This window comes from Haliotis asinina, chromosome 1 (assembly GCF_037392515.1).
Source record: "Haliotis asinina isolate JCU_RB_2024 chromosome 1, JCU_Hal_asi_v2, whole genome shotgun sequence".
Taxonomy (NCBI): domain Eukaryota; kingdom Metazoa; phylum Mollusca; class Gastropoda; order Lepetellida; family Haliotidae; genus Haliotis; species Haliotis asinina.
In genome coordinates, this window is record NC_090280.1 from 61,373,725 (window position 1) to 61,489,901 (window position 116,177).

Below are 116,177 nucleotides of genomic sequence, written 5' to 3' on the forward strand. Positions count from 1 at the left end.
TTCTATATGCTATGCTAAACACAGAATTGAAAGGCGGAAATCATGAAAGATTGTGATTATGATCACTGATGACGGAAATGGTTTAACAGTATTTCTATTTTGAATTCAGGTAACAAGGAGATATTTGGAATGTCCTCTACCTGTCGTACAGGGTTTGCACTCGTTTAAAAGGCCTGAGTGTTGGATACATAACCTTAAACATGCCCTAAGTCGTTTTGAAAAGGCCTTAATTGCTAGTGACCTGCTTTAAAAAGCCCTATATTCAGCAAAAAACTGTCAACTTATGATTTTACAGGAAACTCATACACTCTAACAATGCGTTGCAATGACAGCAGGTGTCATTTAAGCGCCATCGCAAAGAAAACCAGTGCAGTAATGTAGCTACGAGTTTCATCGGATGATCGACGAACTCCGTGTGTCTTGCGTTATACATGTGTTTCTATACAGTATAAAGTTGTCGATTGGGTTCCGAATAGTGTGTGAAAAGGCGTTACGTTTGATGTATGAAAATCTGTACAGACCTTGTCACAGTTAGTTAGTGAAGTACCTGCATACACTTAGTCATAACAGTCCACCTGAAAAAAAGTTGATAAGAATATTCATAAGAATGTTCGAGATCTCTTCTCCACAATGCTGATCACGATTAAGAACTGATCTTTGAAGTATGGTGTCTTTTGATGGTGCTGTTTAACACTCCTCATCCAGAGATTCATCCAAGCTACAGATGGTTTGTAGTCATTCCATGTCTGTTACCCTAACTTTTGTTAGGATTGCATACTTACACATGTCCCATTCACACTGGTTTAAGATGAATTCATTTCTTTAAGACTTTCATTTGCATGTATCTGTAAAGTTACTTCTCCGATATCTATCGATGATTAATAAATGGAGGTACAAAACCCCCATCAATTATACTACTCCTTCTCTATAATGTATATCGATAGCCAGCTGTAACTGTCATGGACATCTCACTTCAGCCCCGACTCCGTATCTACAGACTCAAAGGGAATTCAAGAACGCATTAATGTCTGCGTTTATTGTATCCAGAACTACCGTGTCGTTGACTCCCGTGGACAAGATGTACTCAATAAAACGGCGGAAGATCTGTTGATACTCTGTTCTCAACACCTGAAAGCCAAATTAACTGTTATGAAAAAGAAAATCACTATTAAAGTAGCCGCATGAAACATCTCTTCCGACAGTAAGGCCAGGACTTACTGTGCTGCATTGTGTTGTGTAATTGATATTGTAGCGTATTATAGCTAAAATGGATATAATTATCATTAAAACGACCGTACGTTATCAGAAATGAGCGGGCCACTGTAACTTGATAATGCCCGCAAAATGCTTGACTCGGTCATTTCAACTGCCCTCCTTCGTCGGGCAGTTAATGAAAGACCTCGAGCTTCTGCAAATGATAATGCCATGAAAAATGGCGTTACCCTTATGTTCACAACGCTTGGAGCATGCACATGGTATATGGAGTATATGGAGTGTGTGTGTGTGTGTGTGTGTGTGTGTGTGTGTGTGTGTGTGTGTGTGTGTGTGTGTGCGCGCGCGCGTGTGTCTATCAAATGTCCTTTGAAATTCTCGTAAGACGGGTGAAAATGAAATGTGTACCCCTCTTTTCTCAAAAGTGTGCACTGCTCCTATTTCAAAAAGCTGTATCCGCCCCAGCATATACAAGGACTCATCATTATGTTTCACAGACTAAAAACAGTATGCAGCAGAGAAGGTTCGGGTAATCCTGGTACCTTCAGCATGGCTCATCAGCAGCTCAATGCACTTGCCCCATCGTAACCCAGAAAGACAGCGAGTGGGATTTCTCCTGGGGACTGCTGCGTAGTCGAACCCACGAACGAATGACAGAATGTTGAACAAAGCCACAGTCAGGCATGTTCCAGTCATACTGTAGTGCCTTGGGAATACCCATGTTGAACGAGTAAAACCCTTGACTGAAATGACGAAAAACATCCTGTGCCCGAAAAGGAAGGGGCGAGTGGCTTCCAAGAGCAGTAACCATTCGATCGTTTGCAAGCATACAGGTACAGGGGACCTCAAGGTCACCTATATATGTGTTAGGCGTCACTGGCGCGGTGGGGGTAACCAAGTGATCAAAGCGTTCGCACGTCTCGCCGAAGACCAGGCTTCGATTCTCACACAGGCACAATATGAAGCCCATTTCTGCTGTCACCCGCCGTGATATCTTTGGAATATTGCTAAAAGTGGCGGAAAAGTAAAATTCAGTCACTCGCTCACCTACATCAACACTTACATCTTGAGTGCCATACTGGGTATTTGATGGCAATGATTCTGCAAGTCTTGCTGCCTGTTGGTTTTTGTCGCATAGAACAGTCCAGTATTTCTCGCTGTTGGTAAGGAGAAGTTGCCTCAGGCACATAGATTCCACTGATTCTTTAAAGCCCAATGCTGACAATATCTGTAATGACAACATGAATTTACACATGATCTATGAACATATTTCACGCCGCACTCCAGCTATATGGCGAGGGTCAGTAAAAATTGGAGTTTGGACCAGGCAATCCAGTGATTAATAGCATGAGCTTCGATATACGCAACTGGGAGTAACTTTAAGAAAGACGAAAATAGAGAACCTTGAAAATTGTATATGGTTACCTTATTATTATAAAAATATAAATCATGAAAAGGAAACATTTGAAACTGGGATTTTGGGATCATAACCGCAAAATTGCAAAATTAAATGGGAACCAGTGTTTTCCATAACATTGATTGTTCATCAGATACACTGGCACACGCACATGCTTTAGTGTTTCCAATGACGCAGAAAACCTGCGTATTTGACCCAAAAAATATGTCCGGAACTTCCTCTCATGGAACCAGACAGTCACGAGGACTTCAAAATTTTTATACCTAGGTGAAACACTGATGCGCATTGCTCCATACTCGCACACGCACGCATATATGCATGTCTAACACATCCATGCATATTGTTATATATATAACAATCTCAAGATGGTTGTGTTAGCACACTAAAACAGGATTAGGCAGCGGATTGATAACAACACATATAATCTGATAACAGTATCTCCCCTATAAGGAAGTACAAAACACCTTGACATGTATTCATGCGCCCAATGTATCACTGACATATTGTCACCTTATCATTCGACGAAATAAATATCCAGTGTAAATCGTGTTCTACTTTAAGAGACAGAGAGTACGTGTGTGGTGTACAGTGGGGTAGACTTATCACATGCCTCAGTGGACTCGTGAGTATTCACGCTCTCACTGTGCACCAGTACATCGCGTTACACAACAGTGAAACAATATTGATCTAACGTACAATCGATACATCGTTGTACAATTATAATGTTGATGTTTACCCGATCGCAAAGTTAGTCGGTCTCGTCAAGGAAGATTGGAGTAAATATCCAACGCCTTGTTTACGACCTATTTGTGACTGTTGGGAACATGTTGGAACTTGCAGGAAATGATTATATATACTACTTATACACATCACCTTGAACACTTACCAAGATACAGCGAAACCGAGGTTAGGTATGCAGGTGTGTGTATGTAGGCGAGGTTTTGAGCAGGCTTGCTTGTGACATAGTCCTTCCAACATTGGATTTTACCGTTTTGAAAATCGTATTCACAGAGTTACTGTTTGTGGATATATAGATGCGGATGCTGTTTCTGGATATACACACACGGATACAGACGTTCTTGTGGGTTTGTTTCATCCCTTCACAAGGTAAAGGTTTCAGTCAGGTCGTTTTAGGTTTGGACAGAGAATAGAATCAATTGCCCACATATAATATCTTCCGACCTTGTAGCGTAAATACAGTAGACTAACAACACGAACATCTATTTAGCTGAAATAGGACCAACAACTGGATGTGTACAAATTATATAGTTGAAGTCTCGTAGACTCCCAGTTTATAAGTTATTTATAGTGTTCATAAACAGTATGTGAGATCATTCATACAACTGCTTCATAAGACATGTTCATTTTTCACTACACTGGCTGCGGCCTCAGGAGTGTCTCAGCTTCTTTGATGTCATGTACAGAATTATTATTTGTGTGTTTGGCAGACTACTTTATACAGATAAGTTCCAGGTATCTTCGCTGTGGACATATATGTGAAATGTGAGCACAAAGTAATATTTGTCTGTTTACTGTTTCACCGGTAGTTATAGGCGAGAGCAAGTGCTCGTTTGGAACATAAAATTATTTTACTTGACATTCGGAAACTTCGAACCAAATCTCCATTTATTACATTTCAAGCTTGTTTTAATTCCAAAAGATTCTCATATATTGTAAGAATATTCCCGCTCCAAGTAGCATCTTGTTGTGTCTCAACGTCACTTCCGCTTGCTTCTGCGCAGAAAGTCGTACAGCCATTTTTGTCATTTTACGCGGGAAAAAGGTTCCAGTGGCGCAATACCCATACCATCACATAAATCAACGAATAAAATGAATTATATAAACTATCGTTTCAAAACTGTTCATGTTATGAGCTTAAAACAGTACATACAGACTGCAACAAAAACATAAATCAGTTAGAGTGCTTATGTCCACGAGACAGTGAAACAGTGAATATGTCTGTAGTGAATGTGCATCATCCATTTTCTAATGAATTGAATTCACTTACCTGATCGCTAAGGAGCAGTTCTGGCATAGTCCATTAAATCACGATCCCAACCTAATTCCAAAGACGAAGTCCTAAACTGACACGATGTGTGTTTCAGGAACGTGGTCAGTGGATTGGAAGCAGGCCTGATATGTCGCGTCGCGTGCACGAGCGGAAGTTGGAAATTTGAGGACAATTTAAATGAACTTATTTATTGAAGTTTTTATTTATTTTGCAGTTTTACAGTTTGCATAAAATAATTATCTTTGAAATGCTTAAACATGAAACAGAAAAGAAACCGCGAATGAATACATCAACGAGAATTTTGCAAAGCTATTTTTAGATGTTGATGTTTAGATGTTTTGTTGTTCTATGTGTTCCGGATGTAGATTCGGAGGGCATTCTACCCCTGAACCTACCATATGCTGTAAAAATTCATTGATATATATGATGCATGTTTAGTCTATTGTTCATATTTTCAACATTTGGATAAACACCAAACTCGATACGGAGGGGTTATTTTTAAATTCGTCCTGGTGATGATACAACATGAAAGGGATTCCTTTATATTGTATTGGCATAAACTTTAGATTTCATCACAACAGATATTTTTTATACATGTGAAGTATATAAAATGTGTCTAATTCACCATTTCAGATGACAGATGAAAGTTGAAGGGTCAGAGTCTTGAAACTGCCACCAAAACTGATTGTTGCTTCTTGTCATGTCCTGAATTCACTACATGCAATTAGCAAAGGTCACTGCTGGTGGCCCTGTCATCTCATGTGAAGAAACAAGCCCCAGATCAAGCAAGACTGATTTCCCCATCTATTGTCATCGGAGTTGAAGAAAATATTTTGTTTGCACATCATAATCGCGAATAGTTTCGTGCCTTTCAACTCGCTGTATGCTTAGAGTTGTATTTACCTGTTTTGAAATTGTTGTGTAAAGGTTGCCTGTCTGTCTTTCATTAACCTTCTCTGATGTTTTTTTCAGTCCATAATGTTTGTAAAGTATCAGACAAAAGTAGCAGAGAGCTCTCCATTACACCACCAGAAGACTATACTCTCCACAGAGCAAGGATGACAGTATTCTGCCAGAGTAGCTTTGTTTGTATCCAATGCCTTTAGAGCTGCCTCCTCCCTTGAAATAAGCGGTTTCTTTAGTGGACAACTGACTGTAAATACACGAAACCGATACAGTGAGATAAGATCAGGTTGTGAGAATAATTAGCCACTTTCATTTATATCCATTTGCTCAATTGCAGCCAGTTGTGTAATGTGTGCATTATGCTTATACAGCTCCTTTGTTGGAACTAATACCTCTTGTTGGAATCAAGGGTGACTCTTGCTGATATGGGCGATGATGTCAAAGGACTAAGGTGAAGGAAGACATTTGTTTGTTTGAAAGGGCATCTCCTGCTTAATATAGGGTAACCTTTTGGTGATGTGAAGGGATGCATGCTGCTTGTTGGAGCTGATACCTGTGTTGGATTCATTGGTTATCTCTTGTTGATAAGACTAATGTGCGAAGGGAATTTAGCTGCTTGAATCACGTAAAACCTCCTGCAGAAGTAAGGGGTCATTTTCTGCCTCTGTGAAGGTAGATTCCTGTTGAAATCAAGAGTAACCTGCTGATGTAATGGTTAGCTTGCTGCTAATGTGAAGGAACTTGGTGCTTGTGTGAAGGGAAACACCTTATTCTGCTGGAATCCAAGGTTACCTCCTTCTGATGTGAAGGTAAGCTTGTTGCTGTTGCTGGTGTGAAGGTAAGTTAATGTGCTTGTGTGAAGGGAATCATCTGACTGTGCTGGAATCCAGGGTTATCTCCTTCTGATGTAAAAGCAAGACTGTTGCTGGTGTGAAGATAAGCTTGGTGCTTGTGTGAAGGGAAGCGTCCTGGTCTGCTGGAATCCAGGGTTATCTCCTTCTGATGTGAAGGTAAGCTTGTTGCTGTTGCTGGTGTGAAGGTAAGTTTGGTGCTTGTGTGAAGGGAATCATCCGACTGTGCTGGAATCCAGGGTTATCTCCTTCTGATGCGAAGGCAAGCTTGTTGCTGTTGCTGGTGTGAAGGTAAGTTTGGTGCTTGTGTGAAGGGAAACATCCTGCTGTGCTGCTGGAATCCAGGGTTATCTCCTTCTGATGCGAAGATAAGCTTGTTGCTGTTGCTGGTGTGAAGGTAAGTTAATGTGCTTGTGTGAAGAGAATCATCCGACTGTGCTGGAATCCAGGGTTATCTCCTTCTGATGTGAAGGTAAGCTTGTTGCTGTTGCTGGTGTGAAGGCAAGTTTGGTGCTTGTGTGAAAGGAAACATCATACTGTGCTGGAACTCAAGGTTATCTCCTTCTGATGTAAAAGCAAGACTGTTGCTGGTGTGAAGATAAGCTTGGTGCTTGTGTGAAGGGAAACATCCTGCTGTGCTGGAATCCAGGGTTATCTCCTTCTGATGTGAAGGTAAGCTTGTTGCTGTTGCTGGTGTGAAGGTAAGTTAATGTGCTTGTGTGAAGAGAATCATCCGACTGTGCTGGAATCCAGGGTTATCTCCTTCTGATGTGAAGGTAAGCTTGTTGCTGTTGCTGGTGTGAAGGTAAGTTTGGTGCTTGTGTGAAGGGAAACATCATACTGTGCTGGAATCCAGGGTTATCTCCTTCTGATGTAAAAGCAAGACTGTTGCTGGTGTGAAGGTAAGTTTGGTGCTTGTGTGAAGGGAAACATCATACTGTGCTGGAATCCAGGGTTATCTCCTTCTGATGTGAAGGTAAGCTTGTTGCTGTTGCTGGTGTGAAGGTAAGTTTGCTGCTTGTGTGAAAGGATACATCCTGCTGTGCTGGAACTCAAGGTTATCTCCTTCTGATGTGAAGGTAAGCTTGTTGCTGTTGCTGGTGGGAAGGTAAGTTTGCTGCTTGTGTGAAGGGAAACATTCTGCTATGCTGGAATCCAGAGTCATCTCCTTCTGATGTGAAGGTAGTCTCTTGCCAATGTTATGTGAAGTAGATGTATGTCACTTGTTTTAATGGACACGTACTGCTAGAATCAAGGGTGACCTGCTGGATGGTTGTGCCCTATTTGCAATAGGTTTAGGAAATTTTAAAGTATTTTGAATGTACTTTCACGTTATCTAGACTAGAAAGAATACCATGGTAAAGGAACCTGTTTTATGTCTTCATGTTACCTACTTCTCAACTTAGCAAACACTCTGCTAAGTATTCTTTTATCACGTTTGTCAGGTCCCTGCTGCAGTGAAGGAATACCTCCTGCTGCTATGAATGGAAGCTTGCTGCCAATGTGAATTGAACCATCCTATTCAAATTCAAGGTAACTCCCGCTGATGTGAATTGAAGTATGCAATTGAAATATACTGCTTGTTGGAAGCTGAACGCAAGGGTAACCTCCTGGTTGTAAATTACCTTTCCAGGTTATCTCCGACACTGAGTCAAACGGCTGTTTGTTGAAAGACTGGTTTGATGTGTTTTGTTCAAGTGATGGAGCGAACGTTGTTTCATCCCTTTTCGACGATTATTTCAAATACCAGTACATCCCTATCTGATTGATATTTGGCGTTCTGAGATTTCAGTTTATATCGCTGCTTTGCCTTATATTCCATGTTATCCGGTTCGAATCGGTGTTTTTTGTTTAACGTTGTTTTAATAGACATGGGAGCCTCATTCTAGGCTAAGAACATCTAATTTCTCATTTTTGTTTCATAAATGCTAATTCTCATCAGAAAAATATTTGGGGTTTGTACACTGACAATATATAAACTCTTATAAATACAGTGTTACCTTGACACCAAATACCAAATGGCCATATTTCCTAAATATACATAACACATAATAATATTTCCTAGATATACATAATACACATCTCTTAAATGCATATGCCTATCTCTCAGATGATGAAATGAAAATCTGCCTGTGAATCATTTAAATATATGTCTCAGCAAGTGTCAGACCTGAGTATATAAAAAATGAATGAGCTCAAGTCACTCAGTTCCCTTCACAAACACAACTGGGAAAGATCAGAATAACCTACAAGGAAAATATAATTGTGTTAATCCACCACACTCAACAATATTCAAGCTATATGATGAGGTTTGTAAATAATGCAGTCTGGACCAGACAATCCAGTGATTAACATCATGAACTTTGATCTACTCAACTGGGATAATTTTGATGTGTAAACCAAGTCAGTGATTGTGACCACCCAATTCTGTTAGTTTCAACAACAATTAGTATGTTCAGTACATGGCACTATGAAGGAGTATCCCGCAGGAAGGTATTAGAAGAATCTGGTGGTTTTTTTGTCTGTAAATTGCCCCTTCAGGTACTCAGAGAATCCAAACAGAGCTGAGAGGTGTTTTCCTTTTGTGTGCCTCGTCTTCCGTTGCAGTGAAGGGAGTCTTCGGAAGTAAAGATGTGTCGCGAAGTATGAGTTTACATTCTGTTTTTACAGTCTCCATTTGATGAGGCTTAAACAGACATTGCTGTCAGTTCTGAGTCTGTGTCACAGTCGTCTGCTGACAAATGTATGGTCAAGGGGAAACAACTCCATACTTTTTCATTGTTGCATTTTACATGATGTAGGTTCTGAGACTGTCGTCTTGGTCCTGAACAAGATTCAACATCATAATTCCTGTTGACATCAAATTTAAACCAAAACAGTGACATTATTCAATGGAACCCCTTTCCTGCATTACATTTTCTAATGGCATGTACAAACACACTGTGTTTGCTAACCAACAACTCACATAGTTAATGGTGAGTAGTTCATGAGCAGAGTTAAAAATGGTATAGTTAAAACGGTTTTTGTCCATACAAGCGTCTGATTTTTGTCGAGCTGGACAGGGTCTCCCTTATTAATGTGTTTATATTTCCTTCCTCTAGTATCCATATATTTTGGTGTTTATACATTAGATTAACATTGATGATACACTTTTAGCCATGTCACCCATGGTAATCATGTTCTTCTTAAATGTTATGTCTTCAAGTCCCCAGTCTCCCCTACTCCACTGGTATCTATGCCTTATCCACTTGATTGTCAGATGCCTAATTGTGTGGAGGAGTACTTCCGGCTGTAGTGAAATCCCATGTTGTGTGTAAAAGGAGGCTTCCTGTCTGCGTGAAAGAAGGTAATTTGTGCATTTTTCTATCTCGAATTTTCCGTGTCTTTGGCATTATTCAGTAGAACTATTTTCTTATATCATTTCATAATGCAAAAACATGTCTCGTTTGCTAAATCAGCAGTTCTTATAGCTAATGGAAAGCAATTCATAAGCACCTCATATGTATCCCTGAACCACATGCCTATCCCTGCAAGCGTGAAGGGATACCCCCTGGTGATGTGAAAGCTCTTGCTCTCTTGCTCTGTGGTAGGGTTAAACAGCTGTCTGTTGAAAGACTGGTTTCTTGAGTTTGTTCTACTGCTCATTATTCGTTTTAATAGACAAAAGTATTCGACCAGAAGCATCTCTATTCAGTTTGTCCTACTGGTGGAACCAAGTTTGTTTTATAGGTTTTTCAACACAATACGTTGAATACCAGAAACTCCCTTGCTGGTTTACATTTGTATTTCTGATTTTTCAATTTGTATATCTGTTTTACCTCAAAGAGGAGGCAAACTAAGGATTTTGCTTGTCTGATATATTTTTGTCTATATATTCCCATGCAATCTGCTGTGAATTGGTGGCTTCTGCTCATCTTTCGTTTTGATAGACATTAAAGTATCCGTCCAGAAGCATCTAAGTTTAGTTCTTTCATTTTGCTGAATTAGATTCTTGTTTTGTCCTATCAGTTTATGACAGTTGGACACTTTGAGTAACCTTCATTTTTGTTTTATGTTTTGTAGGTGTGAAGAATCTGTGTCTTTGTGTGGAATATAGACCTCCGAATTAGATTCTTTAGAACGCTGAGGGCAAAATGGTTGTGAAACTTTTATTCATGAATCACTGGAAAACAGTAATGACTCCGGGTGTCTTACCCTACCCTTATCGGGTTACAGCGTTCACTCGTCACGCCGAAAACCTGGGTTCGATTTCCACATGGGTGTTGTGTGCTAAACCCAGTTCTGGAGTCTCCAGCCTTGATATTGCTGGAATATTGCTGAAAACTAACTTTCTCACTGCGTGAAAGAAGGTAATTTGTGCATTTTTCTATCTCGAATTTTCCGTGTCTTTGGCATTATTCAGTAGAACTATTTTCTTATATCATTTCATAATGCAAAAACATGTCTCGTTTGCTAAATCAGCAGTTCTTATAGCTAATGGAAAGCAATTCATAAGCACCTCATATGTATCCCTGAACCACATGCCTATCCCTGCAAGCGTGAAGGGATACCCCCTGGTGATGTGAAAGCTCTTGCTCTCTTGCTCTGTGGTAGTAATGACTCCGGGTGTCTTACCCTACCCTTATCGGGTTACAGCGTTCACTCGTCACGCCGAAAACCTGGGTTCGATTTCCACATGGGTGTTGTGTGCTAAACCCAGTTCTGGAGTCTCCAGCCTTGATATTGCTGGAATATTGCTGAAAACTAACTTTCTCACTCATCCCCTTCTTAACACACAGTTCTCATATAAAGGATTAGTTTTCAATGCCTGGCGGAGCACCGAAGTTCTCCCGAACTCAAGTAACACGATTATGCCTTTCTCTTAAATAAAACCTATGTGTCTATTTTGAATTATGGATGTAGAATTATATTAAGTATTTTGCGTTTGACCAACTGGGATACGATGACATGTGTCAACCAAGGCAGCGAAGTTGACCATCCAATCCCGTTAGTCGTCTCTTACAAGTAACACGATTATGCCTTTCTCTTAAATAAAACCTATGTGTCTATTTTGAATTATGGATGTAGAATTATATTAAGTATTTTGCGTTTGACCAACTGGGATACGATGACATGTGTCAACCAAGGCAGCGAAGTTGACCATCCAATCCCGTTAGTCGTCTCTTACAAGTAACACGATTATGCCTTTCTCTGAAATAAAACCTATGTGTCTATTTTGAGTTATGGATGTAGAATTATATTAAGTATTTTGCGTTTGACCAACTGGGATACGATGACATGTGTCAACCAAGGCAGCGAAGTTGACCATCCAATCCCGTTAGTCGTCTCTTACTGCTAGCATAGGTTACAGAAGATCTAGCCAGGATCACTCAATTTCCAAACATGAGTACAAGTTGCATGTTCAGTGTAACGAATTCGAAGGAAATCCAAACTTGCGAGACATAATTTAGGCTATAAAAGATTCTGATTGATTTTCGTTTTGTCTTACCGATGATGAATGTTGGTTGTTGTAGAAATTCGGTGGCACGTCCAGAACATCTGCTCACATGAGGTGCAGGAATGTCCAGAACTAGATCAGTTGTGTACAGGTTTAAAAGAGTTTGCACTTCGATTACCTGAGCAATTTCTAAGATACTGTCAATCTGCAATTAAAAATAATTACAAAACACCACGCAATGAGACGGTTTGGTTTGTTGTTTTATGGTGCACTCAGCAATATTCCAGCTAAATGAAGGCAGTGTGTCAATAATCGAGTCTGGAACAGACAATCCAGTGATCAGTAACATGAGCATTGAACTAATGCAAATGATATATGATGACGTCTCAACCAAGTCATGGAGCCTGATCCCATTATTCGCCTCTTACGACGAGCAGGGGTTAATGAACGTCGAGTCTTACCCTGACCTTTATGGATACGCAATGACACGGAAGAAGATGGCAGCATTCATTTAAACCCTCCTCATCACTTTATATTTTCCGACATTTCAAAGTATGTAATATGTATCGAATTTTCGAATTTTCCGTATTCTGACTCCATTTCAGGGATCTGCAAAATGCCTCATATTAACACCTATGACATTCTTTGAACCGAACAGTATCCTTTTCAGAACATAAGCGTGTTTAGATTCACGAGAGATTGTGGATTCAAGGAAGTCACTGTATACATTACGGTGATAACATTTGACTAAAACTTTTGTTTGTTGTCAAACGACGCACTCAAGAATATTCCAACAACATGGCAGCAGTCGGTGAATAATCGAGTCTTGTCCAGACGGTCAAATGATCAACATCATTTAGTATTGCATTTGGGATACGACACTAGCCTACCCCATCAGCCCTGTGTAACTGGAAGCTTAGGTTATAACTTAGCCCTCAACATCCAAATTGTTACAACTCTGACTACTCTCTCTTGAACATTTAGATCAAGAAAAAAAACTCCGTTAACGTGCAGGAAGGTTCATTATTGGAGTACTGTATTGAAAACTACTTTTAATGTGTACTACAGCTGCAAACCCGTCTGCAAATGCACTAGTACCACGTTATAAACTCTCTAACAAAGCCTGCCTAAGGAGATCCATCGAAGTGGGGGTGTCGGAATCGAGCCCACCTATGACCGGGTGTATAAAACTTGGAGTCAACTTTGTGGGGAGACTCTTTCCGTGTCGTCACAACCCCTAGTGTACAGCATACAACCTTGTGCTCTTAAACAAACCCAAGAATCCGTTGACATCACATTTTGGCCACATGAACACGTGCAAACGCCTAGCTGTGGGTACAGCAACATGCAGTAAACTTGGACAAAGTACTGTAACTATGTGTCCCAGTCCACAGTGGCGCCAAGTGTTGTATACTCCCCAAGGGACTGAGAGTGATGTCCCGTTGAGCTTGATATTCAGTGATCGAGGGAAAAACAAATTGAGCTATATATCGACACTATAAAATGTTAGTATGTATGTGGACATGTATGTACTGGTTATTTTTCAGAATCAGCCAAATTACGAAAAACAGACTTTCAAGAGCACAAGTACCACTTTGAACGGTTACGGGCTCTGTCCTGAAAGTATCATATTTTGCAGGTACAGATCACGTATTAAAACCGAATGAGAAGTCTTCTCTCAGAAGTAAAGTCTACTTGTTCTACGTAGTTCATGGAAATGGAAATGCAGTACTGTGAGTTCTGACTGATGGATTTACAATCACGAGAGTCCTTTGTTCATTGCATGTCCTCTTTTCAAAACATGACAAAGAACAACAGACAGTTTTGATTGTATACGTAATTACTGTTAATTCTTCGACAACCTGAAGACCCACCATTCTTCTTACTGACAACCACACCATTCATCATGCTTCGAGAGCCCCACATACACACACACGCACAGACAAAAACACACACTTTATAAATCGTGGATGCAGCTGCAAAGACAATCTCTAGGTAATTCTACGTAGTTCATGGAGATGGAAATGCAATGCTGTTAGTTCTGATTGATGGATTTACAATCACGAGTGCCCTTTGTTCATTGCATGTCCTCTTTTCAAAACATGGCAAAGAACAACAGACAGTTTTGGTTGTATAAGTAGATTCTGTTAATTCACTACTAATTAACTACTGTTAATGAAATGTAGTAAAAATTGTAAAGTAAATGAAATGGTAAGGCCGATATGAAAAAAAGGACGGTGGGATAAGACCCCCTTCACCCGTTCCTACGCCCCTAAACAATATATTATTATGATTGACTACAGTGCACACAACGTTACCATCTGCCATTAACTAAACGTTCTGTGTGTTCATGTATCATTAACAAGATCCAGGGACCCGTTTCACAAAGCTCATGTAGCGCAGCCACCATCGTTAGTCAAGATCTTAGGCTTACGAGAGGTTTGTGAAACGGGGACCTGATTGCTAGACATTCCAGTTAAGAGCTCCTTTCTACAGAAATATAATCTTCATAACTAAAACTCAAAATCAAAGTGGTTTCCGAAATTTCCCAGATTTCCGATATTTCCCAGCACTCCCAGCCTTGTGCTGCACTGAGACAAAATTTGTCCTCTTGTTGTGAAGTGTTTTATTATTGCATGTTTTTCATTGGACCAATAATTATTATGTATAATTTCTGTTTCATTTATTTCATTCATTTTAACCCTTGAAGATCTGGGTTAAAACTGCTCTTCAGCAGCCCATGCTTGTCGTAAGAGGTGACATACGGGATCGGTTGGTTAGGCTACCTATCTTGGTTGCCAAATGCGTAGACCGATCTCGATGATATTGATGACCGGATTGTCTGGTCCAGACTGGGTTATTGACGGCCTTCACCATACAGTTGCAATATTGCTGTGTGTGGCGCTAAACAACATACAAACAACAAACCAGATATCTTACCTGTATTTAACTATAATTCGGTTTCAAAATATCTAAATTAGGTCTACAGTTCTCATGGACCGACAGCGTTTCTCCGCTTCCATCTCGTCCTCCGAGAAGACTCATTAATGTGACAGCCATGCTAACGATCAGTCAACATTTACTAGAAATTAACATTGAATTATTTGGGAGAAGGTCACACTAACTGATGTTCAAGTGTTATTTTGCTTCAGCAAAAGCCCTGTACCACCTAATTTCAAGGCAGAAATCCATCTGTTCCCCAGATACGATCCCTGCATTTGTATGTGTTGTTGTACGTCGGTTGAGTAACTTGATTCAATATAAATAAATTCTTTTGCAATTTGTTCTAGGTTTTAGTGATTTTTACCGTAAAATGACAGTACTAACTCTATATTACATACACGATGAGCCACAAAAAATATGTGGCATTTCAAAACCAAACGTAGATTAATTTTTTTGTAAAATGGTGTTTTAATTATGATTGGATCGAGATTGAATATTTCGTATGGCATTTGTGAAAATGGAAATGACGTGCATATCGAGACGACTCTAGCAATGAAAGCTAGTCGCAAACTCGCCCGAAATCAGGTTTGGTTTGACACAATCGCCATGGCAAGAATTACGAGAGATCAGAGGACCCAAGTCTTTGGACGATTGCAAGTTGGCCACACTGCCAATCATTCGTTCATGTTAGGACAATCTTCCGACTGCGAGAATGGCATCAGTTCACTCACAGCATCCAAGAACGTCCACGCTGTGGACAAGCTTCAATAACATCACAACGTCAAGACAGAATGTGTGCAACCATCTGCAAGATCTCTTCCCCTGAACGAAGGAAACAACTCACCAGACCATTGGGACTCACAACAGACCCATCAGTGCCTCTGCTGTCACAGACCATATCGTACTCCTGTCCTTACCGCTCATCACCGCCCAAACCGAATTCAGTTGACATTTCAGCATTGAAATGGGTGTTATCGACAACTGTGCGTTTATCTCACGAAAGCCGATATTGTGTTTCGACAGTCGATGGCAGAGTGAGAGTATGGTGAAGGCATGGAAGCTGTCTTCCAAAGAGTGTATTGTTGAAAGAGAACCACGATGTAGTCCAAGCATCATTGTTTGGGATGAAATCGGCCTGAACCAGTTAGTTGACAGCGTGGTGTTCCAGAATCTCGGTCCAGGATGAAGAAATGACCTGACATCTGCTGACTATATTGACCAAGTCACAGAAATCATATCTTCCAACAAGACAACGCTCGTGCTCACACTGCCAGAGCATCATCTGACTTCTTAAAACAACATAGAATACAAACCCTATCATAACCTGCACTCGGGATCTAAGTCCTATAGAACACCTTTGGGACGAAATTCAAGGAAAACGCAATGGCCTAAAACCAAGCCCGACAACTGCGGCTGGACTCGATCAGGCACTTAGTAGAGCATGGGCCCAAGAGCCAAAGGCCTTCACCAACCGGCTAATTCATTCCATGTACAACTGATGCAACGCTTTCATCGATGCCCATGGTGCGACGTGGTTTTCGTGGTTCTGTATAATAATAAATTCCATTAACTGAACTTAACAGTGGTCAGGAAACATACAACAGACACCGTATTTAAAAGTTAGGTACATTTTTTAGCCTGTTTGTTTTTAATGTAAACGGACTTGGTGGGTTATTTTTGCAACATCCTGGTCCAGACAATCATAGTGTGTGCAGACCACGGGTGACCTAACATGCGTGTTTAATGTGTCTGTTCAGGGGTTTCGACCCCCCACCCCATCCCCTTTGAAAATGACTTATGATCACATTGAAGATTTGTTTGCGTTGACGGAGCCAAAGGGGGCTCAGGAGTTCAACCCCCATGGATCTCCTGCTTTCAAAATTCCTGGTTTCGCCCATTATATGAGTCTGTCTTGATGGTTTTGTACTCCAACAACTATGTGACCTAGTTTTTCCTCTGTCAGAACACCCGTCACACTGTATTCTCATAAACGAGGTCAAGGTGAAAGGTATTGATGCTCTTGTTCAACCGCCCGTCATGCTAGTGATAAGGGAGAGCTTGTTGATACCTGTATAGGATTGGGTATTTATATATATAGCACATATTCAGGCAACTACTGCATGGCCAAGGTGCTGGATTTCTCCTTCGATTATTGTATATCAATATCAACGTCACGTATTATCAATCGCAACTTGGAATCATACGACTTTTGCACCAAGTTATCTCGGCTTTCTCATACTTACAACGTACATATGCACAGCTGGGGTGACTGGGACAGTACCGAGAATTCCCGTATTTGGGCCATGGGCTTAAATTTGGATTTCATTCTTGGGTGTTTAGAGTGACGTCCCATTCCAAATGCAGAGATTTTGACGCTCTCTCTATCTCTCTACACAGACAGGTCATTGTCTTAGATGTCAGTCAGTCATATGTAATATGTGTGAACAAAGGGGCACATCTAAATTTAGACTGGGGATTTCCTGTATGAAAGGCTGGGATATAACGCTGTGTAACTGTCCTAAAGTTTGGTGTGGAGTTAAACTGTTTGACCCATTTGACTAAACTTGACATAACGGGTTACATTTGCGAACATGTCGAAGGTCCAAGAGCAACGTGTGTACGAGCCAGTCAGATTTAAGGGTTCACACGCACTGGTCTTTCACAAATCTAAAATCTGGACACTTTGCACCATTTTATCGGCGTGTAGGTGTTATTCCTCACCAATATTGGACGATGTATTTGGTTGCAACGTGCAACTTACCACTTGGTCGGTCACACTGTTAAACCTGCTGAAGTTCTGCAATTCATGACTCCATATCATATCTCGCAACCCACAAATATGATCAGACAGTTGCCTTTCTATGGTATCCATGGAGAGACAGCGTTGTCGCCCTTACGCAAACAGGAAATATGTGTTCAAATTAACATTTATAAGTGCGTAATTTTGAACATTTGTTGTTGTGTCGGATTGTCGCGCTTTTGATAATATTTTATATTTAACCAAAGAGCGACAATGCGACATAGCGAGTATGTAGCCTGTTACACACACTGCATCTTTACTGCATAGTGTTCATTTTCAATAGCTTGTCTTGAATCAGTCTGTTATTATACAATCCTTCGATGGCAGCTGTTCATATATTACAATTGTACGACTTGATTAAGTCAAGAGAGGGTAAATGCTGTCCACTGAGCCGCTTCACTCACTCACTATCACTCACCCAGTTACTCTTCACTCTCCCTCTATCCTTTTGTTATTTAATCATTTACGGTATTAGGATTGCTATATGGTCATTAGGTAATTAGCAGTTAGTCATTTACATAGGAAAAGTTACCGCATTTACCCGTAAACAGGATGTAATTTCGTTGATAGTGGTATCATGCCTCTTCAACCTCTGATCATATATCTGGAGGCTTTACAAACACAGCCGTAACAGTTAGAGATTTCCATAAAGACCGGTCTGACAATGGGCGGTGGGGTAGTCTAGTTTCTATAGTGTTCGTTTGGAAGACACAAGGTCGATTCCCCACATGGATCCAATGTATGAAGCCCATTGCTGGTGTCCCCCACCGTGATATTGGAATATTGCTAAACGCGGTGTAAAACCATACGCACTCACTAACTCACAACACCAAACTGACTTTCTCATACTTTTCAAATCAACATCTGTTCAGGTATGCCACAAACACAATGTCATGTTTTGTAAGCGTGTGTTTATCAAGCCATGTGATCCATAGCGCCCCGCTGTGGTATCTCAGTGTGTAGCTGTATCTTCTTCGATGCAGGGACTAATTTTGGGCAATGTATACATATGGAAATTAATTAAGCAACACCAAATTCAAAGACACATAAAAACTTAACAAAGTTTAACGAAGTAATTTTGATGATTGATTATTCAATTTTGATGTATTGACATACAGCATGAGCTTTTCATGGGTTGATATGACGCGCGTGAAGCTTGCACAGCGCACGTGCATTGCTTTAACCTCAACTTTCGAAAAATGCACTTTTTCCCTGGGGTGTTTACAAGCGCAGGTTGTCGATTGCATTCGGTTTTTCATTCATTTCAATGTCATGGCACGTAGGAAATTATCAGAGGCCACTCGTTGGCAAATAATCGGCATGAGGAATGCTGGTATGTCTCTAAGACAAATCGGGACTCAAATCGGACGACATCATTCCATAATTTCAAAACTTTTGAAAAAATACCGGGCCACTAATGAAGTTAAAGACCTGCCTAGACCAGGAAGACCCAGGAAGACCACAGTCCGGGAGGACAGAGCTTTACTGAGACTTGTACGGCGCAGGTCCTTCGACTCGAGCTCTCGGTTGAGACAGGAGTGGCTTCCAGGGAGACCCATCTCGAACAGGACTGTTCGGAATCGTCTGAAAGCTGCAGGATACCGGGCAAGGAGGCCAATCAAGCGACCCAGACTGTCTCCAGCCCATAAGGCAGCCCGACTGGCCTGGTGTAATGACCGTTTGCACTGGAACATTGCCTCTTGGAGGAAGGTCCATTTCTCAGATGAGAGCCGGTTCTTGCTGCACATGGTGGACGGTCGTACTCGGGTCTGGAGGCAGAGGAACACAGCAATGGCTCCACGGAACATCCAGGAGACTGTGGCCTTTGGGGGAGGTTCCGTTATGGTATGGGGGTGCATTTCCATGAACTGCAAGTTGGATATCATTACCATCCGTGGCAACCTTAACGGTGTTCGTTACCAACAGGAGGTTCTTGACAGGGCTGTGGTACCTCATTTTGAGAACCATCCTCTGGCAACGAGACCCATATTTATGGACGACAATGCTAGACCTCACAGGGCGCATGCTGTAAATGATTTTTTGCGGCAAAATGCAATTGACAGAATTCCATGGCCTGCCATGAGCCCTGACCTCAACCCCATTGAACATTTGTGGGACTTTATTGGCCGTCGTGTGAGGCAGAGAGACCCACCAGTCCATAATCTCAACGAATTGACGGCTGCCCTGCATGAGGAGTGGAACAGGATCCCCCAGAATCAGATCCGGAGACTCATCCAAGGAATGAGGAGGCGTCTGGAATCGGTGGTGCGTGCGCAGGGAGGACACACTAGATATTGATGAAAGTCGGTGTGCAGACTCTCAGATGACTGTTCTTTCTTTCCATGTGACATTTGTGTTAATACACCTGACAACAACGTCTGTGGATGAATAGTAAATTGTGTCCATTTTTTCATGAATTTAAGACAGTTTTAAGAATTTGGATTTCGTTGCAATAAAGCAAAGTCTTGATACTTTTTCCCTTTAAGTTGTTTGTCAGAGATCGTCTGTTGAATAAAAAAGTGTCAAACTATATCAACCCGGCATATTTTGATTGTCAGAACACTTCAAAGTTGCTCCAATAGAAAAAATTGGGGTGTTGCTTGATTAATTTCCAGGTGTATATTTATAGACTCACATCACGTCAAATAATAAAACGGATGAATCATGACTCGGATCTAAAACTACTTTCTCTTTCTTGTGATTTTATTGTGCCAGTGTTCAGAAAAGGTATGCATATGCTTGTATCTATATTGGTGTGTAAATACAGATACAAAACCCGTTTCATGACTGTACTGTAGTATGTCTGTCAAAAGCATAATGCATGGGTGAAAGCTTTCAAAATGTTTTATTGTAGACATGTAGAGAGACAGTTAAAATCTGATGTATCTGTGGTCAAAATTATGTCCGATGCAGTTCTCTAATGCCGACTTTGGATCTATACCACACATTCCCGACATGTTCAGGTGCACAACTGACTGGCCCTTGCTTGTATTTACAAACGTGCCACTGGTGTGGCAGGATGCGCTCAACTTGGAAGACCCGGGTTCGATTCCCTATATGGATACAATGTGTAAAGCCCATTTCTGGTATCCCCGTCTTGATATTGCTGGAATATTGGTAAAAGTACACAACTGGTATTGTGCACGATATTTGCACAATGATCGTGCAATTCATCAGCGTAAAGTTAGCAGTTGGTTAATGGGGAAACCAATGTTCGATGTAACTAGTGAATGAATGAGTTTAGTTTAGCTGAGTTTTACGCCTCACTCAGCAATTTTTCAGCAGCATTGGCGGTCTGTAAAGAGTCTGGAACAGACAATTCAGTGATCAACATCATCATCTTCGATGTAATCAGTTGGAAAGCTATGACATGTGTCAACCAACTCAGCGAGCCTGACCACACGATCCCGTTACCTCTGACGACAAGCATGGGTTTCTGAAAATCAATTCTAATCTTCACGCGTCCGATTTATTATGGGTGACGGGTTGTTGAAATAGTCAGACAAATGCTGAACGCATTCGCTTCCGCTTTGTCTTAAGTCCTAAACCGGAAGCAAACATTTACTGTCCAAGAAGCGAAATCTAAGAGCGAGAGTGAGTTTATTTTCGCCGCATTTAGCAATATTGCAGCAAAACCAAGGCGAAGGACATCAGAAAGAGGCCTCACACATTGTAACCATGTGGAGAATTGAACCGGGTCTTGGGCGTGATGAGCGACCGCTGTAACCATTAGCCTTTTCCACTGCCCACGGAATCTAAGAGTGAGGACCGCATAATATGTTCCCATTACAGTAGATTATTTAGTCTACTTTCAGTGTAAGTATCTGTCTGAAATAATCAAAGCAAGTACACTATCAAGTATACTTTTATTGTAGAATGGTGTCATTTCAACACACGTGTGACACAGGCTGGAGGAGCGTGACTCAAGACAAAGAGAGAAACCCAATTCAAGATGTACAAATCCGGCTGTCTATCACTCATCAGAGTGCGTCTAAAAGTTTATTAATCCTGACTTCGATTAGCAAGAAAGCACCGTTCAAATCCATTCCTCTGTAGAAATATTCGGAGTATACATAGCGGGTGAAAAGGCACCACTGTTTGATGTAAATCTGGAAGTAAATCAAAAGAAAAAGATGATCAGAAACATTTCAACTCTGTGTTCTTGTCATGGAGTGGAGAGTTTAAGAACGTAGGCATCAGGAACATCGCAGACGGTACCCTTTTGGGGAGGATGATTCCGCTTCCCATCACAAAAAAGGGAAATATAAAAGATATAACATGATTGTCCTCAGAATTAGATAGATTCTTTACGACGTTGAGGGCAAAATGGCTGTGAAACTGCTATGCATGAACCACTATAAAACAGTATTGACTCCAGGTGTTGGCTGAACAGGCCAGACTGTCGTCCTACCCTTATCGGGTTACAGCGTTCACTCGTCACGCCGAAAATCTGGGTTCGATTCCCGCATGGGTGTTGTGAGCTAAGCCCATTTCTGGAGTCTGAAACCTTGGTGTTGCTGTAATATTGCCGAAAGTGGTGTAAGCATTACTAACTTTCTCACTTATCCCCTTCTTAACACACAGTTTGCATATAAAGAATTAGTTTCGAATGTCTTCCGGAGCACTGAAGTTCTCCTGCCAATCGGCAAAGGTCTGCAAACAAAACATCAAGGTCGACCAGGAACTTATGTAACACGATCATGCCATTACCGATTGTGTAGATACTAACTTCAAATAAAACCTTCCAATCCCGTTAGTAGCCCCTCAGTTCAAGCACAGGTTGCTGAAGATCCATTCTAGCCGGGATCTTCACCAGGTGTGTAAATATGGATGTCCATTATCCGTCCAGTTACATTATATTGATATAATATTCCACTCAATTCCCAAACGCGAGTACAAGTTGTATAGATGCATGTTCAACGCAACAAATTCGAAGGAAATCCAAACTTGCGACACATTTAGGCCATACAAGATTCTGACTGATTTTCGTTTTGTCTTACCGATGTAGTTTGAATGTTGTAGAAATCTTCCACTTCCAGAACATCTGCTCTCATGAGGTGCAGGATTGTCCAGAACTTGTCTGGATCAGTTGTGTACAGGTTTGAAAGAATTTGCACTTCAATTACCTGTGCAATTTCTAAGATACGGTCAATCTGCAATTAAAAATAATTACAAAACAATACCCAATGAGACGGTTTGGTTTGTTGTTTGTTGTTGCTACTAGCATACCACATTTACAATATAAGTTAGTTTAAACTGTGTAATAGGCTCTGCTTTTAGAAGAGATTTGCTGAAAGGGTTGCATTGCGTTTATTTGTAACATGTTCATTACCAGATCATGTCTTTAGTGTTCATTCAGACGGAAAACCCAACTGGCAACAATTACATACAGCACAACCTGTATGGATTTACCACGAGAAAAGATACGACATTATTAATAACATGTAAGCAATGACATTGCTAGTATTGAGAGGTAGTCACCCATAGCATATTGAAATACCTACACGCATACAAGATATACTACCATCGAGTATATATTTAAACCTAATGTCACATGACGTATATTTGTTGGATGATTACAGTTTTGAGCACGATATGTCAACATGCTAGCAAATGACAGATGGATTTTATGCTCTATGTGCTGAAGACGGATTTATGGAGAACTCTGATCAGCACCTGGACATCAGGTAAACAATTAATGTTCGTATGGTCTTAGCTTGTGTTTATTCCGTTTTTCTAATCAAATAGTTAGCATGCCTTTGTGTGTTTTGTGACGGGTGCCACGATTTAAGGATGGTACGTCCAACTTTTAACTAGCTATTGATTCATTACCACGTGACAAGGGCGGCAGAGTAGCGTAGTGGTTAAAGCGGTCTCTCATCAGGCCGAAGACCCGGGTTCGATTCCCCGAGTGAGCCCATTTCTAGTGATAAACTTATTTGGTGGAATGCTGGCTAAAAGCGACGGAAAAGTCACTCACTAGCTCACTCAAAACTCACACATAGGGAACTAGTAACAGACTGAGTCATAACCAAAACGAAAAAAAACAACAAAAATAAGACAGTCGAATATTTTCAAAGGGCTAAAAATGTGTAAAATAGGGTTATTTTAGGACTAAGATATATTAAATAGTTGAAATAGACAGTGTGAAGATAATAATTTGGAATATGCAATATGCTACCAAAGTAATTAAGAATCCTAGGGGTGAGCATAAATAAGAAACGAAAACATGAAAAAGTCGATTCAGTTCATGTAGTAAATAAAGGGTCAAGTGGGTATGATGAATTTCCGTACTTCTGTAATTTAAACAACGCCCTAGTGAAGCCTTTCTGTCGTCATGTGACGACAGATGTCATAGTTAAGTCTAGAGGTAAGCCAATGTCTACCATCGTCCAACGCCCGAGACAAATCAGTTTTTACTCTTAGATAATTTCTGCAATGCTTATGGTTTTAAAAATAAACGAAACATTGTCACAGAAACTGATCGAAGGGGTTTGTTTTGACAATCGGCCTCTGGGTTCATAAAATCTAAGGAAGGTCTAGGATGACGGAACCGAAACAGATGTTTGCACCAAAAAATCGAAGGATAAAAAATATGACAGTGTGAAACGTCGTAGATAAGTTTAGAAACCGTGTTCAAAAATGGCTAAAATTGAGAAGAAGAAAAAGACGGCACGACTTTTAAATACTGTGCATGATTTCCGTCTGTATCCACGAGGTACGGGATAAAGAACACTTTTGTCAATGCGCGCTCAAAATTCATATAGAATATCTGAAAATACACGGGAGTTCAGAAGTTCAAGCTGAGCAGCAGCGTACCAGCACTTCTGACGTGTCTTCACTTACATTTCGGCATTTTTTGTACATGTATGATATGGGTTGTTTTTCTTAAATAGTCTTTATTAATTAATGTTTTATGCCTAAACGAAAATGTAACGTTTTGCTTTGATAAAAAGTAGGTCAATTCGTACATAACATTTTACAATGATGGCTGAAGAGCTATTTTGTCATTGCTCAAATACGTTTTGATACATTTGTTAGAATTTTAAACTTAATTCAGTTTCAGTAACGTCCCAATATTACTAAAATGTTTTTTAACGAAAAGTTTTCAAATCCGCTTCTTCACAATGTCATGGTGGCGGGGGACATTACCACAATGGCGCTTACTGAAAATAGATACACGTGCACATACTGTAGTCTGTAGTTGTGAACAAGCAATTTGACACGGTGAAAGAGATTACCTCGGAGCTGAAACCGATGACCATAGTTATTACAAAATGCAGGAATTCTTTGGTCACCTGGTAAACAATAAAACTGTCTGAGAAGGAGACACACAGAATACACGTGTTGGGAAGCAGGCGACACAATGCATCGAATACGAGGCGAATGACCATTGGTCCTTCATATTATTCTAAAACTAAATTGATTCATTCGAGACACCCATTTAAATTTCTAAGTTACTTTTCATGAGTTTTTTTTTTTAAAGTATGTTATTTCAGAACAACGGAAGTATAACATGGCCTTCACCTTTCACCTTATATGTCTGCATTATTCAAACACATGCGGAGACATTAGTGTGACATTACTAAAGCGCAAGTGTTCGTTTAGATTTCAGCAAGAAAACGAAATTCTTACCATATTCAAATGAAACTTTTAACGATTTAAGTCATTTACCATCTCGAGTACATTATTACCACGTGTTAATGAATTACTTAGGAGATTGTCTTTGCAACTGCATCCACGATTCACAAACCTTTTCATCTTGTGAGTATGATGAATGTTGTGGCATTTTCAGAGTGAAACACATTGGAACGTCTCTACTGGAAGAAAGGTGGTTCTTCAGACTGTCGGAGAATTTATAGAAACTACTTATACAACCAAAACTGTCTGTTGTTCTTTGCCATGTTTTGAAAAGAGGACATGCAATGAACAAAGGGCACTCATGATTGTAAATCCACCAATAAGAACTAACAGCATTGCATTTCCATCTCCATGAACTACGTAGAACAAGTACACTTTACTTCTGAGAGAAGACTTCTCATTTTGTTTCAATACATGATCTGTGCCAGCAAAATGTGATGCTTTCAAGACTTGTACTTTCAAGCGGTACTTGTGCTCTTCAAAGTCGGTTTCTCGTATTTTGCCTCATTCTGAAAAGTAACCAGTACACACATAGTGTCGATATCTAGCTCACTTTGTTTTTTCTGAGGTGTTACTAGTGCGTTTACAGACGGATTAAATATCTAACATCAGGTAAAGTTAATCTGATTATTAGAGGCACAAATGGTCATAGACTAATAGCAATACCGGAATGCCAGTAGAATGCACATTCAGAAGTAAGATTGTCTGATTAAAGGTCCATGGATGTTTTTAAAAATGGAAAATGTTGGAGAGTGGCAGAACAGTTGCAAAGACAGAGTCGTTCCATGACTGTAAGCAAGTGGACCACCATATCAAATGGGCTTTATACTATAGGTGTACACACATATTTGACCTGCAAAAATTGGAGAGTGGTATCTACAGCGTGTATGGCTATCAGCTAATAGTAAATCAGAAGTAGGTGTGATTTGCCTGAAACAAAGACTCAAACAATAGTACAATGTTTTCAAAGTAAAGACAGTCAATAGCTACAGACGCATGAACAAACAGCAATCATGGTAACTATGTCAAATGAAAATTGTGCATGGGTGTTCGAGCAACACGCAGAGTTTGCAGAATGTTGGTTATTACTGAAATCCACGTGTAATTCGTGGCTTAAAGTTTAAAACGTTTTGTGAGTGGCGACCATTTTTTTCAAAGGCATTATATTTGTTATTCTTACAAGCAATAAACGTTTCAGTATCATAAACCTGTTTGATGTTATTTATAAGGTTATCAATTAATAGGGTGTTGCCATTTAGACTGCTTACAAATATATGGCTTTTGCTAAGTAAGGTTAAGTGATTCAACAGGGTATATTGGTCAGGATAGTCAAAGAGAATTGCTTTGAAATCCGAGGTTATATCCATATTTATGTGGGTATACAAAAATAACTCCCAAAATTGCTTTACATGTTCACATTGAAGGAAAAGATGAGCGAGGTCTTCTCGGTCTGTTTTACAAAATGTGCATATATCATCGTCTACTAGGCTCATAGCCTTTAATTCCTTTTTGGTGTAAACTATGCGATGCAGAAATTTAAATTGAAATTCCAAAAGGTTTACATCTTTTGTACAGCGCCTGTACTGGAGAAACATATTTTTCTAAGTTGGAGAGTTGAGACTGAAGTTTTCCGCCCATTTTTCACACACTGTGGGACACGTATGAGTGGCAATGATATTGTCATGAAAATACCTGAATCCCTTTGCATAAACTGTTTCGATTTAATTATACATGTTTGCTGGTTGATGCACTGTTTCCATTTAGGGGGGAAGCTACATAACAGTCTTTGATGATCTAAGAAAGTTCCTCGGATATTATATGTTTTTCAGTTCATTAAAAGTCGTTAGGCCTCTTGTGTTACATATGTCCCTAACACAATGAAACCATTTGTCATACCAATTTTATATAAAGAAAGTTTTATCGGGATATTCTTTCTTGTTTCTTAAATAGTTTGACGAGGCATCCAATACAGATCTCCAATAGGGGTTTCTACCTTTTTTTCGGATATTGATAATCGCTCCCAATGAAGATATTTCGGGTAAGGAAAACTGGCTTGGGTTCTTAAATTTGGAATTTTGGTAACATTTTCTTAAATGAGAAAGCTACAAAGTTTGAATAAAAGAACTGACATCGATCATTCTTAGGCCACCTTCATCTTATTTCCTAATCATATTTTGTCCATTTTCCCATTCCATAAAAACTAAGAATATATTTGAAATCGTTCCTTAACAAAAGCTTGAAGGGGAGTAGGTAAGGCTATGAATATTTGAACTAAGGTAGATAGAGCTAAACATTTAATAACTGTCATTTAACTGTAGTGGTCTACGTTTCGATTCTCTTAATTGTGTTTATGACCCAGAAGTCTTGCAAGTTAGCATTGAGGGTAATGCCAAAAACTTCAAAATTGCCTATATGCCAGTCGAGTTCTAAGTTTTCACAGAGCTTAATGTTTTACCAGCCACAGAGCCTATCCAAATAAGTTTTGTTTTCTCAATATTCATTTTGAGTCCAGACATTTCATACAAGGAATGCAACGTTTCGATAGCAAGTTTTAGTCAGTCAAGAAAAAGTTGGGATATCGTCTGCATACTGTCCTAAACATATTCTTGCCAATTCAAAACGATGATGTTGATGTCTTTGTTTTGTCTAATCATACAGCCCAGGATTTCAGCCACAAATAAAAAGAGACATGGGTATGTAGGGTCACCTTGTCTACAGCCACGTTGATTATAGAATGGTAAGGATAAATGGCCATTTTATATAACATAAAAACTGGCATTACTAGACAGCCCTGAGACCCATTTTCTAAATTTTATTCCAAAGCCATTTTTTTCTAGCACTAACGTAATGAAGTCTTTAGAGACAGTATCAAACGCTTTTTGATGTTCTCTCCTTCGTTTCAAACATAATACCTAAAAGCAAAATAGTGTTGTCACCAATACATCTGCCTGGGATGAATCCTTTTTTGATTTTCATGAATAAGTAAGGCCAGAATTTTCTTAATCCTTATAGTTACACATGTACTGTTAATCCTATATAAAGAATTAAAGAGTGAAATGGGCCTCCAGTTTTTCAAAAGTTTCCTATTTTTGATAGCTTTAGGAATACAAGTAATAACCCCTCTATTCAAAGTAATAGGTAATGTTTCATTTTCAAAAACTGCTTTTATATACCAGTTCCTTCAAAAACATTAAAGCAGTCTATTGGAAATCCATCAAGTCCAGGAGATTTGATGTTTTTCACTGATTTTATCGATAGATATTTCTTTTAAATCAAAATGTTCTTCCAAAGTTTCACTCGTTTGGCTATCCGGGGATGGGACTGAAATATTATTAAATCCGAATATCTATATAAATTTTCATAGAAAGATTTTTGTTCATTGATCTTTACCATCAAAAATTTCCTCTCCAGTGTCTTCAATAGGAGAATTAATTAGTTTACTGGTATATTGGCTGTTTCCAAGGTTACAAACATATCGTGTAGGCTTTTTTCCTTCTTCGTACCACAGTGATCTAGTTAAAAAATCAAGGGCCTTCATACATTCCTGTTTAAGATTTTCAAGTTTCAGTTTGGCTGATGATAATTCAGCAAAGGAGATCTTCATTGATTGCTTGAAAATTGTTCCTTATTTCGTCTTCCATTTCTTTAATTTGGTTGTCTAATTCTACAGCGTCAATATTTTGTTTTTCTTTTTATGATAGGTAGCATAAGAGATGGTTTTACCTCTGACCTTCATAAGGAATGTCTCCAGAAATAGTGGTCACTGATAGTAAGTTCTAAGTTTGGGTCTTCGATTTCCTTAAGATCTTCTTGGCAATAACAGTTCTTGGCATATTCTAGCTTAGTTTCTAGAAGAATTTATTGTACGATATTTGTGTATTCTTTAATTCTCAAAATAGATATGTTGAATTTCCAGTACCTCTTTCCTCTGTTCTTACTCAGAGAGATCGATAAGGTCAATGTGATGGCCGAGTGATCAAATTTATATCCCGGGTGAATGTCTGCCGACACTGTGAGATTAGCTATGTCTGTAGAGACTAGGGAAAAATCAAGTCTTGACTGTTGTCTAGGTTTTGTTTTCTACCAGGTTTATTTCCTTTCTAAAGGGTTGAGTTGTCTCCACATGTCTACCAAGTCATTTTTTTTCAGATTCAGTGACTGCTTCACTACGAGCTTTAGGTTTATTAATATTTTCTATAATTTTCAAGATCGATTGATGGATTTGATACTAACTTCCAATCCCCTTTGTTTTAGCCAGCGAGCCGAGCAGCAGTACATTTTGACCACGAAACAGCTTTTAAATAACTAACTCAGGACTGAGTAAGTACACTGAGTTTAGTGAGTTTAGGCTATATATTGATCTTGATACTGGCACTGACCACATCTCAATGTTAAGAAGTTGTGATTTGTGTGAATGACTTGTGATTGTCTCATAGCCATTCATTGTATATGTTACCTATTACTGAAAAATGCCTCATTGTTGTAATGTGTTGTCGTGAAACGTACATGGAGTAGAACTGTAAAGTGAAAACATGTAAGTTACTTAATTATTTCATAGGAGAACAAATAGTGCCCAAAAATCCTGTTTTGTTTGATCCACAAATTAGTGACACTTCTGTTGTAGTGTTTATTATTTCAACTGTCCCTCAGCGTAAGCAGTTATCTCCCGTGCTAAATGTTATTCTGCAGGTTCCGTGAACCTTATTCACTCCAATTTCGGATCAGTTGTTTAATTTGTTCCAAATTGTTAGTTCCAAAACCACGTGTTGGTAGGAGTGATTAGGTTGGGGTTGAATACAATAATGTTGGTAGAACAGCATGCAAGCCATCCTTATTAATACCACGACGTGTTTGTATGAAACTATCAGTACTCATTGTATTGTAGCCGCATCGTACTACGCGAGGAAACCCTGTCCGTGTGTATAGCGATGTAATCAAGGATCTAGTTGGGGGTGAGTTTATATACCTCCACTGAAAAACTGTATGAGAATTCTCTTTGGTTTTCGATTTAGTTATTGTTTGTTATTAGTAGATTTATTTCGGTCTGTTATGCTTACTGGGAGTTAATGCAAGTGCCATTGGTACATTTGACTTTGTATGTAAAAGATACCTTCTTCCATGCAAATGTTTATGTTGAATTTGTATGCACTGTACTAACCTGAGATAAGCTAGTATGTACATTAGGTATGATAACTGATACCTTCAGACATACATGATTCTTATTTTAATGTGTCTAAGGGGATCAGGGTGTACATTGATGTAGGTTTTTGTTTTATTGTTTAGGTTTTTCTGTCGCCCATATTAATAAAATACATGGACCCAAAGAACGGCTTGTTCTGCTTTTTACATAAACATGAACTTTATCATATCTTTGTGAGTGAATTCAGTCAAAATGGTAAAAGATAATCCTAAAACAGCCTCCGAATGAGAAGGGTCGGGTCATTATGAGATGTCACTAACGGGTGAGGTAAGAGACATATATTTGTTCTAGAATACAAAACATGAATACGAGTGTAGTCTGTTTGACTTACAAAATGCATCGCAGTTGCACAAAAAAACCGCATAAATATGGGGCCAAACTGATACCTGCAAAATATGAAATCTATCCAAACAACATGACTACCTGGCCGAGTCAAATATTAAGTCAGTCAAAATGGCTGATATAACCAACAGCCAGTTTCTGTGTAGGATCAATATAGATTGGTTACACGCCAAGCGGGTAATAATTAAGCGTGAACATTATTATCCAATCAGAGGTAACCACTAGCCAACCATGCCAAAATGGTACACGATCTATCTCCTATTGTGTAAAGCTGCTAGCAACTCAGCAAGTGGCGAAATAAGTTTATGCTAGAACTCAAAATATGGCTGTGGGTTATTTCCCCCGTTAGACCTTTTCCACAGAGGGTAAACAAATGTGCATGGCCTGTCAGTAAAAACAAAAACCCAAACGAAATGGTTATCAATCAGACTCCAGTTAGGAAGACAAAGCATTGGTAACTATGCAGCAGCCCAGACTATATGTAGGCAGCATGCTAGAAGAGTATCAAACAAACAAACAAACAAACAAACAAATATAGCTTCAGGACAACAACAAAAATGGTGACTGAGCAGATTAGCTTGATATGCCATCTACACAAAAATTGACAAATCTGTAAGTTGATGCGAAACATCACAGGCAAAACAAAACAAACAAAAGAAGAGTCCAGAAAACAATCTCCGTTCTAAATATATATGTGTGTTATTAGACTTGCTCCTCTGGGCGTAAAATAGGTACACACGTATAGCCTAAACTTCTAGTTACACAGGGAGTAGGCTTGTGGTTAAAGCGACGACCCAGCGCCGAAGACCCGGGTTCGATTGGCACGTAGGCACAATGAGTGAAGCTCATGTCTGGTGTCCCTCACCGTGATATTGCTGGAATGCTGCTGAATACGGCGTAAAAATATACTGACTCACCCCATTTACACACTCTCCTTCGAAAAAGCTGATACGGTTCCAGTGTTCTTTTTTTAGAAGAGGTTGAAAGCTACATGTTCACTGCTCACATAGTCATCACTGAACCTTGCAGTTTTCATCTGCTTTTGCTGAAGATTTCCATCTTAATCGCCCAGTGTGTAAAGGTCCAGTGCTTGTGATTGGTCTATTCATCTCGTTTCCTGTAACAAACAGTGGTGATAGGTATTAATAAATGAGCATATTTTACCTGCATCGCCTTTGCTCGTCAGTGTTTGAGGATTCACAAATGAGTACTTTCTCATAACTTTAGTACTTTTGCAACGATCATTTGGGCAAAGGAAACTGTCAAAACTTCAGTTTACCAGCCTGTGAAAAAAGGCATTTTTAATATCCATATTGACGTTCACAGGTAATAACAAAAACATGTCTATCCCTAAATACATTAAATATTTAGATGTTGAGGGCATTTAAAACCTTTGCAGTTCCTACACAAATGGTCCTCTGCCCAATATTATTTGGCAGTCAGGCTGAAAGTTACCATACCTATGTTGTGTCGATTGAAGCTCGTGTCAGTGGAATGACTGGTTCAGATTACATTATTTACAGATTGCCAGTAAGTAGTTGGGATACTCTCTACTGAGATGCATCATTCCTTATCAGTTTAACTTTTCAGTGTATCTTTACTGTACTTCCTTTTAAAAACTTCATGACAGATCTGTCACAGTGTATCTTCCATATAGTGAGCGAGTGAGTTTAGTATTGCGCCGCACTCAGCAATATTCCAGCTATAGGAAGACAGTCCGTAAATAATCGAGTCAGGACCAGACAATTCAGTGATTAACAGCATCAGCATCGATCGACTGGGGACCAATCAAGTTGACAAGTGTCAACCAAATCAGCGAGTCTGACCACCCAATGCCGTTAGTCGCCTCTTACGACAAACAAAGTCGTAAGTGTGTAAGTAATGCATCTATAAAAGATGAGTCCAGATATTTCTTCTTGCAAAAACTCCTTTATATACTCTCCAAAAAAAAGAAACGCATAGGGGAATTGCAACTGTATTTTCGTGTTTATTTTGAAACATCTTGTCGACTTTGAGTCAATGAAATATAGCGAAATGGAACACTGGAAATGCAGACTTATCCATCTTCGGCACCAACTCGAGAAAGGTCAGTATGAGTGTCACATGGAGACGTGTGGTGGCGCTGAAGTCAATACCTAGTGTGACCACCATGGGCATCGAGAACTATACGGCATCGAACGAATAAGTCTCAGAATCTCGTGTTGCCCAATCGCAGCCCACTCTGCCTGCAGTACCTGTGCGAGTTGATGAAGTGTCTGGGGCTGAGGGTTACGGCGTCGCAGCCGTCTGTCCAGGGCATCCCACAGATGTTCGATCTGGTTTAAGTCCGGTGATCTCGAGGGCCACGGGAGCACATATAGATGTTGTGGTTCTGGGGGAAGTCTTCAGTGTGATTGGAAGGAGGTGTGGGCGTGAGATTTCGTCACCACACCCTTGAGCTCTCAGGTTGCCCTGGATCATCGCCCGATCACTGTTCCTACGGCAGGTGATCCTCCCCTCCTCCTCCTCATTGCAATCAAACAGGATTAACACTTAAATGACCGTCCCCGTACAGGCAGACCTCAAGTTACCATTGCAGCCCAAGATCGCTATATCCGGGTACTACAGTTGCGTGATCTTACTGCCACGGGTGAGAGTACAGCAACCAGGGTGCCTGGACTTCGGAGGATATCCTGTCAAACTGCACGGACCAGGTAGAAAGAGATTGGCCTGAGAGCCAGGAGACCCGACGTCGGGCCCATGAGCACTACGTCGTCACCATCGCGTTCAGCGTCTCCGATATCTAAAAGCATCCAGTTGGTTGTACAGACGTTACCTTCTTCTAAACTGGTGTAAAATGTCACACACTAAGGTCTTTTTGTGGACAAGTTATTTATGTTTGAAAATGCAACATATTCGAAACAGATTTCTCCTCTATGCGCTTCTTTTTTTTGGATAGTATATATTATTACTTAAACTGAACAAAATCGTTCTTTGGCATATTTTCAGATATGTCTTTACATATTTGTAAAGTGTAGTACAAAACATTATGTGCAGATGCTGCGGTTTTGATCAAAGAATAAAACTCTTTGAATAAAACGTGGAAATGTGTTACGAAAGCGGTATACAGTACTTCTGTATGCAACGTGTCACAGGTACTGTTATGAGATCCAACTTTCGGTCATAAGAAACGCACCCTCACACCATCACCTCGAACGGGAATAGTGCCCGTTACTATGAAACGCTAAGTGCGGCCCTGGAAAATAATCCAAGTAATGACAAACATGATGAAAATATTTGGAAAAAATACTTTAAGTAACAGATTAAAACAGAACTCGAAATTTAGATTATTTTTCCAAAAATATTTAAAATAACGTGGGAAAAATTGAAATACCGTGAAAGTTATCGGAGCAATAGAAATTAAATTTCCAAACAGGTCAACGAACATTTGAATTAGCAAAGGACTGTCTGTGTGTGAAACGAATATCCTTAGCACCCGATCACTGGGACCGCCCTGTCTTATGAACTCTGTTACAGTGCTCATACAACCGAGGCCTAGCAAATTGCTGTCTGGAGCTTAGAATGGAACGCGATACAAACAAGATGGCGGCGAGAAATTGTTTTCTTTGGTTACGATGATGTCTCTTATCTTTGTTGTTATTTTGGACCGTCAAAAAGCTATCGTTTTCAGGTACTGTATAGTCACGCATTGGACGCATTCTCAGTTTAAAGTATCATCAGTGTGGGTCAGTGTTGTGAATATTAACTGGTGCTTATCCCAGGTCAAACGTGATATTGTACGGTAATCCACAATGCTCAAAGAACAATTTCTGTGAAAGCAATTAAAGAAATGGAATTTGGCACAATCGTTTTGCCCCCGTCCATGGATAGTAAGTGGATAATGTTGTTTGGTATTTCCAGTCGCAGACGACATTAGATCAAGCACTTCAAAATCGTTTACACAGTGCATTGGCAGAGGGGCGTCTGTGTGTGTGATTATTATGGTGTCAATGTCTTTTAGAAAGTGGACAGGACGTGGTGGTTCAGTGTGTTACATTGCCACCTTTCCTGTCAGTCAGGCGCCTTACTTTCAGGGACTCAACCCCAAAACATACTAGAATCTGTACTTGATCAGCTGATGGAAAAATTGTAAAGGGTTAGGGGTTTTCGGCGATATAAGACCAAACGTAATTTTTATCTTTAGTATCATTTAAAGTTTTGATTTTACTAACCTTGCATCATAAAGACATATTCATCTATTTCACACAAAAATGAAATGTATTTCCTGCAAAAATAGCATTGATGACATTGTTTCAGCGAAAGTGTAGCCACTTGCCACATCTGGGTATTTTCGACGATGAGCTATACGTTTCTCTCCGCACTGTGAGAGAGTGTTTTGATCATGTGCCTTCCTGCTTTATGCATATCCTGTCACTAGCAGACGACTAATTTTACTAAATATTTTTTGTTATACAGGCAATTGATTTTGCATCTGAAGTGGTATTAACGATCTAGGGTAACTAATATTGATGTATATTTGCACTTTACATAACTTAAAGGTCACATGCAACGTAAAACACAACTTTGCAGATTCTGGTACCTTTCGGTATGCACTTACCAAAACAAATCATCAAAAATGCCAATTCAACCTATAAAGTTGAAAAAAACGCGATGAAAAAAAAGCCCGCGAAATCGGAGTTCAAACGTTTCACTAAATTCCCCCCAGTGCTTGGGGGAAAACTGGTTTCAACAGCTGTGCTGCGCTGCGTCCATAACGCATGCGCAGTGAATAGGTTCGCGGAGCTTGAAACAGTATGCATGCCCAGCGTCTGAGGTCGTGAGCAGTAGTCTAATCTTGGTTGTGTACACAAACAAGTAAATAATCTACTCGTTACGTGAATAAAACATGTTGATTGTGGTAAGCAGTCTCTGTCACAGAGAAAGCTCAGTGTCTGGTTTATTCACACCTATATGTCTGCCTGCCTGTCTGCTAAAGACAACATGCAGTACACAGCTTCAATCATTGACCACATGCAATTTGAACTTAACACCTATCAGAGTATACGACATAAAGAAAATAAGTTGATTTATGACTCGTGCACCCGAGTCCCGTCTCTGCCACATTATGTAATTAGGCACGTGTGATACACATGACGTGTTTTTATGTCTGTGGATTGCAAACAAACTACATTCACTTTTTTCGGATGACTGGATCTGACGGAAACTGGTGCAAACTCTTGTCAGTTCCAAGTCCTGCCTTGTACTTGGACGAATGACAGATTCCAGCCACGCAGTAGTTTACCATCTATACTGACATGATTTTTAATTGGATCGAGCGCAAATTCAGAGAACATGTATTTTCAAAACCCAACATCTCTATATACATTCTTCATGGATAACGACTTGTTTTAGTGTGTATGATTTTGTTTGACAACAGTATATGAATCCATACTGAAACGACGCATCAAGTACTCAAAAAGAAGTTGTTATCCATAAAGAATCTTACTTTCTTGTGACTCGCTATACTTCTAAATTGCCCATCAAACAGATCATCTGTCTGTACACACAATGAACCCTCAGCAGATCAGCAAATGAAATAGCCAATCAGAATCCGTCGTTACACTTGAGTGCACATCCAGGTGCTAAGACTGGGTTTGGTCTCCCGAGGCCTTCGTTTCGGGGGAAGTAAGCCCAAGTACAAAATATTGCACTTTTGAATCGCAATTGTACGCTTATAATTTTGTTTATTTGTTTTTTTAAAAGCAGCAATGTATATTATATGTAATGAATAAGTGATAAATGTGTTTTAATTATGTTTGATTTTTTGGTTGCATGTGACCTTTAACTTCTGGATTTCAATTGTCAATGAAATGTCCCATGACAGGAACTGGGCATCCGCCCTACTGATGAAACTGTTTGTATGCACTCCAATCGCATTGTACCTCCCCGATATAGCGCTATCAATGCAATCGTCGAAATCACCAAAACATTGAATTCAGCTGGCTTTGGGATACAGTACCCAAGTGACACAGGTTTTCGATGATGTTTTTAATCTTTAAAATCATTAAAAGTTTTGTTTATGCTAACTTTGAGTGATAAAAGATATATTTCCCTATTTCACACGAAAATATCAAGTGTTTCCTACAAAATTGATGTTGGTGACATTGTATCAGCGACACTGTTGCCACTTACCACATCTGGGGATTTTGTATGAGTTTTCAACAATGAGTCATACCTTTTACATGACAGCAATGGGGCATGTGCCCTACCAATACAACTGTGTATGCACTTCAGTCACACACATACTCCCCCGATACAGTGTGAGCAATGCAATCGTGGTAATCACTGAAATGTTGAATTCAGCTTGCTTATGGCTACATTTCTGTGACGTGTTTAATTTTCAGGTGATGCCATTTCATTGAATCTGGATGATCCAAGTATCAGACTGTGCATAAGATGGACAACTATCATGTATTGGATATCATTGGGGAGGGATCATTTGGCAAGGTCTACAAGGGCAGAAAAAAGTACACAGGCCAGGTAGGTTGTGTAGAAAACTATTATGAAACTGTCAGTCACTTTACACATTCCCAGGAACAGCACCCATCTCTCCTCCAAAGACAGTGTTTGATTAGGTGTATTCATTACTTCTACCTCTGAGACACTACCAATAATTTGCAAGATTTAATTTGTGGTGGTGTGGTAGCCTAATAGTAATAGGGTCTGCTTGTCAAAGACCTGGGTTCAATTCCCCACATAAGTACAATGTATTATGCCCATTTCTGGTGTTCGCTGCCATGATGTTGCTGGAATATTGCTAAAAGCGGCGCGAACTAAACTCACTCATATACTAATTTAAGATTTTATGTGGCTTTTTAGTTACATTTGTAATGATATAATAAGTTTAAAACCTGATGGTGTATTCATTTAGTTTTGTACATCATTAAAGTTTCTGAATAATCAAATCATTGAAGTTTAAGTTGGTTATATGTACCATGCTCTCTAAATAACATAATAGATTTTGAATAAGACATGACAAGCAATGTTTGGCCTATACTGCAGATCATGTAGAACTCTCATCACGATTATCAAGGAGATGATGTAACAATGTTCTAAGGTGTCAATTCTCAATAAATACTGTATGTTCCTGTTAAGATTGTTGCCCTCAAGTTTATCCCCAAGTTCGGCAAGTCTGAAAAGGAACTCCGGAGTTTGCGTCGGGAAATTGAGATCATGCGTGGCCTGCATCATGACAACATCATCGAAATGTTAGACAGTTTTGAAACAGACAAGGAGGTAAGTCATGTCTAGAAATAACATTGCATTTAAATGTTTCTACCATATGGGGCCATTGGGAAGTCTAGACATAACATTGCATTTAGGTGTTTCTACCATGTTGGGCAATGGGGAAGTCTAGACATAACATTGCATTTAGATGTTTCTACCATGCTGGGCCATTGGGAAGTCTAGACATAACTTTGCATTTAGATGTTTCTACCAATGTGGGGCAATGGAGAAGTCTAGACATAACATTGCATTTAGATGTTTCTGCAATGTTGAGCCATGGGGAAGTCTAGACATAACATTGCATTTAGATGTTTCTACCAATGTGGGGCAATGGGAAAGTCTAGACATAACATTGCATTTAGATGTTTCTACCAATGTGGGGCAATGGGGTAGCCAAGTGGTTAAGGCATTTGCTCGTCACGACGAATGGGTTTGGTTTCCTACATGGGTTCAATGTGTGAAGACCATTTGTTGTGATCCCTGCTATGATATTGTTTGCTAAAAGTGACGTAAATCTAAACTCACTCTAACTCGCCTTATAGTACCATGTTTTGTTTTACAATGACCACAGCATTTATAAGATATGGCATCTTCTACCATGTTGTATTCTACAAAATTAAACAGTTAACAAAAAAGATGAATAGGAGCATGTAAGCACACTATTCCACAGCTGTGTTTGCTTTATTTTTTAAATTCTTGTTTTAAGGCATAATGTCACATGTTTTCAACAATATTTCGGCCTATATTATATATATCTTACATGTGCACTTACTTAAGATTCCTAATGATGCAATAAAACACAAATTATCCCTTATGACTTACCTGAAATAGATAATTGAAACTAGAGGCGAACAACCTCCTAACAGACAATACTTGTCATATATGGCATGTAAACAATTTCTCCCTACATGGAAAACTGTCGCATGCAGTGTTATCAGTGTTTGCCGAACTGATTTCAATCACAAGTTGTGCTTGGGATATTCGTTAAAAGCTCTCCAGGGAACATAACTCTGTGGGGTTCACTTTAGATAATGTTCAGCTGATTTAATGCAACATTGCATTAATTCATTGGAACTTTTTAATTTCGTCTTGTAATCTAAATACGGAATTTTATTAAATTATACGGTAGCTGATAGTTAGTATTATTGAGAGAAATGCATTATATATATTTTAAAGAAGTGTGGTGTGACATTGTGCCTTTAAACATTTGGTTCTTTTTCCAGGTTGTGGTGGTGACAGACTATGCTCAGGGTGAATTGTTTCAGATCCTTGAAGATGATGGGAATTTACCTGAAGAACAGGTGCAGTATAAGCTAGAGCTGTGGAGATTCGTAGTCAGAATGGTGCCATGGGTATCTATACTTGACGTTAGTGCTCTAACAATCCATTGAACTATCGATGGACTGCAGTTGTTGCAATTGCAATTAATCAGTGGTAAGAACTAAAACATAATGCTGCATCAATAGTAATAACTGTATGTGTGACTATTGATAGTTTAGTAGTTGCCTTCTGTTGATAAATGCACAGTGGGATATACAGGATGTATTTCACTTAGCTAATAACAAGGAAGACAATTTTATCACAAATGTTTACATGTGATATTATCGATAACAATATCTTTTCTCCATAGACAGTATTTCCAAATATCAATCTTTTTAGTCAGCTCTAAGACTTTGTACCCATGGAGATCTCAGTTAGAACTGGTCTTCAGTAACCCATGCTTGTCGTAAGAGGTGACTAACGGGATCAGGTGGTCAGACTCACTAACTTGGTTGACACGATTGTCATCGTGTCCCAGTTGTATTCTTTGATGCTGATGCTGTTGATCACTGGATTGTCTGGTCCAGACTTGATTATTTTCAGAGTGCCACCGCATAATTGTAATGTTACTGAGTGTGGCATAAAACTAAACTTTCTCACCTGATGACTTTGTTTTCGTTCCAGGTTCAGTTGATCGCCTGTCATCTTGTGTCCGCTCTCTTCTACCTCCACTCCCATCGGATCCTCCATCGAGACATGAAGCCCCAGAACATCCTGCTGGGCAAGGGAGGGTGTGTCAAACTCTGTGACTTCGGCTTCGCTAGGGCCATGAGCTTCAACACGTTTGTCCTCACGTCTATAAAGGTGAAGAAATTTCCTGTCTCAAAATATGTTTGTTGCTTAGGCCAACACAGATTGTGAACACGGTGAACACATCATCTTTGTTTCTGTATTTCATCTGTGATATCATAACACAATTGAACATGAGACAAAGAAGAGAGCAATTGTCACTCTCACTGCATTTTACTGCACAAATGTACGTGAATAAAATAAATAAGAAAGGAATCATAACGTGCAATGATTGAGCTTTTGATGAGGTAGTGGTTCAAGGAAACACATTACACTGTGCAGAGTTGCTTCCCTTGTATGTATCATAGTTAATACACTATATAAGAGGCGCGGTCAGAATCACGAGTCCCTGCGAACACCCACAAGTGCTCGATCCTCAATGCCAGTGCCTGGACAAGCACCCACGAACCACCCTCACAGCTGCCTCGCCAAGTGAACAAATATGGTGACCATGTTTCATGAAAAAAACTTCAAATCATCATCATTAGTTAACATCCCCTTGACGAAGGGCAAGGAATAGCTAAGACAAGTTGTGTAGACAGTAAGGAAGAGGCTGACATCCATAACATTTTGTCTAATACATGTTTAATGTCATTCATCACCACTCGCCCCTTTTGTAACCTCCAACAAGGAGATGAAAAGCTATTCCGTTTGTCCCAGAATAACACGAGTTGGTCATGAATGGTTTAATGTCACTAAACGCTCACAGCCATTCAGGACCCGTGTGAGGGTGAGCACTTCTGAACATGCCTCTGTACATTAATGTTGAAACAAATTAACGAAAAAAGACTTCATATGCAAAACAGAACCGCCACAAGAAGCTCTGGCAAATTCTTTAGCATTTTCAATCTGACTCCATAGATATCATTACATTTCTCTCAGCTGCGGAGACTGTCTTGTGTTTGCAGGTGTACATTTGTTCTTATTTACAGGGAACCCCGCTATACATGTCACCTGAGTTGGTGGAAGAGAAACCGTATGATCACACGGCAGACCTGTGGTGAGTTGATAGCTTTGTTAAGACCTGTGGTGAGTTGATAGCTTTGTTAAGACCTGTCGTGAGTTGATAGCTATGTTAAGACCTGTTGTGAGTTGTTTGTTAAGAAGATATGTGAATGGATCTTTTGGCAGTTTAATTACAGGTATGGTATGGCAAATATTTGTCATTGTTAGTGTACCCCGTATTCAGTGTGCAAAATTGCCACTGGCCACCTAGCCCGTGGCTAGTAGAAATCCATTCGGGCCTTTAATCCTCCACAGTCACTGGCCCAACTGACTTGTGCATTTTCATGGACTCATCTTTTAAACGTTCAACTTGTTGAGGTATAATACACTTTTAACTCATGTAAGATCATAGCCTGATAAATTATGGTGTTTCAACTTTTTGTTGTCTATTGCTTAGTTTCTACATTCAAATTTCAGATGAGTGAATTATTTTGTGGGCTAGTGACTTTCAAGCATGGCTAGAACGATTAGCAAATCTTGGAAACTATTTCCTGTACTGTCCCTCTGCAGTTTGGCAGGGTGGAACGCACTGCCCTTTTGATTCGGCACCCTGCCCTTCTTCTAATACAATAATTGATTTTCAAACTTGGCTGTTATATTTTCTGTTACATGTAGAAGTTAAGTGCAATAACTGCTCTTTGGACCTTTAACTAGAATTATAACTTTACATAATACTTGTAAATCTGGCATTGAATGGCCTTTTTTTGGAATTCGTGTGCAGCTTTTGAAATCCTGCCCTACTTCTTTTTTATCCTTGGAGAGACACAGATGTAAGGAGGTTTCATGAACATTGAAATAACTTGGCATATGCTAAGACTCATAATCAAGACTGCCTGTATTTATGCTAATATGCCACTGCATCCTCTTTCCACATGACCAGGGCTCTAGGCTGTATCCTGTATGAGCTTTTCACCGGCGCACCGCCATTCTACACAAACAGTATCTTCCAACTGGTCAACATGATTATCAAGGATCCTGTCAAATGGCCCAAGAACATGAGCGTTCCTTTCAAGGACTTCCTGCAGGGTCTCCTGAACAAGAACCCACGCCAGAGATTGTCCTGGCCGGACCTGCTCCACCATCCCTGGGTGGCAGATGGCATTAAAGGTATGGGGACTGAGATATTTTGTTCTGTTTTGACCTGCATCACTACCCATGGGCTGGAGGGGACATCAAAGGTAGTAGGGACAGGGGTATTGGTGTGTTCTGGCTGAACCTGATTCACCACACGCTGGGTGGCAAAGAGTATGAAATGTTGGGGGTACAGAGGTAACAGAGGGTATTGGTTTGTCCTGGCCAGACCCGCTTCACCATCCCTGGGTGGCAGGGGGCCTTAAAGGTAGGGGGAACAGGGGATGGTGGTTTGTCCTGTTTCGGCCTGTTCTACCACCCCTGCATAATGCGAGGACAGTATAGGTATGGGGATGTGGGGTATTGGTTTATCCTGGCTGACCTGCTCCATCACCCCTGGGTGGCATTGGGCGACTCTCAGGAGTTTGTGAGTGAGAGTGACCTGGTGTCAGTTTGAGCCACTGTTTTCACATTGTAGGGCTAATTTCATTTGTCAAAATGACCAGTCCAGTTAATACATCTTTCTGGCACACCTTTGTAGCTGTCTCTCCTGTATGTTCCAGTAAATGAGGAGGACACCAAGACAGACAGCCCGTTCACCCAGCCACTGTCCGCCTCCATGATACTGAAGAAGGAGCAGCAGGCCAAGGAGAAGGCCCACCCACCTGGCACCTCCAAGATCCTTGCTAAGGCCAGGAAAAAGGCCATGGAGGAAGAGAAGAAGGTATGCCATAAGGGAGTGCTCACTGTTTTAGATGTGACCTCTGTTTGTGATATCATAAAGGATGTTCACTGTATGTGATATCATAAAGGGATGTTCACTGTGTGCTATAAGGGGTGTTCACCGTGTGCTATAAGGGGTGTTCACCGTGTGCTATAAGGGGTGTTCACCGTGTGCTGTAAGGGGTGTTCACTGTGTGCTGTAAGGGGTGTTCACTGTGTGCTATAAGGGGTGTTCACTGTGTGATGCCACACAGTATGTTCGCAGTGTGTAATGTCCCAATGGTGTGTTCACAAGGAGTGTTCACTGTCTTGGATGTCATTAGAGGTGTTTACGATGTTGTATTTCAGAAGGTATGTCAACACTGTTAGATGTCACGAGTGATGTTCACACTGTTGGATGTCCTGAGGAGTGTACACTGTGTCTGGTATCAAAATGGGTCAGTTTAATGTCTGATGTTGTCAGGGGTTGTTTTCTGTTTAATTTCAGTAAGGCAAATATGAAGTTACTTTGTACTGTATGTACTGGTATTTATGGTTTAGAAATCAGCTAAAGAGACTCGAACCCAAGCATGGGGTGACAAGAGGGAGGTGACGGCCCCAGAACCGATGCCAATCCACCCAGACAGACCCCACTCACAGCAATGGGAGGATAATGGCACCTCCAAGGTACATTAAATATTGTTTTCAATGAAGATAATTTATAACATTTCCAAACATGATAAACTTAAAAGGCTATCTGTTTTGACTACAAGATTGTTGGCCTTCTAAATTCTGATGTCTTCTTACATCAGTGATGAAGCATCCTCGACACATTCATGCCTAAAGATGATGGTAATTGTTGTTACCCTGCCGGGTGTTTGGCATAAAAAGAATAAAACCAGGACTTGATGTCAGGGTGAAAAGGGGTAAGCAATGTTAACTGAAGAATGGGGGCACATTATTCTGGAGAGGTACAGACAGACAGACAGACAGACAGACAGACAGACAGAGCATTCAATCTTCCAGCACTTGAACATTTTTAACCACTTTCTAGTACTTTTACCAGAGTGTGTGCATCAATCATAACAATATTCTTCTGTTGTTTGCAGAGATAAAGTGATATCCACTTCCATAACTATTACATGAAATATATCTGTAAATCGTATGTATGAACATGACAAAAAGGATTTGTGAAAACAAACTGTGATAATCTGAAATTGCTCTGATCGGTTTGTTATTATATATTCAACAGAATGATGTTAAGACTTATTTTCTTTATAATTGTATAGGAACCAACAATACTGGAGGTAATGCTCACCATATTATAGTATTGTTTCTTAAGCCATCCACTCTGATGTCAAGGAGCCGTTCATTGACACTCAATACCCAGGCTGTAGTGTAGACAACCACTGTCACTCATTCTTTCCTGTCACTGTGGTTGGTCAGATGTCTGAAGGCTGATACTGTGAGTGAGTGAGTGAGTATGCTTTACGTTGCTTTTAGCAATTGTCCAGCAACATCATAGGGACACCTGAAATGGGCTTCACAATTTGTACCCATGTGAGGAATAGAACACGAGTCTTCAGCATAAGAAGTGACCTGTGAGTTCAGATTCTAATTAATGATTTAGATTTGTTGTCTTAATATAATTATATGGGTTTCACCAAAGATATAAGTCCTATCATTTCTATTGCCTGTCATTCCATTGTCCCACATGAATCGGATATGAGACGTTATTGCAGCCCATTGTCAGGTCAAAGACCTGGGTACAATGTGTGAAGCCCATTTCTAGTGCCCCTCACCAGATGTTGCTGAAATATTGTTAAAAGTGGTGTAAAGCTAAGCTCACTTTATCAATCCAGTTCCAGGAATGGCCTTGTGGTTCAGTGTTCACTCATCATGCAAAAGAACCAGGTTCAATTCCCCACATGGGTAAAATGTGTGATGCCCATTTCTGGTGTCCTCAGATGATTATATTGCTGGAATATTGCTAAAAGAGATGTAAAGCTAAATTCACTCACTCTCTCATTCATCAATCCAGTTCCCAGGCTTGATCAGTGAAGCCTTTTCTTGTGCCTTATGCTATTTATAGGTAGAGTATTGTGAAAGGTGTCATAATTCTATGCTCAGTCTCAACTCCATCTGACACACCCTAATATAACTGCAGTACTTCCGAATATGTTGGCTTTGAACAAACTCCTATCACTCTCCTCAACTTTTAGATTTTATTCAATTATCTCTTGAATTTCAATTCCATCTTGTTTTTTCATGTCTTGCTACTTTGCCTTATATACATCATAGTTCATACATGTAAAAAGTAGTTATTCCAGCTAGCAGCTCTTGTGTTGCTTTTTTCAGCAATTTCAATGTGTCCATTGTTTATATTTATGCTTTTTCTTTTTGCTTTTTTTCAAAGTGTTTAAATTTAAATTTTTGAAATTAAAAAAGTATATTTTTTTTAAAACCATGGGACTTCATGAGATGTAAAAAGATACATATGGAGTAAAATCATAATAACAAATTGGTAACTGAATGAATAAGAACTGAATAACAATCGTTTTGATTGTTTTATGATAAATCATATCCTTTGGCATAAGATGTAAAGGTTTGTGGATCGGAACTCAGTATAGTTAATTTGTTTGTCTTTACTTAATATCAATATATTTACTTACAGAAAAGTAACACTGACATCATGATACTAAGCATTTAATTTGTTTTGTGGTCTTTGAAATTGAGACTAGTATGTAAACCTTTTAACTTTATGTATCACCTTTGATTACTATTATAAGTCTCATGTTTTTCGGCTATATTCACCGTCTAACAACTCCTTGTCACTCTATATGATTTGTTGTCATTAGGTTGTTATCATGTGCTTATCTATTTATGTAAAAGGAGCTAAGGGAGATGACTGTTGGGTGGGAAGAGACCAAGTTTCAAATAAAAATGTATTTGTTGGCAATTTTTATAAAATTATTTTGGGTTCAGCCTAAAGAGAATTACTTTGGTAGTTAAAAATACATCAGCAATTTCGAGGTTCGTGTGTGATTAATTCAGATTTTTTTTTAGAAAACAAGAATTACTGTCCTTATAATATTTTTACTGCTTGACACATATTAGATGAGCCTGTGCAGTAAACGTGTTTGTGACAAGTAGGCAGGGCACAAAATGTAGACGAATACACTTGGTTGCTACAGGTACATGAGGTAGATCGGGGATTAAGCACGTGCAACACACGCTGACCATGGCGTGAATTCAATGCCACTTCTGTTTAACACATATCCAGTAGTATAATATAACAATGAAAACACGATTCGCATGAGGAAATTGAACTTTTCAATATTTAGACGACAACCTGTTTCCCTCTTGTTTCAAATGGAATGTTCTGGATGGTATTCCCATATTTGCAATTGGGATCATTTGTCAGGTCATGGCTCATCTAATACTTGTCAAGCAGTAAGCTTCTTCAGTATTGTGACTTTCTTAACCGTGTTTACTTTCTTCATAACTTCAGAGGTATTTCATTCCTTTTCATGCAAAGCAAAACTGTTAAACTTCACATAAAACTCTTGAAGCAGCTTGACAAAATACAACTTATCTGTGCGAAGTCATAACATTAGTCATTACTATAAAAGCGTACCTTGACAATTATATCATGTTTTCTTTCAATATTTCAGCTAAAATTTGGTCTCCAAAAGCATGTTGATAAATGGAAGTCGAAAGAAAATTGTCTATTTTAGGATAATATTTTACTTAAATATACGACTATGAAAAAATAGTAAATGGTTTATTGTTGGACTCACAGTAAGTATGTAGCATATATCATCCACCTGATGAATTGGCAAGGAATAGCCCAGAAACATTGTGCAAACAATAAAGAAGAAGCTGAGATTCATAACATTTTGTCATATATTGTAATGTTATTTCTGTATTTTGTCACCATGCAGTGTGTCGATAATGTACCGAGATCTGACAGGCATAAAGTTCTTCATTCAGATTACTGTTACCTTCTGTTGTAAGAATGTGGACCCTACTCCACGACCTAACAGAATCAGCCAGGACTACAAGAAGGAGTATCCAAGTATTGAGATTGAGGGTCGTCGGACCATCAAGAGGAAGAACTCTATCCCAGAGAAGAAGAAGAACATTGAAAATGTTAAACTGGAAGGAGAAGGAGAAGAGGTTAGATTTCTTTCTTTTTCTTTGGAAAAAAAATCATATTTAATGATTGTTTTGTACCTGTGAATTGTTCTGTAACTCATGCTTGTTGTGACAGGTGACTAATGGGATCGTATAATGAGACGTACAGACTTGGTTGACGTGTCATCATTTCCAAACTGCGTAGATTACTGGTTTGTCATCAAACTGTATTTGCTTCATAGTGTTGCATTGCAGTCCTACCATTCAGGACAGTGGGTTAGCTTAATGGTTAAAGTATTGGCTCGTCATGCCAAAGACCCAGGTTTTCTTCCCCACAAAGGTACAATACATGAAACTTTTTTTCGGGTGTCCCCCACCATGACATTGTTGGAATATTACTAAAAGCAATGTAAAACCATACTCAATCTTTCACTCCTACCATTCATGCTGATAATTTCATTATTTTTTTTACCCTTTGTGCCCATACAGGAAGTGGACAGCGAGGATGAGTGGACCGTGGTGGTCGAGACGACTGACCAGGAGGGTGACCCTGAAATAGCCCTTCAGTTCCTCCAGGACTCAAAGTTCACTTCAAAGCTGGATGCTCGTCTGAAGAGCAGCTCAGCCCAAGTCCAGGACGGAATGTTGGAGGGAGCAGCTAGACTAAGGACAGCATTGAGGGTTGTCACGAACCTCGTCACTCTCAAATGGTGAGAGGAATCTTTGTGTTCCTGTTGTCAACTGATCACATTTGTTTCTCTGCAAAAGAAAAGCTTGTTTTAATTTTAGTCGAATCAAGAAATATGTTCTGTTTCGGATTACATATTCCACATTAATCAGGATTAAATCATTAGCAATTCCTCCCCTCCACCACGCTCCTCACACTCACAAACTTTTGAATGAATGACACCTCCATGAATGAATGAACTGCAATGCTGTTGATCAACAGATACACTCTATTTAGTACTCTGTAATCCAGTTCAGTACAAGAGTGAATATATTTCCACAGAAACCAGCTTGCATCATATGTGAGTGACTTTGCTTTTGCAACATTCCAACAATATCACGACGGGGGTCACCAAAAATTGGCTTCATTGTACCCTTGTACGAAATCAAACCCAGGTCTTCAGTGTGACAAGTGAATTTGAACCTCTACTCTAGAACCTTGGCTAGAATTTGTCTTCAGCAACCCATGAATATCATGAGAGGCATATTAACATGAACCCTTGTCAACCTCCCTGACTTTACTGACACATGTCATCATATCCCAAATGCTTTGGTTGATGTTCATGATGTTGATCACAGGATTGTCTTGGCCAGACTCGATTATTTACTTGTTAAACAACAAACAAATAGATCCTATCTTACATAACCAATCCCTAAGCCCAGTATCACAACCATCTGAACTAGTTTACTAACTGCCCACAATAATACTGAATGCAATATCTCATGGTATTACGACACAGTTAACTAGAGATACACCCCAACACAGTGTTTCCGACAGCAATAACCTCCTTTAGCTTTAACCATTAGGCTACCCCACCGTGTTTCATCTGTGTCATGAAATGGATAATGCCATCGAACTCTTGGGCCACCTCCATGGTGTAGTGGTTAGAGTGTCTGCTCAAGAAGGTCAAGGGTTTGTTCCATGGCCATGTCATACCAAAAGATGGTAAACTATGGTCCTTGTTAGTCCCTGCCTGGTGCCCGGCATTAATGGGCAACAAGGAGTTTTGACACTAACGCTAATGTAGTTTACATAACCCTGTGGAACCCACAAATTCCTTGGTAAATGACAAGATGGTGAATGAATATATGCAAACACCTAGTTGCACGTACAGCAACATGCAGTAAACTAAATACTACAACTATATGTCCCAGTCCAGCCAGCTGTGAATGGGAACATCGTAAGGATGAGAAAGGATGAGAAACTTGGTGTGCCTAGAAGGCTGACAGAGTTTTATTATCCCTAGGGAGTTGATTTTGATAATATGACATCCTCTTGAGATTTACATCCATTGGTCTAGGGAAAAACAAAGTGCCTGTAAGCAGCTGAGCTGGAAATTGGAGCTATATAAGTGTTAAGAAGAGGAGAAGGAGGATTATGATGATGAATAACTGAAGACTGCAAGACAATTCACAGGCTACCATGTTCTGGTGATTAGATTGTTAGTGTGTCACAAAACTATTAACAAACACGACAGGCTATTTAATCTTCTTGTTTCTTTGTTTCAGTGATGTGTTCAAGATTCTTTCTTTTGTCAAGTCCATGTTTGTACCAGGAAGAGTGTTTGATATCCTCAACCAGATCTTGGAAAAACCCAAAGTCAAGCAGGTACAATAGTTTCCATAAGTCAGACTTTTTCTGTAATGATTCTTCTTTGTTCATCAGTGAATGATTCATGTACCCATGAAGATTCAGGCGAGAATTTGTCTTCAGCATGCCATGCGGTGACTAATGGGATTAGGTGGTCAGGGCCCACTCATTTGGTTGACACATGTCATCATATCCCAATTGAGTAGATCAGTGCTGATGAAGTTGATCACTGGAGTACTTACAGACCACTGCCATATAGCTGTAATTTCAAACAACAACCAAACAAATGGACAAACTGTATTAAATGGACAAACAAACAAACAAAGGTGACCTACCATGAGTAAAAGCTAACATCATGCTACTATCATGTCCTATCTTGTCTGAAGCCATACCTCTGACTTATCCTAAACCAACTATAGTAATAGCTGACAAAACCAAAATGGGAGTTCTAATGGCCCATTACTTGTGTTTGTATTGGAGTATGTTAGGAAGTTTCCCTATCTCAAAGTCACTAAGAGACAGTTTTCTCTCCCTTGTATGTACATTGAGCACTGTGAGTATTATGGTCTGTTGCCACAGCAACCCTGGTGCCAGCAGATCCTGATAGATCTGGTCATCACAGTCAATGCCTACTTTGCCAGCGAGATCAGCTGGAGTGATAGGGTCGGCAAGGAAGTGTAAGTATATGCAGATTACTCGATTTTTAAAATTTAACCATACAGTCTTTCAGTTAAGCAACCACTGATCCAAACACTCAATTATCCAATCAAGCCCTCACTCAACCAACAAAACAACCATACTCTCAACAACTAATCACTCAAACAATCATTTAACTAACCAGCTATCTGAACCAACCACTTGTTTAACCAATAGAGAACTCAACCAGTCAACCAACCAAAGAGCCAAACACTCAACCACCCATCAAAACAACCTCTCAGCTACAATCAGCTAACAAACAACAAACAAAACTAACTACAACACTTGCCCACTATGTGTCTTCTCGTCCAGGGCCCAGGAGTTCCTGTCCAACATGCTACAGTTCATGGGCCTGGTGCCGAAGCTGCTGTCTCTCCAGATAGACGAGGATCTGAGACTCCGAGAACAGACGTTGCTGGTCAGTGCTGCAGCAGCTCCATCTAGATAGTATTCAGACAACATACTCTACAGTATCAGTATTGTATATGGCTAGGTCCAGTAGATTCAACAGTTTATTGTCATCCTGGAAAACCTTTGTAACTTAAAGCATGATCGGTATGAACTATGAACTAACCTTGGAGTTGGATGTAGTCCTGAGAATAAGTGTCGAAATATTGATTGTCCATGTGAAGTGGTATGCATGGATTTGATGTGAGTCATCAATTTGTTTTCGTCAATAGATGCTTTACTCTTACTCTACTGACCCTTCTTACCTCAGCAACATTGTTGGGCTGAAATAGTGTGTACAAATAGCTGGAACAGGATTTTGCATCTTTCAAAGTTAGATAATACTATAATATATCAGAAAAAGATTGGAATATTAGAAATGACACATACAAACAAACTTACTGCAAGCTGATGTGATTCAGTGGGATTTATTTACCTCAAGATAAATTTTAGCACATTCGAGTTTTTGTTTCTGAATGTGCAATATAGAATAAAATGGGTGTCTTCATCAGACTTGAGAAGTTGCTTTCAGTTGGTTTAGTTATTCCCTGAAATTTGTGATGTCATACATTCACTTTGTGCCTTATCTGTGTCCACAGTGTGCAGTGTATCTGAGTGAGGCAATGGACAGGAAGTGTCTAGGTATTGCCAACCAATATTTTCTGGCAGTAGCATCAAAACATACCAGCGCCATTGACAAACTGCTGGACTGTACCCGAGCAGATCCACCTGCCTTAAAGAAACTCACAGGTATGTCATACAGACTCCTCTACTGCAACACCAACACCTCATAGTCCGTGAGTGAAATAGCAACACGCCTGCTATTCCATGGTGAGTAAAAGCAAAAATCCAGTTGGGCCAGTAAATCTGAACAGTCACTTGTCCAACTGGATAGTGTAAATATATCACTCTCTGTCCTGCTTGTTAGGTTTCAGTCACTTTAAAATCTTTCAAGGTTATGGCCTGATAAAAATGTTCATTATATTGACAGCTTTATTGATGACATTCATAAGTTATTAGAGGAAAACCAAAATGTTTCAGAAATTCAGAGATGTGATTTGCCTTTGATGTTATTATTTGCCTAGTTTGAACATTCAAATTTTGTTTTAGTGAATTGTTTTGGAGGCCAGTAACTTTCAGATATATTTAGCCCTAATGTCATGCTAGCAAAATCTGGAAACTGTTTCGCACACTGTACACAGTCGCCATTGGTGATATTCTTTGGGTGGATTCGACCCGTGAAGGTCCCGGGGTAGAATAGGCCTTCAGCAACCCATGCCTGCCATAAAAGTTGACTATGCTTGTCATAAGAGGCGACTAACGAGATCGGCTGGTCAGGCTCGCCGACTTGGTTGACACATGTCATCGGTTCCCAACTGGCGCAGATCAATGCTCATGCTGTTGATCACTGGATGTCTGGTCCAGACTTGATTATTTACAGACCGCCTCCATATAGCTGGATTATTGCTGAGTGCGGTGTAAAACTAAACTAACTCAGTCACTCACTTTGGGTGGATTCAATCTCTTTCTGAAATGTTTCTGCTGTTCAGATTGTTGCCAAGACACTTTGCACATATCTCATTCTCTACTCTTTTCATGCGAGACTCTGCTTATGACTGTAACAGACAGTTTGAAGAACTTTTGATAGAATTTCAACATTGTTTCTTTTGTTACCAAATATAGGAACACATCTAAAAAAAAGTAGGAAACTCCTTGAGATTGAAACTTTATCAACTGTAGATATTTGTTTGTGTCCAAATGCACTTGGAAGAGGTTCTTTGCATCTTCTGTTGAGGTACATTCCTTTTCATAAATATGGGATATTTCCACAACTTATGCTTGTCATGCAAGGTTAATGGATCAGATGATCAATATCATTGGTTGATGACATGTCATCACACCCAGACTACATGTCATACTCATCATATAGACCAAACCTTTATTGTTTTGTGCCCTGATGAGCAGCATTCCAGATTAATAACAGCAGAATAATCAACAATTTTGTCAGCATATACTGACATTTACCTGATATTGCTGAGTGTATTCATACAAACAAAAAGGGTTATTCAAACTACATAGATATGCTGTTAATGTTTTTCACAGAGCTGGCTGAGGGTAATGAGGAGCTTGCTGCTGATCGCTATGAGCATATGATCCACTTGTCGGTGGGAAGTCTTTCATCCCTCGTCTTTGTGGTCCTGGAGGCTCAGGACGGAGTGGATGGCAAGAGGAAGGTGAGAGGATATTCTTGGTGATATATGTACCATTCAAGGAAAGTAGGGGATATTTCATTTTGTGAGCGTACCAGTAGCCAGTGCCAATGCATGTGAGAAAAAGTTGTATGTATCCATACAGATGAAACATTTTGAAAGGAATGGAATAAATTGTTACATTTTCCCTTAATTTCTCTTCATCATCTGTTTCCTCCATGGCTTCATCATTGGCATTTCATCGATCTTGTAAATTCTATATGCCCTACCTCTTTGGAAAGGTATAGTTAAAATTTCACTTTTTGATAGAACAAACATTTTGGTTTGAAAAATATTATGAAAATCACAAATAGGCAAATCCTGTGTGCTAGCAAATGTATACCAACATTTCCAAGTGTTCTTGTAAATGATGATAATCTGGCTACATAACAATCGTTGTTTGTTGTTTGCCCCCACAGATTGCCCACTACCTGGGAGAGAAGTTTGCCACTGCTGGGTTTGAGGGTTCTGCTGATGAATTCCTGCTGCTGTTACGACATCCAGCAGCCTGTAGCACCATCCTCAAGGTCAGCCACCAGCTTACCCTCTTCAGTATAGGCACAACTAACTGAATCAGATATTTCGATATTTTTGTGTAAAGTGCGTATATTTTCTACAAACCTATCACAGCTGCATAAAATGAATTTGATTTTTTTGAATTTGATTATAATAAAATGATGAGTTGTTTCCCTCTTTGCTCCCTAAGGGCATTTAGTTTGGTACTGTAGATGAATCCGTGCAGGAATTGTTCATGAGAAGTGTTCTGTGTATAGGTGGTGTACAACTGCTGTCAGACATCCCACAACTTCTGTTCTTTCATGGCTAACAACGTACATCACATCGAGTCTCTCATCGGCATCCTCATGGGGAAGGTGAGGCAGACCACCCACTTCATGCACTACAAACATGTGGTTATTTACTGGCTAACAAGGATAAGTTGAGCTTCTACCTGACAGTTGAGCTGTATTATCATGTATGAATGCTGCCCACTGGTGGTTGCCACTGTGTGGAATGGGGCTCCAGGTTACTACACTGACCAAGTGAGAGTCATGTGTAGCTACGTGCAGAATCAAGTTCATTTTCATGCACTGCATGTGCACCTGCTTTCACAAAACAAAGAGGTTAGCTTATTGCTATTCACTGCCTACTTGTAAACATGTTCTCTTCGCCAGTCCAACTTATCCTTGTTTGCCAGCATGCTGTTGTTTTTGTTTGTTGGTTATCACATTAACTCAGCAATATTCTAGCAATATGATGACAGTCTGTAAATAATTGAGTCTGAAACAGTCAGTGAGACATGCTATGACATGCATTAATCAAGGCCTGCCTGACCACCCATTCCAGTTAGTTGCCTTTTTACGACAAGCATTTTTGCTGTAGAATGTAATGTGCTAAAATTAAGATGTATGTTCCAAAGGGTTCTGATAGTTTTAAAATAATTTGTTTCATTTAAATAAATAATATTCGTCATGTGTAGTCATGTGTCACAGAATATATTGGCATATAAGTCATTCTGTCAAGCAAGGAAGTAGCCAATGCATTTACGTCACAACCAATTCCAAATGTTGTCAGTAGTTTGTGTTAGTTGACTCTAACTTGTTTAGTATGACTGATATGTAGAGAAGATGTTTCCTCATATTGCCAGTAGTTAGTGGTATGTAGTTTTGTATGACCTGTGAGTTACCTCCCTCCCCACTGCAGCAATGTGTTCTTAAACATCACCCATTAAAGCCGTCCATTCAGTCTTAGAAGAAAATGTTCCTGTTTTTGGTCTCGGAACCATGTGCGATGAAGCAGCCTCCCCCAGCCTTAACTCATGGATGATGAAATGGTGTTTACATGTATTTCCACTATGATGATGTTTTGCAGGTTGAGGTGGCAGACATGGAAGTGAACACCGTGACGGAGATGGTCCTCCACACTCTCAGCACCATCATCATACAGCTCCAGACCATACCTCCAGTGTAAGACAAGACAACCACCACACACTTGTACTTGGCTATAAACCATACCTCCAATGTAAGACAAGACAACCACCACACACTTGTACTTGGCTATAAACCATACCTCCAATGTAAGACAAGACAACCACCACACACTTGTACTTGGCTATAAACCATACCTGCAATGTAAGACAAGACAACCACCACACACTTGTACTTGGCTATAAACCATACCTCCCATGCAAGACAAGACAACCACCACACACTTGTACTTGGCTAGAAACCATACCTGCAATGTAAGACAAGACAACCACCACACACTTGTACTTGGCTATAAACCATACCTCCCATGCAAGACAAGACAACCACCACACACTTGTACTTGGCTATAAACCATACCTCCCATGCAAGACAAGACAACCACCACACACTTGTACTTGGCTATAAACCATACCTGCAATGTAAGACAAGACAACCACCACACACTTGTACTTGGCTCTAAACTATACCTGCAATGTAAGACAAGACAACCACCACACACTTGTACTTGGCTATAAACCACACCTCCAGTGTAAGACAAGGCAACCACCACACACTTGTACTTGGCTATAAACCATACCTCCAATGCAAGACAAGACAACCACCACACACTTGTACTTGGCTAGAAACCACACCTCCAATGAAAGACAAGACAACCACCACACACTTGTACTTGGCTAGAAACCATACCTCCAGTGTAAGACAAGACAACCACCACACACTTGTACTTGGCTATAAACCATACCTCCAGTGCAAGACAAGACAACCACCACACACTTGCACTTGGCTATAAACCATACCTCCAATGTAAGACAAGACAACCACCACACACTTGTACTTGGCTATAAACCATACCTCCCATGCAAGACAAGACAACCACCACACACTTGTACTTGGCTATAAACCATACCTGCAATGTAAGACAAGACAACCACCACACACTTGTACTTGGCTATAAACTATACCTGCAATGTAAGACAAGACAACCACCACACACTTGTACTTGGCTATAAACCACACCTCCAGTGTAAGACAAGGCAACCACCACACACTTGTACTTGGCTATAAACCATACCTCCAATGCAAGACAAGACAACCACCACACACTTGTACTTGGCTAGAAACCACACCTCCAATGAAAGACAAGACAACCACCACACACTTGTACTTGGCTAGAAACCATACCTGCAGTGTAAGACAAGACAACCACCACACACTTGTACTTGGCTAGAAACCATACCTGCAGTGTAAGACAAGACAACCACCACACACTTGTACTTGGCTATAAACCATACCTCCAATGTAAGACAAGACAACCACCACACACTTGTACTTGGCTAGAAACCATACCTGCAGTGTAAGACAAGACAACCACCACACACTTGTACTTGGCTATAAACCATACCTCCAATGTAAGACAAGACAACCACCACACACTTGTACTTGGCTATAAACCATATCTCCAATGTAAGACAAGACAACCACCACACACTTGTACTTGGCTATAAACCATATCTCCCATGCAAGACAAGACAACCACCACACACTTGTACTTGGCTATAAACCATATCTCCCATGCAAGACAAGACAACCACCACACACTTGTACTTGGCTATAAACCATATCTCCCATGCAAGACAAGACAACCACCACACACTTGTACTTGGCTATAAACCATATCTTCCATGCAAGACAAGACAACCACCACACACTTGTACTTGGCTATAAACCATATCTCCAATGTAAGACAAGACAACCACCACACACTTGTACTTGGCTATAAACCATATCTCCCATGCAAGACTAGACAACCTCCAAACAGTTGTACTAATCTGATTAGCAATGATTGTGATGGATGATGATTCAGTGACTCATTGAGTTTCTTGCTAGATATGTCAATGGTGACCAGACAATCCAGTGACCAATACCATGAGCATCGATCTGCTCAAATGGGAACTGATGACATGTCAACCAAGTCAGCAAGCCTGACCACCTGTTCCCATTAGTCGCCTCTTACGACAAGCATAGTCACCTTTCATGATGAGTGAGTGAGTGTAGTTTTACGCTGCACACAGCAATATTCCAGCTATATGGTGGCGGTCTGTAAATAATCAAGTCTGGACCAGACAATCCAGTGATCAACAACATGAGCATTGATCTGCACAATTGGGAACCGATGACATGTGTCAACCAAGACCGCGAGTCTGACCACCCGATCCTGTTAGTCGCCTCTTACGACAAGCATAGTCGCCAGTGTATGAGATTGGTTACCTTCACGGGTCCCTTTTGTGATGATGATGATGATGATGATGATGATGATGATGATGATGATGATGATGATGATGATGATTCATGATGATCCATGTTAATGTTTAATTGTTTTGTTACTCCATTCTTTGTTGTTAATGATGATGGTGGCGGTCCTAAACATTTCAAGACTGATATGTTTTCAGGATAGCAGACACTGCTGGCATGATGGTGTCATTCTTCCTGGACTCTACAGTAGCAAGTCACACAGTGAGTGCCACATGACATAAACTAGCATCTGGTCTGTTAAGCATTTTGAAAAATGTTTTTCCTCCTGTGGTCTAAGCTGCAGTCCCTTTGATTCCAGGATTCTGATTTCACTCTTTGTTCAACACCATACTCCTTGGTTTCTCTACTTTTCTGACATCTAAGACCCATGGTAGGTTGGTCCTTTATCCAACTTCAGTCTGCAACAATTGATTTTGTGGACACGTTTGGAAAAGGTTAATCCGGAATGTGTAATAGTATAACCATTTATCACCACTGACAGTGGTCAATCTTAAATTCCTGACATGTTATATAAATAAACTACTATTGAAGTAACTCACTCACATAAATAAAGAGACTTTGTTATGGTGAATGAGTGAATGAGTGAGTGAGTGTTGTTATACACCACTTTTAGCAATATTCTTGTAACATCATGGTGGGGACACCAGACTCTTTTTTATATGATATGTTCATGATTAGGCCAGACTAGATACTCATCACACACTCATACTGACCCTTGACTGTTTATAGGCTGCAGCAGCACTGCTGTTTAGTCAGATGGTGTACTGTGGTGTGTCTGTGGAGGTGCAGCCTGAGGACATGCTGCAGGCCTGTCTGTCAGTCTTCACAGACCTAGCTCAGGTGAGTGGTAGAGACTAGAACTGACTAGGTCAGTCTTCACAGACCCTGATCAGGTGAGTGGTAGAGGCTAGAACTGACTAGGTCAGTCTCGTAGACCCAGCTGAGGTGAGTGGTTGAGGCAAGAAGTGACTAACAATAAATAATAATAATAAGGGTATTTGTATTGCGCTTCATCCACATCACCAAGTGACATGACACTAGGTCAGTCTTCACTGACCTAGCTGAGGTGAGTGGTTGAGGCTAGAAGCGACTATGTCAGTCTTCACAGACCTAGCTCAGGTCGGTGGTTGAGGCTAGAAGTGACTAAGTCAGTCTTCACTGACTTATCTGAGGTCAGTGGTTGAGGCTGGAAGTGACTAGGTCAGTCTTCACAGACCTAACTCAGAGGAGAGGTTTGAGGATGTAGCTGATCAATGACCCAGGGAACTATAGCTTGTTGCCTTACAGATTGAGGTAGCACTAATGACTACTTGACTTGTCAGTCTATCAATTATAGTCGAAACCGTTAACTCCTGTGACCTGATCCAATGTTTACTATAGTTCTTTTGAAAACAAATCCAGAATACAGGTTGTTTCAAGTTTCCATCCAGTAAATCTTGAAACATGATATCAGTAATGTGGACAAGTGTGTGCACGTGACTCCTGCCATACTGTTTTGAGTTTTGAGTTCAAGGTTAAACATACCTGAAGATGTATTGGAGCCTTTAAAGATTATGTGATTTAGACCAGTGCATGATGAAGAGATATCACTCACAGTAAATATGATTGTAAATTATTTGTAGATTATCAAGAGAGCTCTCTGAAGTTTGTTACCAATATGGTATGGATGACACAGGGTAGTATTTTTCCTGTCAGTCCGTAAGGAGGTTACACTTTATAGTGAATGTTGAGTGCCTGTTGCAGAAAATACATCAGTCAGTCAACGCGTTGGGATATTTGGGTTCCCAACATTATGGGTTTCCCGATTGAGCATGCCATTTTCATGTTCATTTTAGCCTTTTTTAGATGGAAAACTGATATGGATAATAAAACAAAAACCATCCAGTGATAAACTATCTTTCCCTCGTTATATCAATTATGAATTCTCCCTCATTATATTCACTAGGAATTCTGCTCAAGATTTACGACATTGATGCAAGTTGTGAAGGATAATGGTCATTCCCCATCACTTCTTAGTTGTTGTCTTAATCTTTTTGTATCATTTTGTATGAATTGACTCACACATTAATGCTTCTGTGCCCCTCTAGATCTGTGTGCGATGTCCGTTTGACTATGGTGTCCTTGACGGCCTGTTGCTGCTGCTGTGCGAACTCCTAGCTCAGGTGGGTTTCTTTATAATAATAATAATAATAAGTCGTCTTTTACAGTGTCCAAACACCAAGTGATTGCTTGCAGCGCTTTTGATAAGACAGCGAGTCTAGACGTCAGGGTAATATTTTGGGAAGGGGAAAGTTTACAGCTTTGACTGGAAGGTAGACAGTGTTTCAGTGTTTTTAATGAAGAAGGGCAGACCATTCCAGAGAAAGGCCGATGTGAACGTGAAGCATCTGCGTCCAAAGGTTTTCAGTTTGGCTGTGGGAATTTTGAGCAGTGAGCTGTTGGCTGATCTGAGACAGCGAGACGGAACATACTCTTTATCACTGCTGTGTGAAATCCTATAGTTTGGCATGAAATTCATGTGGACCTGCTTTTTTGTAAATAATTCTTAGTCCAATGATCCAGTCAGTCTCACACTTTCCAAATGGATGTTTTGTCAGACAATCTAATCACATTGTAAATCACTGATTTTATGCATTTTTATGAAAGAATCAGTCTATGTAACTGTCAACAAAATAAACAGCAGAACGCAGACTGCTAGCAGTGGGAGGGAGCCAGTGACCTGTCACAGTGGCAGTGTTGGGTCAGAAAGGTCAGCGTTTGTCAATGTAAGTCAGCTGTGCATGTGACAGGTATGCAGAGGTGTCACAGGTCATGAATAGGGTAAGGTGGGTGCCAACTGTTAACCATCATACCTCACCTGACCTCACCTGACCTGACCTCACCTGACCTGACCTCACCTCACCTCACCTCACCTCACCTCACCTCACCTCACCTCACCTCACCTCACCTCATTGTTTCAGTCGGATGTACCCGTGGCCCAGCTGTACATTGAGAGTGGGATCTGGGGGACACTATGGCACCGAGTGGCCCAGGCTCTTCAGGTGCACAACCCAGAGACCAACATGCCAATACACGACATCGAGGCTGATGGAGACGCAGCACCAGGGTTTGTCCCCCCAGACTGGGGCCTTGTGTCCCCTCAAGGACTCATGGCAGCACTGCAGATGGCAGTCTCTGTCTTTGCCAAGGTAACATACACACATTATGTCCCGCATGCCTACAGTGGGATGAACTGATCTGTGAAACCTCATTTATCCAGACTACCTTTGCCAGCAAGTTTTTGTAGAGCAGCAGATAACTGAGTCATAGATGTTGAGTAAAGTTTTATTGTTTCCAGGAATTTTTAGCATTGGGAATATGAAAATTATTTCAGAATATAGCTTATGAATAATAATATAAATTATTAAGAATATACAGTCGAAGCCGTTGATTCCTCTTCTGAGACCTATTCTTGTTGTAAGGTGTAACTATGGACATAGGATGGTCAGGGTTGCCGACTCAGTTGACATGTTATCGCATTCTGAATGCATAGATCAATGCTCATACTGTTGATCACTGGATTGTCAACACCAGTCATATTCCAGATTAGAATTGGCTGTCTGTGTTCTGTTAATGACTTCATTGATAACCTCACAGGGAAAGAAACCTTTCAGGATCAGTAAGTGAACAATAAGTAGTGGTACTTCGTTGGTCCAAAATAACATTTGTAGATTTACTTAACCGTCAATGCAAAATGCACTGGCCACCAGGACCACTGCAAACTTGTCATTTAATGGTCCTGATAAAGTTTTACTAGCCAGGGACCACAGGAATAGTGTAAATTTCAATCACTGCCTGGTCAGGGACAGTGACTTGGTTTCTTGTGTGTCACCATATCCTGACGTAATTAGTCATTGCTCATAATATCAGTCACTAGGTTTCTGCTCCAGATTATATAAACTGTCACATCTTTACTCAGTAATTGTAAACTGAATATCAATCGATTGTTAATAAATATCAGAAAATTAAAGTCCTAAAGACATTAATATTTTTCATGCCTAGTGAGTGGGGATATATTTATGTATGGATTTCTAACAAAACAGCATCCTGAACATAGTGTGGGAGCGGCCATGTATAAAAATCTAACTTTGTGTTTTGCGTGAAGATAGTAAATCTATACTATAGAAAAATGCACATATTTTCAGTGACCCTATTTCATATCAATAATCATTCATTTTTCCTATTAACTGATATTTTTAGCCAATCCTAAGCTGCACTATAGTTACTACCACCAAAGTAAGACCTGATAAAGTATGCCGATGTTTGCAGGAGACGTACCAGTGTATACCCAACCTGGCTGCATCGGACAGTGTAGTGATGCTCACGCTGGTTCACGTGTTACACAAGGAGTTTCTAGCCCTTGTAGCATCAGAGTAAGTAAACCCTTGATGATGCTGGATTATGTCAGGGAGTAGAATTTTACAGGGAATTTTTATCATGTCAAGGGTATTTTTTGTGATCCATAATGTCACTGTAGAAAGGGGTCATTCATTTATTGCTAGGAGGTGGGTGATGATGATATTTATGGAAAAGCACATGCATGTGATTCTCTCAGCATATGCATGTGAATCTCTACATCCTCAGAACAAAATGGGTGGCACATACCCTCTCTCAAAAAAAATCGTCATTGCCCTCTAGCCATAAGTTATGAATGGTCCTTAGTCCACTCAGATACCACAATGGGACTGAATTCTGAATGGGACTCCCCCTAACAAAAGTATTAGAATCTTTACTTTACTGAGAAAGTGTATTCCCAAATATATCGTGTGTTACATGTGGAAGGGACTTGAAGAGAAGGGTTTATTGTTGAGGAAGGACACAGTCATCTGAAAATCAACACATTCAGTCTTTCCTTTTCATGTCAATGTACTCTTTTTCCAGGTTTGGCTCTGAAGGCAAACAGCTTGCTGTTGACATGCTGTTGGAGATCACACAGCTGTGCTGTTTCCCCTTTGCTGTGGATGCTAATGAGGAACTTCTTGCAGAGATACAACAGTGAGTCAGAAATACTGTCACCATATTGATGCTAGAGTCAGATTGTGAAATCAGCCATTTCTTGAAATGACTAAGAGGGTCAGCCATTTCGCGTCATTTTGTGTAGCAGCAATAAATATACTAGTCTGGTGGGCAGGGGTTTGTGAGATGTGGCTGCTCTGCACAGAGCAAGTGTCAAACAAACAGGTGTAAATGCTTTAAAGCCAAGCTGAAGTGCAACAATAGTTTGAACAGTTAGTGACAATAAATGATGTTGAAATTGTGATCCACTTTTGTAGATTAAGTTATAATCTGAATTGTTTTGATTATTACACAAAATGAAGCGAAATGGCTGACCCTCTTAGCCATTTCACATAATGATTGATTTCACAATCTGACTGTAACATTGACACGCTTCATGTATGACCTCACTTGTGAAGTAGCGTGTATATATGAGGTAGTGGCCACTGCACTTCTGGTATCATCAGTTTGTAAAATAACACACATGTATCCAGTCTTCGAAACACCTGCCTGCCTGACTGCCTGTGATGGGTTATTTTAACACATACTGCCAGATTCTCAAATTCACCTGCCTGATGGTCAGGTCAAAATTTTGATGTGTGTATGAAGATATTTTGTGGGCAGGTAAGTTTTTGTTAGGTCTGGCAAATTTTACATCTGGCAAGCCCTGCAGTCTGGCTGAAAGTTTTTGGGAGCTTCATACCTTGGTGTATCTGATGAAGTGACCCCCTGACTTGTAAAGTAACACATGTGTATATCTGATATAGTTGCCTCTACACGTGTGACCTCCTGCCCCGCCTGGTGACTGGCTGTACCCGTTACCTGACTAAGGAGAACCTCGAGACCCCCATGGGGCTCATTGCCAGACTTGTGCTTGCCAACAGAATCTTTGTGGAACAGTTTGCTTCAGCTGTTAAGGAGGAAAAGGTCAGTGTCTTGTGCAGACATGGAATTACTGGTTTCATTTGCATCCATCAGAATTAATTAATTTATGTGAGTGGCTATCTTGATGTTTCAATAGGTTAGGTTAGCCTAGTCTTAAAGCATCCACTAGTCATGCCAAAAACCGCATTCTATTTCCCATGTGGTTACTGTGTCAAGCCCATTTCTGGTGTTCTCTGTCATGATATTGCTGGAATATTGCTAAAAGAGGCAAAAAACATACATATGTGTTTTCTTCACTTATTGGTAAAAAATAGCCTGTGTGACAACTTCAAAACATGCCATATTTTTTAAAGTGTCCCTCTAACTGATTACAGTAAAGAAATCTAAATTTGTTATGCTCTTTTACTAAAGATGGGTTTATTAAATAATTTTGTGACAAGCAGAATTTGTGTCAGGCATATATCAGTTGGGAGACAAACATCATGTGTTGGCCATTTTCCGGGTGTTATTGAGTATTTGGAGCACGGGAATACAGCGTCAGCCCGAGGTTTCAAATGAAATATTCCCGTGCTTCAAATACTCAATAACACCCAGACATTGGCCAATAGATGATGTTTATCAACATTGTAAACAAAAAAGTAAACCTAAGGGTTTTACTGTCTGCACTCATTTACATCAAGTACAGGTACAGCAGTGAAATGTCATCTGCTGGCCGTTTCAGCTGGTTCCCATGGTAGCATCTGCTCATTTGTGACGTCATTCTGACTTTATGTTTTAATGACGTCATCCTTGTTGATGGCACAACAAAACAATTGTTTGCAGTATTTCTGCGTGTCAATGCGCAGCAAATAGTCTTGCAGTTTCCGGGAATCAAATACCATTTGATCATATTGTTCAACCAATCAGATTACAAAACGCAGTGACTTTTGGTTTACATTTGCAACTGTATACAAGGAATCAGGTTTGAAATCATAAGCTTCTTGTAGGAAGGTTAGCACAGTTGATAAGAATGTCCTTATCTCCCCTGACTAGCATTACATTGTAGAGTTCTCTCCCTTTTGCAGGCTGTGCCCTTTCTGGTCACTCTTATCCAAGAAGACCAACCTATCTCCGTCGTCTGTGACACCCTCACCATCTGCAGCCACCTGGTCCGAATGTCTCCGCAACACCTCTCCCTTGTCAAGTCAGTGTTTCTGGGCAATAAAGGTGAGCATCATGGGGTGCTGACTCCTTACCGTGAGACTTTGTGCAGGTTGAATGGTTTGTGTTTCATTTTATCAGATTATCAGAGCACTGAAACTGAAAACATCTAGCAATGGAATTAACGATGTCACAATACATTGCATCGATACTTTTTCTGAAAAAAACAAAACTGTATCAATATTTGGCTGTGAAAGTTTTGCAATTTTATCATGCTTTTTGATGCAATGAGAGTTATTAATTATTATATATCATTCACAAATATGACAAATTAGAACTTATTAGGAATATTAATCATCAAAATGTAACTAAATTTACATTAATGCAGTGAAAATAGGTATCATAATACATATTGAATTGTGACATGGGTATCGTAATATGTATTGATTCATGAAACTTATGTATTACATCTCTAATTCAAATCACTGTAAACTGGGGTAATAATGATTAAAATTAAAGTAACCGCTAATTTTCATTTTACATATTTTGACAAGCGATATAGAGCAAGTGCCAGGACAAAAATGTTTGATATATCTGTCTGTTTGTTGTACGTGTGGTCATTGTAAACATTCTTGCAATCAAATGCAAAGATTAGAAGGTTATATTTAGATTAAGATCATGTGATCTGATGCAAGTCACATGACTGTCAAAGGGGAGATAACCCGGTGACGGGCATGCACATTCATAACTACTCATCTCTTTCCGTGACCTACAAGAAGACTTGTACCCCCCTCGTACGCCGGTATTGCCAAGAATCATGGCAAACCAATCAAATTGTGTGTAGTAAAACACATTTCAAATCATGAAAATGAAACTCTGAAACTTCGCTACACTATACAAAGCACAATTTAAGCATAAACTTTGAGCTAAAAGATGAACAACTTTCAACACTGAAACATTTGCAAAGGAAATGACCGTATTGCTGTTTTGTCCATGGGATGTAGGATATTCTCAGAGCCATGTTTGGAAATTCAGAGTTATCTTTCCTTGATAATAGTATGAGACTATTTTCATCTCTGTGCCTGTTTGCGCTTAGACAGGACCCAGTCGTAAACATGGCCACGAGAGGGGTACGAGACGCCATCCGGCTTGCTGGAATGACACGTGTAGTTACGAATGGGGCATGATGCAATGTCAGGCTGGTATCGGTTTTGCTCAGTTGCAGTGGAGTTGGCAATAACAGTATAAGCAGTGTTGTACATGGATGACACAGAATAAAAGGTTTTGTTGTGTTGGAACAGTAAGAGTTTTCAAATCAATACAGACGTGCAACAGTGAAAAATGTTGTTGACTGTAGGTCATTCCAGAGCAACCATGTAGGTTTGTGCCAGTCAAAACAATATGCTGACATATGTCATGAGGCTGAACTTGGCGACTTTTTCTTCAAAACACCATAAATTTGAATATGCCTTGAAAGGTTAACTTTTGTCATGTCGAATTGTTGTGTGAGAATTGTATTCTTTCCTGGCAATGTAGGACAACATCATGTGACAAAAAAGACAGTCATCAACTTCATCAAAATATCTTTTTAAAAATTGATATCTGAAATATGTTTGTGGTTCACTTAGCTCTAAAAATGAAGTAGTGATTAGATAATGTTTTTAATACCAGAAGTTAAAAAATCCCATCGCCAGATGTTCGGGACAAGTCAGTTTTCATTCCTGGCAATCAAATAATGGTATCTTACTTGTCTGTGGACTACTGGATAATTTCCACATATGGTTTCAAATTACAAATACTCTTGGATTTCTTTTCATATCTGCTCTTAATGAAGCTATTAAAGTGTGCAATACTAATAAAGTAGAGCTAGTAGAGTGTGAAATTATCATTCTTCGATAAACAGTCCAGTAAACATTAACATCTTGCATTGTGTCATAAAATCAGGGCAAGTGGAATATTAGTCAGAACAAGATGCTTTCATGAAGTTATTTGCTCTGTAGTAAGTGTCTTTTCAAAATATTTTTGAACCCCAGAATACACTGAAAGCACATTCGTGTTATTGTCTTCAAAATGTTCAGAATATTCTAATGCTTTGTATGAAGTAGAGTGCCACTGAGTCATTAAGCATAAGCTCCATTCCAACATGGTTCCTCTTTCTGTCAGGTGACTACGAACCTCTGGTCAAGATGATAACCAATGTGTCCACGGCAGTCCAATCTCGGACCTGCAGCTTACTGGGTAATCTGATGAAACATGATGCTCAGATGTACCCTGTCCTCAAACAAAGGTGGGTATGTGGTACATTCAGTTAGAACTGGTCTCCACAAACAATGTCTATTGTAACAGGAGATGAAGGGGATCGGATGGTCAGACTTGTAGATCAATGCTCATGACATCAATGATATGTTTTTCTGGTTCAAAACTCTGTTTACTGATATCATGTAGCTGGAATACTCCAGAATGTAAAGCAAACAAATAGTCAGATGTTAAGATGAGCTGCAATGCTTATTAAACTTGTCTGGCAATACAAGCCTGTTGTAAACTGTGAATTCTTTATGACATACATATCTGTCATGTTGCTAAAAAACGAACATGGAAACTTAAGGAAATTTTATATTTCTATTTGATGGATATTTGTCCAGTATGAAGTGAAACAAGTCAAATACATTTAACATATGCCATATTTTGGATTACACTTTCTTAGTAAAGGCTTACCACGATGGCTGAGCAGGTTGGGCGTCTGATGTTGGTGATTATTTGCCCGACTGAGGATAGGATATGGATTAAAAATGGTTCACTTTATAGTCTGTTGCGTGATTGCAGCAAACAAAGACAATATTTTTTCCATTATATTTACTTATGCCGCACTTGTATTTTTTGGATGTGGCATTTTCACATATTTTGTTACATAAGCCATATTTCAGCAGCTATGCATATTTTGAGCAGAAATTGCTGCAGAAATGCAGGTTTATCCCTGAACCTATATTAGAATTATATGGGTTCTGGATGTTGAACTTTTGGGTTTCTTATTTCATTAAGATGACACAGTGAAATGAATGGAATACAGTAGTATAGGGAATGACAGTTCTGGACCACTTTCAAGAAATACCTCTACAAAGCCTTATTTACTAAATAAGGCTTTGGTTGGGCCATTAGCTCTTGCTACTATTACCCCTACTACAAAATTACTGTGCCTTGGTAGGAGGTAATACTGTGCCGTACGGTACGATCAATAATTCTTCTCTTACAAATCCCCTACCCGGCCCATCCCTCAAGTAGTACAAGTTAGGTTCGTCGGCTTTTATATCCACTTTATCTATGTTGTAAGTTTTGACTGACCATATAGGATCGGTGGCTCGCTTACGGCTATCGCCCTCGTGTTCCCCTATGTTATGTTTATATCGATGAAACAGTTTAACGTGAACCGCCTACGATCTCTTTGGTGTTCATAATAAAGGCTTGCTGGGCTTTTTGTATCCCCTGTTCTATGTACTTTTTTTTCTCGTCCTCGCTGATAGCAGACTTACGAGACTTGGACCGAATATCTTGTTTCATTCCGTTATATTTTTTTAGTTCAGAGAGGATTGAACGAAACTCCTCTTCTGAGATCTTACTGTCAGAGAGTGCCGTGGAAATACGCTCACTCACTGTGTTCAGCTTTGCTTCGGCCAGAACCCTGATCTCATCGTGTTTCAATGCCTTACGATGCAGTCTGCGTGATACCAACTTAAGCGTCAACCCTAACACCCCCGCTATCCCAGCTGTTATTTCAAAACCTAGCACTATAGGTGCAGCCACGATGGTGGTTAACAACCCAACGCCTGCCGCCCCTAGTCCCATGCTGGTTGTCATAAGGGCAGTGTCAGCCCCGTCCACGATATTGAAAGCTCTATTATATTTTTTACATAGTGCTTTCCGCGTGTCACGGTCTTGTTCTAGTTGGCGTTTCACATCACATAACTGCCTCAAGCGGAACCCATCTACGGTTTCCAATGTCTTCGCTACTTCCTCTACGACTGGGTACAGACCCATCCTATAATATATATTTTGAAAGATTTTTTAATTGGGTTTCAATTAAAAGTCTATCAATGAATTTGAAGTCTACAAGTTCTAGACTACTAGTCAGGGAAATAGGTGAGAGGTTAATAAAATTTCCTGTTGTAATAGAAACCCCACGGAGGCTTATTAAGTGGTTTATAGGACCCGTGGTACCCCATTGTATAACAATACGACAATATTCGCCTTTGTGTCTGCTAAACCAGTGTATTGACACCCCGGGTAAAATTTGGTGTACTTTTGAGGTGTTTTCATTACCTAAAAACGTAAAGAAGACTTCTATGATGAGGGTGGAAGGGGAGGATATTCTATCAAGATTACTGCTAAATGTTAATTTATTGTCTGGACGAGCACTTAACCCCTTTTTTTCGTAACCAAAAGATTCTGTGTGTACTAATGTATTCTCCGGAATGAAATCCCCGGGCCAGATACCGTTGTTCCTAATCTTAGAGATATACCCATTATTTAATATGATATTAGGTGAGGTGGGTGTTAAGTTGATCAGCCATTTAGGTTTTTTAAAATCTGGTAACGGCACCCGTCTGTACACGTTGTCTTTGAAGTGCAGGATGTAGAATTCATCTTCCTCACCAGGCTGATCGAAGCCCTCCGTATCTCCTAGGTCGTTAAGTGTAGTGTTGGGATGATGACTGGTCATTATTATACTATTACGATATAATTTCCAACTGGTTTTCTGATAATAATTCAGGGGTTAACTTCATACCCATGAAGTGTATGTTGTCAGGCAGGAAGATATTGATTAGTGATATCTTATTTTCCACGATCACGTTGACCCCTTGCAGACTGGTCTTGGAGTCGACACCCACCCGCACGTAAACGTTGCAAACTTGAAACTGGTGTCGTTTCACCCACCCGAGTTTGATCCCCTTCACGATCTCGACATCATTCACCGATGGTTCCCCTAGGTAGACTTTGATGAACAGTGTTGAGTTTGCCGGTAGACTCTCTAGTATCTTGACCACGCCTTCGAATTCAGACACCAACTGCAATTTCACGTTTTGTATGGTTGGTTTACTCGATAGCATGTGGGCTGCTATAGTGTTGACTGGGCTGACGACTATGCTACGTCTCTGAGTTGGGACGTAAGCCACGAGCAGGGTTCCATTGTTCACGACTTTGTTTAGGTGGTTGTCTTTGTTATCAGTGAACACGTAAGGGGAGACGAGTCTAATATTGAGAAACCAGTTATTATCGGGTAACAACACCCACTTGTCATCTTCGGTGAAGACGAGCATATATGGCTTGTTTCGGGCGACGGTAGTGCTCTCAACATCGTCTAAGTCGAACAGTTTACCTCCGAACGATGGGTATATTACCCAATTATTATCACCGGTGTTGACAAGGGAGTACTTAGTGTTTACTGTTGCTCTTGTGGTATCTATCATATCACTTAGGGTTCCACCGGAGGGGATTTCAACGCGTTTGTAAATGTTGTTTTTTAGTTGCAAGGCATACGATTTACCATCTACTCCGGGAGCGTCGAAACCGCGTGTGTCTCCGAGGTCGGAGATCCCGATATTGACGCATTTTTTCACTCCGGGCCCTTGTGCGCTGGTCATGTTACATGAAGTGTTAAGCTGAGGTATCCTATATTTACAGGATTATGATTTATATCTAACACCGATATTGTCAGCTCAGGTATGTTGCCCTGGGTTAATCTCTTATACTGCCGTGGTGAAAATGACTCGGTTCTACCGTCGTTGAATTTCTCAGTTTTCACCGGCACTGCTCTCAGTATAGTGGAAGGGTGGCCTCCTTGAATGTTATACGTTGTGCTCACCTGACCGAGATGAATGTATAGCTCTCGGTACGGTACTAGGTCGGGTAACTTCGTGCCTGTGACGGTTGTTGTTGGTTTTATCTCGTCAGGAGACATACCGAGTATCCTTGCTAATGGTCGGCCGAGCCTCAAGGGGTTTATTCCATTGTTGATTAACACCACTGTACCGTTTGAGTCGTTCATCTTGAGTTCGGCCCCCAGGGGTTTGAAGACCTCGTCGTTTAGAGAGCACACGCTGTAGTAGCCGTCAGTTATCTGGCTGCGAGTTCCACTGACGAACAGCTTATTGTTGCTGATATTGATGTTAGTCCATTGCGGTAGGTAGGTGATATCGCAGAGTGCGACTTCGAGTTGACCTGACGTGTTATCGATCGCGTGCGTCAGCTGAACGGCCTCACCGCTCGTTATTCCTGGAAGTGTTATGTACATATTACATATATATTTATTATATAATAGTTTTAAAATGTATTCCCCTGGTGTGTTGTACCCTAAACTGGACGTAGATTTCTCCACCATGAAGATTATGGTTGCTCCTGGGTTGTATTTCAATGCCAAGTTTATAGATATGCCTGATAAGTATAAGCTTTCGGTGACTAACGTCAAGGCAGTCCACGCTTGGTTCAACAACTCTATGCAGTTCTGGCAGAATCAATTCAACTTTGCCGTGTGGTGCGCTACAACGGGGTGTGGTGTGACATTGACCGACACTCGGCGTGGACCGCTGAGTCAATCTGTGTTCAAGTTCCACGTGTACTACCAGGTCAGACGTATCCTTAAAGAGATCAGCGCCCCCCTCCCACAGGACAAAGCGTGGGACGCAACAAACAACCCGTACGATAGACGGGCCTACGAACGTATTTGCAATGAATTCGAAATAAACCCGAAGACGGATTGGCGTTTGCCGGGGCCGAACCACGGGTTGGGTATTCCTTACAGTGATGGGTTAGCGGCAAAAGCATTTAACAAATATTTACTAACAAACTTTATGAAACGAAAAATTGGTAGTACGGAAAATTTTTTCCATGTATTAAAGGAGCTTGTTCCTAAACCTGCCAAATATGGACCACAACCAGTGAAAGATGCCAGTGATGATTTAGTGAGACGAGGTATACTTCGGCAGGACTTGGCTTTGTCGAGTAATGAATGGAGGGATGATCGTATGGACTTTAAAGGTGGTGTTGCTTTCATAATCCAAAAAGTGGATCAGGAGCAGTCAAACGCAGACGGGTGGAAAATGTTTATGCTGGACACGTCGAAAGGATTCACTCGTGCCGGGGTAGTCAGGTTTAACGACTCGATTCGAACGTACGTGTGGGCGCTGTTGGGTGCGCAGTCGATGACGCGTTCCAACATCATCGGTAAGGGAACTGCTTACGACGCTCAGACACAATTCGTTTCCAACGTTGAGGATGCTATCAATTCTCCAGTTGATCTCCCGCGGGCTATCGAACGCTACCAAAACGTGTTAGAATACGCCAGGTCGAAAGTCGACTACGTGTTCGGCGTGGGGTTGTACATGGCTCCGAGTGATATGCAACTGAGAGTAAAAAAAGTGGTGGGTTATAACAACGAAATAGTCATAGCCACGAAGGATCAAAAGTTGGGTATCAACCCCGATATTAACACCACCTATATCCAACACATCCCACCACGTGAAAAGGGTATAGTTGCGTCGCCCCCGGAGCCTAAAGTTCATGTGGAGGTACCCCACACACACTCTCATATTCAGGCTCAGCAGCATATTGATAGTAAAACGGCCCTGGTGGTTGGTGGGGTAACTTTGGGACTTATTTGGTTAAAGATTTCTTAGCCGCTACGTACACCAGACCCGCCACGGCGACGATGGCTGCCCACAGGTTTTGACTGAGCCACATGGCAGTTTTAGACAGAGCGCTCAACAACCACGAGACGATACTACCCAGGATGCCGGGAAGGGCTTCGGCGGCTTTACCAGCCAGTTTAGCTAGGCCTTCTCCGAGTTTTTTGATCCAGTCTTTAACACCACCACCACCGCCTGGGGGTGTGGGGGTAACTCCCCCCACAGGGGTTCCTCCCACCAGTGACACCACCAGGGTTGATATAATGAAACCCAATGCAGTCAGAATGCTGGCGATGGTGATCCCTTGCTCCCGGAACAATATCCGAATCCTGTCTGCTAACGTGGTGTCTCGGTGGAGGACTTGATTGATGGTGTCCCGTATACGGCTGACCTGGGATCTAAGCTTTTCTTTGTAGCCGGACGCTGTCTCCAACCAGGTCTGCCTTTCATCTTCCAAATTACGTATTCGTTCCTCAATGGTGGCTTTCATAGACTCGTCCTCAGTTTCACTGAGTTTTTTCTTTTCATAGGCGATGTGGTCGTCTATCTCACTTATTTTGGCTGTGCTTTTCCAGAGCTGACCACGAATGGTTTGCATCAACAAGTCCAACCCCCGCAGTTCCCGAACGGTAAATTCGAGCCCTGGGAATGGTTTGTTCTCGTAGTCGGCCAACACCTTTTTAATATCATATGTCATGTTTTGATCTGATGTGGCGTCCCTGATGCCTTCCAGGCCTTGAACTAACTTCGGAGGAATCTTAGGTCGCGCACCACCGTAATCTGTGAAGCCTAGTTCCTTTTGGACAAACTTACTTCCATATTTACCGGCCAATGTTGATAAGGCAAGCGGTTCTCTAGTGCGTTGATGCATGAGATCGATCTCCGGGCGAGACTTCAAACGCAGCGTGCCATTGCTATCGAGGGTAAAATCGTAATAGTTCCTTCCCGACGACTTGAGTTTGGATTTATTTTCAACTACGTCGTAATAACCGTCGACGGAGTCCTTAAGGAGCTTGTCACCTTGCGAGAATGAGGTCTCCTGGTCATCATTGAATGCCTGGGCACTATAGTCCCACATATCATCCATAGGTATGTCTTCATCCATTAGTATTAAAAATATATTTCATTTATATAACAATGTACGGTAGAAAATTAGATCCTTTCAGAAAATTGAGAGAGCCATTAGGTGCCAGAGCCGTGCGACAGTCGGTGACCATCACCAACAATCCCAGCAAGATAGACCAGAATCAAACTCTGCTGGTTAGATTTCCAAACCTTGGTGAGAATGACCTCATTGTACCAGGCACTGTTCGACTGGCGTTCAATATCACGTTGACCTCCGTCAACGATAAACGCGAGCTAGTGCGGAACGTGGGGCGAGCTATCATCAAGAAAACGACCGTCAAGATCAGTGGTAACGAGGTGCTGAGTATCGACGACAGCGACGTGTTTCACTGCTACAAGGATCTCTGGAAAAGCGATGGAGAACGAGTCAATGATGTGTACCAGGGTATCAGCAAATCAACCCGGGCGCGCATAGGGTATGTCTTCACGCAAGACCAGCAAGACAAGCTATCGGCCGGTGAAAAGGCCATCGCTCTAGCATACGGGAATCGATTCTGCGTGCCGCTCGACTTCGAGTTGCTCACGGGACACGCGCCGTTTTACCAGGCCGCGCTGGGTGATAGGCTCGAATACGAGCTCACGTTTAACGACTATAGCAAAGTAGTGCGTACGCCGAACGGTGATGAGGCTAGTTATACCATAGACAACATCTCTCTGGAGTTCGACATGGTCACTAGCCCGGAGCTGGCCAGGCAGGTTCGAAGCCAGTACTCTGGGAAGATGGCTATCCTGTACGATCGCGTACTGAGGCATAGATCAATCGTGCGAGATAAGAGCGACACTGTGTGGAATATCAACCTGAACGTGCCGGCGCGATCGATGAAAGGTATCCTGGTCGTCCCCGTGGAGGATTACGAGCCATTCCAGAGGGACAGCGAGAAGTTTTTTAACCCCGAGATTGAAAAGGTGGAAGTGACAATCGAGGGTGTGCCCAACCAGCTGTTCAGTCATGGTATGAGACCACACCAGCAGTGGGATGAGATAAAAAAGCTACCAGTGGGGGATTACATAACAAAGGACCTGGACCTAAGCTCCGTGCAGATCGGTGAATACCTGACCACCAAGTACGCCCTATGGTTGGACATGCGATCCACGGATGATGATAAACTGCACGGTAGCGGACGCCGTATAGATAACGGCAGCGAAGGGATAACCATCCAGATTACTAAGAAGGCTCAAACCGCTGGTAAGTTGAAATTATATCTGTACGTTATTATGGACGCGCAACTTAATATAGACAATGGGAGATTCGTGCAAGCCATCTACTAGTGGGGGAGACCCCCACACCCCCCGGGGGTACCCACAACTACCCACTGACCCACACTGCGCTATCATATGCGGGCAGACTGGCTGTGGGAAGACCGTTTTCGTGTTGGATATGTTAGAGGGTTACTACAAGGATGTGTTCGATAACATCGTTATCATATGCCCTACTCTGAGCATGAATAAAACGTACGCGCGACCTTGGGTGATGACGGACCCGGACGTACACAAAATCAACCCTGGAACACGCCTGCAGGACTGGTTGAAAGCTCTTCACGAGAAATTTAAAGGGGAACCGACGCTGTTTATATTGGACGACTGCAGCGCTAATCGCGAGATAACAAAAAAGAGAGACATGCTATCGTACCTGGCCTTCTCCGGCCGGCATGCAAATCACAGCGTCTGGGTGCTAACGCAGAAGTTCAACTCGGTGTTGAAAGACCTCAGGGAGCAGACGCGATGGGTGGCCTTATTTCACTGCAAGGACAGGGATTCGTTCGAGGAGTGTTTGAGAGAGAACGATGTGATGAGTAAATTAGAACGGGAACGGGTGAAGAAACAGCTCGCTGAAACTAAACACGCTAAGCTCGTGCTAAAGACCGACCAACCAGTAGCATATATAGTATGCTAAGCAAAGCTAAGCAAAGCTAAGCAAAGCTAAGCAAAGCTAAGTATATAGCTATGATATTTGAAGTATTTGTCGTGTGCAACTTAACTTTTATTTCTCTGTGTTTTGTCTGTATCGGGTATTATATAGTTAAAACTAAATCTTACTTGTTATATTATAAGATGGAGTGTGAGGAATTGCTCGAACAGTTGGTACCTGGGGGTACGGCAGGCCCCACTGATGATAAGCGAGAGAAACTGGTGGCGTTGGCTGTTGGTGGCAAAGCCAAACATTACTTTGGAGACTACACTCCGGATAAAATTCACAAAATGTCAGCCGAAGAAATCGATAAGCTGTACGCTAGATACGAGTCCCGGCTCGGAGCAGAAATGACAAAGACAATAGGATCGGCTATGACCCAGATATACACCGGTATTGTGTCACACTTCCTTCCCATTCCACCAGAGCGCCGACTTTACCTGTGGGAAGACCTCGAGAAAGACCCTTTTATCGAACACGCCGTGAGCTCTATCAGCTGCGGGCTGTACCACAAATATGGTATGTTGTTGGCTCCAGTGACGGCGGCGATTATCACAGCAAAGCATTGTCAATTTGAGAGAAAAAATAATAATAATAGTATAGATGGATACTGCACAGGAAACAGTGGGGGATACCCCCACACCCCCAACAGTGAGTTCACAGGAACCAGTGACGGTGGAGGTACCTCCAACAGTAACCAGACAGAAGAATCCTAAGAGAGTAGCTGCCGGTAAAAAACGGTGGTGTAACCAACATAAAGTGACCAATCCAACCCGACTGTTGTTGGCTGTAGGTGTAACTGCTGCCGTGGTTATAACATGGTTATACGCCTCCCACAGTGAGCCACAACCAAACAGTGAGCCCCCCACGCCGCCGGCAGGCCCCACTATTGACCCGCATATCATGTTATAATTTTAATATTTTATATCATATACATAATGTCTGAGGGGAAAACGTTCGTCAACGACGCATACCACGCCACAGTGGTAGCCAGTCTAGCAGTAGGGTACGCTCGGTTGACTAAAATGGTGCTTAAACAACCAACTATCAAGCTAGATTTCAACCTGCAGGATATGGGTATGCTTATAATGAACCTTGGTATGGCGATGGCTACAAAAGACATCCTAGTAAAACAAGGAATAATACCTGATAATATAATGAAATAAATATAGGGATGGCCACGATAGCTATGATGGTCGGTGGGGCGTTAGTGAATGCCCTGGCATTTTCCGGGAGTAATTTCCTCTTCTCGAAACTACGAGATGGGGCTGAAATACAGGAAGAAAGGAAGCGACACGATCTCGCTATTGAGAACTTACAAAAGGCACAGGACGAGTACGCTAACAAACGTCTCCAGAGGATCGATTTCATTAACGAACAACTCAAGCGTGAAAACCATGCCGTTCAAACATTCAACGATGTCGATGAAGCAATGAAAGAATACTACCTACTAACTGGTAAACAATTGGAACCGCTCAATAAACCCACACTCGCTCAATACTACACACCATCCAAGGGACAAATGAATCGTGAACTGGGCTTCATAGTGTTGGGTATAGCAGCTACTGCGTTGGTTGCGAAGCAATTAAACTAAAATACCTATATAAGTAAACATGAGACCCGCTCCATACCGATGTGAATACATACTTATGGGGAAGACCGAGGCCTGTGGTAGGAAATGCAGGAATCAGGGGTTCTGTTGTTTCCATATGGGAAGTCCTAACTACACGTGTTCTGTGTGTGGTATCGGGGTTAAAGGGCACTACTGTCTATGTAAAGCTCACGGAGCGAACGTAGTCAGACATCAACTCATCTACGAGAATAAAAAAGGCTACATAAAAGAACGTAGGCGACTGCTCAAGATAGACTCCAATGCATGAAAGGGTTACCTCCCCTTACTGTGAACCAATTAGACATTAGTTCTCTTAGGTGTAAACACGATGTCTACTGTAAGCGAGCTCAAGCGGGTCGCAAAACAGAGAGGTGTGATCGGGTATTCTAGAATGCGGAAGTCAGTATTGTTGAGATTACTAGGTTTAGAAGCCCCTCCTACGGTAAAACAATTAAAAGCTCAAGCAAAACAGCTTGGGCACACGGGTTATTCAAACCTGGGGAGAGCCGGGTTAACCGCATTGTTATCACATGCCCCCGTAGCACGTCCCACTGTAAAACAACTGAAAGCCGAGGCACACGATTTGGGTTTAGGCGGGTATTCCCGTATGAGAAAACCACAGCTTTTAGAATTATTACGACAGAATAGAGCTATTGACCTACAGTTCGTGCGCACTGAGCACGCCGTAGGCAATTATTTGAGAGGTTGGCGCATGCACGTTGATAGAAACATAGACATTACAGATATCAAGCCTCTGATAGCTGATAAGGTCAACCAGGAACTAAATAACCTAGGAAGTATCAAGTTTCAGATCACAGTGAAAATGTCGCTCGATAAGCAGGTCTCCACAGGGGCCACTGAGTATGTTCAGCCTTACTTCCGAGGTAAACAAGAGGTCGTCACACATGCAGAGACCATTGACGCATCAATCGATACAAGTTTTCAGCAGATACGAGAATACCTAGAACGCTACACACACTTGGGGTCCGGGTGGGCTGTAGATAAAATCGATAATGTCTATCTAGACATAGCTAACTACGTGCCGTTCAGAGGCGGGTCATACCTAGCCTTGCCTCCCTACTATAAGAACAAACATGCTATAATAAACGTTAAGAATAGAGGAAACGATTGCCTAAGGTTAGCTATCAGGTCAGCCTTATTTCCAGCTGGCAAGAATTCAGATAGGCTTTCTAGCTATCCCCAAGATGATGGGCTTAATTGGGATGGTATAGATGAACCAACCCCAATATCCCAGATCACTAAAGTAGAAAAACAGAATAATCTGGCTATAAATGTCTTTGGGCACGAAGGTAACACAACAACAGTACACAGCGTCAGCCCGGTGAAGGATCGCCAAGTTATCAATATATTCATGATTCAACAAGGTGAAAAGTATCACTACACGTGGATAAAACATCTCAGCCGGTTGTTGCACGACCAGTCGAAACACGATGGGGAAAAACACTTTTGTGTACGATGCCTACACGGTTTCAGTCGAGCTGATTTATTAGAATCCCACCGGGATGATTGTCAAGGTGTGGGGCAGACGGCCATACGAGTCGACATGCCTAAGGAAGGTGAAAATATCCTAAAATTCAGTAACCACAAGAACCAAATGTCTGTACCTTATATTATATACGCCGACTTCGAAGCCTTAGTGGTTGGGGAATCCCCCACACCCCCTAGTGTGGGTAGCTTCACCCACAAGACACAAGAGCATAAAGCCTGTTCGTTTGGATACATTGTCGTCCGTTGTGACGGGGAAACGAAAGCTCCGGTAGTGTATAGGGGCCCTGACGCGGCTGAAAGGTTTCTAAAGTGTTTGCAGGAGGAAGAAAAAATTATTAGGAATACATTGTATAGAATCGCTCCCATGCGTATGACCCGAGCCGACAGGCTAGCTCACGCTAGTAGCACTAACTGTCACGTGTGCGACTCACCACTTAACGGTGATTCGGTGAGAGATCACTGCCACATAACTGGTAAGTATAGAGGCGCCGCTCACAACGCGTGCAACCTCAAGCTTAAAATCAACCCTAAGACAATAAACATCCCCGTTGTCTTTCACAACTTGAGAGGGTACGACTCACACTTGATCATGCAGGCCATCGCGAAAATCGATGGTAATATAACGTGCATCCCCAACAACATGGAGAGATACATCTCCTTCAGCTTAAACGGACTTAGGTTCATTGACTCGTTTCAGTTCCTCCTGTCGTCACTCGACAGTCTGGTCAAGGCCAACAATACCTTCCCTATCACCGATCGATACACAGACGCCGAGACTAGACCCCTGCTTATGAGGAAGGGTGTGTACCCCTATGAGTACATGGATAGTTGGGCCAAGTTCACCGAGACCAGACTACCCCCTATTGACTGCTTTTATAGCAAGCTGAATGAGGCGTCCGTCTCACGAGATGATTACTCGCACGCGACTAACGTATGGAATAAACTGGGTTGTAAGAACCTGGGTGATTATCACGACCTGTACTTGAGGACAGATGTACTGCTGTTAACCGACGTGTTTGAAACGTTTCGGCAGACATGTTTAAAGCAGTATAAACTCGACCCCGCATGGTATTACACCAGCCCAGGTCTGTCGTGGGACGCCTTGCTTAAAAAGACCGGAGTTAATTTGGAATTGCTCACAGATTACGACATGCACCTATTCATTGAGAAAGGCTTGCGAGGTGGGATTTCCATGGCATCCAAACGATACGCGAAAGCAAATAATCAATACGTGAAAGGTTACGATCCTAACAAACCAACCAATCACATTCTATACCTCGACGCAAACAACCTATACGGCTGGGCCATGAGTCAGTATCTACCTACAGGGGGATTCGAATGGGTACCCCACGTTGATGTTATGGGGGTCGCACCAGATTCGAACAAAGGGTATATCCTCGAAGTTGACTTAGAGTATCCCAAGGAATTACACACATCGCACAACAGCTACCCCCTGGCCCCCGAACGTATGAGGGTTAACACAGACTGGATGTCTGAGTACCAACATAACTTGTCAGGTGGTCGTGTGACAGACGTTGAAAAACTCGTGCCTAACTTAATGAATAAGACCAAGTACATCGTTCACTATCGCAACCTACAGCTGTACCTGTCGTTGGGTATGAGGCTGACCAAAATACACAGGGTGCTCATGTTCGACCAGAGCCCATGGATGGAGCCCTACATCAGAATGAACACAGACCTACGAAAAAAAGCCACCAGTGATTTTGAGAAAAATCTCTACAAGCTCATGAATAACTCGGTGTTTGGTAAGACTATGGAGAACCTGAGGAAATGCGTGACCGTGAAGCTGGTTAGATCTAGTGAGGAAGACAAGCTCAGGAGATTGATAGCCAGTCCGGCATTCAACCGTAGTAAGATATTCACAGACAACCTGGTTGCCATACACATGAAGAAAAGTCACATAAAATTCAACCGGCCTGTTTACGTGGGGATGAGCATCCTCGATTTATCCAAACACCTGATGTACGACTTTTACTACAACGAGCTCAAGAAACAGTACGGCGACAGGTGTGAAGTACTGTACACTGACACGGATTCCCTGCTGATGGAGATTCGAACCGAGGACGTGTACGAGGACATGAAAAAACACCTCGATTTATACGACACCAGCGACTACCCTAAGACCCATACCCTACACAGTACAGTAAATAAAAAGGTCCTAGGTAAGATGAAGGACGAGTGTGCTGGCACGCCCATAGCCGAGTACATAGGTTTGAGACCTAAGATGTACTCCATACTGAAAGCCGACAATAGTGAGATCCGGAAGGCTAAGGGGGTTAAGAAGTATGTGGTGAAACAACACATCAAACACGCCAGATTCAAGGAAGCCCTGTTCAAGACCCGTACCTTTAGACATAAAATGAACACACTTAGAAGTGATGGGCATAAGATATACGGACTGACTATAAACAAGACGTCCCTATCGCCTATGGACACGAAACGTTGGATAGCTATTGATGGTATAAACACATACGCGTATGGACATGAAAAAATTTGAGGCTATTTACTACAGCCCGCGTGGGTACTGGAAAGGAGCTAGCGCAGTAGATAAGCTAGCTAAACTAGCGCGAGTACCCCCGGAGGAAGCCAAAGCGTGGCTTGAAAAACAAGCCCTGTGGCAGATCTATTTGCCGGCACCACGCTACGTGCCTAGAAGGAGGTTCGGTATTAACATACCTAATAGCGTTCACCAGGCAGACCTACTGTTCCTACCCCACGATAAGAGGTACAAGTATGCCTTAACCGTAGTGGACGTAGCCAGTCGTTACAAGGAAGCCGAACCCTTGACCACGAAAGATTCGGCCCAGGTAGCCAGAGGATTTGAACGTATATACAAACGCAGCCCACTGACGTGGCCAACAGAGCTGCAAGTTGACCCCGGACGGGAGTTCATGGGTGCCGTGTCACAACTGCTAGCCAAACACGATACAAAGGTCAGGCGTGGCACGGCCGGAGCCCATCGCAGCCAAGCCATAGTTGAGAGATTTAATAGGACTTTGGCTGAGCGCTTGTTCGGCTATCAATATGCTAGGGAGATGACCACCCCTGGAAAACGATCGACTGAATGGGTCACGAGGTTACCCAAGGTGGTGTCGGCAATCAACCATGAAGTCACCCGTCTCACCGGTAAGAAACCGGCAGACGCTATCAAACTAAAATCAATAGTTGCAGAGTCGGCCGCTCCATTGCGTGGGAAGGAGAAACAGATACCAGATAGGGCCCTAGTGAGGTATCTATACCAGCCTGGGGAACACGAGGGCGATAGCCGTAAGCGAGCCACCGATCCTATATGGTCAGTCAAAACTTACAACATAGATAAAGTGGATATAAAAGCCGACGAACCTAACTTGTACTACTTGAGGGATGGGCCGGGTAGGGGTTTTGTAAGAGAAGAATTATTGATCGTACCGTACGGCACAGTGTTACCTCCTACCAAGGCACAGTAATTACCGCCAACTTTTTTGTAGTAGGGGTAATAGAAGCAAGAGCTAATGACCCAACCAAAGCCTTATTTAGTAAATAAGGCTTTGTAGAGACATTTCTTGAAAGTGAGCCAGAACTGTCATTCCCTATACTACTAATACTAATGATGGCAGCAAGAAAACCAACACAAACACTCTTAATTCTGTGAAATGTTATCAATGATTATTGCTCTGCATACAGACCAGTGTGCTATTGCACACAAGAAATGGCATCAGTAACGTGATATAACACAGTGTTCTTGTCAGAAAGGGCCATTAAAGTATCATGGCGTTTTATTTTTCAGGGATAAAATACTCACCGGGTTGATAGCTCGACTCCAAGATGAAGATTCAAATGTTAGAAAGGTAAATAGTGTAGATCACTTCCTTCTTACAATTGTAACAAGTATAGTCAGTTTTATGATGTACAATGCATCTTGTAATTCTTATAAGAATTTGAACTGATCTTATGATAAGTCAAATTCATCTGGAAAGAAATTAAGTCCATAATGAAGAAATTATGTCCTCCTTGTGAGATCCACCAAATAAGAAGTTAAATCCATCTTTTAAGATGTGTAATAATTTAAGCCAAAAGTTATATCAACCTAGTAAAAAGGAATATATTTGTTGTCAGAAGTATGTGAGAAGTCAGATCCTTCTAATAAGAATTCAGTTCCATCACAGACCTCTTTCATACCCATCAAGAGAAAACTTCTTGACACATTCACAAAAGACTTGTGAGCTGGTACTAGTAGCTTAAGTCTGTGGGAATTTTCATTAAATGCACAATGTCACGATAGCATGGTAATAAACAAGTTATGTTTACCTGAAGAAGGGGCAAGGAAAATGCCCTGAAACATTGTGCATACAAAAAAAAGGTTGACGTCCATAATATTTTGTCTTAAAATTGTTCACCTATGTTTCTCACTATACATGTCAAAGATTAACAGATGAACAAGTTCCCACTCAGCCAGAAGTCACTAATTGGCTACATGTGTATATCACACTTTCATTGTTACCATGTACCAGTGTTGTATCTAGTTGGTTGAAGGTGCATTATCTCTCTTACTGTCTTCTAGGGTGCCAGCTATGCTATTGGTAATGCTGCCTACCATAGTGGGGAACTGTACACCAAGTTGAAGTCTGCCATTCCTCATTTGGTCCGACTACTTCGAGACCCTCTCACCAAGACCAAGACTAATGCTGCCAGTAAGTAGATCAGATCAGCACTATGCCATCATACTCACACCATGGATACTTCAGTCGTAATACCCTGTAAGGCAGTGAGGTAGCCCAGTGGTTAAAGTGTCCTCTCATCACACCAAAGACCTTGGTTTGATTCCCCTCATGGGTACAGTGTGTGAAGCGCATTTCTGATGTGCCCCGCCATGATATTGCTGGAATATTTCTGAAAGTGGCCTAGAACTAAACTCTCTCAGTTATAATATGCTACCCATCAAATGTTTAGTCTGACTTAAAACACCCAGTATGTGTTATGTATATACATATGGTTACATCGTTAATGAATTACTCCACTAATCTGGGGAAAACAACTGCAAACTTTATGCAGGTGAATTGCTCAAGGTGTTTTGGTGTCAAGTTTTGGTAAGAATTTGCCAATTTTCACCGATTTTTGTTATTTCCTGAACTCATGACAATAATCTTTTCAGCGTTATGATTTTGCTTTACATCAGTTCATGAGTAAACAGAACCTTTAAACAGGATGGAGTATTTTGCAAAATATAGTTTAGAACAGTTGACTGAAGTAAGTGGCTTCACTTACACTAGTGAGCATGGTGAACAGAACTGCGGATGGGGAGTATATACCCTGTGAATAGTGACACTTAGTTTCAAATGAATCCCTTTAAAGTGAGTGAGTGAGTTTAGTTTTACGCCACACTCAGCAATATTTCAGCTATATGGTGGTGGTCTGGACCTGACAATCCATTGATCAACAGCATGAGCATCAATCTGCACAACTGGGAACCGATGACATGTCAACCAAGTCAGCGAGTCTGACCACCCGATCCTGTTAGTCACCTCTTACGACAAGCATAGTTGCCAGTGTATGAGATTGGTTATTCAAGAAAGGATATGTTTCTTTGTTGTTTAACAAGTAAATAATGAAGTACGGCCCTGATGATCCAGTGATCAACATCATTAACATCAACCAAAATTTTTGATACAATGACGTGTGTCAACCAAGTCAGCATGGTTGACCACCAGATCATGTTAATTGTCTTGTACGATATGCATAGGTCCTAGCGTGATGGCTCAAGTATTCACTTCTGGGTTCAATTCCAAACATGGTATCAATATGCAAGCACATTGCTGGTGTCCCTCACTGTGATGTTACTGGAATATTGCTAAAAGCGGCATAAAACGATGCTCATAGTCAACAGGTCCCTGTAAGCTGGCAATTCTTGGACAAGAAGTTATGTTTTCAAATACTGACATTCAACTGTTTCAGGTGCCTGTGGAAACCTTGGGATGCACTCCCCTGTACTGGTACCAGATATTAAACAACACAAGGTCATAGAACAGTAAGTTATACTCTCGAACCTGTCAGTTCAAATTATGGAGTAAGGGATCATTCGTAAGTTTTCGCCTGGGGGATGATTATGATTTTTTTTAATGAAGAAGCATGTACAAGGATCCCCCCTAAAATTTATGTACAAAGAAAGTGACCCCCTGCATGTCATGTACAAAACCATTATCCCCAGGCATCCTTCCCTTAATTTTTTAATATTTCTGTTTACAAATTGCTGACAACTCCCACCATCACCCTACCTCAGTACGTGATCAAAACTGCTGACCTCTCTACCTCCTTGGAACAAACCACCTAGTCATAAATTACTAATGGATCATCTTTCATGCCACTCTTTCAACACAGTGATGATATAAAGTAATACAGCTAACATACATCCCAGCGTAGACCACCTCCGTACCGGAGTGGATGGTGAGTGAAAGGTCACTGGTTCTAGCCCCTGAAACCATTTGACCAAATAGTCAAAAGCTCAGCATTTTAGGATAAAGCAAGGACTGGTTGGCTTGGAATCTGTTGACCATGTCTAAAGTGGAGTATCCATGCTCAACATGCTACTGTGATATGAAATACCTTTACATCTATTACCAAAGTTGACACTGGTTCTCCTTCAGTCTCATCGATGTGGCATGCTCAGACAATCATCCCAATGTCCAGACCAATACTCTTCTAGCACTACGCAGTCTGGCACAGCAGGAACTTCTCAGGAAGGTAAGATCAGATGGTTAATATTTTACTTTACAAATTTCACAATACTATGTATAACAAGGTTGAACAGATATGATACGGAGGGAGGTAGCCCCTGCTCCTGTTAGGAGACAGCCTCAAGTGTTTAGAGTTACCTCCCTTATATTTTCATTATAATGGATAGAATTGCTGCTGTTGAAGTTTTTGATAAATTTCAGACTTATTGCATTATTTCAAATAATTTATCTTTTTTGATGGCGGCAGTAATTTTTAAAAAATTAATGTCTGGTTAGCTGTAGAAAGAATGTTTTTTGACATTTCAGTTTTATCAGGGTTTTGGGATTAGTAAATTGTATTCACAGTGATCTCTGTCCTCAACCACATATTGTCGTCTTTTGCAGGAAATGGTGTCCTTGAACGCTGTCAGCAAGCTGTGTGACCTGACCACAGCCAGCACCCCTCGTCCCGCCTCTGCCCTGTCCCGACCCACCTCCCAAATGTCCGGGCGGGGTAGCAGCCTCAGCATGCAGGGTGGGGGAGACTACAACATCTCCTCCCAGTGTAACAAACTTATACGTCTACTACAAGGGAGCTAGTAGTTACCAGTCTAGTGTCAAGTTGGCACTGCCATTATCCACATACACAGCATGTTGAATGCTTGTGCAGCATTGGCTCTTTCATCTGTTACATTATAAGTGAAAGCCTATATATGGCTGAAGTGTACGTGGGTTTGTTTCAAGCAGAGTGAACTGGCATGATAAGATATCGAGTAAAATAAATGAATTCAGCTGAGAAGAATTATTGATCGGCTTTTCTGTATTGTTGAACAAAGGACGGAGAGGTGTTTGCAACAATGATTGCCCAGAATTCATTGCATACCAACACAGGAACAAGCTTTTCAAACCATGTGCATTGCAATATTTTCTCCATGTTCCACTATACTGGGTAAACATTTTCATCATTTGTATCATTTGTTACACAGAAATGCTTTCACAGATGATGTTCCTGTACAAAAGGAACTGCTTGAAGAAAGTGATTTTTCTTACATAGTTATCTCCCCTGTATGCAAGTTTGCAGGAGATGTAAATACTTAACAGCAAAAGAAACACAACTGTTGCTTCTCATCGAGTTTTTAAATAGAAGGCATATACATGAACGCTTATTTGCATTTCTTTTGCTGTCCTATATATTATGGAAAATGACCGATGCAGATCAGACTGTATGGTTATGATATGTTAATTTTTATATATGTATAATATAATTTGGTCACAAAGTATCATTAAATCCATCCATGAACAAATTCCCTCCAATATGTTGAGTTGAGTTTATGTCTTGTCACAGCTGTGTGTCACACTGTTTAACATTAAAAATGTTAACAATATTGGTGACGTGTTGAGTCACATTCTGTGAATTCCCTCCAAGATCGAATGCAGTGTCCTGTGACCTTTCTCACATTCCACCAGATGCATAATGATCGTGTCCAAACTTTGTTAAGAATTTACACAAGCTTCCGTCCAGGAGAAGTACTTGATATGCATTGAGCAATGTACCCGGTATTATTTTGTAATATTTCAACTTATTCATATTAACATTACTGTCACAATCACACCACAGTTAATCGCTGAGTTTGAGAAATATTTGAAAGTGCATAATATACACTACCAACATTTCACATCAGTTTTTGATGGATGTGGCAAATCTAATTTTCTTAAAAGATTTAGTTCAAATTTTGAAGACTATCCACTGTTAATATACCATTAAAGAAAGTAGGGGATGGTGGATTTACAAGACTGATAAAATGCAAATGATGAAGCCAAGGAGGAAGGAGATGAAGAAGAGGAATAGAGGAAAAATGTGACAATTTTTTCCATTGCTATACAAATATTTCATCTGTATGGATATATATTACTTTTTCTCTTATGCATTGGCATTGGCTAGTGGGATGCTCTCAAAATGGAATATCCCCTACTTTTTGTGAATGGTATATATTGAAAATGTTCTATTGCCATTTGTGTCCAGTTACATCACTGAATAACGTAATCAACATAATAACCATTGCCTCTTGAGCACACATGACGTTATCTATGCGTTATACCGTATCTATAAAATGGCACCAGAATTGTGCATGATGTAAATCACAGGATGACATATGGTTCAATCAAAATTATTACAGACAAATCTCATGGCTGGAATATTGCTGAAAGTTGTGTAAAACTACAAACAATCCATCAACAAAATCTCGGTTTAGAAAAATCCTATGAGAGATGTTATCTGCTATTTTTATGAACCATTTTCATCATATAGTCTGTTACTTGTAACTTCGTTTATGATGTTTCAGGTGTCTGTTACATTGAAGATTCATGTAATGTTTTCTCTTCTGGTTGTCAAAGATTTTTGTACATTCCACAGAGAAATAAATCATTCTCTTAGTAAGACTGCATTATCTGTTCTTGTTTGCATATCGATATTGTGTAGAATGTATAAACTTGGAAAACAAGCGACTGAGATGGGATGATACCTGATGTGATTGTTAAGTGAAGATGGGACAAATCCTGCAGTAAGCCTAGGCCTGGGATTGCATGTTGTCATTAGTTACTGAAAAAATTCTACTTGCTGTACAATGTCTTCAATATGAACATTGATACTTCTACATCCATGCAGCTTTTCGAGCTGAAAGAATCAGGAACAACAGTCCTATGAAATAAAGTTTTACTGTTGGCAAGTGGACTTACATATTAAGGAAATAAGGAAAGGTCAGATAATGTCATAAGACTGAAGAGGCTATTGTGAAGTTAATAGTTACATAAATGTTGGGGTAAATATTTTGTTCTTTCTGTATTATGTAACAGCTAAGATACATCCACTATATGAGACAGAAACTAGATAGATTAAAAATGTCTCTAAACTATTCAAAAAGCAGTAATAAAATCGTCTCGGCCACGTTTTGACTTATTTAACGGCCAATTGCTTCTTATACTGAGGGCCAGTACAGGTGACAACACTGTAAACCCTCAAAAATGAGGGTTGGAAATGACTACTTCCTGTTGCGCATGCCCACACAGCAATAATGGCGGTTACTTCAAAGAGTTGTCGACCCAAACAAAGATGACATAATGCACCAGATAAACCCATCTGGCAGAAGCGTTGATGACCACGATGACGGTGTGTGACAAAACCGCTAAATGTGGAATTGCCACATAAAACGAAACCTAGCTCGAGCTGAGATTAGCACTGATCGAGCAGAGGGAGAGAAGCACAAGCGAAAGGCATCGAGGTGAGTCAACCCGGAAATGGCAATGTTTATCATAAATCCTAAATTAGTAAATAGTGACACCTGACCGGTCATATGTCTCAGATCAATATATGTTATGTGTCACATTCGAACTGAAAAAACAAAACGTATTTTCGTGATGTCAGGTATATATTGTACTGACAGAGAAAAACGCAGGGTCAAACACGTTCAGAAAAAAAATTAATGCTGTTTAATATTAATATAATATCTATAAAATCCAAAGTAAGGGATAATTTATTTGTGAAAGTAAAACTAACCTCTCATCTGACAAGTTTATATTTCCACAAATAAAGGTAAAACTCTGTGTGAGCTCAGTGATGTTTTGCTCTGCAATACTTGTATATCTATATAGCCTGCTTTTGACTACATAGTTCCAGTTTTGTAACAGTTGCCGTGAAGGTGATGAAATGATGCTATCTATTATCTGCAACACAAAGAATATGCACATTTGCTAAAGGTTCCAAACTTACAAATTTATCAAAAAATGAAAATTCCCATTTCTGTTCATATAACTATATTCTCCTGTTCCTTTTGAGAGGGATTCTAGTGTGAGTGTTTTACGCCGCACTCAGCAAATATTCCAGCATTATGGCAGCTGTCTGTAAATAATCATTTCTGAACCTGAGAATCCAGTCATCAACAGCATGAGCATCAATCAATTGGGAATGGATGACATGTGTCAGCCAAGTCAGTGAGCCTGACCACCCAATCCCTTTAAAGTAGCCTTTTACGACAAGCATAGGACTTCACCTATCATGGCATGAATTTGTTGCTGAAGACCTATTCTACCCCAGATATTCATGGGCAAGGGATTCTAGAAGTTGTAAATGATAGAAATGACAAGTCTTTATGGATGTGCAACTTCTTTTGTATAATAGCAATGTTTCTATGTAGATACTTATATCGTTTTCAAGCATATGCTGTCTATATTCCACCTAATGTTGCTATTATGTAATAAAGAAGTTGATCATCCGTGAAGAGTTGTCATTTCTCGTATGTTAACAAGATTTTCATGTTTGTTTCAGCACAGAACCAAGAATTCACCATGTCCACAGAAGACGATTACATTAAGCTTGAGAAGTTAGGGGAGGGGGCCTTCGGGGAGGTTTTCAAGGGAAGGAAAAAATACACATCTGAGGTAGGAGCTGTATATACAGTAAACTGATGAACTTAAACAGCATTACAGCAAATTGAATTAAGCAAGTGTATTTACTAAACCATCTTCAGTTGTCTGTAGATGAGGATTTGTTTAATATGTTCCACGTCTTCACCAGTAATAGTGTTTACAAAGCCGGTAACATTTTCCATTACAGATATCAGCTATGAAATACATGTCGAAATTCCGCAAGACAAAGAAGGAGCTTGATGGCCTGAGGAATGAGATCACCATCATGCAGGGACTCACACATCCACACATCATACAGCTCCTTGACAGCTTCGAGACCAAGGACGATGTGAGTATACCTTTGTGTGAACACTAGGGCTGCAATGTTTTGCTTCAGTTCATCAAAATTGGAATCTGACACCTTAGTTTCATTTTTTGATAACTGTTATCACTGTTTTGATGAGATATTTGAATACCTACCTAACTCATTGTCACTCAGCCAGAACATAACCTGAGCAGTTTCAGGTGTTGAAATAAGGAGAAATGTGATTGGTAGATGCCTGCTCAAAAAGCTGACTCAGAGGTTAAATGAAATCTGATGTTTTGACTTGTGTGAAAAATCTAGTAAAAAATCATCGAATCGAGGGTCCAATATAAAAAGTGTAAATGAATCGAGGTCTGGGTGAATGGTTGCAGCCCTGGTGAACATGGCGAATATGTAAACAGTTACATTTTCAGGGTCTCAGCCTTTTGGAAAATACACTTTTGAAGCTTCAAGCAATACCAGATAATGATATTTTCTCAGCCTAAGGCCATAAGCTTTACAAGAAAGCTAAAATGTAAAGAAGAGATCACAACCAGTCAAATAAAAATATGAATATATTTCCTATAAATAAAGTTTAAATCCTAGCCATTATGTGTCAGTAGCGTGAGTGTAAATGCACCTATAGTAACTGTCCAAGTTATTATATAAATGAAGTACACAATAAAAATTCTAAGGTAGTATTATGGCCAGATTTGGACCAGAGTACCCAATGTAGGCAGCTTTGCAGTAGGAATTTTTGTCAGAATAGGAGTTATCCCCCTTATTGTGGGTAAGAACATGGGAGGATGGTTCTTTTGCAAAAAATCTGAAAAGGACAGTTACAAGGCAGCTGGTGATCTGTCTCACAGTCCCAGAAATACAGTATTTTCCCCAATGTTTTGCCCTCTTTGCAGTTGCAAAAGCCCTAAAAGAAGCAAGTCTAAATTTCTTCAGGTTCAATCGCTGGGGCTCCTTTTTAATTTAAATGGGTTTATTTGTTATTATCAAAATTATATGTATATTCACTGACAAAGCATTAGTCTGGAAGGATGCGTAGGCAAATCTATGGTCTTCTCTGACCTAACTTGATTCTTATCTACATACAAATTGTGTATAAGTCATATAATGACATGGATGTCAGCTTCATCCTTATTGTAAACACGTTTCTGGGCTTTTCCTTGCCCCTTTGTCGGGAAAATCATCCATTATATTTTGTTTTATACTTGAATACCATCTTCTGTATGTCACTCAAGAGCGTACTAATTGTGTATTGAATACCCATTTGGATATCTCATCAAATTGAAAAGAAGAAAACAGTTCCTCTGATATCTGAAAAGTTATGTTCCCGAGAAACTATATGTGTGGCAGAAGTCATGGAGTCACAATTCCTAGCAGATGTTTTGTTTTAGCAGTTTCAAAATATTTTGAATAATATAAAAAAAATCAGGAATACATGACTAGTCTAACATAGCAACGTTTGTTGTGACCATGTGTTTGTGTTCCAGATAGTGGTTGTGATCGAACTGGCTACAGGGGAGCTGTTCAGTGTGCTCATCGATGAAGGAGGGTTTGCTGAAGACAAGGTGTGTATCTCTCAATCAGTGAAATTGTTCAAAGAAATATTCCAATATTGATACTAAAAGTTAAACCTATCGATCGCTACCAGGTTCGAGACATCTCATGTCAGATGTCATCAGCCCTGTACTACCTCCATGCTCACCGAGTCCTGCACCGCGACTTGAAGCCAGAGAATGTCCTCATTGGTAAAGGCGGGGTCATCAAGCTGTGCGACTTCGGCTTTGCCAGGGCCATGGGGAGGGATTCCTACTATGCAAAGACAATCAAGGTATGTCACAAGTTATTTGTGTCAAAAATGGTATAGCAAATGGTAGTAAGCGCATACATTTCTTTTTCACAATTTTACAGTGATTCCCAAAAGTAGAGGAATTGTTTATCATAGATTGTTGTATTTTAGATTTTAATACAAATATTCAAGATGTGTTTTAAGTTACTTATGTCTCATTTCTATATTGCTAACAACAAAATAGTTAAAGTTTCTCATTTAACACTATACTTGTATCTGTTCAGTGAAATATACTTCTCTTTACAAATAAGTTATATGTATTTAAATGTTGTGAAATCACTGCATTGTTTGGTCCAGACTTGATTATTTACAGACCACAGTCACATAGCTGAAAACTTGCCGAACTGTTAAACAACATGCACGCAAAATGTTTCGGAGTTCGCAGACTGGTAATAACATATCTGATATTTGAAGTTACCTGTTCATTTCCGTCTTCATCCCCATCAGGGAACCCCTCTGTACATGGCCCCCGAGTTGATGGACGAGACATCATATACAGAGAAGGTAGATTTGTGGTAAGAAGTGTATATAAACATAACGCTTGTCGTAATTTCACTGTTGTAGGAATATTTAGTCAATGTCTGACTTTCTTCGTGCCTTAGCTCTGAGCAGGGATGAAAATAATTCTTGAATTGCTAATGTACCCTGGTACAGTGGCACTTGTAAACTCACTTGCCCTGAGAATTTATCCACAATACTAGCTGATTTTCTTGTTGATTGTTTAAATAAACAACATAATTAACAATGGAAAGTCAACTGGACAGCAGTACAGCATGATATACAAATTAGCTTGCCCAACAGAAAAAAGCACTAGACTGGGGCGTCGGGCAATGGGTTATTTCCACCCATGTCTGAGGGTAATCATGTGTGACCTAATGTGACTCATCAGTGCCTAAACAGTGATATAAGCTACGTACTCTCAGCAATACCCTTAGAGGCCCAGTGTGTGAGTATGGTGATCCTAAGTGAGCTGACCCATGAAGGTCCTGGGTAGAAGAGGCCTTCAGCAACCCATGCTTGTCATAAAAGGCAACTATGCCTGTCATAAGAGGCAACTGACAGGATCGGGTGGTCAGGCTTGCTGAGTTGGTTGACACATGTCATCGGTTCCCAATTGCACTGATCGAAGTTCATGCTGTTGATCACTGGATTGTCTGTTCCAGACTCGATTATTTACAGACCGCTACCATATAGTTGGATTATTTCTGAGTACGGCGCAAAAAAACAAAAATAAACCCACTCACTCACTCCCTAAGCGAGCTACTTGTGGTACACAGAAACAATGTGTAACCTGTTTGTGGTGGAACTCAGACATGTTGCTAATATATATTTTATAACCCTCCCTTTGTTTAAAAGAACTGTTCAATATTTTATTCTCATCATCAAACAAACATATAAATGTATGAAGCACGATTTGTTTAGAGTTGCGTTTTAGGGATCTTATAGTTCCTTACATTTTGCTCTTGTGTTTTCTCTGGAATCTTTTCTTTGTATTATATCACAGAATCTCAGACAATATTCAGCACTAATGAATTGTAAGGAGATGTCATAAAGATCATACATGTGATTTCTCAGGGCTCTCGGGTGCATCATGTATGAGCTGTTTGTGGGGAGGCCACCATTCTGTTCCATGAGTCCCTATGTCCTGCACAAGATGATCGTGGAAGAGCCTGTTACTTGGCCTAATGACTTTCCCAGTGAGCTGAAAGACCTTCTGCAAGAGCTGCTCATCAAGAACCCCCGGGAGAGGTCCTCGTGGCCGGACATCCTCAAACACAGCTGGTTCAGAGGAGGCATCAAAGGTAACAGCAGTCCAGGGTCCCATTTCAGAAAGCTGTCATAGTAGTACGATTATCGTAAGTCCATGTTTCAGTATAAAATGTACGATGGTCTTAGCGCTACGATAGCTTTGTGAAACAGGGCCCGGAAAACATCCCCATCCCTCTTCATCACATCTTTACCATAAATGGGTATCCAAAACTAGTAAAAGTGAAAAGAAACCCTCCGCCCTGCTTCTTGATGATGCTGTGCTGAGATGAGATTCTACTGGACAACCAGTTGCCTGTTTTGTGAATCCATCAACTCCCTATGTCTGTTAGCTATGATTCCTGATCTACCTTCCAGTGTCGGAAGAGGACTTAGCGCTTGATAGCCCCTACACCAAACCTGAGATTGCCGCCCAGAAACAGAAAGAATACAACGAAAAGGTAACAACATTTACTAAGCAAAATTTGTTCAGTTGTCCAGTTCGTGTGCTATGGTGCAGCAGATTTGTAAGCAGAGTTGCTTCCCTTACCTCTTCAGGATCTACTGATGGTCCCTTTCAATGATTTGTCTTGGTTTTTAGTCTCCTGTTGCTGTGTAACTCCTAGCCTACAATCAGTCACACTTTCAGTAAGATACTGGCTTGCAGCAAAGGCATTCAGGACTGGAGGTCTGTGTGTGACCCATGTGTATCTCTGACAGAATATTCCAGTAGGTATAGGATATTAAACAAGCATTGTTCCACGTGGATGGAGTCATATTGTTCTATGATTGAAATAATATTATACATGACGTTAAATCCTATGTTGCTCACCACCAGAAATTCACACAGACTGTTTCTGTTGAAGATACAGGAGAGGTTGTTATTTCATTGTAGGTTCTAGCTCTAGGATGTGGTCGTGGCTTGACATCAGATGTGACAGATGGCATCCGATTGGACACAGTTGTGTTGTATGACATTGAGGAAGAACCCGAGATGTAGACATTGCCATTTCTGAAGGACATCAGACAGAACATAGTTGTACTGTATGATATCAAGGAGGAGCCCGAGATGTAGACATCACCATTTCTGAAGGACATCAGACAGAACATAGTAGTGCTGTATGACATTGAGGAAGAACCCAAGAAGTAGACATCGCCATTTCTGAAGGACATCAGACAGAACATAGTAGTGCTGTATGATATCAAGGAGGAGCCCAAATGTAGACATCACCATTTCTGAAAGACATCAGACAGAACATAGTAGTGCTGTATGATATCAAGGAGGAGCCTGAGATGTAGACATCACCATTTCTGAAAGACATCAGACAGAACATAGTAGTGCTGTATGATATCAAGGAGGAGCCTGAGATGTAGACATCACCATTTCCAAAGGAGATCAGACAGAACATAGTAGTGCTGTATGATATCAAGGAGGAGCCCAAGATGTAGACATCACCATTTCCAAAGGAGATCAGACAGAACATAGTAGTGCTGTATGATATCAAGGAGGAGCCCAAGATGTAGACATTACCATTTCCAAAGGAGATCAGACAGAACATAGTAGTGCTGTATGATATCAAGGAGGAGCCTGAGATGTAGACATCACCATTTCTGAAAGACATCAGACAGAACATAGTAGTGCTGTATGATATCAAGGAGGAGCCCAAGATGTAGACATTACCATTTCCAAAGGAGATCAGACAGAACATATTAGTGCTGTATGATATCAAGGAGGAGCCCAAGATGTAGACATCACCATTTCTGAAGGACATCAGACAGAACATAGTAGTGCTGTATGATATCAAGGAGGAGCCTGAGATGTAGACATCGCCAGTTTGAAAGGAATCTTACATTAAGGAAAACCATATTTCATGTTGAAACCCATCAGAAGCATTTTTGAGAATCCGCTGGATGATCTGAAATACCACACTCTTCAGGGAACTGTGATCAAACATGAGTACATGCAGTGGCAACTGATCGATAGTTTGTGATGCTTTTGTCATCAGGCCTGTGCTCCTGTGAAAGAAAGTTATATTTCAAGCTCTTGGAGACTGACATCTGAATCACTTGATCCTTTCTCTGATCCACTTTGGATTAACTTCACTCATACTCATCATTTTCATCAATGAATATTTACCACAGTGAATTTGTGTGATCATCATAAGAAGAAAATATCATGCACTATATTCCAGCATTCCTGTGTATTCATGAATTGTTTCAATTTGATTCCATCAGATCTGCCACACAGTGACTCAGGAATTTACATATACATTGAACTTGTCACGTGATCTTGAATGAGATGTGTAAGGGAGCTAGAGTGAGTGAGTGAGTTAGTGAGTGATGAGTTTGAAAATATCTCACTTGACCTTTGAGTTAATGGTTTTACACAACATTTTGCAGTATTCCAGAATTTTATCACAGCTGGGACCCTAGAAATGGGTTTCACAAACAGGTCGGATTAAAGAGATTTGACTGTATAAGACTGTTAGGAAACAAAGAAATTACTTTTCTTTTTTGTTGGTTTTGCACAATGTTAACCCACCGCCCCCAAATCTAAAATGGGTAAAAGAAGGTACATAAAAAAACCTCTACAGAATGTCAGCAATGGTCAGCCGTTATGACATTACATATCCCGAGAATATAAAGTTATTTGCCATCTATTTTAAAACTAAGATGTGTGCTTTTTAAAATTTAGGCTGAACTAATTGGGAAGACCAATCCATATTTAGAGAAGGTTCAGCTGGTAACTGTTTTAAGGATGTCATAATAATTTGTGTTTACAATTTAAGGAAATATTGTTACAGATATTATGACACTGCATTTTAAATCAAAATAACTATTCCTGTTGTGCTTATACAAGACTATTAAATTTAGGTTTCACTTGTTCAAAGTGACAGTCATGTGACTATATAACAGTCATTTCTGATTTTCACTTTTCAAAAGAAGGTAACCTTTATGAGGAAACAAAATGTATGTTTTCCAAAAGCACATCTGTTGCAAGTGAAATATAATTTCCATTATGGCTTTGTTTTTAAACTAAAAGTACTAATCCAAATTATGATAGCATGTTTTTTCTGAAAGATTTCCTATGTGCCAACCTATATTTTTGCAAAATATACTGGGTGGCGTTTAACTTTTCATTCATGGTATAGTTACTCCAAAGCTCTTATCTTTATGTAGACAAAATATCTATCTGTACATATCCAGGGATGTCGTAGGAGTCGAGCAGCTTGATGATGTTTGGGTGGTTCACCTTCTTCATGATGAGGATCTCATTCCTCACATCATTCATCTCCTCTTGGTCCTGAAGGAGGAGATGTACTTGAGATCGCAGATCTGTAGCACAGTTTGCCCGTGAAGATCGCAGATCTGTAGCACAGTTTGCCCGTGATCCAGGATCAGGTGGTCAGGCTCGCTGACTTTTTGACAAGTCATCATATCGCAGTTGCATAGATCAGTGATCAAGCTGTTGTTCACTGGATTGTCTGGTCCTGGACTCGATTATGTACAGACTGTCGCCATATAGCTGGAATATTGCTGAGTGCAGCATAAAGCTATACTCACTCACTCATAATAAAAGGCGACTCACTCACTCACTCACTCACTGTCTGTTACCTTATCGGTAGTCTTCATTCCAGCTGAGTCAATTCAGCTTTTATAATCAATCCTATTTCATATGATATTGGTAACACCTGAGGTTGACATGTTATATTTTACATGGTCTGTTAGAAATTCACAAACTTCTCAAGCTCACCAGCATTAGTGCTGTAAATTCTTATATCATGATTATGATTATGTCAAATGCCATCTATTTTTACGTTTACAAGTGTTACCTCTTATGTTCAAGACCAATATATTCTAGGTACCATGTTTGTAAATTATTTTGCGAATATTTCCAGTGGTCAATGACATGGTCAAACGAATACCCCTGAAAAATGTATTGACCCTCAGGGCTGCGCACACAGTGGTCTGTGGTGAAAGAGTCTTTTCGCACAAAGTTTCAGTGTATGTCATGTCTGTTTTCCTGTCACCAGATCTTAATATTTTGCCAAATTTTCTTTGCCAATGCCATTTGAATATGTGTCAACACAAATTATTGATCAAATATTTTCTTAATCTTTATGCTTGATCAGTGCATTCTATTTTGTTAATCAGTGGACTCACGTATTTTGTTTCTCTTTTGTTATTCTGTGTTATTATAATAAGGTGCTATAAGTAACAGTTCTTCCTCCAGATGTGTGAAGTTCTGTTTATACTGATATTTATTTGCATCAATATTGTGCCATTTTATGCATTTAGTCATGTGATGTAACAAATTATCTCCCTTTCATTCCAAGGGATTTTATCAACTGTAGTTTGGAATTATTTTGTATTTTAATTATATTTAAGTTAAAATACTTAATTTGACCATGTGAATACTGGTGGCAATCATGACTAATAAACATTAAGGTGAAAATGGAAAAACTGTGAATCTGTTTGTTGTTGCTGTTTCATTTCCAGGTTTTCTAAGCACCATCTATATGGTTACTGTAAGTGTGATTTAGCAATGTGTCTGTTGCCTTAGTGTTCAGTCTATGTCAAGTTAGTGTTCTCATTTGAAGTAAGATCCTGTCGACATTTGCATGTGTTCATCTTGTATGTGTAGGGTTTTTGCAGGTCTTAAGAACAGTGTGCAAAATAGCGGCTGGCATGCTAGCCTACGGCTACTAAAAATCCAGCTGAGCCTATACATCTCCACAGTCACTGGTCCAACTTGCTAGTAAGTGTTCATGGAGTCATTTTGTAAATATATCCTCCCCTCCGACTGATTGAGTTATAATACATTTTTAAATCATGCAAGATTATGGCACATTATTGTCACATTAGTAGGTTCATCTTGATATTTTTTGTCATCTTTTGCATAGCTTGGGCGTTCAGGCTAGAGAATTATCTTGTCTTCAAATAACTTTCAGGCGTAGGTAACTCGCCATAGGTAACCCCCACCTCAGATAGTGTCGAAAACTGATAAACCCAGTACCTTCCCAGAACAAGTGGGTGACACACAAGCACCCTCCCACCCTTCCCATTAAAATCATCACCACACCCTACACCCCCACACCTTGGTCATAAATTATGAATGATTCCTTAGTTAGAATGATGTATAATGTAAATACATATTGATTAAACAACATGCATGCCTGGTTGCCATGGCTGTCCTCTTCCTTGACATCTAGGGGCGGTGGGGTAAAGGTCAAGAATTTCGCTCGTCACGCCGAAAACCCGGGTTCGACTCCCTACATGCGTATAATCTGTGAGACCCACGTCTAGTGTCCCCCCCCCCCTCCCCCCACGCTCCCCGAGACATTGCTGGGATATTGCTAAAACTGTTCAGAACTCAAATCACTCACTCTTTCACTTCTGTTCATACTGTGTCCTCAAGTGACCCAAGTTTCTGTACGTCAGTCAAACGTGCCAGAAGGTGATAAGCAGGTTCAAATCCCCGTTGACACCACATGTTGCCTGTGGGCTTCATGTAAGCCTATTATATTAAGATTTGTGTCACTTCTCCAACGCTGGGCTGACACCGCCATTTTAGGCCCGAAATAGCGTAACCGGATTAATTCTGACGCACTCCCTCCTCTCTTATATAATACGTGTGTAACGAGTAGAATGAATATTGCTGTACGTTACTAGAGCGATCCTATCGTTGACGACAGTTCATTTTCTTAACAGTTTGTTTGTTGTTTAACTCCACACTCTATAGTGTTCCAGTTCTATGAAGACGATGTGTGAATAATCGACTTTGGACCAGGCAATCCAGTGATCAACAGCATTGACGTCAATTTTTTTAAAACAAGTATGAGTTAGTGAAGATCACTTCTAACCCGGATCGGCAGAGGAGCAGTCATCAACATACCACAAGGGAACAACCCATATATAGAGAATTTCACTCAAGTGTCTACTGATATCAAATATATCAACACGAGTTGATAAAGTAACAAATATCTGAGGCTTTGCGAGGATATTTTTACCTGTATTAACGAGTGTTGATATAATTGACATCAGTAGACACGAGGGTGATATTCTATTTATCATTTAAAATCATTCTTCATTAGTTTTCAATGAAAAATGGACATCTCTGAACACAGCACTGGCATTAGATTTGCAGTGCAACGGTATCATAGCATTTTGATGTCATCAAGTTCATGACGTCATAGCATTGTGAGGGCAATGTGCAAAGTCTACCGTCAAAGCGATATCTCCTAGGAGATATCGTCTGATCTCACACAAGCGATATCGCCTATGGAACTCAGTTTTGGATGATAAATTAAATTCTCTCATAACTTCATTGAGACACATTCAGAAGTTGGAGTAGTATGGAAGGATGACAATATATGGATAAACAACTTCTTTATTGCTATGAGACCGACCTTTCGATGTAGGTTCTAACACCGTTATCAAGTAAGTGATGAACAGTGTGAGGAAGGGGAGCATATACACAGGTAGTGGATATGTTTGTACAGCTTGATTGGGGTAGGAAGCCAGACACCGTAACAACTCATGGGCTTTGATATGGTGGTGTCAAACGAAGCCTGCAAACACTAATGGGGTAGTGAAGCCTGTGGCATACATAAGCGGTGTTGTCAGTAATGAGCATCTTAATGAGTTGATAATGTGCAGGAGGTTTGTAATAACCTTGGTCACGGTTGACTGATGGCTGGAGTCTTTTGATGTGGATGGCTTCTTGGAGTTTCCTAAGCTTGAGGTCCTTGAGGTTGGTTGCTAGGGTTTGGGTTCTGTTCTAACTCTGTTCTGTACTGGATACTGTGGTCGAGATTGTCTTTGATGTGGTCTGATACGGCTGATTTTGAGTCAAGTTTAGATACTGAGGTTTGGAGGTCTTTGATCCGGGTTTTGAGGGGTCTTGATCGATGTTTCTCCTACGTAGGTTTGTCCACAATCGCATGGGACATGGTGATTGTTATTTCTGGTTGGTAGGTGGTTTGTCACTTGCTTTGATGGTGTTCAGGATGGTATTGTTGTTCCATTTGAAGACGGCATCTACTTTGGGCCGTGTTTTTAGGAGTCTCTGGACTTTGTGGCTGACACTTCTGCAATATGGGAGGCTGATGACAAAGGGTGCAGTCTGTTGACGGGTGGTTCCCTCTGTTTTGTTGCCGACGTTCTGTATACATGTAGTTTGTTGCACAAGCTGTCCAGGGTAGGTTTTGTACTGTATGGAGACTTCTTTTAGGTGTTGGAGTTCGGTGGTGAGGTGTTGCTTGGTGGAACAGATATTGTGGACTCGTTGTACTAGGGTGGAGATGATTCCTTACCTGACTTGGGGTGGATGGTTGGAAGCTAGGTGAAGGTGCTGGTCTGTGTGGTTTGGTTTCCGGTATACTGTAGTGGTTAGTTTGTTGCTAGTATCCTTCAGAACCAGTACATCGAGGAAGGACCATTAATGGTTGGACTTTTCTTCCATGGGGAACTGGATACGTGGGTTTTGGGAGTTGATGTGGTCTAGTAGAGCTTTGTGGTCACTGTCAGGCTTAAGGAAGACAAAGGTATTATCCACTTTTCGGAACCAGCAGAAGGATGTTATGGGGGATGTTTCCAGGGCTTTTTCTTCCAGGTGGGCCAAGAAGATCTCAGTGATTATGGGCGATAGTGGGGAACACAGGTGAAACCAGTTGAAGTATGTGGAGCTGATACAGGAGTGTATCAGTTGGATGATAGGATGATACTGTCGGTTGTTAGACGGGTTTCTAGGGATGGGTGGATTTCATCTATGCGGTTTCTGATGATTTCGATGGCTTCGTCACCTGGCACGTTAGTGAATAGGTCCACGACGTCATAGCTGATTAATTTTCCAGTTTGGCTGATGTCACGGATTTTCTTACATCCCCCATAACACCCCTCTGCTGGTTCCGAAAAGTGGAGGATACCTTTGTCATCATTAAGCCTGACAGTGACCGCATAGCAATAAAGAAGTTTATCCATATACTGTCATCCTTCCCTATGTTCTCTCATCAGCTCAGTTTCCGATGTACTGGGGCGGTGGGGTAGCCTAGTGGTTAAAGCGTTCGCTCGTCACGCCGACGCCCCGGGTTCGATTCTCCACATGGGTACAATGTGTGAAGCCCATTTTCTGGTGTCCCCCGCCGTGATATTGCTGGAATATTGCTAAAAGCGGCGTAAAACTAAACTCACTCACTCACTCCGATGTACTCTTCTATGGAGGAATAACGGCATAGGTACCACCGTACACATGGTATTGGTACCCGAAAACCTAACTTGCTGATATACAGAGAGGATCGATGATGGTGGATCATAATGAGGTGTTATCGATGGTACATGGTCCATTAACGCATATGCATTGGCTTTGTTAAACATCGGATAATTATCCTCGTTAGCTTCGTTATATAAATCAGATATGTTACCCTCGTCCTCGTCAAAGATGAGCTTTATTATAACGCTATGCCTAATCTGCACTTAGTCCTTTAATGCCAAGCGACCCCTGAAGATATGGGATGGAATAGGTCTTCAGCAACCCATGCTTGCCATGAAAGGCGACTATGCTTGTCGTAAGAGGCGACGAACGGGATTGGGTGGTCAGGCTTGCTGAGTCGGTTGACACATGTCATCGGTTCCCAGTTGCGCAGACCGAAGTTCATGCTGTTGATCACTGGATTGTCTGGTCCAGACTCGATTATTTACAGACCGCCTCCATACAGCTGGAATATTTCTGAGTGCGGTTGACACATGTCATCGGTTCCGAATTGCGAAAAATGATGTTCATGTTTTTGATCACTGGATTGTCTGTACCATTTATGTACTGGCCGCCGCCATATAGCTGGAATATTGCTGAGTGCGGCGTAAAACTAAACTTACTCACTCACTTTAATGCGAAGATTTAATGTAATCATTTATAATGCAACTGTACAATTTGAAAAATCATAACCATCTTTCAAAGTGTACAATTGCAGTGTAAATGATTACAATAAATCGTGATACACAATGATATGATCGTGTTTCAGATCTCACTGAATTTGCGTAGCCTTTGATAGAAAAACTGAGACATCATTCTGGATAAAAATAATCCTGGCATTTATTTTACAAAGGCCCAGTTATGTACACATGAAGATCTGCGTGGCGCTCTACACAGCTGCGTCCCTTAGCTGTCTGGATCCTCTGAACGAACATCAAATCCGACTATACCCTTTGACTGTCAAGAGTATGCTTGAGAACACTGGGTTTATCATCTCTAAGCCGACACGAGTCAACCAGACACTACAAAAACTCCGCATCCAGCAGGTAACTTGCGCAAGCCTGTATCCGTAAAGATTATGGTTAGAACTGGGTCTCCTTTCAAGAAACAACCTTTACCAAGGTTAATCTTAACGCCCATTCCTTAACATGACACCTAGGTATGGCGATCGGTGGCATTGTACAAAGGAATCTTAGCGCTAAGGTGATCGTAACTCCCATACATTAATACAGACGTAGGGTGGTCTTAGCGCTAAGGTTGTTTTGCACCACGACACCCTATAGCCTCCAGCAACGGTGCCTGTGGAGACGTTACAAAAACGTCACACTTAAAAAAAAAAGTGGTCACACTTGCTGACCTGATTAACACATGTATCTCAACTGCGTGGACAGGTGCTGAATCATTGGACTGACTGGTCCAGAACACACATTCTGTCGTCATAGAATGTGTCATATAGATGGGGCAAATTTGCTGAATGTGGCGTTAATCAAAAAGACATAAAAATGGAAGCATTATGATGGTCAATCAAATCAAGTACAGTACAACTGAAATTTATACTGGTCCATTTTTAATCACCAAATCAATCCACAGATAACAAATATGTCGTAGCGTTTCCAATCATTTCAACAGCGTTTACAACATGTAACCACTGGTACAACAAAACTGACGTCAGCTGACTATGGCACAGTTCTTGTTCGAAATCATACACTGAATCAGATAATATTTTCCTAACAAAACACATACAGAGAAAACGTCGCACAAAACGACAGTTGCGACCTACCCGTATAGGTTCCAGGCGATATGTTTAGGACATACAAACATTGAGTGGTGACATATCTGAAGAAATCAGAACAGATTTCCACTCTCCTCCCTTCCAAGAAAACAAGAGAAATTAACAAGTAAATAAATGAAATAAATACACATGAAGACGATTCCAAACATTCTAACCTCCCGCTCCCCACCCCACCTTTACCACCCGTGAAGATCCGGGTAAGAATCTGACTTCAGCAACCCATGTTTGTCATAAGAGTTGACTAACAGGATCTGGTGGTCAGGTTCGCTCACTTAGTTGACACATGTCATTGTATCTAGCATAGATCAATGCTCATGTTGTTGATCACTGGATTGTCTAGTCCAGCCTCGATTATTTTCAGACCGCCGCCATTTAGCTGGAATTTCGCTGGGTGCGACTCAAAATATCAGTCAAGTCTTCCCGATACGCACACACATGGCACCTCACCAATAATAGACATGATAACTTCTGGACTCTCATTGTTGTCTACAGCTCAAGTTCTAAACCCCAAATCTTCAGGAAATTGTCCTTTCCGAGCAAAACTGGGAATGTTACGAAAATGCAATGTTTCCGTTGTATTTTCACAAGGAATTTTGTCTCAGGTTTTCGAAGCATAACAAACTACATGCTGTCTTTTGGTGAAACAGTGCCAGTATCCAGTAAAGCTCTAAACTTTGATTCATATCATGCATGTATTTCATATCAGAAAAATTCTCAACATGAATTAGAGTTACTCTCACGTGAGTTCTCTTTACGTGCTTCGCGCGTTTGTCGGAGGAAGATGATCTCTGCCAGGAAGTATCCCAGACTTCCGAGCGCGAATAGCGCAAGACACACGTACAGTTTGGCGCGCACGCACAACGCACCGCCGTAGGCGAAAGTGATCGTGAAACCGATGGCGTTCCATGTGTGGAAATTGGCGAATGCTGCTTCCTGTTTCTCGGGGAACATCATGCCAACCAGAGCTGTTGATGAAAATTAGTGTTTTATTACGAAAACCAAATTCATGCAATAACTCTAACGTCGTCCATTATAAACGCGAGCCTACGCCCATTTGGTATGGAACGCAGAACCGCCACACTTTAACCATATGCTTATCTCAATACAGTCCTCTGTTTATGGCTTTACGCCGCACTCAGCCATATTTCATCCATATGCCACCGGTCTGTAAATAGTTGAGTCTGCATAGGTGGTTCCAGAGGGGTCACCTTCCCTATTTATGCCGATCCATGCCCGTGTTTTTGATCGCTAAATTGTCAGGTCCAGACAAGATTATTTACAGACCGAATCTATATAGCTGGAATAATGCTCAATGCGGCGTTATATTACAGCGAACAAACAAACAAAACAAAACTTACTGTTAAACTGTGTGTGAAATATTCCAATAGCTATCCCCCACAGTGAAGGTATGATGAAAATTGGCCCAATGAAATCGCTCCTCGGTTTCCATAGGACCAACGTCAAGAGCATGGCGGCGTTGCATACGATGGAGGCGCCAAACAACACATATCTCCCAGTGTATTTAGCTGCTTGGCTGGTAACGATGGCAACAACAGCAGTGACAACGCCATGACACGCCATCACGTACCCCACCATAGAGACACCTAGAGAACAGCTGATGAATGCCTGAAACAAAGTAAATATGTAACGTCAATGCCAGAAATTAACCAGTCTCGATTATCAACCAGAACGATTCCATTTGGCGTTTAAGGTAAATTAGCCGTAAGAGTGAGTGGATGAGTTTAGTTTTACGCCGCTTTTAGCAATATTCCAGCAATATCAAGGCGGGGGGCACCAGAAATCGGCTTCACACATTGTACTCATACGGGGAATCGAGCCCGGGTCCACGTCGTGAGCAAATGCGTAACCACTAGGCTACCCCATCGCCCCAAAGGAGAGGTGGATGTTGTATAAATGGATAAATGAAATTCGTTACGTTCGGTTCGCTTGACTGAACGATTTAATCGGTTCTTGGTTGACTCTGGAAAAGCAAATCATCATTTGTAGACAGTGACGCTATTATGTTGTCTTGAGCAATGATCCAGCAACAGGGGAACCACAACTCGGTTCCTCTATTCCGCTTATAGCAACAATATCACGGCGGGGACTTCAGAAACAGTATTCGTCATTATACCCATCTGAGTAATCGAACCCGTCTTTGGCGAACGCTTTAACCACGAGGCTAGCATGTCCTACCACCCTTGTAGATTCTGAAAAGTATAGCACAGTATTTGCCGTAAATTTTTCAGTGCTCATATATTTGGGCTGCGAGAATCGGTCTTGGTCAAGCCATGCTTGTCGCAAGAAACGACAGAAGAAATCAGGTGGTCAGACTAGTCAGGTAGTCAGACGTGGATGGTCAGTTGCTCATGATATCGGTCACTTGATTGTCCCGTCCAGACTCTGTTATTTACAGATCGTCGTCATGTAGCTAGAACATTGTCGAGTGGGATGTTACACATCTACCAAAGCATTTGACCTGAACAAATTGGCATGGTCGTTGTACCAAGTTCATTCGTAATAGTCGTGCCATGAATTCATGAGTGACTTAATTTGCTTGCCAATAGGTAGGTCACTCAACTTTCAATTCGTTACAGATAATGCACAGTTGACACAGTTGCGATCCTTTCACACTAATTCAATTCTTACTGTCAGCTGCCCCCCTTATACACAGATGGTTACAGGGTTTTAGGAGATGCGCGAAGGTTCACTGGTTGCTTCTTTAAGCTGTTATGTGCATTATTTCATCAATCAGTCCACATGATCAACGATCCATTCGGGGTTCTAAAGACAGCCACAATCAAACCGTATTCCCTCATTCAGGTCCCTCATTTCAACCATATTGACCCTAACATCTAGTACTTGGGGGTCAAAACATGGTCGAGGTAAAACAAAAACATGTTTCTGTCAAGGGAAGGTGAGTAGCCTAGTGGTTAAAGCGTTTGCTCGTCACGCCAAAGACCCGGGTTCGATTCCCCACATGGGTACAAAAGCGAATCCCATTTGTAGTGCTCCCCGCGTTATGTTGCTGGAATATTGCTAAAAGTGTTGCGAACACTAACCTCCCTCAGTCGGGCCTTTCTCAGTCGCGGTCACACGCGTTTAATCTACATAAATACTGCGCCAAGGGACATTGATAAACTCATTCCTTTTCAAAAGCAGTGCTTTAGAAAATCGTGCTAACCAGATAATGCTACACTGTAGAGGTGGCTATCCATATAGATCATAGAGATCGATAATCGTTAAGTAAATATCGTTCGATTCTCGATAAATATGGGAGATTTAATTTTGAGCAACAATGCAAATGAACGACAATGAAATGAATGTATTTACTATCACTAACAAAACTAACCTGAACATGATCCAGAAACAGAGATGAATAACAACCTAACTTAGGTATTGTGATGAAACAAAAATATTACAGCGCAAACGTTTATATGCGATATTATCGATGGCACTATTTTAATATCGATACTCGTTATTGTTTTCCCTCTCGACGATATTTCTAATTATCGATCCTTTTAGCTTGCCTTGTTAAACTGTGTTGAGGACAGGTGAAAGACCTCTGACTCACTAACCCACTGATATTTGACCGGTTTACTTTTCTTGACCAGGGCCCGTTCCACTAAGCGGCCTTAACGTAATAGTGACCGCCACTCCCATTCTTTGAGATAAACAGTCCAGACTGCTAACATTACCTTGTGGAACATGGCCTATTTCTCACGAACCAATTTCGCTTACGAATTTAAATTGAATAAACAGTCTGACAGAAAATGTAAATTGTGATTTGCTTGTCTCGTCCAAGGAGCACAAGTTCTACACACTGACGAACACAGGATTTCCATTAGTCTGCATTTATGAGTCAAACATGAATTTCTATGTGAGTGTGGTTTTACGCCCCACAATCTAGTGACAAACAGCACGAGCATTGGTCTACGCAACTGGGATACGATGACGTGTCAACCAAGTCAGCGAGCCTGACCATCCGATCCCGTTAGTCGACTTTAACGACAAACATGAGTTACTTAAGATGCGAATCTTTACGAGTCGAATTTCTAAGAGTGCTTTACCTTTGTGTAGTCTGCGAAGAGAATGCCCTGACTCATGGCTGCCGACAAGAAGAAGATGACGAGAAGAAGTAGTTTAGGATCCGACAAGGCCGTAAACCATGACAACAGCGTGCGCCCAATACCCAAGGACTGCTCGGTGCTGTCTTCTGCGCTCGGAGTCTTTTTAAACTGGGGCAGGAAAAACAGTGTTAGGACCAACGCAATGACGTCGCACGCCAAAAAAATCCCGAGGAGAGTGTACACTATGTGCGGTTCCGGTTCAGCAAGGTCCGTGGTGATGTTACCGGAAGTGGGGCAGTCGTCTGCTCCACAAATCTGGGTCACGTTATCGGACTGAACGAGAGAACCTTGTTTGAGCACGAGGGATGAGATGAGGTTGCCCGTCACCTGCGTACATTCGTAACACATAAAGAACACGCCGTTCAGTTTGGATAAAACAGCATGAAGTTTCTCTCCTGAAATCTTAGACAGGCGGGTCCCGCTCGCGGTGATGTATAATCCCTGGGACGTCCACATAGGTCCGGCGGAGGCCCCGAGTACGACTGACGCGGGGATGAGGGTGGGCCACGTGGGGTAGAAATTGCAGGCTGTGTACACACAGTGACACGCCCAAGCTCCCACCAGGCTCCACTTGGGTCCCACAAGCTTTATAAAAGACGGGGTCAAGATGCCGGACAAGATGACAGTTCCGTACAGACATGCAAGTGACACTACCCCGAGTCCTTGTTCCTGGTTTAGACTGCTCTGCAGACTCTGTAGAGCTAAGTAGGCGGTGTACGCCGACATGAACGATGCCGACACCACCAGCGTTTCCCGCCATGACGACCAGAAGCTCTCGCCTCCAGGTGGCGCTTCTTGTGTTGCTAGGTCATGATTTGTGTTTTTGGAGAGCAGAATCCCGTCTTCATTCATATTTCCGTTGAAACGTCACGCCTGAAACAAATGTATGTAAAAATCAAATTAGATAAACATTGACTGTGTCTTATCGAATATCGTTAAAAGACAGCGCGTCATTTGCTAAAACCTGCCTGAGTGAGTTTAGTTTTACACCGCACTCAGCAATATTCCAGCAATATGGTGGCGGTTTCTAGATAATATAGTCTGGACCAGGCGACCCAGCATCAACCAAGTCAGCGAGTCTGAGCACGCGACCACGTCAGTCGCCTCTTACAGCAAGCGCAAGCATGGGTTGCTGAATATCTAGTCTACCCTGAATCTTCACGGTCTGAGAATCTAGAGATCTACAGCATGAGCATCCATTTGCGCGTTTGGGATATAACCATGTGTTCGCCAAGTCAGTGAGTCTGACCACTAGATCCCCTTACTCGCCTCTTGCGACAAGTATGGGTTACTGAAGGTCAGTATTCTAACCCTAACCTTCACTGGGTTTAAAGGCAGAGCAAATGGTAATTCATACCTAATAACCTTGAGATATAACACACTCGACGACCGACGACCACACCGTCAGCACATCTGTTACCTCTGGCGGCAACGGGTGCAAGACGTTTGCTTCGGCACGAACACCAACCACTATCCGGGTAGCTCCCGTTAACGTTGACGCCAATATCTGAATGTTTTTTCGTTTTGTTTTGTTTTGGATTTTTTTTTAAAGAAACAAAAAACCTTACCTCTACTTACTGTTTTAATAACAAAGGTTCGAGGCAGCATATTGCAACGCGTCGCGTCCTTCATATGCATGCAAAATACATACTTCTGTTTGTATGAATATTGATATCTTTGCCACAGAAATCGATTCTCATTATGTCAAGATATTATAGATATGAATATAAATTGCACACAAATTGAACATGGCTCTAGGTACACACGTGGTACACGTGGTACACACGGCACTTCAGATTATTTTGCACTGCGTTGCCGCGTATTTCATTTTTTGATATTATGTCTTATCAAATTCGGTTCACTGGAGATAATAATGTTTACAAACATGTAAGAAATATTTAATGTCTTAGTGACGTGTTTATCAGCTGAATCATGGTGAGGTTAAAGTGACCGAAACTATGCTTGGTTTGTGTGCCATAATACATTGAAATGGCACTGATAAAATATTTCAGAGCTCACGTGGCACCCGTAGAATTATACAAATAATACCCACCATATTACCCTCAATATTTTTTTGACCAATTTAAAATACTGATAAGCAGTTTGTGCACACCAGGAATCTATCTGTTGGTACACTCAATCTCACAGCTTAACATGGACGTGGCCATTTTGAATTCCACTGCCCATGACAGGAAAGGCCGTTTTGGATGATAACACTGTTTGTGGGGTAACTTTTATAAAGGTCTGGGACAAATGATAGTGTTCAGGAAATCCTGCTCTCATGTTACGGGTTTCATGATGTTTATAGATTTATTAAACAATGCATGGAAACGACATATTGTTGCCAAGTTTCAAGCATCGATCGTCAAAAGGGATGGTTATATTTAATTTAACAAAGGCACACCTAAAATATATGCCTCGTGACCTATGTCAGTTCTATCTCTAAAGCATGAGAACGGATTGTTAATGATTTATGTATGGGACACCAAGGACAGGCACCTAGTCTGAGCATAGACAACTACTAGGCGTGAAGGTATATTATTATTTGGGATTATCAGTAGAAATCACATCGTTTGCCTCTCGCCCCCCAAGGCAATAACATGTAAGAGAGGGAGTGTGAGAGAGAGAGATGGCGATCTGGATGCAATCTGGACCAGGAAACCCAGTGACCGACATCATGAGCATGCATGCACTCTCCTTGGAAAAAAACACTATCAAGCAAGTCACCCAGTCTCGCCAACCGTTCCATTTGGTCGGCTAAGACAAGCACGATTTGCATAGCACGTCTTTACTCGCCACGTGTTACAATGATTTATATTAACTTCTCGATGTCCAGAAAAGCATGAACGTGACAGTAATACACACGGGAATATCCGCCTACACATGGCAGTCAAGTACTCACCTCTATCGTCTGAACATGCTCCTCCAGCTATAATTACACCACACTGTTTACCGAGTACACCACATACTTCCTTGTGAAATTTGAATCAATGGCCATCGTATCGTGCGACTCGACATGGACTTATCGATCAAACAGCCGCGTATGTGAAACACTGACTCGTTATCTCTGTGGCTTACTTTGGTTGGCTTATTTAGCATAAGCTTGTCTGTGTGTAACATATGTGACATCTTGTGACATCCTGTGCCCTGCCCGACGTTTCATTCGCCAACAGTCACGTGAATTAAGGCGCAGCTGAACTCTCTCATGTAACGAGTGATTGCCCTTTGCATCGAGTGAAATTTTAATCTCTAAAGTTTACACGGAAAACATGCGTCACGAGTTTTCGTAGCGTGTATTTGTTCCTTTTCCTGATCGCCGCACTTACATGATCTAGTAACAACGCACGGTCAAATATTACAAGGAGACAGGGCCCTTACTCTCGAAACGTTCGTAGCCCTAAGAATTCTTAACTTTGATCGTAGTCTATGTGTTAGGAATGGGCTTAAGAAGTTCGTAGGGCTACGAACGTTTCGAGAATACCTAGCCTGGCTTGTGAGTGGATTGTTTACAGCTCGCCGTCTAACAGCTGGAAAATTGCTGAAAATCACGGATCTCAAAAACACCCTCTCATTAAACGGCCGTCCTGAACTGACACGTGAAGGTGTGTCTACGTATGTTTGTTTACCGGTGTTGAAAAGATCTGACGCTAATAAGTATGTCCTGAATGAGGCAATGAAACAAACGCGCACGCCCATGGTCGAATTCGAAATGATTCAGTGTCACGCTACAACAAGATCAGCCAGCGTATTAAGTTATGTACATAAGAAATGGGGGTGGGAGACTGTGAGTAATCGACTCTGGGTCACGCAACCAAGTGATCAACAGCATGAGCATCGATCTACGCAATTAAGCTAAGACGACGTGTCACCGAACCTCACCGTCCGATCCCGTCCACCGACAAGCATGGGTTGATGAAGGCCTATTCTGACCCGGATCTGGACCGCGGTACTCTCCATTCCTTAAACATTATGGAGCAGAGGCCCATTATTTTCAGGAATGGTGAGTTACGGGGATATTCGCCCACTATATATTTTACCTGGACTGGTCAAATATTTCTTGATAAAGTTTCTAATGTAGACATTTATAAAAACCATCGCAAAATGACTAAAATCATTAAGTGACCCTCTCTCTGTTGTCCAACCCGATTGACGTGTACACAGCATATAACACGTGTCACGGAAACAAATACTCCCCTTTGATTGTAATGGAGCGCGAAAACAATAGAATGACGTCACAGATGTAATTTAGTTTCCGTTCCCTGCCCCATTATCCCAATGTTCATAGGGACCGCTCATAATTTATGGCCAAGGGAGGTGATTTTTATGTAGTTGCATGTGAATATGAATGACCCCGCATCTCACCCCTCACCGATTAAAGTTTTGGGGAATGAAAAGATTTCTGAAAAGATTCATATATGAGGACCTGACCCGTTTCAAGCCGGATTTACGAATGGTGCTTTTACAGCTAACTATTGCCCCTCATTACGCTGAAGACTCGGGTTCGATTCCTCACATGGGTTCAATGTACGAAGCCCATGTCTGGTGTCCCCCGCCGTGATATTGTTGAATTATTGCTAGCGCGGCGTAAAGCCATACTCACTCACTCACAAAACAGTCACCAGTGGTCATATACATGTCGAGCATAGCTAACGTCAGGAGTAACACACTACGTCGCGCTTTGTAGTCAGAGTAACAACAACTACCGTCCTTTTTAAATATTTCAGTATGATGCGACTTGGGAATCGAACCATGAACCTTTTACTATTGGAGTGAGTGAGTTTAGTTTCACGCCTCACACAGCAATATTCCAGCTATATGGTGGCGGTCTGGACCAGACTATCCAGTGATCAACAGCATGAGCATCGATCTGCGCAATGGGTAACCGATGACATGTGTCAACCAAGTCAGCGAGCCTGACCACCCGATCCCGTTAGTCGCCTCTTACGACAAGCATAGTCGCCTTTTATTGCATTCACCGTCGGAGCAGACACTCTATTCACTATACCACAAGAGTGGTTGCTTAACATACATGTATATATGCTATTAAAGACGCGCTATCTTTCTTGGATGAAGAGAGCTACCTTTCAGCTAGTATACATGTTACTGACTATATACTCACTGCGTGAAACTCTGGTGTCCAGGTAGGTTTTCACTCACATGCCGTTATAAAAGTGCAGTCTGGAAACGCCTCATGGTAAATAAATCGTATATCGGCCTCGTCCTCTTCGACCCGTCTCCAGTGGCGCGTCAAGTTCAAGGGTGACCTGCATAAAGCGGGTGAATCGTGAATAGATCGATAGCAATGACGAAACAGCGTATAGTGTATTCTTTGGATCAATCAGCATGACTCGGCAATTTTCGTTTACGCACAGTCATTGTCATTGTACTTTTTAGAACAGGATGGTTTGCGCTCAAAGACATTCGTGACGTGTATTCAAAAGGACCTACCCATATATGTCAATTCAACCGGTGCAGCTTCCACTCAGGGAACTCTGACTCCCTGCTGCACGTGGGACTCGCGACTCGCGCGATCTGGCGACAGGACGCGTCACGCTCCATTCAGCAGTTGACACGCTGCTGAAATGTGTTCACAGATCGTGATAACCTGGTAAACGATTAAACACAGTGAACACTCGTGAAAATTTGATGGGTGCATAAATATAAGATGTCTTCTTGACACGAACTAACAAACCACTTCATAACGAATCATTTAGGAAAGGAGGGCCATTTTGTTCTCAAGCAATACCTATATGTTAACGTTAAGTGACATGACATGAAATATTCTTAAAACGACAACCGTTGGCGTTGTCAAAGATAGTGAGCTTACAAGAGGGTGGCGTGCAACCCCCCCTCCCCCTCCCTCCCGAATCCCGAAATAATCGAATATCTAATAATAATACAAAATAACACAAAAATCACAAAGATATTCGAGAAAACGCTCGATCTGATGTTACATTACTGGAATAAAATGACATCAATAAATGAAAATAGTGAAGGATTGTATTGTGTTTATGAGAGCATGTCCTCCCCACTCATCCCAGATCACGAACACCGAATACCATCTGTTTTTACGTTTATTGAGCGCAACTGAATGACTGATAATAATAACAATTAACTGATTTCCCATAAAAGTATCAATGGATATGGAAGAGGTATGATCTGTTGTAAATTACTGAAAAAGTAATCTATACGATTTATTATGACAAAGCATTGTTTTCCGATCATCGATATATTCACAGAAATGTTTAATCTACGTTTCAGTTACTACTAGTATATTATTTGCGCCCGCGTACCACAGTGCTGAGACTACATATCGCACAACACATCCTGCTAATTTACCTAAATGGCGACGACAAGCTATTATAATGCAGATTCGGGACATAGATGCTATACAAACATTCAGTGTGGGAAATGTAACGATTAAAAATGATAAGATAGCACTGTAAATATTAAATCAGCCATATCAGGATTTAGTTGCTGGGTGAGTTTAGTTTTACGCCGCACTTCGCAAATTTCCTATATGGCAGCTGTTTGTGAATAATCAAGTCTGGACCAGACAATCAAGTGATCAACAGCTTGAACACCGATCTGCGCAATTGGGAACAGATGACATGGGTCAACCAAGTCCGAGAGTCTGCCCACCAGATCCCGTTAGTCACCTCTGACAAGGCGCCAGTTACTGAAGATCATTATTTCAAACCCGGACCTTCAGAACTTAGGTACTGTTTGAAGCGGAAATGCATTCCTTTTTGACCTACAATTCGTTCGCCCGTCACGCTGAAGATTCTCCACACGGGTACAATGTGTGAAGTCCATTTCTAGTGTTCTCTGTCGTCAATATTGCTGGAAAAGCGGCATGGGACCATACCCACTCGCTACAATCCCAAGCGTTTCCTTGGCAGCAATTGTCTACCTTATTAACACAGTTATATCCGCATTTGGTTCTGAAAGGATAGACCGACAAGGTGAAAATGACGATTAACACGAAACGAAATGCTGTTTATCACCGTTGTATAGAAGGTATATGGGCCTGCGTAAATACCCCGAGTTATCCATAGTTCCACAAAACCTCAAAATGATGAAATAGGAAAACGCAGGGACAAGGCGTTTAGTTCGAGACAACCGTGACTTTGACACATCAGATTTCGACACAACGGTGTTTGATTGTAGAGCCAAGTTTGAATGTTTATTGAAAAGGTCAAAGAACAATGTTAAATTATTCTAGAATAAAAGTTTTACTATTCTATGAATTTGATGATGAAGAAATACATTTTATGATCACAGATTTAACCTACTCGTGAATACCACAAGGTCAGAAATGCATATATAGAAATTCCCTTGGAAAACATGAAAGACGCATAACCACTAGACAAACACCCTTTTAAAATCATGAAAACAACGGTTATATTATACTGCCATCTACCTATTGCATTCAAGTTGCCACGATCTAATAAAACTGCTGAAAGCAGTTTCATTAATATTTCGACCTACTGTGCAAATGAAACAGTCTTGCCGAAACATGATCCTAAATATCTGATAGTTCGGGTAAGGTATGCAGTTCACTTCAAGCACCTGTTAGCACATTAATTACGAGTGTTTATCAAACAAACACCCTAAAGATAAGCTTGTCCTTAGAGAACACTAGAGCCCTCTTAGTGGAACCGGTTATTATTGAAATGTAAATGTATGTGCTTAATATTCCTTGTTTTATGTCGTGGAGGGTTACCAGTGGTGACCCAAATTTCATGACAATGTGACTTTGTTCGTATCTGGTGCAATCACACTCTGTCATTAATCGATCGGTCAACACATATTTGCCCTTTGCGTTACTTAAAAAGCTGCCAAATTACAGTAAGGTAAGTGTATAGAAGAAGGTAAGTTGGTTTCTACGCCGCTTTTGATATTATTAACGTCGATTTTGGCATTACTAATGGCAGTATCACGGGGAACACCAGAGAGAGACTTTAAACGTGGTCTCCATGTGAAGATTCGAAACCGGGTCACCGGCGTGGCGAGCGGACTCTTTAACCACTGAGCTACCCTGCTGTCCCTCATTCTCCACATCGGTAAAGATCCAGGTTAGAGTTGATCTTCAGTAACACGTGCTTTGGAAGACGTAGATTGACGCTGTAATGAGGTCAATCACTGGATTCAAACCTAAGCGCCCTGGTTTCATGAACCAGTTCAGACAATAACCTACTTTTCAGCCGATCCGAATTTTCTCGCGTGAAAGTGAAAAGAGACAGTACGACAACTATGTTTTAATGGTTTTATGGTTCATAAGAAAAGGGTATTTACAAATAAATTTTAATTTTAAACTTTGAAAAAAATTCGTATTTCTATTCTTAATGGCTAAGTTTAGGCAGACAAAACAGACTGACACTGTTTGATGAGGTCGTAAAATGTTTTACAATTTATATGGTTCGCTGGCTGCACCTGTTATGAGTTCTTTACACTTGTTAAATGCATCTCTATACAATGTGTACAATATCAAGGCCATACAGGACCGTCAAACGTTTCTAACGACCTGGTCTCGTTTTGAGTTTTTCATGATTTCCAGATTCCCGTTTGCCAGCGCTATATGTCGCGTTTGCATGGATTGGACGGAGCGTAGTGTTGCAATATACAAGTGAAAGAATATATCAAAATAATACTGATCAATACCTTTGTATACAGTTAAATGAGTTGGTCTCAAAATTCTGGACTGGGTATTGTACTAGGTTGCGCAGTAGGGCGGAACCCAGTCAGAAGGGAAGAGACTCTTGTGTTGTCAATGTTTTAACATGGTCTGGTGCAGACTGGAATATTTACTTCATATAGTTGGACCATAGCCGCGCGCGACGTTATACAACAAGAAAAAGAAACAAACACATGAATACAGCCTATTTCTAGCAGTCCAAGAAAACTTAGCCTCGGTACTTTTCGTTACACTCCACTACCGAGACTCAGTTTACTTTGACTGCCATTTCTGGTGGCCCGGTCGTGAACAAGTGGGAACATCTTCAACCATACCATATATAGAAGGTGACCCA

The 116,177-nt window shown here is 40.9% G+C and overlaps 3 protein-coding genes across 5 annotated transcripts; 2 read left to right on the forward strand and 1 right to left on the reverse strand.

Annotated features, from left to right (window-relative positions):
• Positions 1-34,313: 34,313 nt before the first annotated feature.
• Positions 34,314-87,094, forward strand: LOC137295569 (serine/threonine-protein kinase 36-like). Of its 2 annotated transcripts, XM_067826979.1 has the most exons (34): positions 34,320-34,430; positions 37,144-37,279; positions 37,895-38,035; positions 39,250-39,327; positions 39,971-40,150; positions 41,068-41,135; positions 42,021-42,247; positions 42,775-42,935; positions 43,475-43,600; positions 44,203-44,220; positions 46,931-47,092; positions 47,540-47,760; positions 49,286-49,385; positions 49,947-50,044; positions 50,376-50,481; positions 51,110-51,260; positions 52,614-52,744; positions 53,179-53,286; positions 53,533-53,631; positions 54,629-54,723; positions 57,195-57,258; positions 57,787-57,897; positions 59,145-59,219; positions 60,018-60,245; positions 61,366-61,469; positions 61,978-62,091; positions 62,859-63,018; positions 64,041-64,182; positions 66,280-66,403; positions 81,735-81,795; positions 82,509-82,638; positions 83,900-83,972; positions 84,589-84,685; positions 85,063-87,094. In XM_067826979.1, the coding sequence occupies exons 2-34, from the start codon at positions 37,196-37,198 to the stop codon at positions 85,255-85,257; spliced, it is 4,032 nt and encodes a 1,343-aa protein (XP_067683080.1). In that variant the 5' UTR covers positions 34,320-34,430; positions 37,144-37,195; the 3' UTR covers positions 85,258-87,094. The 2 variants fall into 2 exon arrangements, with proteins under 2 accessions (XP_067683088.1, XP_067683080.1); XM_067826987.1 differs by lacking the exon at positions 44,203-44,220 and having other exon boundaries at positions 34,314-34,430.
• Positions 87,095-87,846: 752 nt separating this feature from the next.
• Positions 87,847-97,436, forward strand: LOC137295583 (serine/threonine-protein kinase 36-like). Its single transcript, XM_067827001.1, has 9 exons — positions 87,847-87,935; positions 88,979-89,091; positions 89,267-89,407; positions 90,868-90,945; positions 91,029-91,208; positions 91,674-91,741; positions 92,802-93,028; positions 93,351-93,433; positions 93,868-97,436. Exons 2-9 carry the CDS (start codon positions 88,999-89,001, stop codon positions 93,970-93,972), a joined length of 975 nt encoding a protein of 324 aa, XP_067683102.1. The 5' UTR covers positions 87,847-87,935; positions 88,979-88,998; the 3' UTR covers positions 93,973-97,436.
• Positions 97,437-102,038: 4,602 nt separating this feature from the next.
• Positions 102,039-112,640, reverse strand: LOC137281671 (protein unc-93 homolog A-like). Of its 2 annotated transcripts, XM_067813077.1 has the most exons (7): positions 112,594-112,640; positions 112,265-112,409; positions 107,086-108,018; positions 104,374-104,641; positions 103,756-103,980; positions 103,004-103,093; positions 102,039-102,284 (listed from the first exon to the last, which is right to left on the reverse strand). In XM_067813077.1, the coding sequence occupies exons 3-7, from the start codon at positions 107,995-107,997 to the stop codon at positions 102,235-102,237; spliced, it is 1,545 nt and encodes a 514-aa protein (XP_067669178.1). In that variant the 5' UTR covers positions 107,998-108,018; positions 112,265-112,409; positions 112,594-112,640; the 3' UTR covers positions 102,039-102,234. The 2 variants fall into 2 exon arrangements, with proteins under 2 accessions (XP_067669178.1, XP_067669169.1); XM_067813068.1 differs by lacking the exons at positions 112,265-112,409; positions 112,594-112,640 and adding an exon at positions 110,048-110,361.
• Positions 112,641-116,177: the final 3,537 nt, after the last annotated feature.

Coding starts and splice junctions, on each gene's coding strand:
- LOC137281671 (XM_067813077.1), bottom strand. CDS start 107,997: ATGAATGAAGACGGGATTCTGCTCTCCAAAAACACAAATCATGACCTA. Junction 104,642..107,085: donor TCTTCGCAGACTACACAAAG/GTAAAGCACTCT, acceptor ACTTTGTTTCAG/GCATTCATCAGCTGTTCTCT. Junction 103,094..103,755: donor AGCACGTAAAGAGAACTCAC/GTGAGAGTAACT, acceptor TTTTCTTGGAAG/GGAGGAGAGTGGAAATCTGT.
- LOC137295569 (XM_067826979.1), top strand. CDS start 37,196: ATGGACAACTATCATGTATTGGATATCATTGGGGAGGGATCATTTGGC. Junction 50,045..50,375: donor GATAGGGTCGGCAAGGAAGT/GTAAGTATATGC, acceptor CTTCTCGTCCAG/GGCCCAGGAGTTCCTGTCCA. Junction 61,470..61,977: donor CTAGCCCTTGTAGCATCAGA/GTAAGTAAACCC, acceptor CTCTTTTTCCAG/GTTTGGCTCTGAAGGCAAAC.
- LOC137295583 (XM_067827001.1), top strand. CDS start 88,999: ATGTCCACAGAAGACGATTACATTAAGCTTGAGAAGTTAGGGGAGGGG. Junction 89,408..90,867: donor GCTTCGAGACCAAGGACGAT/GTGAGTATACCT, acceptor TTTGTGTTCCAG/ATAGTGGTTGTGATCGAACT. Junction 93,434..93,867: donor AGAAAGAATACAACGAAAAG/GTAACAACATTT, acceptor ATTTCATTGTAG/GTTCTAGCTCTAGGATGTGG.